This window comes from Hippopotamus amphibius, chromosome 17 (genome assembly GCF_030028045.1).
Source record: "Hippopotamus amphibius kiboko isolate mHipAmp2 chromosome 17, mHipAmp2.hap2, whole genome shotgun sequence".
In the NCBI taxonomy this organism is placed as follows: Eukaryota; Metazoa; Chordata; class Mammalia; order Artiodactyla; family Hippopotamidae; genus Hippopotamus; species Hippopotamus amphibius.
The window spans coordinates 54,225,623-54,363,964 of NC_080202.1; the positions used below are offsets into that span (position 1 = coordinate 54,225,623).

Below are 138,342 nucleotides of genomic sequence, written 5' to 3' on the forward strand. Positions count from 1 at the left end.
CCATGTCCTCTGAGGAGGGGGTGTCCAGCTCAGGATCTGGGGCTGGAAGGAAGCAGGACCCAGGAGGCAGGTAAGAAGAGGACTTCTTCCAGAGCATCCTGCTCCTAGGTGAAGTCCCAAGAGAGCCCAGTCCCTTTTGCCCCATGGGCTGACCTCACAGCCCATTGGCCCAGAGTCCCAGCTCTAACCTGATTACCAAGAATCATTCGGGAAGCTTCCCAGCTGAGCTTGCAAGAGACACTGGATCCAGGTAGAGAGCAATGAGACCACCCTAGAGATGAGTGTCAGGAAGGGGCAGCACCTAGAGCCTCTCTGACCAGAGCTCCCTGACTCTGGCCTCAGGCCATGAGGAAGCAGTGAATTGAGGGCTCCTTGAGGTCTCAGATCCAGCAATGATTTTAGGGACATGAGGAAAAAGGTTTTACCTCTGTGCCTGCCACTTTGACAGGGGAGGACCATGCTGTTCTTGTTAATGACCAACCGTTAAGGCCAATAAGATCATTTGATCACGTGATCATCTTCATACTTTGCTCTCCTAAATTTAAAAAACAAAACTACTAATTATAATAATAAGAAGTAGTTTTAACCCAACAAATATTTGGAAACAATTAATACCATTAGGGAAACTGGAGAGGAGAAAAGTCAGGTGGCTCTTTTTCCTCGGGATGAGAAACTCCAGATTTCAAATCTTGGCTGTCTTAGTCTAGATTTTTCCTTCAAAAGCAGAGCTCAAGACAAGGGCTTGTGTGCGGGAGGTTTATTTTGGGAAATGATCTGAAGGAAAGAGAGCTGGAAAGGGAACTGGGAAGGAGGAAAGCCACTGCAGGGTGTATTGTTGAGTTGATGAGTGAGGGGGCCACTGGGACTCAGTCCACTGAGACCCCCAAGGAGCCATGCAGAAGGCACCACGGTGGGAAAGAAGTGGGGAGTTTTAACCACCAGCTCCCATAGCCCACTAGGAGGACTGTGCCATGGAGTTTTGATTAGGGGTCATCCCCAGGTTTGTTCCTGCGTTGGTCCCTGCAGGATTGCACGCCTGGTGGCCTCGGATAGACAGAAATGTGCAGTTCGGCTAAGCAGGCAGGCAGCAAAGCCTGGAGTAGAAAGGAGGTGAGAAGATGTGGGTGGAACACCAAAAAAGTGTGTGATGCAGTCCCCCTCTTGCACTCCATATTGTATCCAATCTGTCACAGGGCCTTCAAGGTGACTCCCTTGGAAGTCAGTGCTGTGTGTCTGTGGTTGAGACTCTCTAGAGACTCCTCGCCACCACGACGTGGCTCCAGCACCATCGGAAGGTTTGTGCTGCATCTTGAAACTGCTGCAGAGCCCTCTCTGCAGAACCTACTCAAAACTGGTAGCCTTTGGAGACATTAACACATGCTGCCTCCAAAGTTCAAAGAGGCCACGGAGTTCTGTGTCCCCTTCTTGGTGGAAGAAAAATAGGGCACAGCAACTCGTCTTTACATAAATGTCTAGGGAATGTTCTGGAATGCCCCAAACTAAATACTCCATTGATGGAGCAAGGCTTGGACCTTCCTGGGGTTCATCCCTCACCCTCTGACACACATCCTACTGGGGCATTTGGTGTGCTTACCTCTTTCTGCCCACCTGATCCAGTGAGCATGAGCTCTTCAGAATGGTGGATGAACATGGCATTCTCTGGAATGTCAAAATGACCAAAGACCTGCAGACATTGTGATAAAGAGCAAGAGGATAATTGTAGCCCTGTCGCAAGGCAGTAAGTGTGTATTGCTATCCTTCCTGTGTAAAAGCAAAGAGCTTTTAACCCTCTTTACTGATAGGGGTTGGAAAGAACACATTTTCCATATCAATGACCATGTACAAAGTAATAGAGGCTCTATTGATTAGTTCCAGTAAATAAAGCACCGCAGTCTGTTTGGAGGCGTGGTTAAATTCATGGGAGTCCACCATCATCTACCATGATTCATCTGGTCCTTACAGGTGAATTGAACACTGATACGATGCAGACCTCCACCCTTGCTTCCTTCAAGTCCTTGATGGTGGATCTAATCTCCACAGTTTTCCTGGGGTGGGGGTAAGGCTGTTATTTTTTTCTGATTTGCTGTCTTGGCCAGGCTGGGGAAAGGTTCATGGGCTTCCACTTGGCCCTTCCAGGTCAGAGAATCAATATGAGGGTTATGCCAGATGCTGAGTATGTTTGTGTAAAATGATGTACTCAGAGATGGGAAACTAACTTTAGGATGGGTCTGTGAACCCACTGAACCCGCTGTAAGATGGGCTTGGCTTGGGTTCACGTGTCTCTGGCTTTCCAAAATCTGTCCTCTAACCTGTGACTGTGATGGTGTTTGCATTTTACTAGTGTCCGTGTCAGCCCTGCCCATGTGTTGCATAGCCTTCAAAGTCTGGATACCCCTCTTTACCAGGTACAGATTCTCTGATAAATGTCACAGTCACCTCTGGGGAAGGATTGGGGCACTACCTCTGCAATACTGCTGTGGTATTGCTAAGCCCTCCCTGGTCTCCCCTTCAGTCAGTGGGCTCTGACCTGAGAACTACCTAAGACTTGGAACCACCAGTTTCCATTGCAATGGTTGAGAACAGTCATCTGCTCACCAGATCTTGATTTCTTTCTTCATATATGAGTCAAGCAGCACCCTAGTTGGCCACCCACCCATCTCACCCCCAGGAACGCTGTGGTCGATTGGCCACAGATCCTGCAGTTTAAGGCACCCTGGTTGCTACCAAGCCTTGCTGACCATGGTGGCGCTTACGTCCACCTTGCCTCTGATGGTTAAACATGACCACCTGGCCTCTGCTATTCTGGAATCTTCTCATCCTCATTGATACCAAGGAGCCCAGTTAGTGGCAGTATCTCCTAATTAAAACCTGGCCTGCAGAAGGCAGCCACTACTAGCTTTCCACAGACATCAGTGCCCCCTCAACAAAGCATTTCTCATCGCCTTTGTGAAGAGAGTATCCCCTGGACCCTCCTAGGCAACAGCCAGCTGGTGGGTTCTGTGGTCACACCACCCTGGGCCTTCTGACCCTTCTTTCATCTCTGCCAACGTAGTTTCAATGTCTCTACCTCATTTGCCGAAAACCATCAACATGTCTGTGCTAGAGGCTGGTTATTGGATTGACTCAGATGTCCTTGGCTCAGAGTCATGGGGGGCTACTCTTATGTCAATAATTTCTCCCCTATCCAGCCTTATATCCTGACCCACCTCTTTCAAGATCTACTCTGACTCCTGCTCCCTGGTGCCAGCTAGGTCTTGCTTCTTTGGATTTGTAGACCTCCTCCTGGAGCTGGGGATGTCCCGCCCCTTGGCCTCTGCTGCACCCTGACTCCAGCTATTGGTCAGGGCAACTTTCGATGGGACAAGCATTATCTTGTGAGAAACCTCCTCAAGTGAGGTCTTCGCTTGATCTCCTGCTTTCTTATAGCAAGAAGGAAGGGGCTCCTTTGGCCTGCCAAGAGAGTTCAGGAAACTCAGGGGGTGCAGGACCTTCAGGCACATTCCCACATGTGTTCACAGCTCTGAGTCCCAGTCTTTCCTATGGGGGCTCCGGTTTTGGCAAAGGAATTATATCACATCTGTGTGTTCCGTCTACCCTTATAATTAAGGGTAACTCTGCTACCCTTATAATTAAGTCCTGGGGCATGAGAAAATAAGGTTTACTTAAATACTTCCATGGAGGCCAATGTCCCTTGAGTTGATATTATACTCACCTGAGACTGTCTGGTTTTTTTTTTCTTCTTCTTCTTTTCTTAATTTTTTAAATTTTTGGCTGCACTGGGTCTTGTTGCACATGTGTGCGGGCTTTCTCTAGCTGTGGCGAGTGGGGACTACTCTTCGTTGCAGTTTGTGGGCTTCTCAGTGTGGTGGCTTCTCCTGCTGCGGAGCACAGGCTCTAGGCACGTGGGCTTCAGTAGCTGCAGCACGCCTGCTCAGTAGTTGTGGCACACAGCCTTAGTAGTTGCGGTGCATGGGCTTAGTTGCTCTGCAACACGTGGGATCTTCCTGGACCAGGGATTGAACCCATGTCCCTTTCACTGGCAGGCGGATTCTTAACCACCACGCTACCAGCGAAGTCCCCATTGCCTTTTTTTTAAAGGTTTCGAAAGCCAACCAACTCCACAGTCCTTATAATTACTACTGCCCTAGACCATTGCCACAGCTACTCCATAACCAAGCACTCCATGTTCTACCTCCCTTCTTCCAAATCCTCCAGCAGTGAGGTGATTGTGACAGCTCTGCGTGCCAGGGGTTGTCACAAGACTATGTGGTACCAGCAATGGGGTCCCTAGCAATGTCTGATGATGATTGCCCAATTCCAGAATCCCATCTTGAGGGGCTACCCTTAGCTTGCTTTCCCCCCAGACACCAGGCCCTGGGAGAAGTGTTCAAAGGCAGGGAGTGTATTTGGGATTGAGCAGCACTGGGGACAATAAAATAGGGAAAGAGGGAGAACCAATCCAGGGGTGTGTTGTTGAGCTCATCACTACTGAGGGCAACCGGAACTTAGACCTGTGGGAGAGGCCACAGAGGAATCCACGTGAGGAATCCACGTGAGGGGTGGAGAGGGAGCATCCCCTGCTAGGTCCTCTCCCCCTCCGGCTGAGGACTGCTCCCTGCGCCATTACCCCTGCACACCTCCAGGTTCGCCCGTGCGTCAGAATGGCTGAGTGGGTTCCCGCAGGTGCCCACACAGCAGCAGCAGCAGAAAAGCCCCAGGGCAGAAAGTGAAAGATATGCTAAGGGGAGGCACTGTCAGATTACAGCCGTGCACAGCTGGCTGCCGTGGAGAAGGCTGGAGTGAAGAGTGGGCGGGAGGTGGGGCACCAGAGGTGTCTGACTCCTGGGCTTAAGTTAGGAAATCTTGGGCAAGTCCCCTGCCTAGGCCTCCCTCCTCCTGTATGTAGCACTGGAGTAACCACTCCAGAAACCACTCTGCAAGGCAGGGTGTGAGTACTGTGTGAGATGGTGTTAGTGAAAGCTTTGTACACTGCAGCGCTCTGCCCTAGTGTAAGGGTTTTGCAGTCGTTGTGATGGGGCTGGCACCCTGGATGCAGCTCCAAAGCTTCCCGGGGCTGCCTCTCCTCCCAAAAGTGCTCTGAGCCCCAGGCTTCTCCCCTGTTGCTGGGACAAAAGGTGCCTGTAGATTACACAGCAGGAGGGAGCACGGTCCATCTCAGATGCACCCCAGGGTTTGTGATTCTCGCTCCAGAATCCTCCCCAACCTGGGCTCTGGCCCACTCAACCCCTCATGCCAGGGAAGCCTTGTCAGTACCTCCGAGAGCACCCAGGGGACCTAGGGTATTCTCCCAGTAATGACTGCTGATATTACAGACACGTGTCATCACCCTGGGATTGTGGCAGCTCCCAGTGAAGCAGGCAAGAGGAGGAGGATGAGACAGACGCTCTAGAGAGGAGGTGGCGTAAGCTGAGCATTTGGGTCGTCTGCTGCAGGGGAGGAGGTGCAGAGAGAGGAGGTCTGAAAGTTGAAGGCAACTTTTAAGGAAGTTTTCCCAAGTCTGCCCTGGGCTCTTCATCAGTCTTCCCCAGTCTCCAGTGGAGTCAGGAAAGTGTGGGGGAAAGGAAGCATGTAGGAAGGGGTGAGGAGGCAGAGAGCTGAGCACAGCACTGGGGGGCATGGAGGGACAGGGCTTCCAGCTCCAATATCTCGAAGGGGCAAGAGGGGTTTATAGTTGTAAAAAATGTAAGACTTGCAGATACATTGTACATGTCCTGGAAAATACCAAAAGAATGAGAGAGAGAGAGAAAGGAGGGAAAGTCTCTTGAGAGGATGAACAGAAATGACCAGTGCCCCGCCAGGGTTGGGAGAAGCATCTGCTCACCAGCAGGCATGTTCAGGACGAGGGACAGCAGCCTGGGGGGTCTGGGCTCCCTGTTCAGCCCACAAACACCTGAAAAACCCACTTGTACTCCTGGTGGGAAGCTTGGTTTTCTGTATTCCAGCAGAGTTTGCCATCACTCACAGGGCAGGAAGCAAGACATCCCCTGATTTCCCTCTTTCCACCTCTCTCACTCCATTCGCCTCCCCCACATTCCCTATAAAAGTATCCAGAATTTCCTCTCTCTCAGCCCATTAACTTTGGACCCCAAAAGGACAGATCTGTTCCAACTTGGAGAACAGGTGAGAACACTCCTGGGTGGGAAGGAAGAGCTCCTTGTTGGGGCAGCACTTGGGCCACTTCTGTTGCTCAGCTTACACCTGAATTGGGTCAGGATGCTTTTACATCACTTTCTGTTTTTGTTTTGTGATGTTTTAAAAGAACAAAGAGAGGGAAGAGGGGTCTTATGGAGAACAGAGGTGTAGGGGAATGGATGGAGAAGGAGCTGAGAACAACGAAGAACTGGCGAGCAGGGATGGGCTCATCCTGGGGGCATCAGGACGTGGCTGGCCCAGCTGCCCATTCCAGAGACGCCCAAGGATGCATGGCTTCCTTTGCTTGCCCCCTACGCCACCCTCACCCGACATGGCCTGAGGAAGAGACCTCTGGGCTTTGTCTCTCTGTTAGGTGGGGTCTCAGGGGTCTCAGACCACCAGGTCAGTTTCTTTTTTTTAAGGGGGAGGGGCTTGTCCCCTTCCCAGCAAAGGTTTGCTCTCTGTGCAATGTTCCCTTTTGTTTTTTATTATTGAGTTGATGTGTGAGTTTCTGCCAGCCCAGCAAAGCTTTCTTGGCTTCAGCAATTCCCCGGGGATGTGCCCTGTGAAGCCTCATGGCCCGTCCTACCGAGGCGTCCCTCCCACAGCCCCGCCTCCGGTACAGCGAGGAGCCAGATGTGTGGAGTCGCCGGGCTCTCCTCCCACATGGCCGCCCTCCCAGGGGCACCTCTGCCCCTCTCGGCTCTGGGCAGAGACAACCCCTGTTGTGTGGCTCTCTCTGTGGGGTTGTTTCTTCTTTTTCTTAAATTTGCTGATAGATGGGGAGATAGCATGAGTGATGTGGCTGGTGCCCACCATATCTGCCAGTTGCTGAGAGGGCTTTGAATTTCCCTTGGAACCTCATCCTTTGACCCACTGGGATTGGCCACAGCAAACAGCATGTGTCTTGTGGGCTTGCCACTCTCCAGAGGCCTTCCCATGTCTCTCTCCATTCCCAGCAGACCGGCAGCTTGGGCACAAACCATGAGGTTTACAACTTGCACCTTGTGCTTTGGCTATCTGCCATCTCACTGAGCCTTGGGCAATAGTTAGGGTACTTCCTATTTTACAGATAAGGAAACTGAAGTATGGAAAGCTTTAGAATGGGACCATCCAATAAAGCTTTCTGCAACCATGGAAATGTTTTATGTTGGCATTCAACGCAGTAGCCACTAGTTGCATGTGACCACTGAGCACTTGAAATATGGTGCAATGGAGGAACTGGAGTTTTGCTTTTATTTAATTTTAATTAAAGCTTTAGAGACTTACTTAAGAGCATCTAATTTTAATACTTTCAGAACTGGGACCAAACTAGGCTGTTCAAGATCACCTGTTCCCACCACAGAAGTCGTGGGCATCTCAAGGTCTACTACTGAGTTCAGAACTATATATGTCTGACCTTGACCTCTTCCTTGACTCTCACCTGGGCTAATTTCCCTCCCTGGAGAGAACCCCAAGATCTGCCGCTCAACCCAGTGGGGTGGAGAGCAGAGGAGTCAAGGCCCTGCCCTGATTCTGGTTCCTATGCTTGCTGGGGAGAGGGCAGAATATGTGAGAGCTATGGGTGGGGGTAGCAGAGGAGGCCAAAGCCCACCTGAGAGGCATGGCCTGCTTCCCACCAGCTTCCAGGGATGGTGCCTGGCAGAGGCCCCCCAAAGAGGCCTGGCTGCAGAGGTGGCCACTAGTTTCCTTTTCTGATAGCCCCTTGCCGCCCTGTCTGTGTCTCCAGAGAAGATAGGGTGAGCCAGCCAGACCCCACCCCATAACCTCAGTGGCATCCTTCTGTGCGGTTTCACTCCACAGGGACAGATCCCACAGGCTTTCCACTGGCCAGTGTTGTGCAGACCTCCTCCACCTCTCCCTGAGAACCAGCTCTCAGTTAATAGTCTCAGGAGTGAACTGTAGACTTCATGTGCTCAACAGTTTTGTGGGAGTGGGTTTGCTTCTTACCACTGGAAAATGCACAATATTTAGCTTCGGAAAGCTTATAGGTATGGAGGGGCTTTCTGGCATCCCTAAAAATCATAGAAGAGTGGCCAGAGGCCTGGATAATGCATCGGGGGATGGTGTCTAATTTTTCTGAGCCTCAGTCTCCCCTGCTGCGCCCATCTATCTCTCAGGGATGTGAGAGGCACATTGAAGTGACATATGGGAATGCACGTTGTGAGGTGGCATGCGGGACACAAATGTCAGTGTTTCACTGCACCCTTAGCACCGGGCCCTTGAGAGCTGCAAAGGCATCAGAGTCGATCTCCCACCTGGTGCACCTGGGCATGTATAGATGGAGAGGAGGCGGGCATGGCCAGGGCAGAGGGCTTTCAGGAAGCAACCATCCCTCTGGGAGTTTGCCTTTTGGTCTGGCCCAGCATAGAGAAAGACCAAGCGTTACCCTCATAGCACTTGTGAGATGACAGCCCATCCCACACTCTCCTGACACAGAACAAGACCCTCAGATGGTGAAATCACTCAGCTGAGAAGTGAGAAGCACATGCCAAAGTCATGGCTGCATGTTGTCTTAGTTGTCTAGTGTAGGGGCTGGATCCCTCTTCCATGCCTAGAACTCTATGTGGGGCAAGAGGGGTAGGCAGAAGAGGGATGGCACAAAATGATGGACTTGTTGTGTTTTCTTTTTCTCTCCTGCCCTGAAAGGGAGGTGGGGTGGCCATAAAAACGGGTGTCCATTTAGATACAACCCCCCTGGCCACCAAAGCTCAGGATTCTAAAGGGAAGACGGGTCCTCCCACTTCCAGCTGCATGGAAGATATGTCTATTGAAAGAAATATCTGTTTCCTGGTTTGCCCTGGGGGAGAAGAGTGCTCAAAATAGCTCCAGTAGAGGAAGGTGTGGAGAGTAATGCAGAAAGACACACACAGAGACAGGAAGACATGGAGGGGGAGACACAGAGAGAGAGAAGCCCAGACAGAGACAGAGAACAAAATGTGGACATTACCAAAGGAGGGCTGTAAGTGGGGGCACATTTCATCTCTATTCTACGTCCCCAGGAGAGAAAATGCAGCTCATGGGATTCGGTGTGGCCCCCAGGCCTCCACGTCGCCCACCATGCTCAGCCACTCACATAGGCAGAAGGCTTGAAGCAGAAATTAAGGTGTCCTCCATCATCCCTCCTGGGCAGAAACCAGGAAGGAGCCCCAGCACCCACTGCTCCATTTTCAGTGGGTGTCCGTCCACCCCGGGGGACAGTCTGTGACTGGTTTCCGCCTGATGGTCCCAGCATACTTCTAGGACACACCCCTCACCACCAACCAGCGTGAGCTCTGAGAATGTAAACAAGTTTGAACATAAGCCAGAACAAACAGTAATTACGAAGGTAAATCCAATGCAAAAATAAGCAGAATACATTTCAAATTCAAATAAGAATTATTTGTGGACTCTCTGCTCTTCCTGAATTATCAGTGGAACTCCATTTACATATATAATTGAGAGTTAACGATACTTCCTGTCCCAAGGCTCGGGAAATGATCAGGGCAAATTCAGTCCATCGAGGTGGAGAGAAAGGCAACTCCATTGGCTGTCTCACTTGGCCGCTGCAGAGACAAGGGACCAGAACAAAGCCCAGCATTTGGAGGCACTCAATAGATATCTGTTGAATTAATTAACATGATTTATTGAGCATCTACCATGTGCCAGCTCCTTTGTATACAAAATGTCTTCACAACACTTGGGGGAGGTATTGCATCCCATTCTTATAGATGCAGAAAATGCAGCTCATGATGCTGAAGTACTTGCTCTGAGTTTTGTGGCTGGTCAGGACAGAAATGCTTTTGCCTCCAGGTTGGGCTGACTCCCAAACCTGATTGTGCACCACTTCTTGCTGGTGGAGGGTTCTGGAAATGCTGAGGCCGCATGTGTGGTCCTGGGACTACGGTCTTCTCAGAAGCTCAGCTCTGTTTCTGTTCCCCAGGTAGGAGGGGTTGATGACTCAGACCCCAAGCCTTGGATTCCACTCTCCACTCTGGATACTCCCCTGCTCTCTGTGTTTCGTCCTATTCATCCGATGACATGGAAGAATGATATGCATTCTTCTCCCTGCCTTCAAGGGGGCTGGGACTTAGAATGAGGCTGAGGGTAATCTGGGTGCCTGAGATCCACTCTGTCCAAAGCGCTGTGGTGACGATGACAATTATTGCCCTGCCCTGTGTCACTGGAATGGAATTTCTGAAGCCTCTCACTCTACACTGGAGAGGAAAATCAATATGCTCACCCAGGAGCCAAATGCAAACAAGTTCAGCTACATGGGAGTTGGCTGCTGGGATGCTTCCTCCCAGTGCAGGTCAGGAGGCAGAAGCACCAGCCACGAAACTGAGAGGTCTTGGAATGCTGGTCTCCTTGTCCTATCCTGGGCAGGAGGGGAGAGTAAAAAGAAAAGCCAGCCCACTACCACCACCATTGGCCTCTGGGCTTGTGCCGCTGCACTGACAGGACATAATGACAAGCTCCAGTCCCAAATGTCAGGACAGAAAAACAGAAACCAAGCAACAAAAATAGGTTTACATGAAGCAAACCCTGTTGCTGGATGTCTGTGTTTGGGGTGGGAGGATCAGTGTGTGCTTTCTGCCAGTGCAGACTTGTGTTCTCTGGACCCTACCACAAGAAGAGACCCAGCAGGCCTCCCACTACGAGCCAGGCACTGTTGCAGGCAGAGTGCACGGTGCTGGGACTGAGTGCAAAGACATTGTGCCCCACTCAAGACTAGTGCCCCCCAGTGGAAGTATAGTGCAAACCACGTGTCCATGTGGAACTTTCCAGTAGCCACATTTAAAAAGTGAAAAGAAAGGAGTGAGATTAATTTTAACAAAATATATTTTAACCCAATATATCCAAAATATTGTTTCAATGTGTAATTGGATACACAAATTATTTTTCATTCTTTCTATTGCACCACGTCTTCAAAATCTGGCTTGTATTTTGCACCCACAGGGGCTAATACTCCTGTGTTAGACAGTGCCAGGTCTAGAGAAAACTCTTGAAGAACCAGGAGGCAATTTGTACCTAATAGGTGGAACTACCTTTCTCAGAATCAGAGCTATCTTATCACAACCTGCCTTGGATCATCTGGGTACCTGGGATCTTAAAAAGAAGCAAAAAGAAGAAAGTAGCTCAAGTCCATTTCTGCCATATCAAGTATGGGAATGAAGTCTTCACCATGTGAAATTGGACAGAGTTGGTGTCTTCATGAGAAAGTGATCTATCTGATTTTTTTACCAATTTTTTTTCTAAGAGAATTAGTCCACCAGACAGAAAGAACACCTGGTTTCTCCAGTACCGCCTCTGTCCATCTCCATCTCAATGATCCCTTTCCCACTGCTGGTCACAACAGTCCTTCCTTCATACTCTCTCCTGCCTTCTCCAGATCAAGCTGGGAGGCATCAAGGCTGCCCCCTAGCCCAGAACTCCTACCTACCTTCTTGTGTGCCAGCTTAAGGGATTCTCCTTTTAAACTACCTCCAAACAGCCGTGAACCAGCCACTCTTTCCTCCAGAGAATCCAGCCAGTTCAAGGCTCCATTGACCTCCTCCACAGCATTTACTCTCAAAAATACAATTCCAATACAGTAAAGATTCTAGTCTCCCAGCGTGGATTTCCAATTACCCACACTTGGCCAAGTGGCAGCCACTTCATTATAATTCTATAATTGCCATATAGAATTCCTATAAATTTGCTGTTAATTTTTAACCACTGCATCCTTCTCTTAGAAAGTGTAGCAATAATTTGAAAATCTATAGACTATATTTTAAGTGGTTAGAGGCGGAGTAGGGGGAAATAAATCCAGTGGGGGCTAGGTCTAGAGAAAAATCCTAATACAACAGCAGTGGGTGAGCATGAGAAGGCCAGTCTGGGGCTTCCTCAACTTCGATGTGAACATTTCTTCCAAATATATGGCGTATCGGTGGCAGCAAGGATTGATCAGAGTCTGATCCGGGAAGATCCTGCTCTTACATGAAAATGCCTTTGCGCACTGGGTTCTCCGTGAACAAGTGCATTCCCTGCCCCCACTGGGAGGTAATTTACAAGCCCGGCTTCCGAGTGTAATCTTCCGGCATTGTACTGCTCCACGGTGCCTCCCCAAATTGCAACACAGACCAGGTCTATAAAAGATGTTTCAGAAGAGATAGCAGGCACCCAGGATTCCACCCCCACCCCCCCACCCCCACCAAACAAGTGAACACCCAGGTGCTAAGCAGAGAAATTAGCCTGCCTTTCAGGAGATGCTAATGACACAAGTTGGGAGGGCATGAGGTAGAGCCAGAAAGGAAACTGTTGGGCTCGAAGAAGCTCCAGGGACTAGGGACCAGCAGGGAGATGGGCTAGGTAGTCCTCACTAAGAACAGCCTGCTTCTCTCTGGGTGGTCAGAGAATAAGAAAGCTGAATCTAGAGGAAGACTTAAAGGGAGACTGTGTGGGTGAGAACGTGCACGGTGAGATTTATTTGGCTGGGGTGGATGTTTTGGTGAAAGACGGCCATCAGCAGGGCTAGCCACTGGCCACCTACAGCCAAACAGTGAGGCCATTTACACCCATCTGTGTTTGGCTCAGGAAGGCAGGGGTGTAAGCATTGCTGGACGCCCGGGGGCAGGGTGGGGGAAGCTGTCCCTGGTGCTGAATGGCTCTCTCTTGCAGGGTTGAAGTGCTGAATTCTTCCAGCTCTCCTTCCCGGCTGCCAGGAGGGTTGTAGCCATGGACCTCCATGTCCAGTCCCTGTCCTCACTCCTGGAAGAGGGAGCTATTGGCTCCAGGCTGGGAGGGTTATCAGGCGGCAGCAGCGATGAGAAATTGGGCCACAGAGCGATTTGAAGGTCCCAGTGTTTGATCTACTGCAGGGCTGGCTCCTTGCAGCTTTGCTGCTCCCGAGTTTGGTGACCTGAGAGAATTAAAGCTGCCTTAAATACAGTCTCTGTTGGCTGTATATTAATCAAGCAGGAATCAAAAGTCGCAGCATCCTAGGGAAGTAAGAAAAGGAACAGACGGCTCCCCCATCCTAATGCAGCAACTCTCAGCGGGAGGAAAGGCTGGGAGCTGCTAAGAGCAGCACAGGGCCCTCAGCTGGCTGCCAACTTCCCCCAAACCTCCTTGCCAGTGAATTCTCAGAAACCTCGTGTCTTGGAACTTTAGAGTTGTGTCGATGCCAAAACAGCACCGGACCCCAATGCTAGAGTAGATAAGGAAAGAGGAGGGCTTTCCCACCCCACCCCCACCCCAGGAGTGAGAGGGAGCAGAAGGATGGGAAGCCAGCAGGGGTGGGGGCCCCAGAATAGCCTCACATCTAAGTCCCCCCAGCTCCACCAGAGGTGTCCCACTTCCCTTCTCTTGGCAAACTTTAGGAAATCTAAAGAAGCAAGCAGCATCCACGGCCCCTTTCTCTGCTGCATTATCCTCCAGTGGGCCAACTCATGAAACTTTCCTGGTGTGTTTTGAGCTGCCAGGCAGGGCTGACTCTAGCCAGAGTCCTGCCTACCCCTCCCTCCTCACCCTGGCTCACTCCCCTCAAAGCCTGAGAAAGAGCACATATTTGGCCTCTGTCACTGTGGGGATAAGGGAAAGAGAGTTTGCAGGTAAATGCTGTTCCTCTGCTTCCTGGCAGACAGGCATGTCCCCACGCCTGAATCCTGGGCTATGCTCAAGTCCCGTGAAACTTCATTGGAAGAGTCTCCTGCCCCCCACTGCCCACCTCCCAGCACCAGCCACCTCCCTGCTCCATCTCTCTCCTCCTATCTGCAGCTTGGCCCTGGCTGCCTGACACAATGCACCTGCCTCCCCAGGGCCGTGCACTTTGCCAGAACAGCACTGCCTCTCTGGGCCTTTCTGGCCTCGGGCTCCTAATGAACTTTTAATGAGCTACTTCTTTGGCTTTAGGGGGCAGGAAGGGGCAAAGGAAGAGCCAGTGCCAGGCCCCTAACATTCTGCTCCCTGCAGCCTTGAGGTTGCTTTTTAACTGGTTGAGGCTATAGGCAGATGTTTGACCCATTGCCTTTCAGATTTGTTCAGAGTTTGGAGGAACTGACTTTCACAGTCCATGGGCCCAGGCTACCCCCTAGTCATCACTCCCCCTCTACAGGGCTTCCCTGGGTCTGTCCCTTTGTTGCCTGTCCTCAACCAAGGCTGAAGGAAGGGACATTGGTTTCTCTGTTAAGTAAGATTTCTTTTAACTGATGGCAAAGTGCAGATTCCAACTATTTCCACTGCTGTCTAGAAGAGGCAGGAAGCACGGAATGGGACCTTGTTTCCTCTACCTTAGGCAGCTCGGACCCATTCCCTATGGATGAAAGAACAAGCATTGACCCTTTCCCATGGCTTTCTGCTTAGGAGCCCTCAATGCTTTGTGTCTTCAGTTGACTTCTAACTGAACTTACACAAATTCATGCTGGTCATAACAATGGGAGATTCCCAAATGTCAAGTGTACAGGCTTCTCTTCCCAGCACTTGAAGTGTATAGGGCTGTTGTTAGGCCCCTTCCCTGAAGCACACAGCCTTGTTCTACAAGTTCTGGTGGGTGACTTCCAGTCCCTCTTGGGAGTTAGAGGAAGTGACAGTGGCTTCAGCTGCTGGTCCAAGCACTCCCTTGGAATTCCTTCAAGGCTTTTCCCCTTTGAATAAAATTAAGGTGGAAAAGGATTGTGTGAGACACAAGGCAGAATTTCTTGACAGCCAGGGTGATAAAAATCTGAACGAGCTCCCCAGAGAAATGTCCAGGTCTCCCTCAGTGGAGTACTTCAAGAAAAAAAAAAAAAAAAAGTGCCAGTCCCTGAAAGCTTTACTGACTGCCAGCTAGAAGGCAGAGGACTGGACACTATGATCCCAATGTCCCCTCCAGCTGCATTGCCCGTGTCTATGAGTGTGCTTCTCCCTTCAGGGACTGTGTCTCGCTGCAGGGGTGGTGACCCGAGAGAAACAAGCTGCTGGAGCTGTCCCTGGTCCTGAAACACAGACGATAGGGACGCCAAGGCCAATTTTAGTGCTCAGAAGGGCCGCCCTGGGTGGGCTGCATGGAGCAGTGAGTTATGTAGGTTTCTCTGGCCCCACAGCCTCTGCTGGTGATAAACCTGTAACACGAGACCTGCCTTAGTGTGAGCAGAGGCTGTCGTCATTCGTGTCTGCACTGGGGACCCTGCCATCCAAGGGCATTTCACTGGTGAGCCAGCGAGAGCTGGGATCGTCATCTCTGAGCAAATATACAGAATTCCTGTGCCTCTCAGGACCTTTTCTTTTCTGTGGACGTTCTCAGTGTTGGCACAGGAAGCCAAGTAGATATGCCCAGATTTAGATGGGACAGGAGAGCTTGAGTGGTGGGCCAGGCTCAGAATGTGAGATGAGGATCCAGGAAATTGAGCATCTCGTGGCAGACCAGCTAGGAACACTGCGGAAGGGCTTCCTCCATCCAATGGCAGCTTCTCTCCTTGGCTTCATCATAGAGTTCAGCAACCCTACTGAGTTCTCGCGACCTCCTGCCTAATGAGAAAGAGGAAATTCAAGATAATTGCCATGCAGGCTAAGCAGCAGTGTGATTAGTAAATGCCCAAGCTACTGCAAATGATGGTTACATTAACAGATTTGGTTGGGGGTTGATCCTGTTAGGAGAGAAAGCCAAGGGCTAATGGTGAAGATACTCAATGGAGTACATGAGCCAAGCACAGTCATGGAAGGGAAGCTAAAGTCTTGTGTGAGTTTGTGAACCAGGAGGCTTGTTTTCCAGCCTGAACTCTGTGTCTCCCTAGTTTTGTGACCTTGGGCCACCTCTGTGATCCTATAAGTGTCATCACAAACCAAACGGGCATCATTCTACTTTCCCTGTCTACCGTGTGAGGACCAAGTGAGATGAAAAGTTAGGAAAGCACTGAGCCAGTGCAAGGTATTGTTACAGTGAGCAATCAATGATGATAATACATCACCACTTCTTCCCTTTGTACACTCTCATTCTTGAGAAATTTAAGCAACCTGTCAGGCTCTTGAGGCTTTAACAACTTCTGCCCCTCTCCCACCTCTGGCTTCTGTGGGTTCTGGGGCCAGCATCTTGAATGGTGGCTTGGCCACACCAAAGAGCATGGATCTGTTTCTCCAAGGCCCTCTCAGCCCAGGCTGCCTCCTTGCCAGGAGCTCATGTCCCAGATGCAGCAGGAGCCTGCAAAGAGCTTTCCAGGGCTGCAGCTGCTGAGGCCTCTTACCCACCAAGCCCTGAGGTGGAACATCACAGCGCTGGCTGATTTCAGATGTTCTTTTGCTCTATGCTGAGCTCTCTCCCCCTCTCCAGAAGAGGAGAAGGGAGAAGTCCTGGGGGCTCATTTAAAATAAATAAAGCTTGGCAACAGTGCTGAGTGGAAAAAGCAGCGAGGAATGGCACCCACAGCCCTTCTCTGAGAGCATTCCTCTGGCTCCCAGGCCCCAAGGGGAGAGGAACTTGCCAAAGAAAGATGTGCTTATAACTGCAACCCTGTGCAACTTCTGGCTTTGCCCATATATCTAGATTGTGCCCTTTGCTTTCAGTCTCCTTATATTTATTATGTTTAATTTTGCTGGGACATGGTTGTAAGTGAGACGGATGGACCCGAATGTGGCTGGCAAACGCCTCTTAATTAAACAGATAAATAAACTTCCTTTGCACACTGATTTTTACTTTTGCTGCAGTCTCTGCTGGGGCGAAGGGGACAGCACCAGTGGGTGGGGGGTCCCTGCTGAACTGGAAGGTGGGTGCTGGCCACAGTAGCCTGGGCTGGGACTGCCTTGCCCTCTGTGTTGCCAAGCAGCTGGTGGCTCAAGGATGCAGAGGTGCCTAGGGGTAGGGAGCACCCCCAGAAGCCCCTCCCTATAGGACTTACCTCAAAGGGGAGGTTCAGGTCAGTGTGAGTGGGCCCTCTGCTGGACACCGCCAACGTGGCCTGGTCAGCCAGGACAGTGCACTCCCATCCTGTCCTTGCAGGGGCTCCTTTGCCAACTTCCCTGCCCTTCTGGGAGACTTGGACACACCAGGATGAAGCAGAAACAGTTCCCACTCCCAAGATAGGGAAGCCATCACCTTCAGGGAATCTGGGGGGTCCTACATTTTACATGATGACTAAAGAGCTTCTTCTTGTCCTCAACCTGACATTTCCCCAATGGTGTCTGTTGGAGGCACCCCAAACAGCCCCGAGCTTGGAGCTGTCCCCTGACTCCACTCCTGTTCCCTTAGCTGTGGAAATGGGGCATGAATTCCCCTGGGAGAGTGTTCAGTTGGTGATGTGGGCATCTGGTTGGCTCACATAAAAGATGCTTTTTGGGTCACTCCATGCCCCCTCACACACACCCTCTGCTCCTGAGCCACGGCCACCCTAGCCACTCTACAATTCTGGCGCTCCTGCCTCCTTGGTCACCCAGCGCTCATGCCCAAGCCTGTGCCAAACACCCTGATGTTGGGGCAGAGAGCTCTGGCTCCACTGGAAGCACGGTGCACACTGTCTTTGTAGATCATGGCCCGGCTGCAACCGGAGATGGTGAGCTCACTCCTTGTCTTGGGAGGCCTTTGCCAAGCTCCAGGCTGTCCTCCCTGTACGGGTAAAGACTGAGGATGCCAGCCTGGGCACTCAGAAGGGGAAAGAGGCACAGGCCTATGAGTAACTCAACTCCCCACCCATCCTCTTCTAAAGGGACCTCAGGGCTTCCTGTTTCTTGCTGGATTCTGCCAATGTGCAGCCTTGAAATTTCCAAAGGATGGGAGGTGGGATGTTGTCTTAGGCAACACTCTCCCAAATCATTTGGCCACAGAACTACGCCTTTGTGAAAAACACAGACCATTTTAAACACTTTGGCATATGCTCTTCCAGGGAGACCCCGTGTCCCCATTTCACAGAGGTGCACACCAAAGAGACTGAGTGTTTGTAAGGCTATGTGGGCCTGGCTATCCCAGACAGGCTCGCCCAGAATGGGTGGGGGAGAGGAGGCAATGCCTGTACCCCCAGTAGGGCCTCCTCTGGGGAAGGTGACACAGGGTGGGGGCAGGAAGGAGCCGGGAGATCTCCAAAGCCTTGGAACTATCCGGACCTTTTGAGGTGCCTCCTTGCCTGATATTTATAGTGGTGCCCAGGAGCGCAGAAATAATTACAGCTCAGTTCCTGCCTCCCTAACAAGGCCCTTCTCAGATTCAGGGCGAATAGGATATTTTTTTCCTTGGCTCTTTTTTTAAGTAGTGAGTATTAGCACTGGATTGACAGCTCTTCCCAGCTCGCAGCCTCCCTTCGCCCCAGAAGCGGGGGCAGCTGAGCACTGGGCGCTGGGGCATCCCCCACCCACCATTCAGGGCCACCCACCCTGACCCAGGAGACACCAGGGGCCCCGGAGAGCTATGAGGGGCTCAGGGGATCTGGAGAACGTTGTTCCCCACAGTCTAACGTGTTGCCCCTGCACCAGGCACTGGAGGTCCTGGATGAGGATAGCACAGACTCAGAAACGATCACACGAGACGTGGTCCATGCCATTGGGGGGGCTCCCCGGAGCATTGTTGGAGGCACACAGAGCATCCTTCCCCTTTGTTCTCCAGACCACAGACAAGGGATGGTCCTGACCCCACCCAGACATCCACCTCAGGGGCACTGATCTTTCTGCAGCAGCCTGGCCCAACCCTCTCAGTGCCTGTGCTTCCTAGGTCCTCCGGCAGCTGTGCTTGACTCACCACTGGGACAAGCTGAGCCTTGGGGTGGGGGTGGGGGTGGGGTGGGGGCAAGGGCAGCCATATTCATCCCTGCCAGGAGCTACTTCAGGCATTGACATGAGGCTGTGAGCCAGCAAGCAAGCTCCCTGCCCTCCTGACACTTCAACTCTTGAAGTGGAGACCGAGAAGGGACCAGAGGGGCTATTTAGCTGTCCCACAGCTTTACCTCCCCCAAAAGGCACCCCCCAGTGAACTGAGGCCACTTCAATTTGCCATTTAGTAATTGGCTTGTAGTGAAAGTCACAAGTCCAGGACACAGCGCAGAAGGCCATGGGCATGCAGCCCCGTCCTGAGAAAAAAGCCAAACATACACAGTGTTCAAATCCTTTTTCTGGAGGTTTTCTTCAATTCTGTTTTGCTGTTCTCACTCTTGCTGGAGACTGAGTGTGATTAGGTTGCTGATGGAGGCAGGTGTTTAGACATGCTCCCGGGGCCTGACACTCTCTGGAGGTGAGGCTTGAAGGCAGGTGGCTGGGCTGAGATGCCCACTGATGACCAGGTGCGAGGCTGCTGGAAGCAATACTGATGCCAAGAGTGGCATTAGCCACCACCCTGGTTTTCTCTGGGCCCATAACTGAGCTTAGGGGTCCCTCTGGAAAGCTGCCCCGACCACACCGCAGGTCTAAGCTCACCCCAGATCTGAGCTCCCGCTATCCTGGGCTATCACAGCTCTAAGCACAGTAGGCTGCAGTCTTGGGTTGCTGGCTTGGTTTCCCCACCAGACGGTGTGCTCTCTCCAGTACAAAGAACTTTATTTTTACAGCTCCAGCAGCTGGTGCAGTGTCTGCACACAACAGATTCACAATAAGAAAAGACATGAGAGTCAATTCAAAGGGTCTCTCCTGTGTGTTAGGCACTATTTAGGATACACTCCTAGGTCCTCTTATGGGAAGGATAAAGCGTTGATCTCAGTGGATGCTCAGTAACAACGGTGAATTAGAGAGTGAATGGGTCACAGGCAGGGTGGACGTGGAGCCCAGGGCTGAGGGTGAGTGCTATGTGGATGCTCCCAATTCCTGAGTGACATCTGATGGGTGCTAGGAAAGGACAGAAGGAGGAGGGCAGAGCAGAACGACTTGGGAGGCAGGTGGCCTGCAGAGCTGCCCAGGCTCTTTGGCCGGGGCCACTCTGGGGTGCCACCCTCCACAGAAGAGCAAGGTCTCTGCTGGCAAATGCTATACCCAGTCAGGTGCTCCTGTCCCAGATGCCCCAGGCCTCAGCGCTGGGCCACCCTGTCACTGTCCTAGGCTGTAGGGGCACCTCTTCTAGGATGCTAAGTTAATAACCTGTCCAGCCCAAAGGCAGGGGTGGTCTTTGCAAGTCCATAGCCAACTGCCCCCATCCCCATTCTGCCAGTGCCACCCCTGGGGTCAGCACAGTGAGGGATTCCAAAAAACAAGTCAGGCAAGGAAGGCTACCTAACATGACGGGTCGGCTCTCCCACAGCCATCTCTCCTTTGACCCTCATCCCTTCTTCTGTCTGCCTCCCTGTCAGACGCTGCACTGCTCCCCTTTCCTTCTTAGAGGAAGATGAACAGGAGGTGTTTCATTCAAGGGGCATGGGGTGCCTCAGAAAGGGGCATCCAAGGGGCACACACCTGCCAGCATTGTTCAAGCTGAGCTTGTTCCCAAACTGCTTGGAGGAAGCCCATCCTCAGCACCCCCCCCCCAACCCCCTGCCTTCCTTGCTGCTTCTTCCTAAATGGCCCTCATGGACACACCCTGCAGCAAGTGCTACATCTCAGACAACATCCAACCAACCTTTCAGGTTGGGTGCAGAAACCAAAGCCCAGAGAGGACAAGCAACTTTCCTAAGATCACACGGCAAGTGAGGCTGCCTCCACCTGACTCCCAAGCCAGTAGTCTTCCCACTGCCAGGTGGTCCCAGCCCTGCTTCCTTCCAGAGTGGGGCTTGTTCTCCGCAGTGAGCGCACAGGAATCACAGGTGTCTTTAGGTAGGACAGGTGAGTCCAGAATTGGTACTAGGTGCCTGGAATTTGCTCCTTTCCTGGAGGAAGTATGCATGAGTTGGGGAGAGAGGTTGCATATGTCCCCCTGCTGTCTCTACCTCTAACACTGGCTAGTGGCAGGCTGTCCCTCTCACAGCCATGCTCACCTGTGGCTTGTCCTGGTAAACTGGGCTTGGTCGGGGGGCATCTGGCAAGTGTGGACTCATGGCAGGCCCACGGGTGTGTGTATGTGTGGCTGCTGAAGCTGCAGATTTATGCACGTGTGTGTACACACACACGCACACACCTGTCACAGTGAAGATGTAGGGACACAGTGAAGACCTCTGCCAGATGCTGACTGGGGTAGGGATCTGACTGTGTGCTCCGGCTCCATTGCTGTGTGCACACCAAGTCCAGTGTGTTTGTTTGGGTTTGGGGAGGGGAGGATGCGGCTGTGACCAGTGCCCCTTGCCCCCCTCCCCGGTATATTTAGTGTCCACAAGACCATGTGCCTGAGGCAGGCCTGGGGTGTAAAAGGGGTCTGGGGGCCAGCAGGAGGATGGGAGAGGCACCCAGGGGCTCCAGTTGGGTTTCCAAGCCCTGGGCAGCGGGAGAAGCATTCTCCAGCGAGGAAGTCTCTGCGTAGATGCCCTCATTACATCACCGACATCCCCGCCACTGAGTCGGCCTCCCTTAGAAGAGGAGCTTCTCTGAACGCCAAGCAGGACGAAGCGCCTTCCGGTCGGTCGGGCCGCAGAGCCAGCAGAGCCGCTCCTTCTCTCCGCAGCGGCCAGTGGACAGAGCAGGGGCAAGAGGAGATTCCAGACCCCAAACCCGGGAGTGGCCGCTGGATGCGGGGAGGAGGAGAGGAGCGGAGGGGCCCATAGGAGGGTGCCAGGGCTGCCGCGCAAGCGCCGGCGGGCGAGGGGTTAAGTGTGGGATCAGCTGTTGTGCCGTCGTTCCGGATTCTCTTCCCTCCGCACGGGGCTGTTTGATGTTGGAGTACGCCAGGGACTCCCCCTCCCACCGCTACACACGCGCGCACACGCGCACACTCACACACGCACACGCACCACTCTTTGCAGACAGGGCTTCGGTGGCTCCAAAGTGCCGGATTCCCTCTCCCCTGCTCCTCTTCATCCATTCTCTCGCGCATATAACCTCCCTTGCCATATTCTCGCGCGCGCTCTCTCCAGCATCCCCGCCCGGGCAGGGAAGCACCCGGCAGAGGCGCGCCGCTTTCCTTCCATGCCTCCCTCTTAAAGAGCGCCACGAGGGGGAGGGGAGGGCCGGAGGAGGAAGAGGAGGAGGAGGAGACCGAGAGGGCGCCCGGGAGGCAGGGCGCGCGCACACACCGAGGGACGCGCGGAGGGTGCGAGCGGCGCAGCGAGCGCAGAGCTGCCTCGGCCGCCGGGCGCCCCCCTGCCGCCCCATGCTGTGCTCCATGGCGAACTCGGGCTGCCTCCTGCTGTCTAACTCCGGCAGCATGCTCCCGCACTCCGTACCCTGCCCGCCCGCCTTCCTCTACCTCCAACAGGTAAGCGGCCCCCGGCCCGCGCGGCCCAGGCCCCCTGCTCGGCGCACGTGCGCCTCGCGCCGCCGCCCACACCCGCACTTGGCCGCCTCCGCGCCGCCGCCGGGGCCCCGCTGCGCTCCCCGCGTCATGGCGCCGGGGCCCGGTCGGGCGAACTGCGCCCCTGCGCGGCGGCCGAGCGCGGGGGCGCCTGGGGCGCCAGAGGCGCGGGGCCAGGGGCTGGAGTTTGGGGTGTCGCTCGCAACTTTTCCGAAGGCGCGGGAGGGGGCGGCAGGCGGAGTCTCAGGGGAAGCCAGAGGGGAGGGGGCGGGGGTTCTCGGCGCCCTGGTCACTTTGGGGAACTTCGTGACGGGCCGCGGGGGCGCGGGGCAAGGAGCGGGGCTCCTCTCTGGCCGGTGGGGAAAGCCGGGGGGCCGTGCGAAGGCGGCGGCGGGGGCGCAGAGCTCTGCTGCAGCGGGGACCGCGCGCCGGGCCTCGGGGGAGGCGGGCCACCCGCCTGATGGGGCTGACGAGGGAGGCCCCGGGAGCTCCGAGCGGGGAGGGGGCTGGGCCAGACTTTTGCAATCTGCGGGGCTGCGCAGGAAGCTCGGGCTGGCGAGGCGGGGTGCAGGAAGCCAAACGACTCTGAGCCCCCAAATCCCCAGGACGATCCACAGGGAGGTGCGCGCAGAGGTGCGCGCAGAACATCGGCTGCCGCCTGCCTGCTGGCCGTGGTGTGGGGGGTGGGGGTCCTGCAATCCCACTCAATGCGGAATCAGTGGGGACATTGCACTGGGGACAGAGGGGGTACTCCCTCGCCTCCTCCAGGCCCCTTGGCCTCTCAGGGCTGCAGTTCTTGGTGTCCGCTTGTCCAAGGCTGGCCCCGGGGGCTGCAGTGCCCTGCCTCACCCACCCTGACTGCCCACACCTTCCGACCTGCCCTCCCCCACGGTGCTGTGGGGCTGCCTTCTTTATCTTTAGCACCCTCAGCTTCCGCTTGGGCCTGCAGGGTCGAGGTGACTGCTTGGGGAGGCCTGGGGCTTGAAGGGGGAAGATGGTGAAGCCAGGAGAGCTTCAAGCTGACCATCCTGGGGCCTGCCTGACTTAGAAGAGCTCCCATAGAACCAGGTCTGCAGCCTGGGCTGGATGTGGAGATGGGAGGCAGAGGGCATGGGGTGCCACTGCAAGGCTGATGGTCAGGGTCAGGCCAGGCCTAAGTAAACGTGTTCCTCCACCACCTCCCCCGTGGGTATGTTTGAAGGGAGGATGGCAGGAGTGTGTGTTTCTTGGAGACAAGGAGAAGTCCAGGTGGAGCTGGGCCTTTGGATGGTGGGTTCTTCTCCTTTTGTGCCCCTTTGGGCTCTCCAGGGCGCTAAGAAAGAGAGAGCCATTGGAGGTGGCTTAGCAGGAGCTGGGGACACGGCAAACAAAGATGGGGTCCTTGGCCAAGCCGGGGCAGCTCTGAGTCCCTGGGCTGCTGGGCGCTTGGGTCAGCCCCTTGCCAGGATCCACATCACAGCAACAGCCAAATGTTAGCAACTGCAGAGAAAGGGACAGGGGACTGACTGCATGGTTGCAAAGGGCAGCCGGAAGTGGCCTGCGACCAGGAGCCCTTGGTCATTGGTCCCACCCTCCCCAGGTCCACCTGTGATGTCTGAGGAGTCCTGGACACAGCCCAGTGGCAACAAGAGCCGCTGAGAGGGCCCCTGTACCCACGGGCAGCGGGCATCCAATTCCAGGCTGGGGCCAGCTCACAAGATTCCCTATCATCATTGAGTCACAGACGATCAGGGTGGACCTCACAAGTCAGCCTCCCAGTGCCTCCCAAACTTCCATAAGCACAGGAATCCCTTGGGGATGTCTGCGGTGGGGCCTGTGAATCCGCATTTCTGACAAGCTCCCAGGCGGTCATGGGTCCCAACCACTCAAAGTAGGTAGGCCTAGCCCCACGGGCAGGAATGCTCTGGGCTACAGGAAGAGGCTTCTATAGGTAAAATGTAGCATTGGAGACTAATCCACAGCTTATTGGCTGTGTTAGGCAAGTCAGTTCATCTCTGTGAACCTCAGCTCTTCCTCTGAGAAAGAGGGCAAAAACACCATCCCCCTAGGCTGAATGGGAGAGTTGGGTTAAGACAAAGTAGCTGCAATTCTCCGAAAAACGCCAAACAAACATTTGACGTCTTGGTGGAGTCAGACCAGTGTTCATTGTTGAGGTAAATGCACCAAAACGACCAGGGGCCAAGGCACCTGATTCCTCCAGCGCTGAGTGCATGTGTCCCCCGCTGGTGACATTTGGAGCTTTCTGTAGGGGAAACGGGACAGCAAAAAGACCACAGACAAACAGACCCACCCCAAATGGGCATCAACCATGGGTAGAATTTTTTGTGGGAAAGCCAGAGTGTGCACCTTGGGCCAAGCTTTGAAGCACCCAGTTTCCTTCGCAGCTGTTCTGCAGGAGATGGCCGTGTGTCTTAGTGGACTGGGAAAGATCTAGAATGCAGCTGTTTCCTGGCTATTTGTGGGGATACGGTTTTATAGGAGCACAGGCAGCTCTGGTGGTCCGGGACCGATACCAAACAAATAATGACGTTTAGATCAAAACCCCACTTGTCCTGAACCACCTTTAAAGTGAGACAGCCTCCTGCATCCCCTGGAAGTGGAGGCCAGAGGAGAAGGGGCTCAGGGCAGCTCCTGCCCGGCCTCCAGAATCAGAGCTTGCCTCCCTTACAGGCTCCCACCGAGGGCTTGCAGGTCTTCCGCATGAGTGAGCCTTGGGGCCACATGTAGGCTGTGTGTTCAATCTCAACACACGTTTGATAACAGGAGCAGGAGCAAAAGACGTGAAATCAAGCAAGACAAGAGACGTAGTTTTCGGCGCATTAAGATGCAGCATTTAAACAGGCAGGCTTTTGAAACGTAGAGTCTTTCGAACTGGAAATTAGAAAATAAAACCTCCACCAAGAGAATTCCGTTCTCTCTGTGAAAGCATCAACCTTTCCCCGCTGCATGGGCTAGACCCCGAGTGTGCTGAGCACAGGGCTGGGTCCCTTCTGAAACACAGCAGCTCTGTAATTAGTTAGAGGAGCTTGTTGTCAGGCATCCCTCCTCTCAGCCTCTCAGCCATGCTGGTATTTTTCAGAGTTCTAACCGTCCGAGGCACGACTTCTGGTTACCCGACACCAGGAGAAATCCAGCTGCGGTTTGGGCTACAGTATTTATTCAGAGCTCACCCGAGTGGCCCCGGGCCTCACACAGATTGTGCCCCACGAGGCCTGGCCTTGGTTTCCCCACCTGCCCAGCATGCCGCCTGGGGGCTCTGGCTCCCTGTGAGTACCTCAGCCCCTTCCAGGGCAACTCAGGGCCGTGGTCCCCCACATCTGGTCCCTGCTAGGGACTCAGGGATGGGACACAGAGAGGCTGTTGTCCTGGTGCATTGCAGCCAGCAAGGAGTGGGGCCGATACTGATTACCTTCTCAGAGCAAGAAGGACTTCATCTGGAAAGCTGGAATATCAGCAAGACTCCTTGGGAGGCCCTAGTCTGAGTTCCAACAGAAAAAAAGTTGTAGAGAGTGGGAAGAAGAGCCCCCAAGTCCACAAAATGGGATTTTGTCATGGTAATTACTTATTATTAAGCTGCAGTGTCCTATAAAAGAGAATCTTATCACTATATCCAATTGGGAAGCTGGGAAATCACTCGGGGGGTGACAGAGATCTAAGCGCCTTAAGTTTTCTAAAAAGGAGCATTGGTGACGGAGAGGAGGGGACCGTGCTGGCAGGTTGCCGGCCGGTTGGAGAGGGACCAGACCCTGGAGGATGTGATCACCTGGGGCCTTCCCGAGGGCTGTGTTTAGAGTTCTGTCCATCTTACCGTCTTTATGTTCTTCATCAAGGTGAAATCACAGATAGCCTCGGTTGTCTTCAGCATAAACATTGCCAATCACTGGACGTTTCCGTGGAGGATGTGGTGTTTCCAGCCAGCTTCTTGGTGTGAGGCAGATTGCTTCTTGGAGTCAGTAGCAAAATGCATTCCTTCAGAGTGTGGAACCCAAAGGCTCCTCGGGGAGGCCAGGGAATTCTAGGGTCTGTTTTGGGATTCATTAGGAAGCTGTGCCCTTATTAATAATCATTCTCTTTGGGGTAACAACGCTGCTCGTCACAGGAATTTTTAATGAGGATTAATCACCACAGCAGAGGTAACACTGCTTCCTCCACCTTCTGTGCACACCTGGGCATCTCGTCTCTGTTCCTGGGCTGTTGGCATGTCCCCGCAGTGTGATTCCAGGAACCCTGTCTGAGACATGCTTGTTTGTGGTGACATAACATGCCAGTGAGTGCACTGGGCATGGGGCAGTCACAGAACAGCAGGGACAGTCACAGTGGGCAGGGACAGTCACTGAACAGCAGCTTTTCCACCTGCATTTCCAGAAGAACAAGCTATTGAGGCCAGAGCCACATCCTAAAAATTATCCTGTGAACTGGAGAATTTAACCAGACCAGTAGTTGAGGTCACATGACACTCATTCTAAATTGAGCCAGCTGGTCAAGGAGCCCTCGACACCCACTGCCCACTCCAGGGAATCCCTGGGGACCAGGAATAGTGCTGTTCTAGCTACCCATGCCTTGAAACACCTGTCCTTAGGGTGAAACCAGCTTACTCCGGAGTCGTTTGGTTGCTGAAGTAACTCGATTATTTCTGTGGCTTCTTCCCCACTTTTTGCTCTTAGGCAGCTCCTGCTTATTCCTGAATCTGCTGAGTATTCGTGCATGTTTTATAGTTGAGGAAACTGAGGCACAGAGAGATTGGGTAACGGCTGACTCATAAAGCCCCCGGCAAGCAGAGCCTGGGTTCGAGCTCAGGCAGCTGGACGCCAGCCTCACACTCTGGTGAGGAGTGAGGACCCTCCAGCCACTTTCCTCGCCGTGTGCAAAAGAGAAGTAAGTCAGCTCCAGCCTTGAGTTGGGGAAAGTGGAAGCAGCCTGCCTCTGAAACCCAAGGGTTCTGGCCTGCCTTATCTTTCTCCTCAGGGTGAGTGGGTTTCTCTGAAGGCGTGGAGCAAGGAACTGTGTCTGGCTGGACGGGCAGTGAACGTAGCAAGGAGTAGTGGCCGAGGGGGAATCCAGCTCTGGACATGGATGGAGGGTTGCCTAGTGTAGGATGTTCAGACCTGGAAGAGCATGAAGGCTGGGCAGAGCTCAGCAGCCTCAGACCCCCAACTCTGCTGTGGGGCCTCCCTGCCCACTGGTGGGGGTGCATGGGGCGGGGGACAGGCTTCGTGGGTGCAGAGGAGCAGGCTTGGCAGGCATGGGCTAAGCTGACAGCCAGTTGGCATGCTGGGAGGTCAGCAGAGGGCAGGGAAGAATCTCAGCCGGGCAGACCGTGCCTGAGACCTCTCTTCTCCCCCCGGCATGGCCAGGTGCCCACAGCCCACCAGACCAGCGGGCAGGCACTGAGCCGCACAACTTGGGGGTCGCAGAATGCCACCATCCTTGGAGGAGGCGAGGCTGAGGTCCCAGCCCAAGTGCCCTCTGTCTCCTGTCCTTGGTCCTGGGGATGGCCACCGGCAGGCAGCTGAGAGCAGAATATCAGGTTCCTGGGGGAGGGCCAGAGGCTGGCAGGGCCTCGAGCCAGCTCTGGGGTGGCACCTGTCACCCAGCTTGAACCCGGGCCGAAGGCAGTGGTCCCACAGGCAGGGCAGGTATCAGGATGGAGGTCGGCAGCTGAGGGGCCTCTCTGTGACCAGGGCTGAGTCCCACCCAGGTGCCTGAAGAAGCAGCAGTGCACTGTGGGCCTGCAGAAGGGGCTCCCTTACTCCCCAAGGGCGGGGCTTGGCTGCCACCCCGGACCCCTGGGGACCCCAGTGAGGCTGCACATTGCTGTACCCACTCCTGCCTCTCCTCCAGCTCCTGTCTCCTGACCTCCCACTAGTCCTCAGCCTTTCTCTTCTGCCTTCATGTCAGTGGTTGCCCCTAGAATATTCCCTGCTGCTGGGCCTCTGCCCGCGCCCTCTCCTCCCCTTCTCCTCCCCTCCCCGCCCTACTTTCTTGCCTCTCCCGTATTCATGTTCTTTGTTTTCCCCTTTGCCCCTGACTTCCTCCCAGGGATTCCAGCCCCTCCTCATCCCCAGACTCTGGCCAGCCCGTGCGGCCCCTGCAGCCTCCTCCATGGCCTGTCAGCCCATCGGCCAGATTGTTATGCGGTGCAGTCAGGGGCTGCGCGTACGTTACAAATTGCATTTCCTTGGGACCACAGGACTCACTCCAGCCTTCTGTGTCACCAGCATAGCTGAGCATGGGCCTTGGTGTCCAGGGCCCCCAGGGGGAACAAGTCCATTCTGGAAAGAAACCAGGTGGGACTGGGACTTGGGCTTAGGCGGGAGGCCTTGGCTGCTCTGGGGAGCCCTGGGTGGCTCTGCTGCCAGCACACCTGCCACAGCGGGGTCCCCACCAGCTGCAATAGAGATGGGCCGGCAGCCTCTGAGAGGCAGTGGGAGCAAGTCCTGCCCCCCACCCCAGGCCAGGAGCTCCAGGGAGCAGGCAAGGTCTTCGTACCCCTGGGATCCTTGAGTGGCTCAGGGAGTCGACAGAGGAGGAGGAGGTCAGTAGGCACCAATTATTTATGGAGTGGCTGTGTGCGCCAGACTTCGCAGTGGGCCCTGGGTGTAGAGTTGGGAACAAGGGCCCCCGTCCTCTGCTTCCTAGGGCTCGCAGGCCCAGCTCAACCAGAGGAAACTGGTTCTAAGAGCAGCACTCCTCTCCCCCCGTAGCTGTGAGGGCATGTCCAGAGCCAAGCCCGGTGGTCTGAGAGGGGAGCCAGCCAAGGTCTTCCCTTCCCGGCCGGAGCTTCTGTGTCCAGGCCTCTAAGTTGGCGTTTTACGTCATCTTTCCCTCCCCTCCAGAGGTCCTGGAGGCCGCAGAGGTCCAGCTGGGGCTGCAGAGGCCCCTGCTTGCTCCCCCCAGCCTGTGCCTGCCCCATCACCACCCACCCAGGCACGGCGTCCAGCCTCTTAATCACCCCCGCGAGCGGCTCGGGTGTGCCTGGGCGTGGTGAGTCAGCTCCGCGTCTGGGGATGCGTCCAGTGGGGAGCAGTGGGGAGCCCGGGCGGACTCGCGGGAGAGGGCTGGCTCCTGGAGCCCCCTGAGCAGGAAGGAGGCCGCTTTGTCCTGTTCCCCGAGCCAGGGCAGGGCTGGTCCCACGGGGACCCCCAAGGTCACCCGTGCCAGGTGGTCCTGAGAGGAGCTGTCCCACAGCAGCCTCAGAGCGGCCGCAGGGCCCAAGTGTCACCCCAGGAGGGGAACAGGTCGGGGGAGACCCTGGTTGTCCTGGCCCCTTAGCGACTGGCCTTGTGGCCTAGAGCACACTCTGGTCTCTCCGGGTCTTTGTGGCTCATCTGCAGAGCGAGGGTACAGTCAACAAATGGCAGGACGCTGGGGGTTGAGCCAAAGTGCCATCCAGCGGAGCACCAGGGCCCCCTGCATGTCGCCCGGCCGGGCGTCCTTCCTGCCCTCACAGAGCTCTCGTTCCAGTCTGGAAGGGAGGGGACGGATCCACAGAAAGGCAGATGACAAGGGTGACAGACAGAGGTGGACGTGGAGGACACAGAGTAGGGGCCAAGTGGCGCGGCAGCAGGTCCCCCCGAGAGAGCGGAGAGCACTTGAGCTGAGCCGGGAAGGCAGAGGCAGCAGCACCGGGAGTGCAGGCTGTGTTCTGCTGGGACTCACACTGTCACCCCTCCCGGGCGGACCCTGTGTCCAGATCACGGCTCCTCGGACACAGTCACACGTACACAAACGTCAGCGCTTAGCCTGTGCTGTGCTGCGGGGGATGAGTGTGTGTGTGTGCAAGCGCACGTGTGAGTGAGGTTGTAGCTTGTGTGCCTGTGGGCTGTGTGTTGTGTTCTGTGTGTGTGTGCCTGTGCAGGGTTGTGTGTGTTGAGAAGCCAGAAGAGAGCTCAGAGGCAGTTTGGCTTCTGCATGCGGTGCGTGCAGAGCCTAATAACATGTGTGGGCAGGGGTCCCAAGATGACACCTGCAGAAACCATCCCCGTAGAAGGTAGGTGGTGTGAAACTTAATCCGTCTCCAGCTGCAGGGGGAGGCACGGTGGGAAAAGGCCTGGATTAAGAATCAGGAACGTTCTAGTTCTGATCGCAGCTCTGCCCAACCTGCTGTTCTCCTCCCGGGCCTCATTCCCTCATCAGTAAGCGAGCAAACAGGACCAGGTCAGGGCTGCCCTGACCCAGAAGTGGGGTTAGAAACGGAGAACAAATGTGTGGGTTTTTTCCATCCCAGTTGTCATATTTTGCAGGGGAAGTTACTGCCAAACCATGGGGTGTTCAAAGAAGGGTGATTAGGAGCATCAGCTAAAGACATCCAGGAGATTCAACCCGGATCTTCAAAGGTCAGCAGGTTGGCGCATAAGGAAGAACAGACTCTCCCCACCTGGACAGGAGCAGAGGGTGGGAACAGGCAGTAGGTTTAAAGAAAACATTTCTAACTGGCATCTCCCAGCTTTAGCATTGGTTGTTATGTGAGGTGGTAAGTTCCCCGTCATCAGAGGAATGCAACAGAGGCTGGCTGGTTCTCTACTTCAGAGGCTCTAGAGCAATGCTGTCTGATGAAAATACAGTGCCAGCCAGTAGGAACATTTGCATTTTCCAGTAGCCACTTAAAAGAAGTGAAAAGAAACAGATGAGATGAGTTTCAACAATACACTTTATTTAACCCCATATTTCCCAAATATTATCGCATTGCATGTGATCAATATGAAGTAGTCAGTGAGATAGCTTCCATTCTTGTTTTTGTACTAAGTATTTGACCTCTGGTATAGGTTTTACACGTGCGGCACATCTCCACTCAGACTAGCCACACTTCCAAGGCTGGGTGTGCTCACAGAGTGTGGTGATTAGCATGCTGGGCAGATCCAGAACTTTTCCATCACCACAGAAAGTCATCTCTGGACCTCACTGCTCAAAGTTTGGTCTGCAGACCAGCAGCACAGGGAGCCAGATAGAAACCCAGACCCTCAGGCTCTCTAAACCGCCTGCATCCGAATCGGCATGGAATGGGGGGCCTGGGGGAGTCACGCTGCTCCAGAACTTGGTGTGTTTCAGGGGATGTGGATGGGGTGGCCCTCAGATCCCGCTTGTGGCTGCAGGTCTCAGAGCCCCACTGACCCCCAGTGCCAGTCTACAGACAGGCTGTGTCCTTGACAAAGTCCTCACCTACCCCTGGCAAAGTGGGGAAACTAAGAATCTAAGTGTAGTAACTTTTCTCATAAAGATCAATCTACTCACTTTTGTGTGTAAAATGCCCTTTTTAGTTAAGTGACGGTGACACCCACTGTTCACATTTTAAATGTCCTTATTTGGTAAAATGAAAGGTTGGCAGTTCAAATCCTCCACCATCCCTCTTTTTAGAATACATTTTACTAAGTAGTCCTCTTCAAAAGTCTGGAAACCAGTGATCTTGAGCAGGGATCCTTGGGCCAAATCCATCCTACAGTATGTTTTTATAAAAAAAAGTTTTGTTGGAACACGGCCACGTTCATTTGTTTACGTGCTGTCTGTGGCAGCTTTCACGCCGCAGCGGCAGAGTTGAGCAGATGCAACAGAGACCATATGGCCTGCAAAGCTCAAAATATTTGCTGGAAAAGTTTGCCAACCTCCAGTACAGAGCAGCGATGCACGTAGAGGTACAGTGGGAGCCTCATGTGATGCTGTGTTTCCTAGGAGCCATATTGACCAGCATGAAAAGACACAGGTGAAATTCGTTGTAATGATATATTTTATTTTACCCAATCCAAAATATTTTCATTGCAACATTCAATCAATCTAAATATGATGGAGGTTTTTGGCATTCTTTTTTCATGCTAAATCTGCGAAGTTCACTGTGTGTGTTTCATTCACGGCTCATTGCACATCGGACCAACCAGATTTCAAATGCTCAGTAGCCACATGTGGCTGGTGGCTGCCCTAGTGGACAGTGCAGATCTGGAAGAAATGAGGTAGTTTCCAAGTGGGGCATATGGGAAAGAGAGTCAGAGGAGCTACTCTCTCCCCTGTGTGTCAATGGGGCTGAGACCTGCAGCAGGTGATTCTGTGGGCAGGACCGTCCCAAAGGGAGGCAGCAGTATATATGTAGAGACAAAGAGATGAGTGGGTTCAGGGCAGGTTCCTGGACTGTCTGGTACCCAGGGCATGAGGGAAAGAATGACGATGGGAATGATTCCCAATTTAGGCTGAGAAATTTGGACTTTTTTCAGTAGGTAATAGAGAGCCATGGAAGGTCTTTGAGCGTGGCAGTGACGTGATCAGCTCTGTAGCTAAGAAAGATTAATCTGGGATGGAAAGGAGACTACAGACCAGGCAACAGCCAGAACTGAGGCTTGAGCAAGAGATGATGGGTCCTGACCCAGCAGGCAGTGGGGATAAGGTGGGGTGAACAGGGAAGGTTTTGCCAAAGAGGTGTGCCCCAGACGTGCTAACAGATGGGTCATGGAGAAGGAGGGTCCCTGCGGAACTCGTGGTTTCTGGCTTGAAGTTGGTGCTGATGTGGAGTGAGTGGGTTGCTCTGATGGCCGTGGCTCTGACCACGTGACCTCAGCCCTAGTGAGCCCGCAGGCCCTGGCTCCTTAGTGGAGAAAGGCCTCCCTCCTTCTTCACCAGCCCAGGAGTCCAGCTGTGAGCAGCAGGGCAGGTTGCACACCCCTGCAGAAGACCCTCGGGTCCTGCCCGCTCCGCAGCCTCCTTTCAGGTCTGTTGGGCCGACCAGGGCAAGTGCCCCAGACAGATGTGAACATATGGCTGTGCCCTTCTGGACGCTTAACACCTTCACCTCTTGTCCTCCCTTAACGTCTGGTCTGAGCCCAGCTTCAACCCGAGGCAGTCCCTCCTGGATCCTGCCATCCCCAGAAAAAACGCACTCCAGAGCTCGTTTGCAAGGTAGATGGGAAGACAGCTTCCTGGCTCCAGAGGAGGTGGTGGCCGCACGTGCCCCAACACCGGCGTCACCAAGCCACTCTCACCAACACCTGGCCAGGGAGGTGCATGTCAGGGGCTGGGGGCAGGTGGCCTCCTGAGAGTGCCTCCTGGGTGGAAGGTGAGGGGAGTGGAGCATCCAAGGGAGGGGCAGAAAGGTCACAGGTTACCTCTGCACCACCTGGGAAAGCCTCACAGACAAAGGGGCCAGGTTTATTCCAGACATGGGGCCTGGTGGGGAGAATGCATTGAGAAGGGAGTGAAGCAGGGGTTACCTGAAATGGGCTGGGGGTGCGTTGTCTACCTGGGCAGGAGGATGTGTGTTTCTCCCCAGGCAGCTCCAGCCTCCTGGCCTTTGTTCTTGTGTCTTCCATCGGGTGGGCCTGTCCCCAGACACTCGCCTGACATGCCTTCTCATTTCCTCCAAGACTTTGCTCTCTCTCGTGAGACCCTCCTTGATTGTTATTAAGCCATTTAGAAGTGTAGCCAGCCCTCCCCATCCTTCCCTCGCCTTCCCTTTGCTACATTTTTCTTCACAGCATTCATTCAAATGCTCCACATTTTACTTGTTTGTTTGTCTGCCTCTACCAGGGGAAGGACTGTTGTGTTCACTGTGTTTCCCCAGCACCTAGGACAGTGCCTGGTACATGAAGAAGCTCAGTCAACATTCACTGTGTGACTGAGACCTGCCCTCCCTCCTCGGGCAGCCTTGGGGAGCAAAGGGTCTGTTTTCTGTCTTACCCACCACCCTTTCCAACACTCCCAGCCTGCCAACCCATCCAGGCCCGGCGCCAGCCGGCAAGTGGCCACAGGTGACCAAGATGGGGCAGGGTCTTCTGTCACAGCCTCTGTGGGGCTTAGAGGCTCGAAGGGCAGGAATGTTGGGGCGGAGGGGGAGAGGGGGGAAACTTGGCTCTCTCATTCCACCACCCACCTCTTCCTCCCTCCCTCCTCGCCTGCCTGCTTGCCTGCCTTCTTCCTAACGGTATAGTTCATATCTGTGGTTCCTTTTTTAATGGAGGTATAATTCACGTGACATAAATATACCCTTATGAGGCATACAGTTCCGTGGTTTTTAGTATATTCACAAAGTTGTGCAATTATCACCACTATCTAGTTCCAGAACTTTGTCATTTTCCCCGAAAGAAACTGCACGTGCATTAAGCGGCCTCCCGCCCCGCGACAACCCCTAATCTGCCCCGTGTCTCTGGATTTCTCTGTTCTGGACATTTCACATTAACAGGATCATACAGTATGGGGCCCTCTGTGTCCAGCCACCACTGTTTCTTGGGGACTGGAGCAGGGCTCCCACAGCAGGAAGGTGAAGGCCCTGCCCTCAGAGGGCTTGCAGACCACGGAGGCAGTGGGTTTCTTGGTCCTGGGCTGAGTGTGACCTGCAGAGTCATCCTTAGCTGCCCTTCCAGGGGCCTCGCGGGAGAGGCTCACGCACTGCCATACACGCACGGTGGGTGGGTGGGTTTGGGAGGAGGAGGAGCCGCTGGACAGAGGGGGTGGCCCCTAACACTCCCAATTCGTCTGAGCCTTGCCCCTACCTGGGGCATGTGTAAAGAGACAGCCAGACCCTCTGGCTTCTTCTGATGAAGCCCAGGCCATGGGTGCCCCTCAAGCAAGTGCCTGGGCTCGAGTGAATATGCGTGTCCGTCCCTAACATCCGCGAGCCAGCGGGTGACTGCTGCCTGTACCCTGCATGCAGAGCCCAGCTCCTCTGGGCTCACATCCCAAGTAGAAAGTGACGCCAGGATTCCCATGGTCCCGTGCAGTGGGGCAGGGCCAGGGTGGCCATTTCAGGGGTCCCGAGGGCCTAGCAGGTAGCCTGGTGGGAGCCCATGCATGGTTTCCAAGGGTGACACGTGTACGTCTGAACCTCCGCATCGTGGTTAAGAATTTGGGGCTGTGGGCAGAGACGGAGTCACTCCCCAGGCTGGAGTGACTGCCCCCGATGCGTGTGCCACCCCATGGCCTGCGTGACACAGGGCAGGGCAGCTGGGAGGATGAACCAGCACGCAGCCAGGCTGGCAGAGGCGGTGCGGGCTGTCCCTGCTGGGCCGCCTTCACTGTCCCAGGCCCCGGGGCTGGAGGCCGGCAGGGCCTCCCGCAGAGCCCCGTTGTCCAGAAGCCGGGCCTCCCTGGGCACGCCTGTCCTCTGCTCCGTCCTCTGTAACTGCACTGGTCATGCTGGGCAAGTGGAAACTGGCAGGGTGTGGAAGGAGTGAATGGGCTGCACCTGACTCTCCCCTGCTCAGTGACCCTGGCCCTTCTCCGTCCCGGGCCTTCGTTTCCTCCTGGGTCCGTGAGGATAGCATTGCATTGAGTGGGGAGATAAATGACGTGGTGCAGCCCGAGTGGCCAGCCCGAGGCCTGGGGTAGGGTCAGCCCTGGTGGACGTGGCCCCTTCTGTTGTTTGAAGCTTCAGATACATTAAATCCAGAAAAGGAATTGCTAAAATAAGGTCACAAAATGTGTAGTTTATCTTAAATATTTCCATTTAGCAAATTAACAATTTAAACCCATGCTTGAGCAAATGCAGTGTAATTGTGCTGTTCACAAGTTGATGATGGGGATTTATTTTAATTTAGAATTGAAAGTGTACATTGGAGGCCCTGCCTGGCCAAATGTTCCCTGCCTGTGCAGTTCCTCAGGGCCCAGCGGGCACTAGGGTGCCTGGGACAGGTCAGTGCCACTCAGAGCTGGATGTCACGGTGGGCCTGGGCGTGCAGAGCCTTTGGGGCTCCCTGAGTCTCCCAATGCCAGCTCTGCTGTTTTCCAGCTCCCATAAATCAAGGACTGACCGCCACCCCCCAACCCGGCCCTATGACTTGCATCCAGCCAGGAGTCCTACCCTTCTTCCGTCAGAGAGCTGTTACCTATGCATCTTCGTCCTCCCCCCTCCTTGGAAATTGCTAGAGCCTTTGGAGGGCTCTGTGCTGCCCCTGGCCCGGGGACTAGAATAGAGGATCCAGCAGCCAAGAGAGGCAGTTTCCCAAGGCTGCTCTGGCATCTCTGGCTCTGCTCTGGAGGCCTGGGTGGAGCTGGGCTGGAGGAGGCCCCAGGGCTGACTGGGAGAATCTAGAGCAAGCAATCCAGACAAGAGATGGACAGCTGTGCTAGGGAGACAGAGGCACCCACCAAGGGGCCCTCCCCCTGGGTGCAGGCAGACCCTGGGCTCTGTGAGCAGACTTGGGGTGAGAGTGCCAGCAGGGGAGGGGGGAGAGGTCAGAAGACCGTGTGTCGCCACCAGACCCAGGTGCAGTGCAACGCATGGGCACACACAGCCCTCCAGATCAGCACTGCCCTACAGGGTGCTCAGTGGAGACCCCGGAGAGGGCGGGGTGGGGTGGGGGGCAGGGGAAGAACAAGCGTTTCATTGCCTTGTGCCCGGTGCTGTTCTTGTGAGTTTCCCAGCAGCCCCAGAATGTACACTGTGAGCCCATTTTACGAAAGAGAAAAACTGAGGCACAGAGAGGATAAGGAAAGGGGGGGTGGGTGACATGCACATCTTGCCCAGGTGGCCACAGCCAGGAACGGGGACCCTGCCAGCAGAGGCCCCCTCCACACTTGGCTCCCTTGGTGTCCACGTGGTCACTATTTCAGGGTGTGTCCCCGCTCCCAGAGGCCAGGGACCCCAGTCCCTTCCCCTTATGATTTTCCACAGCCTCGCTAAGGTGTAACGTGTATGTCAAAACACTCGCCCACTGTAAGGTGTACAGTGCAGTGACTTAATAAACGTAATGTGGCCACAGAGAAATTCTGCAGAGACAGCGTTTCCATTACCCGAAAACTTTCTTGGCAACTTCCCTCTGTGTTGACTCCACAGTCAGACCTGGCTTGGGGCAGTTCTGGCAGGAGGGGCGATGGGCTCTGAGCAGCCCGGGACTTCCCTCGGTGTGTGAGGGCCGAGCCCTGCTTCACCAGCTCTGGTGCACACTCTCGGGGCCTGGGCCTCCTCCCCCTGGACTGCGGCACCTGGGTGTTAATGTCACCAGGCTCTGCCTTCCCTCAGGACCCGCCTGAATCCCCCCACTCCCTTCCACAGCCTCGCCTCCCCGTGGGTGGCTCAAGGACTCCCCTCCATCCTCAGGTCAGAGCTAAGCCTACTTAAGTCTTTTGATCTTAGTTCAGAAATCAGCCCCTCCAGCCCTTCCTGCTGCTGCTTTGCTGGATCTGCGGTGCCTTTCGGAACCTTGGCTGCCAGCACCTTGTGGCGGGCTCCCCTGGCACCTGCCCTGGCCTCCTTTCCTGAGCACAGCCCCTGCTGTGGGCCTGCCAGGCGGCTGTGCTGGGGCGAGGGCTGGGTCTCCTGAATCCCACCTGGGGTCGGCGTTTGCCCTGCAGGGCCCTGTGAGGAACGGGAGGGGGGCCATGAGCAGAGCTCAGGTTTATGGCCCGTTGTACCTGGTTCCCATCATTCTGCCACGGGCTGCGTACAGAACTCTGCAGCATTTCCTCCACCTCCCGCTGGGCCTCAGTTTCCCTGTCTGTGAACCTAAGGTCTGCGGGTCATCGTTCCTCCCCTGCGGGGCAGGCGCTCAGCCCCCAAGCTAGGACCCAGCCCCTAATGATTTTCTGATTTCACCTAACTTCTAGAAGCCTACAGAACTAGGTGGGGGGTGGAGGTGGGGGCGTACCCTGGCCACAAACCCCCAGCTCAAGCCAGAGAACAGGGCTCAGACCGTCTCCCCAGCTGATGCCAAAAGAGCCAGCAGTGACCTCCTGGGGGAAGCAGAATTCCTCCAGGGGCCCCCAAGCCAGCAAATAGGACAGGAATGGGAATTGGCTGTAAAGTTCTTCCCATCCTGCCCTGGGAAGGCCTGCTGCGGAGGAATCCGTGCCTACCTGGGCTCTGCCTCGGTGGGCCCCCAGCTTCCCCCCACCCAGGAGGGACGACCCCACCCGTGCCCGTGTCAGAGCCTGCCCCGCTCCAGGCTTCCCCACGCTCAGTCTGAAATGAGAACCAGAGGAAATGAGTAGACCGGCAGTTCATCTGTGAGCTGCATTGTGTTGGGGGCTCTTAATTAGACCTAATTAGACTAATTAACTTTCAAATGAGAAACTTGGATTTTTTTCTCTTCTCTGTCTCTCTTTCTATTGCTTTCTCTTCATTCCCCTTTTGGAAAATGAAACAAGGATAAATATTTGAATGGCTTGCTGCAGCCTGGGAGGTGGAAGCCCGCCCAGTGGGCTGCGGGCAGAAGGCTCTGGAGGGTGAAGAGCACGTGCCACCCCTCCCCCCCGCAATCCTTCTCTTCCCCTCCCCCTTCCCCCCTCCCCTTCCCCTCAGTTTGGCTGTGTTGCTCTGGGGCCCATGTCACAGGCACACTTCATCCCGGTTCTAGGAAGATTAGGGTATGGAGGGTCTCTCCTTTAGCAGATGATGTGCATTTTGTTCCTGGCGCCAAGGGTGGAAGATGAGTGAGACATGAGACATTAGGTCCCTTGGGTGAGACTGATGCCGGGAGAAAAAGGACAAGAGAGCTTCGGGCACATCCTGCCTACCCTGCTCACTCTGGCCCGACCGCTCCCCCCACTTCGGGCTCCCATTTCTCAGCAAGGAGAGCCTGCTGTCTTGTGTTTTGATCCCCGGCCCTGCAGGTCAGGCCACCAGTGACACTAGTTTTCTTGGCAAAGGTGGCCATGCCCAAAGGCATTAATTCTGCAGCACCTCCCTTCCCCAGGCTGAAGGGGTGAAATGGTGCCTACCCCCTGGAGGGGATCTGATGAGGCGGAGGGAGCCCTGCCCTTGCTTCTCTCTGTGGGTCAGGGGCAGACCACCACCCACGTCTCAGGGGAATTTGAGGGTTAAGTGGAATGGCCCCATAAGGAGCTCGGCCTGGGGCTGCTGGCCTGTCTCCCCACCACCCCCAGACATGGCTTTGGCATCCTGCCCCAGGGCCTCTCCAGCTGCACCCCTGCCCAGGTGAGGATGGCAGCGAAGCCCACTCCTCCCGGAGGTTCTTTCCCTCACCTCCTCTCACCTCCCCAGAACCTGACTCCAATACCTCCAGCTTTCTTATTGATTTCCCCTCTGCCTCCACCCCAGCTGCCAGGGCGATGGCCAGGGTGGGCCCTGCCAGCAGAGGCGGGCGGGAAACCGCTTCTGCTGACCTTCTAGAATGTGCTCGGGCGGCAAGGTGGGGAGCAGGTCCCACCCACCCTCAGAGCTGGGCCCCCTAGGTGCCGCCCCAGCCTGTTTACCTGGCTCAGCAGAAAGGTCAGGCTTTGGTGAAGCCTCCGAGAAGGCCTGGGCAGGGTGGGCTGCAGCAGGCTTGTCTGGACTCTGTCTGGCCCGGAGCCACCCACAGCACCTGGGGGAGGAGGAGCCGAGCGCAAGGAAACAGATTCTGTATGGGGTGGCCCCTGGCAGCAGACCTGGTGAAAGTGGGGCACCCTGTCTGCAAGCCTTTTGCATCGGCTGGGCAGGAAGCAGACTGGTACCAGCTGGTCACCAGGGGCCTCCATCTGGGCCTTCCGCCACCCAGACAGTCTTGAACACAGCAGTACATGGGCACTGGCAGGGAAGGCGTCCAGGCCCCTGGGGAGGGTTGGACGGGGCACCTTCTTCCTTTTCAAATCCTTTCCCCCAGCTCTTGGGTTCCAATGACTTGTTATCTTGCCCGGGTCTTCCCAGAGGATGTTCTCCTAGATGATGGTACCCCTGAAGACAGAGGGGGCCCAGCTCGGTCAGAAAGAGGCTGTGCAGGATGCCCTAGGGCCTCTCCGTGCCCCCTCCCAGAACCATACCCCAGCTTGTGGAACAGACTCAAACCCTTGTTTCTGGGATCTGGGGTTCCCCCAGCACTGGGTGTTGACACCTTGTCTTGACACCCAAGGCACTGAGGGTCCATCTCTGGCCGAGAGGGCAGGGGCAGGCAGCCTCTTTCGCCCCAAAAGGCCCCACTTGGACTTAATGCTGTCCCCTCTCAGAGTTTAGTGACAGGCTGCAGCTCTGTGTCTAACGCAGAGGCTCAGCAATGCCTTTGAAACTCGGTTTGGCAGGCGTGTGCACAGGTCCCGAGGAGGAACCACAGGAGTAGGGGGCGAGGCGGCCATGCGCTGGGCTGGGGAGGGGGGGAGGTTGCTTTTCCCTCCCAGCTCGAGCCTCTCAGTTATGGGGTTGGAGTAGCGTGGGGATCCCGCAGTTTCAGCCCCCAGCTGTCACTCTCGCCCCCAGGCAGCCCCCGCCACTTGCTCAGGAATGTCCCGTCAAGCTCTCTTGCACAAACCTCCATCCCCTTGGCGACTTCCTCCCACTCCAGGTGGCACTGGGGATTCTCTGAAACACTGCAGTTTGAGAACCACCACATCCAGAAAGCGCGGCTGGGTTTTTCCATGCCAGCCACCTGCATTTCCTCTGCTCTCTGCTCCCCGCTCCTGTGCTGCCTCGCACGGATCCTCCCCGGCCTGCTCTCAGCCTGCCTGCCTGCCTGCCTGCCTGCCCCCTCCACCCGCCGCAGACCCCGGCCTCGCCCGCCAGGCCTGACTCCGCGTTCCCACCCGCATCACCCGCCTCGTCCCAGGGCTCTGTTAGCACAACTCAGTTCAAATGTCTGATTAGTCCTTAGGAGATCGAGGGGTCAATTTTCCACAGCTCCTTCCTCTCCATTTAACTAATTTAACTGCACGATTGTTACAAATTTCATTTTATTATAGCCCTGCTTCTCAGTCCAATTGAATTACTAAAATCTCATTTTCTCAGAAGTGCTGAATATGTAATTAGAGGAAAAATTATGCGCCTGTCTGCCTATTAGGACAGTTCATGCATGTGTGAGCCGTGTGACATGTGACGGCCACATGGATGTCTCATGTGCGGTGGGCTTGGCTGGAAGCAGGCAGAGGTTGGGGGGGTGGGGGGGGGATGCTCACAGGCGGGAGGCGAGGGTGTCTGCTGTCAGCGCCCTGGGGGCCGGCCGCGCCTGGCCGTGTGGGTGAGAGCATGTGTGTGCAGGCAGCCCCACGACTGCAAGAGAGGAAAACCGCATTAACTCCCCGATTACAAATTAAATAGTATCTGTGGGCCATTGTCATTAAGGGAAATTCAATTCTGTTCTAATGCTCCATTATGCCAGGCTGTGCGAGGTGAGGCTGGGCTGGTGCAGCTGGTTTAATGGGACCAGAGGTTACAGGGGCGGGAACATCAGCCCAGGTTTGTCCTCCTTCTCCAGCTCCTGGTTCTCAGCAGGACAGCTGGGGAAGACTGCCAGGAGCTATTTTCCCATCTGCCTAGCCCTGGGAATTGCTTCCCCTCTCTGCCCCTGAAGGGCTCGCTGTGGTGGTGACAAGGTCTCCTTGGACAGTTGGTTTTGATGTGGTGGCTGCTGCCCACCCTGCAGGAGGCCCTGGACCCCCAGAGTATGTTGGTAGGGGAGGGGCCACACAGGAAGAGCCGACTGGGGCCGGTGGCGGGGGCGGGGGTGGTTTAGACCGAAGCTGCAGGAGCAGATCTCAAGTTTTGGGGAGAAAGCCCTTTGTCCCCCACGTGCCCAGCGAGTCTCTTGGTATCCAGAATGGGTGAGGCTGGTCTGCAAAGACCAATGAAACAGAACTGGGGCGTGTTCGGAGCTGTGTGGAGTTTCTAGGCTTCTCTCAGGCTTCTGAGGAGGGTTCGTTGGCATCAAGGGAAGGGCTTCCTGGGGGTCCTCAGTCCAACTTGACCCTATACGTGGGCTGCAGGAGCACCAACATCTATACATCTTGCCTCCGTGACTTGACCTCTACTGGCCCATATCTTGACCTTTCCTCAACTCCCTCCTACACATCCATCAAGGCTCCTGCAGAGCCACCTCCTCCAGGGAGCCCCCCGAGTGCTCCAGGCCAGGTGACCTCATCACTGCTTGGGTGTATCCTCTGTCCTCCCACAGCTTCAGATTCTCTGCAGAAGGGCCTGTAGGTCTGACTAGGCTGTAAATTCCTGGACGGCCAGGGCCCGATAGGAGTCTTATTCAGTGCCTAGCTCGAGAGTGAATCTCAACACTTGCCCCCCTGACTGTTCCGTGGGTCTCCTGTTGTCCTTCTAAGAGAGTTCTCTGCAAGAGGAGTGGCAGATGGGATGGGATGAGGGCGACTGGAGAGCCCAGGGCTGGCTCCAGGGCAACTGCACGGACAGGGGAGACAGTGGCAGACTCTGGTTACTGCCGCCCACCCAGAGGTTAGAACTTAGGCCTTGATCTGCCCAGAGATGCATGGAGGGTCCGTCCAGCTCTGATCCCTGCAGCGCAAGGTCTGTGTACCCACTGCACGCTCACGTGCTCAGCCTCTGAACTGATTCAGGTGCCAGTGTGGCCGGGGGTCTACCCCTCATATGTGCCAGGGAAGCTGGGGTCTTCGGGGCCTGCCCTGTCTCCAGGCTGCCCGCCTCTCGTGGTGTCTGGAGTGCGTCACGCATGAGCTTTGCTCCCGGCCTGTAGCTGTATCTGCTTCCTAATCCCCAGCTTTATCTACTCGCCACAGATCGCGGGAGAATCCCCCAGGGCAGGAGCTAGGAGCTCACTTATCACTCACGCACAGCACAGCACAGCACAGCACAGCGCCTGGAAAGTCAGCCCAGCCCAGCCCAGGGCTGCCCACCGCCCTCCCCAGGCCTGGGGGGCCGAGCAGATCTGTTCTCTGTTTCATCCGCACTTCAGAGGGGGCGTGGGAGTGGCACTGCTGAGTGGGGTCACAGGAATGCGGACGCGTGTGTGAATACACAGACACCACCCACCCCCACCCCGCCCCCACTGCCTGCTGAAGCCTCGGCACCATTTCTTGTCAGCTGTCCCGTAAGGGGGGTAGGAATGCAACCAGCCTGGGGCGTGAGGCCGCAAGTGTGTGTGTATACACACGTGAACGTGTGTGAGCATGAGCGAGTGTGAGTGTCACACAGGCACGTGTGAGTGTGAGGGCGTGAGTCCGAGTGTCTCACACCCCCAGGCTGAGGCACGCAGCAGCTGGGCCCCAGATGAGCTCCGGGAGTTGGAGGGCAGGGGGTGTCTCGTCCTATCAGCTTATTTGTCCATCCGTTTTCTTGTCCCCCAGAAGCCCGCCTGCAGCAGGGTGTGTGCCCACGGGCACAGGGGCTGAGTCTGACCTGGCCCTGAGGCTCACCTGGCCCTGGCCGCTTTGCCAAAATGAGCGCAGACCCTACACCCCATCCCTCCTCCCACCTTAACTCCCTGGGTCCCTCTTCACCCCTCCTGCCTACCCTCTGTGGCCCCCTGCTCTCAGAGCCAGGGGTCAGGTGGGGAGTGGAGTAGGCTGGGTGGGTGGGTCAGACCCAGGGGCCCCCACGCAGCCTCTCAGGCCTTTCTTGGGGGCCCCTGCCACGCCGCCTCCTCCTGGGAGCTTGTTGCATCTTGGGGAGGGGAGGGGAGTGTATGGGAGGACGGGGGTCCCGAGCCACCGCCTCCTTTCCCCAACAAGTGCCCCAGGTCCTGGCTTTTTCCTAAGGGGTGGGGGTCAGGGAGAAGGGGGTGGGGGCAGTGAGGGCAGCTGGATGGGCCTCTCCCTTGAGGCCGTGGCCCTGAGGCTCTTGTGTTTCTGCAGTATCACAGCTCAGCCTTCACAGGCATTTCTCAGGCAGCGATCCACCACTCTCCCTCCCCAGCGTCCCCTCATCCCAACACCTGGCTATAGGCTGAGTGGGAGGGAGCATAGGGAGGGGTCTTAGCCCCACTAGACAGCCTGGCAAACAGAAGCTGGGGGTGGGGGGAGGGGGAGTGTGTGGTGCTTCAGCCTCCACCCTCAGTCTGGCAGCTTGCTCATCCAGTTAACCCCACATGGTGGGTTCCCCGCCCCTCAACCTGAACCCCCCTGAGCTGGGGTTCAGGTCCAAGCCCAGCCTCCTGGATCTGTGTCCTTCCCATCCTGTGCCCAGCCCCTGCCGCAGTATCTTCAGGTCCGTGTGAACATCAGGTACGGTGGGCGGGAGAGGAGCAGCCGCAGGTCAGGATGCAGTTGTGGGGTGCACTGCTGTTTGCCTCCGTGTCAGTACAGGTGGTCAGGGTTGGTCACCGCACTCCACTGCAAGGGTGGTCAGGGCCACGCACTTCTCTTGGTCACAACTGGTCCCAGCTCCGTCCCTGGGCCCCTGCCCAACTCCCTGCCACGAGTGGTCTGAGCCATGGGAGTGCAGGGGGAAGGACATGTGCCAAACCCAAGCTCCTGGACTGCCCATGAGAGCAGTCTGGCCTGGCTCTCTGTGCCAGGTGACTCTGGAGCATCTGGTCACCCTGCCTTTCTGGACCCCACTGCCCCACTTCTCCCACTGGCTCACCCCCTCCCTCCCTCCCCCGCCCCTGGAGGACCCCCGGCATCCCTCACGAGCCCAGTCCTCCCATCACGCTGGAACCAATCTCAGGCACGTGTTCTCAGAGTCTTGGGCGCCCTGCTGGCCCCATTAGGAGCAGGTACTCAGGGCTGAGGGGTGTCCAGGCCGCCCAGGAGCGGGGGATGGGGGTCATGTCCATGGCCTTTGGACACTGGAAGGCAGTCGTGTTAGAAGATGTATTGCTCATGGCCCAGGCAGGGCCAGAGGGCCTGGGGCTAGCGGGGAGGGTCCAGGGAGCAGGGCCCTGCTGCTTCCCTCCTGAGGCCCCTCTCTGTCTGGGACACACAGCTCCTGCCACCACCCTGGTGTCCGGCACACACTGACAGCCGAGCCTCTCTGACCCAGATGCAGCCAGTTCCCTGGTTCAGCTGAGACAAGGCTGGCATTTTCCCGCAGGAGTTTTGGTGTGATACTGAAGGGAAAACCAGGAAAAGGGCCCTGGGAGCCTGCTGCCTCGAATTTCTGGAGCCCAGCCTTTCCCTTGGAGGAAGAGCTTGTCCACGGGGTGATGTGGCTGTGCAGGGTGAGGTCTCGGGTCCGGGGAGCCAGGGCTGGGGTGGGCCCTGCGGTTCGTTTCCTTCGCACCTGCAGAGTAGGTGATGAGGAGCTGTCTGGTGGCAGCTTTGCTCCTGGACTCTCTGTCCACACAACATCTGCCTCCAGATCTTTTCTCAACAGATGCTCTGCACCCCCAGGTGAGCTCACTCAGGCCCGGGCAGTGCCCTGGCCCCCAGCATAGCGATCTGCGTCTTACACCCTGACTCACACACCCAACTCCCACTGCCCGCCTGCTCCAGAGATGACCCTCTTGCTCCTATGTGACCTCTGCAGCTAGGGTGGTACCCTAGTGCCCAGCTGTGAGCTGGATGTGGCCTGCACACAGCAGGTGCTCAAGCAGTGTCCCCCAGACTTAACCCTGTGCTCCCCTGCTGTCCCTTCCTTTGTCCCCCACCAAAGATCCTTGTCTCTGGACACAGAGAGTCTCAATTCAGTGCGCAGTTAGACTGCAGCTGTCCAGGCCGCACCCCAGGCCCTGAGGGGGTGCCAGGCGCATCCCCCAACAGTGACAAGAAGAGACCCCCACCTGTCCCACAGGCCCATCTGGAGGGACGCATGGGGCTGGGTGCTGGAGGATGCCTTCTCCCTGGGGCTGCCCTCCACTTCGTGGGCATCTTTCTTCCTCTGGCAGTTGGTGCTGAACTTGAGCGGTGGGACAGCTGTCAGCTGGCACTGGAGCAGGAGGAACAGGGCCTGCGCCTGGACCCTTTCTCTGAGTGTTCATTCTGCCTGCAGCAAACCACCCACGGTCTGCCCTCAGGGGAAGGTTGGACCAGTGTTTGAGAAGAAGCTGTTTCAGCCCCTTGAAGGCAGGATCCACCCTGCTTGTTCTCAGCAGCCCCAGCTGGCACGGGGCTGGGCTGCCACTGCCCCCTCTCCGTGCCCACCTGCCATGCAGATCTGCCCACATCCCCTCTCCCCACTGTGTGGCACAGGGAACAAACTCAGCTTGTGCCATACAACCACAGCCTACAGGGCGGAGAGCCTTTCCCTGTCAGAGCTGCCAGTGACGACAGTCTGCCCTAGGTGCCTGGGTGCCCATCCCTGGGAGCCTGAGTAGGACCCGGAGGCCGTCAGCCAGGGATGCTGGAGAAGAGGACCATTGCGTGCCCTGGGCCACGCCTGCCCAGGCCCCTTCCCACCTAAACGAAGTAATGGCAGAAGCGGTGTCCGAACCTGTGGCTGGGCCCTTGCCTGGAACCCCTACCCTCTGCCCAGCCCTGGGGCCGTCTATTCACTGACGTCCTGACCTCCTGCCAGGAAACAGTGAGCCTCAAGCCTCGGTTCAGGGGTTGCTGGGAGGGAGGGTGGTCTGCTCCCTCTCCTGCTGGCTGTCGTGGGGTCCCGGCTGGGGGTGTTTGGGGCTAGTGAGTGTGAGCGCTGCAGGCAGGGGCTGGGTCCCCAGGGACTGGCCTGGGAAATGTGAGGTGTGGTGACAGTGACAGAACGTGTATGGTGCCCCAGGAGCCAGCTGGTCGAAGCTCTTAACATCTGTTAATGCGCTCACTCTCACCATGGCCTGTCGTTACCCCATCTTACCGTGGAGGAACCTCAGGGCACAAGAAGCCTGCTTGGGGTGGTCTGGTAGGTGGCCGTGTTAGTTTGACACAGAACAGGCAGCCTAAACAACAGAAATGTACTGTCTCACAGTCTGGAGGCTGAACGTTCGAGATCAGGGTGTCAGCAGGGTGGTTCCCCCTGAGGCCTCTCTCCTGGGAGAGTAGGCGCCGTGTTCTCCGTGTGTCCTCCTCGTCGTCCCTCCATGGTGTCTGCGTCCTCCTCTTCTGTTCTCGTAGAGACACCAGTCACGTTGGACTAGGGCCCACTCGTATGACCTCAGTTAACCTTCATTACCTCTTTAAAGACCCTGCCTCCAAAGGCAGCCACCTTCTGTGCGGCATGTGGTAAAGGCAGCTCCCACCCCTCTGAGCTCAGAGTCGCCCCCGTGGCCTGCCTCCCCAGTTGTGTGTGTATCACAAACAGCAGTAGTCGTTAAAGCCACGCGGGGCAGGACCGCCAGGGGTGGGGGGTGCCCTGGGTCACCACGGCGGCGTGGCGGGTGGAGGTGGTCCGTCTGGACCTGTGACAACTGCCTGGGAGGGACCACTCCCACCCCTGCCTCTGCCTTGCCACGTAATGCCCTCCCCTGGGAGATGGCTGTCAGGGGCTGGGGAGCGGGGCATGCTCAGGGCTCTCAGGGACGCATGGAGACCTGGCCCCGGCACAGCCTCACCCATGGGTCCTCACACGCCACCAGGCCAAGACCCCGGGGACCTTATGAGATGGTACCGGCCAGTTCTCACTCTCTGAGCTTGATTCTTCCACCCAGGTGGGGCCAGGCATGTGCGTTCTTAGCAGGTCCCCTCATGGGTCCTGATGCAAGTGTTCCTCGGGCCTCACGGGGAGAAGCATTGCTATTGGTGTTTATGGAATGGGCAAGTGGGCATTTGGTGGCCTCTTGGAGCCTGGAAAGGAGAAGGGGAAGACCTGGTGACAGAGAAAAGGACAAGTTGTCCGCGAGGGCCAGCAGAAAGACTCTCTGCCAGGGGTCAGTCAACTTTCAAGCCACAAGGGGCAGCTTCAGACCTGACAGTGCCCAGGTGCTGACGGGCCCCAACCTGGGGCAGAAGCAGAGAGAGAGTGAGAGAGGACAGGCAGCCTGGGGGCTGTGGGGTGAGACACCGAGCGAGCAAGGACAAACAGGACATGAGGGGAGAGAGAAAGAAGGGGGGGTCTGCCCAGCTACTTGGGGGCTTGCAGGGGCTCGTGGCCTTCACCCCCTCCCCACCCCCTGTCCCGGGCTGGCACTGGGGGAGGGGCCGCCACCCTTGCTGGGAAGGCTGCAGCCCAGACAGTGTGGCTCTGTGGTTCACCAGGGGTGGAAGTCATTCTCACCCAGTGATCATAGTGGAGGCAGATGCCCCAGCCAAGGGCACAGAATTTCCGCGTTCCCCCAGACTCCCGCGGCAGGGCCGGCTCCCATCCATGGAAGCTGGAGGATTCCGGCAAGCCAGTGCTTCCAGGTCCTGCTGTCTAGCTCAGGGTCAGCAAGCCTGCTCTGTGAAGGGCTGGACCATACATAGGTTAGGCTTGGTGAGACGTACAGGCTCTGTCTCAGCTTCTTAGCTCTGCTGCTGCAGCAGGAAAGCAGCCATCACCTGTGCAAGTGAATGGGTGGAGCTGAGTTCCAATAAAACTTTATTTACATAAAGAAGCAGTGGGCCAGATTTGCCCTGCAGTCTCCAATTTGTCAACCCCTGGTCCAGCTGACCCAGATACCATAGGCCTGCCCAACTATAGAAGTGGAGAAGAGCAGGAGGCCATGGAAGCCCAGTCACCCCCAACTTGGCAAGACTTGGGCTGTCAGGCCTCTAGGGGCTCTGTCCCTTGGGATGGGGAGCCTCCCAGCCAGAGGCTTTTCTTCTGATGTGGCACCTGGGAAGACTAGCCCAGAGAAGCCGGGTTTGGCAGTCTGGGTGGAGGAAGAATGAGGGCTTGAGGCAGCCATGGTGGAACCTCGAACTTGAACTCTGGCCCAGGAGACAGACATCTGGGCATCCAGAGGCCGAGAACACTTTCTCCTCTCACTGGGTGATCGTTGCAGCCCGGAGCTCATCTGAGATCCCAGGACATGTCTCAGAGCCAGAAAGCAAGCCAGGCGTGCCTCCCTCCTTAGACGTTGCACACACGGCTCTCAGCAGGCCAGGCTCAGAGCACCAGCCAATCAGACCCGGGGCCAGGAGGGCTAGGCCTGGCTCTGACTTCCTGTCCAGGTGGGGGAGGCTCCCTGAGCGATACAAACCCAGAGCGGCTACGTTTGGGGCCTCTTTGGCAGGACCGGCTTGAACCGCCCTGGAGGCGCCGGCTACCCTGTGCCTGCAGGCAGCCGGTGCTGAATCGGGCACCAAGGCCTTGGCCTGAAACCCGAGCTCCCTGTGGTGAGCAGAGGGGAGAGGCGAGCGGGGAGCCCTCGGGACAAGAAGGTGCCTGGGGAGCCTTTGCCCAGGGAGGTGGCAGGTGGGCTGTCTCCTTCTTGTATCTGGAGCCCTCAGGGTTCCCACAGCCCACAGGCCATCCCTCACTGCCCCCCACCTGGGAGCTGGTGCATCCCTCTCCACCCCCATTCTCTTCCTCACCCTGTTCAGGATTTGGTTGTTTTCGTCTCTGTGCTCCCAAGGGGCGGGGGCCTGGGAGTGTCCTCCCCCAACTCCATCTCCACCCAGAGAATTTCCCTGCGCCCCCATGCTCCGGCCTCCTGTCTCACTGCCTCTGTTGGACAACATTATCATTTCATAATACTCTGAAATATACATGAAGTTGGCTGAATGCAGACAAAATTGCACCATTTACTGGATGAATATTTCATGCTGGCTTTGCTCCGAGGTGTCCGTCTGATGGAGCTGGGAGCTGCTGCCCTGAACCTCCCTGCCCATTTGACTCCTGCCTGGGAATGGGCACTGCCAGCTCCTCCACTGAGTTGGGGGTGCCCGAGGAGGAGGGAGGAGACTATTGCTGAGGGCTTCAGGGGTTGTTGGGGGAACCGTCAGGGTTTGTGGCCATAAGGTGGTTCCTGAGTTGCTCGGTGGCAGCCACCCCTCCACTTTGTGGGCTGAGTATTCCGAGCAAAACCTTAGCAAGGCAGAGAGCCCTGGGGAGGGCGCAGGAACCCCGGGGCACCCGCTGGCTGCTTTCGCCTAATCCTCTGGCAGGGGTTGCTACTCCTCAGGGGTGCAGCGGGCAGGGCCCCACGTACTGGGCAGGGAGGCTGTCTTCCCGTCCACCTCCCTGAGCTGGCCCCCTGCAAGCCACGCCCAGCAACCTTGCTCTTCCGCAGACTCCAAGGCCAGGGGCTGCAGAGGGCTAGGGAACGGGATACCCCGGGCCTGGGACCGCAGGAGGGGGGCCCTGTGCTTGAGTACACGGGTGCGTGCCTGCACACAGGTGACACCGGTGCTTGCTCCGAGGAGGATGTAGGAGAGGCCCTGCCACTTGCCAGCTGAGCAGTATGAAGCCCCCACTTCTCAGTGCCCCCTCTGCAGCCTCCCCTGCCTCATCAGGGCCAGGGCAGGCCAAGGGGACAGGTGCCAGCGACGCCTATCTCGTCGTCCCCAATGCTCTGGACACTGCAGTGTCCTTTCCCTTTGCCTCTGCCCTAGTCCGCGTCCTCAGTCAGGTCCTGAGTCCTTCAATGCAAGAGCCACACTTCTACCCACTGTCATCTCCACCCATCTGATTACTAATTCTTTCGTTTATTGAGTGCCTGCTGTGTGCCAGGCATCATGAGGGCCCTGAGTATGCCTCTGAGAACAAGGTATATGTGGTCCCTGCCCTCATGGGCTTGTAGTCTCCTGGAGCACAGAGACAGTAGACAAAAAACTAAGAAAATATTTACAAGTCAGCCTGAGTACTGTGAAAACAGAGTCCTGAGATAGAGACTAATGGTGGGACAGACTTTAGATAGGGTGGTCATGGAGGACACCTCCAAGGGGTGAGTTTTAAGCTGAAGGATTGGCAGAAGCTGAGTGTGGAAAGACTGGGGGAACAGCATTGTAGGCACTGGGAACGGCATGTATGGAGGCCCTGAGGAAGAGGGACCTTGGCCTGTCCAAAGAACTGAAAAAAGTCCCCAGCAGCTAGGGAAGCAGGGTGGTGCCCAGCAGGGCCCTGTGGGCTGGGAACAAGCATATGCATTTTCTTCAAAGAGGAAAGTGAAATCATTAAGAGGCTTTAAGTGGTGGAGAGACACAGTTCAGAGTATGCCTCCTTTTAACTCCTTCTCCCTGGCTGCTGTGGGGAGCTACAGTCAGGCCAGTTGGGGCCTGCGGTGGTCTTTGGAGGGTGAAGTTGACCGTGCTGCACAGAGGCAACAGCCTAAGATTGGGTCCAGCTGGAGGAGTCCTTGCCGAGGGCAGGGGTGTGGTGTAAGAGGGCGGGCCTGCCACAGCCAACATCCACAGTCCTAAGTAGGCAAGAGTGTGTAGGCGCATCACGAAAGACGGGGTAAAGAGGTGGGAAAACCATGTGCAGGGGTTAAAGTTCTGGATCACAGGTGATTCTTCTTCCTTCCTGTCTTCTTTTCCCATGTCTATAATGTTTTGCAACAAGATTGAGAAGAAGCACAAGGGAAAGAGTGCTGGAAGGGAAATCTGGGTGCCTGGCATCCTTGCTGGTAACGGTTGTGTGTCCGTGGGCAAGCCCCTCTGCCTCTGTGGGCTCCGGAAGTGCTGGTCCGCAGCAATTCCCAAGAGCCTGTCAGCTTGAGGCACCTCTGTCATCCTGGAGCCCCCAACCCCTTTCAGGGAGCTTAGCTGGGCTCACTGCCACCCCCACCAGCTCCAAAAATGGGCTTCTTGCAGAGAAAGAAGGGGATATGGAAATTCTTTCAATTGGGCGTGAAGTTCCTTCAACACATCCTAGAAGGCCCATCCCCTTCACCTCCCCGACCACATCCTCGGCACATCTCGGCCAGACGAGTGCAGGGAAAGGGGGTGACAGGGGGTGCAGGGAAAGGGTGGCTGCTGCTTCTGGCCCTTCTCTCACCCACTGTGCCCAGCACCCCACCCAGCCTGCTCTAGAATCCGGGGGGTCCACAATTCTGCACACGGGAGGGACTCCAGGGTAGGACAGGGCACACCCGGGACCAGGGTGAGGCAGGAAGGGTGAGCTGCCTGCAGGCTTGGGATGGAGACAGGGAGGAGAGAGGCTGGGGGCAGTTGCCCTGCCCTGCACTTCTGGGAGTGAGCAGAGGTTACGCCAGGGGCTGCAGACATGGGGCAGTAAACACACCAAATAAATAATGGGAGAATGTGGCAAAGTCCGAAATGGGACCTGTTCTCTTGCACAGAAGCGGTCAGGATGAGCGCCCAGCACCTTTGGCCTCTCAGCCTCTCTCCTCTCATTACTGGATACTGTTTCCGCTGTTCCTTCTGCAGCTCTGCCTGCCTCACCTCTGCTCTGGCGCACTCTGAATCCACCCCCCCCCTCCTCCCGTGTCTCTCTCTCTCTGGCTGGGATGTCACACTTTTCCTTCCCCTTCCTGCCCCCCATCTCCTTCCGGGGTCCCTCAGCCTTTCTGTCTGGAGGTAGCACCTTCTCGTGACGGGCTCCACCCTGTCCCTCATGTGCAGCCTGCAGCCTTGTGCAGGGGTGCAGGCACTCCCTCCCAAGTTGGCGGTGATCCACCACCCAGCTGGAAAGTGCCCTCCCTGCCTTGGCCACCCCAAAGAAAGTCACTTCCCCACCAATTTGGGCCACCATCACAGGCCAGCGCCCCACTGCTGCAGCTTCCTGGGCCATCTCCCCTCATTGGCCAGCGGCTGGTGCAGCACCTTGGTTTTTCTGGAGGCAGCATCTGTATTTGCTGGACAGAATCAGCGACTGCTCAGCTTCAGTGCAGCTAAAATGGGAGTTCCTGCAAGGAGTCTCCCCAGGGGTGTCCAGGCCCAGTGGGCTGGGATCCTGCAGGGACGGAGCCCTCTGGGTCTGGGGCCCCCACAGTTCCATGGCCCGCTACCCTGAATCTTGTGGGCACCCCCAGACTTCCAGCTGAGACCAGCTGTAGCCCACCAGATGCTTGGGGGAAGCTGTCCCAGATCCAGGGCCAGAGGGTGGGAACTCCCAGCTTCCCCGCCCCTCTGTGTCCCTGTTTCTGCATTAGCGCCTCTTGTTCTCCCCTCTCCCTCCCCTCCTGGCGCCTGTGCTCTCTGCCAGGAAGACCCTTCCCCAACTTTCCATGTCTCCAAGTTCCATCCCTGCCCACCAGCCTTTCCTCACGGCCCGTCCCTCTGGGGTGGCCCCCGGTTGGGCTTGTTACTCTCCCTGGGGTGCATGTCTTGTCCATCTCCGTGACCCCCTGAGCCCTCCCAGGGCAGGAGGTGAGCAGGGAGCCCAGGGCTGTGCTGCTCCCAGTCTGCTCACCCCTGTTTCCTGCCCGGGCGAGGCAGTGTGAGGAGCCGATCCAGACCCGTGCAAGGTGACCTCGTGGTTGGTGCCCCTCCCCCCCCCCACCCCCCGTCAAGACTTTATTACTGTCCTGAGTGTCCAGGTGCCCAGCCGAGCAGAGGGATGAGCAGGGCCACAGGGGGGTGGCAGGGAGTCGTGGCAGCGGCCAGGCACTTTGCAAGGACAGGCCTCCCCGAGGGGCCACGTGGGAAATGAGCCTTTGTTCTCCCCAGTCCACAGACGGGGCCACTGAGACTCAGCGGGAGTAACGCGCCTGAGATCCCACGGCTACTCAGAGAGTCCGTCTGTCTCCGGTGCTCCTCTCTGCCCTCACCTGTGCTCTGGAAGGTTGGGGGCTGAGAATACCAGGCAGGCAGGGGATTGATGGGAAGTGAGGATGGGGAGATGAGTCTCTGTTGCCCCAGGCTCCTGTGGGGCCTGGCCCTGCCCCAGGAGGTGGCCAGCTGTCCTGAATTCAGTGGTGGCTCTGGACCTCCTGGACCGCCCCACCCCCACGGCCCTCAGCCAGCCTGGCCACCCGGGGAGTGGGGTCAGGAGGTCCAGCTACCTCCTGTCCCAAGCAGTGCACATGGCTGAAGGGTATCATTAAGGCACTGAAGGAACTGCCATCGGGCTGGGGGAGGCAACCTTGGCTATGGGGGGTGCAGATGGACAAGTTGGGGTTGGTGCCGTGTGGTCCAGTGGAGAGAGCCAGGCCCTGTCTCTGTGCCCACACCCACCCCGCCAGGCCCGGCAGGCATCATTTCCTCCTTAACCCACCCCAGTGCTCAGACTGCACCTCAAGTTCTGAACCACTTCCTGCCTTGGAAAAGCTGGGCTCCACGGCCTTCTCTCCTTGGGGACATCCCCCCAGGCTTCTCCCTTCTTCTGTACTCCCCCCTCTCTACCCCCACCCCCAACCCCCGCCTGGCCTGTGTCCTTGATGCCCAGGTGTGTCGGGCCACATCAGCTCATTCCGTTCTTCTGCAAACCCCGTGCCTCGGTTTCCCTGGGGTGTGGCTACTACTCCAAATTGTGTCCAGCAGACTGGGCAGGCGCCCATGGCTTCCCAGTGTGCTTTAGACGTTCTTATCCTGAGCATAAGGGCTGGTCCTGGCCACCCCTGCTCCAGGTGACACCAGGCTTCTGAGAGCCCTCCTTGTCTGCCCCCAAGTAAACGCACCCTGTGCTCCACCCCAGTACATAGTGTGAGTCCCTAACACGCGCACGGACAGTCTGCTTGCAATGCCTGTCCATTCCAGTGAGGAGGAGGCTGACGGCCCATCTCTGTCCACTCGCCCTGGCCTGTGGAGATGCGCAGTGGACGCTCAGTGCAGTGACAGATGGCGGCCATCCTGCCCCATTACCCTGCAGGACCGGCCTGTCCCGGAGGGCTGCAGGGCCCTTTGTCAGCAGCCCGATCTGACTCAGCGTCCCAGGTGGGAGCTGCGATTGGGGGTCCAGCAGGGTAGGAGAAGGCTTGAGTGAGCACACAGGCCTCCCCCGGCCCCCTGGAGTGCATCCAGCTTCCAGGCTGGTGGCCAGCGGGGAAGGAGGCTTGTGTGTGGTCCTTCAGGAGGAATTTTCCATAGACACCCCCAAGGCACGCTTCCCAGTGTCTCACATGCCTGGCTGCCTTGAGCTTCTCTGTGCAGCCAGCCTAAGTCCCTCCTCCTGCTGTCCAAGCCCTCATCCTCTTGTCCAGCCCCCTTCCTCCCCCAGGACAGCTCCTCCCATCTTCAGACTGAGCTAGCCCTCCATGTAGCCTCCGTGTAGCTACCAGGAAGGTGTCGGGGGCTGGGCTGGGGTCTAGCCCGATACGGTCCTTCCTGCTCCCTCCCAACCTCCCATAAGCCCCCACCAACCAAGCATCCTGGCTCCGCACAGCCAGGGAAGTGCCATGATGCCACCTCCCATGCTCTACCAATCCCCAGATGGATGTCTCCACCTCCTCCCCGGCATTTGCTAATTTGGAAACACCATCCCCAGTGTAACCCCAGCAATGATAACAGAGCCATCACATTCCCAGCAGCCGGCTGGGCTCTCTCTCCAGGGGCTGTGGGAGCCTCAAGCCCCAAGAAGGTCTCTTTTGGCATCTTAAGCTTCCGGGTGACCTGTCATCAGTTGGTGGCTGCAGGCTGGGCCTTTGGGCCCCACCTACCCAAAGCCCAGGGCAGCATGGGGTTTATTGTTACTGTTTCTTGGGTGAATCCTTCGGCAGCCCCTTCCTTGGGGAAAGCCCCAGACTGTTCCCCTCCACCCACCATAATCTTAGAAACTCACGAGCCAATTAAATGCCAAGGACGGTGGTTCCAGCCTTGCCTAAACTCTGGAGAGTTCGGCCTTAGCTGCCCTGGTAGGCCCTCGGGGGGGGCAGGGTGGAGGGGATCACCATGGGGACCTGAGTCTGAGCATCCAGCACAGAGTCTCCCATGAATAATTGCTTCCGGTGGCCGACTCCTTGTTCACAGCGGGCACTGTGATTAGATTTTGTATCTTATTTCACCCTCAGCCATCTGCCAGGTAGCCCTGGTTATTAGCCTTGTTTGGGGACCAAGAAGCGACAGCCCAGAGAAGTTAAGTAGACTGAGGAAGGTGTCCAGCAGCCAAGGGGCAGAGGCAGGATTTGAACCACAGCCCGGCTGCAGGTTGCATGCTCCTTTCCCCTCTCCTGGCTCAATCCCCATCTTGGCTTGGGGTCTAAGCTGCCCCCCGCCTTCCCCCCCACCATCCTCTGGGCAGTAGCCCTGGGGAGCAGGGCAGCATGAACTTCTAGAAACATCTAGATCCAGACCCACCCAAGCCTGGGAAAGAACTTCTGAGTGAGGCCCAAGTGAGACAGCTGTGAGGCTTGAGAGGAACGCTGGCGGGAAACTGGACTCCAGACCTGGAGCTGGGATGTTCCGGAGATGCCGGGTGTGCCAGGCACACAGGGCAGGGAGTGTCGGCTGTCACCCCTCCGCAGACCCAGAGCAGCTACAGTGACTGCACGTCCCGTCCTCAAGCCCTCATCTCTTTTGGTGTTCAGGACGAGCCCTGGGGTCTCGGGTCAGGAAGTGGATCTAGGTCACGGCCTGGAGGTGCAAGCGCGCGGCACCTCCCAGGCCCCAGGCTCGTGCCCAGGCCAGCCCCCTGTGTTCACGTGCACCCAGGCCCCACCGAGCTCCTGGCCCTGCCGCAGTGGCGGCTGCTTTGTGTGGACGGTGCAGCGTTTTGGGTAATGAAATATTCACAGGTCAGTGATTCCTTGAGAAATGATGGGGATCAGTCAATTCCTTCTCAGGGAGTAATTTTCTTCCCCTTCACAGCCTCTGTTTCATGTTGACAATCATTAGCATGAGAGAGAGGCCGGATCGAAGGGGCTTGTCAGAGCTCAGGACGAGCTGCTGCCTTGTCGTGGGCGGCCCGGCTGGACGCCTGGACGAGGGGACACAGAGCCCGACCAGATGCGCGCTGGGGTGGGAGGCAGGGACCCCAGGGCAGCTCAGAGCCAGGGCTGTAGAGGGCTGGGTTGTGGCCCTGAGAGCCCTGCCCTCCTGGGTCCCGCCAGCCTTCCTTCCTCCTGGTCGGGGAGCACAGAAGCCCCCAGGACACTCAGGTTGGGCGTCTTACTGCCTCTTACAGCCACTTCCAGCACTTTGGGCTCAAATCCCTGCTCTGCCGTTCCCAAGTCACTTATTGTCTCTGCACCTCATTTTCCCCTTCTGTAAAATGGGCTGCACAGGCTGGTGTGCATCTGAGTAGGGCTGTGAATTCACTTAAAGCATCTGCAGAAGGGGCCACTGGACTGTTCCCCTGCTGGTTGTGGTTTCACGAAGCACTTCATCGTTGCCACCAAACTCTTAGCCACCACCACTGCCACCCCTCTTCCCATGACCACAGCTCCTGCTGACATGGGCCTTCCTGTCTCCGAGGATGGAAATGAAGCCAGGGCCTTGGTTCAGGTTGCATGAGTGCTGGCACCAGTGTCCTCAGTCACACAGCAGGCCGAGCCCACCACTGAGTGCTGGGCCCGTGGTGACCACACTCACGTGCCGGTTTTTATTTTGTCTTGTTTTCTCTGGAGGATCAGAAACGAGGGATCTGGCCCCCTGGGTGTGTCCAGGAGCCAGGTTTTTGACTGTGCTTTGCTTAAGCTGGAGGGGGCAGAGACAGGGCTGCTGACACCCTACCCAATGGCTGGCAGCGGGGGTTTCTGACTCTGCCCACCTGCCCCCTTCCACAGGATGGGACTGAGGCTGAAGGGGGAACAACACAGCTGCCGCGGGGGTGCTTCCCGCAGGCTGACCCACAGGCGGCAGGCCCCTTAGAACAAGCTTTCCCAGGCCCAGGCAGGGACCAAGACTGCCCCCTCCCATCCAAGGGGGCTGTGAACCTTCACCAGGAGGAGCTGGGACTCAGGGATGAGCTGTACCCTGCCCTGTTCCCACGCTGAGGTGCCCCAGCCTGGCACCGGCTGCTGTCGCACACAAACCAGCCCCAGGTAGGGTGAGAACGGGCACCCCGTGTGCGCGGCAGCCCGAGCAGTGGGCCGGCACTGGGATTTCTTTCCCTCGTGGCCAGGGCAGTGGGTCCCAAGGATCACAGTGACACGTTGGTGGGAGGGGGCGGGGAGAATCCGCCACTGCCCGCCCCCCCCCCACCCCGCCTGTTGGGCCAGAGGTACGCCAGTCTGTCCTGCAAACACCTCGGAACCGAAGGGCACTGCCTGGAAGCAGGCAGCCACGTAAGGTCTTGTAGGGGCGTGGTTTTGGAGTCAGAACAGCTCCGAGGAGGGAAGGGTGGGGGCTAAGCCTGAGCCTGAAGCAGGTCGGGTCACAGACTCTGGATCCTGAGTTCAAGTCCAGACAGTGCCTGAGTCACTGGTGTCCCCAGATGCAGTTTGCTGTGACTGTGAGATGGGGGGACTGACTCACTGGGTGCCTTGCCTGAGGGGTCATGGAGAAAAGACTGCATTAGCTGGGAATCCCAGGCAGTGAGGCCGGTGCTATGTGAAAACGGCGGTTCTCCCGGCTGCTCGTGCCTGTCCCCTGTCCCCCGGGGGGATGTTTGTCGATGCCCGGAGAGAGTTTAGGTGCTACTGGCTTCTAGTGGGTGGGGCTGGGGGTGCTGCTCAGGCGGCTACGGTGCACAGGACGCTCCCCCCGCCCACAGAGGAGGACTGGCCCACATGTCAGTAGCGGCCTGAGCGAAAACGACAGGAGGTGGACAGACCCCAACTGTAGCCACCCAGACGGGGTTCCCCAAATCAGAACTGGCCCAAGAAAAACTGGTGGGGGAGGGGGGTACAGGCAGAGGATCTCCAACCACTACTGCACGAAAGGCCAGTGCCCAGCAGGCCTCTGCAGGCCCCAGGGAGGCAAGGCTCTCCCCAGCGGGAGTGGGAAGCTGGGGGCCAGCTCCAGAGAGCTCCAGGAGCCAGTGCCTGTGAGGCCACCTCTGGCCATTGTCCAAGCTAGTGCTTCTCAAACTCAGTTGCACGTTCGAATTCCCGAGGCAGCTTTAAAGAACGCCCGTGCCAGGGCCTCACCCCAGATCAATGACGTCAGACCCTCTGGGGATGAGACACAGGCACTGGTATTTTATAAAATTGCCAAGGTGATTTCTATGTGCAGCCACTTTTGAGAACCACTCGTCCACAGATGGACAGCTGGGAGCTTATTTGAAACGCAGAAGCTCGGCCTGCCCCTCAATGCTGAATCACAATTTCGGCCAGACCCCTGGAGAAGTGAACCATCGGGCGAGATGCATGGCCTCCGTGCGGGGGCCCCACCCGAGCTCAGCAACCAGCAGACAGGATCTGGGCTCCCAGCCTGTGCTCCGGGCTCTTGAGCAGTTTTCCCTAGGAATCTGTGTTTCCTGATTTTCCTGGGACAGGCAGCACCTCAGGGCCCCAGGCTATGGGTCAGTGATGTTGTGCTGGGAGCCCCCAGGGGTTATTGTAGAGTCACCTGGTCTCATGCAGAACCAGCCAAGGGGGAGAGCACAGATGGGCTCGTCTCCATGCCTGGGAGCCTGGTAGGAGCTTGCAGGTGGGCAGACAGCGGCTTCCCTGCCCAGTTTGTGGACCAGTCTTGGAGGGCCTGGCTTGGACGAGGGGCAGGGGAAGGGCGGCCCTGCACCCACTTGCCTGCCCAGTGCATCTCTCTTCCCACACTGGGTGGTTCCTGTCCAGGGAGAGCGCTCAACTCCTCGTGGCCACTGCCTGGCCCTGTCACTTAGATTTGTCCTCTGCAGGGGGTGTCATGAACAGAACTAGCCACAGGGACCCTGCTGTTCTTCCCCAGGCATGGGCCAAGCAGGCCCTGCATCCTGACGACTGCCTTGCGGTCCAGCCTCCCCTTGTGGACCGTCCTTGAGTAGAAGGATGGTGGCGGAGGTGGGGGAGCTGGGCGGGGCTCTGGGTCTGTGCAGGTTGGTGGACAGTTAAACAAGGATGGGGTGCCGGGAGGAGCATCCCCACAGTGAGCACGGGAGCCCCTTATCTGGGCTCCTTGTAGACTAAGAAAGCAGAGGGGGTATTCATAACTTAGCGCTTCCTGCAGGAGGGGCTCAGGGGCCACTACCTTCCAACAGAAAGCATGCCCAGCCCCTGGGTACAAAGCTGACCATGGCTTCCAGGCCGGGGGACTCATGCTAAAGGGTGACTGCTCCTCATTTCCCGTTCTTGATGAGCCCCCATGCTTGGGTTTGAGTCAGCTGATGGGCTAAGTGGGTCACCTGTGGGCCAGAGCAGAGGTGTTCCCTGGGAGGGAACCCTGGCTCTGGCAGCTGAGGCCCAGCCTGGGTCTGCAAAGCACTCCACGTGGTCCAGGGTGGCGGCATGCCTGGAAAGAGACCTCCCCCATGCCGTGGCTGAGGCCCACCCAGGGGTGTCTGGGGCCTCAGGAAGTGGGGGAAAACATCTGCAACCAAGAGGATTGAAGGTGGGGGTTACTAGGGGAGGTCAAGTAGACACCTGAGACCCAAATTGTACCCCCACCCAGGACAACACAGCTAAAGGCCAGCATCCTGGTTACCCAGGTGCTGCACCCACGGGCTGGGATGACCTCTGGGTGGCCTGTGCAGGAAGGAGACCAGCGAGGGCAGAAAACAGGGTGAGCTTCCAGTGAGCTAACCAGCAAAGGTCAGCGCCGGTCCCCTCCCCAGGGCGTGGGACTCTCCAAGATGCAGGCCCAGGGACCCATGTCCCTAGGACTCAAGTCCATCTCAGACCCAGCCAGCTCCCCTGAAAGAGAAAAATAAAAGGATGATATCCCTCGTCTGTCGGCCAGTCCTCGGAGCTGCACAGGGAGGTGGCAGGCGGAGGTGCAGAGCCATAGACCTTGGCTCCTGGTCTCCTCTCAGCCCCCGCCCGGGGTCCCTCACCTTGTCTTCTTGTCCCAAGGCCCAAGACAAGGGTGTAGAGGAGAGGGCCTGCAGGGTTGGGGGAGGGAGCAGCACTCCCTGGGACCCTCTTGTCCCCTATCCTCGGACTTGCCCCTTGGTAAGGATCCGGAAGCAACACAGAACCCCACTTTGTGAAAGCCCTGCCCCTCTCCCCACTTTGTGAGAGCTGCAGGCTGGGTCAAGAAGCAGCAGCTCTTGGCCTGTTCGAAAGACCCCAGGCGCCCTCCTGCCCACCACTGGCCAGTCTGCATGAAGAAGACAAGCTCTCCACCAGCCCCCGCCACTTCCCACCTGCACAGACCTCACAGGGGTGGTCTCGGCCACCTTACCCTCGGAAGCCCACGGGCTGAATCAGGTTGCTGCCCCAGTGGAGGGTGATCCACTGGCCTGGTCAGTCCTGCTGGGGTCAGCAGGTTGGGGAGGGGGCGTCCACAGAGAAGGGGCAGCTTAGAAGGGAAATTCCATTAATGCTCAGCCATGGGCAACAGGGCCTGTTCAAAGAATACATTCAATTAAAAATTGATTTTTCAGTTTAATCTCAATCATAATGAACCACATTCAGACCCCTTCCACCTCCCCAAACGGTGTGGCTCTTAACCGCCCGGCCCAGCCGTGCAGGCTCCCTGGCCTCCTCCCCATCCCTGGGGGGGAGATGATATAGTGAGGGGCTGGGGGCCAGGGGCGGGGGCCATCCTTCACCGAGTTTGGGAATAATTACAAATGAGGTGCACAGGGGGTTTTGTTAAATGAAAGTGTCATGGTGGTAAATCGTATTTTTATTTACTGCGAGGTTGTGTTTTCAGTGTGGCTCCAGTTAAAAGCTGCAATATTTAATTTCCCTTGATCCAGACGGTATTTCAAAAGCATCATAAAATGAAAACAGCTCCAACTTTTTCCCTCCCTCTCTTCCCACAAATTCAAAGACACCAGGCAAGAACCCCACGCCTGGGCCCACAAAGCTGGCTCCCTTCTCGGGAGTGCCTCCCCTTCTCACTCACCTCTTTCTCTTTCTTCCTCTGAGATGAGGTAGGGGTGCCAGGCAGAGCTCCCCAGGGTGTGTGGGCAGCGGAACTATTAGAAACACACTCATTTTTGTCAGCGTCCCTCAGTCTGATGCACATACCGGGCACGGCTCAGTGCTGTCCGCTTACCCGCGTGAACACCTCCTGTCCCATACAGCCGCCCAGGTGGGCTCTGTTCTCATGTCTGCCTTATAGACGAGGAAACAGAACTTCAGTGGAGTGAGGGACTTGCTGAGGGACCCTCAGCTAAGCAGGAGTGGAGCTCGGGCCTCCTTGATCCAGGTACGTGGCTGCGGTTCAGCTGTATTTGGATCTCAGAATGCCCAGCCCCACCCTACTCGCCTCCCGACCCTCACCTGCTGGTTTGCTGTGTGACCTCAGGTCCCATACTCACCCTCTCTGAGTCTCTGTGAAAAAAGAAGTCCAACCCCAGCTGCTTGTGATATAACTGCAAGTTCAGAATCAGACGCTCAGGAGACACTTTCCAGCCCCCCAGACAGATCCTTTGCCTTCTGCCTGCCAGCTCTGCGGCCCCGTCTGTTCCGCTCTCCAGGTAACTCCTAGCTGCAGGTGAAGCTCCCGCTGGCCATGAACACAGTTTCCTGTGCTTTAAGCATTCCCTGGACCTGACTCCAGCTTCTTGGTTTTTTGGGTTTTTCGCTAATTCCAGTTACGCTAGGAGTACATCCATTCATTCCCGTTTATTACAGAAAGGACAGGGTATCTTTTGACCCCTCCCAGTCCCACAACACAGCCTGTAGTGGTCAGCCCTCTGGGGGCTCTCTCTCGTCCTCTCTGGCCTGGCATCCTGTTTTTGCTTGTGTTCACAGCTGCTTTGAACCACGCTGCTGAGCCCTGGGGTCCCCCCCGCACCCACCCCCAGTACAGAGCTTCATCTCCAGTGGGTCCTCCGGAACTGGTCACTGCATGCAGTGTGTAGGACCTGATCCTAGGAAGCCAGCCACTCCAAAGCTCCTTCCTCCACTGCTTTGGTCCCCGCCCTCTGCCCTGTAGAGGAGGAGCAGCCCCCCGCCCCTCTCAGGGGCCTGAGACCTCCTCGTCTTTCAACAAGGGCGCTCAGCCTTGTGTCTCCTAGCAGCGGCCAGCTGCCTTCGACCCCCACCCAGCACAGTGTCTGCTCTGTTTCTAAAAGATCTTGGACAAAAAAGAATTCTTGGTCTGAGAACTTTGGGAAATGACGTTAAACACATCTCTTTGCAGCAGAACGTCTCAGGGCCTTTTCTAGAACATCCCAGAAGACTAGAGTTCTATGCCTTGGGAAGTGCTGGTCCAGGGAAGACGGTCTGTGCTGCAGGTGGGCTGGGATCTAACTCCCTGTGCCTATATGAGCTATGGGACCTTAGCCCTATCTCTTTGAATTTCAGTTTCCTCATCTGCAAAAACAAAGACTCTAATACTCCCAGGGCCGTCGTGCACTTTGCGGCTAATGTAGGGGACTACCAGGGCCTGGTAGGTGCTCAGCACACATCAGGTCTCCGTTCCACACGGACATCCAGAGGCACACTTGTGCATCTGACAGCTGGCCGGCAGTGGACCTTGGCTCTGGGGCTCCCTGGAGCTGCCCCGGCAAGGGCTGGGCATTGCTGAGGCTTCACCCTCCACGGCCAGCTCTTGGGGCACAGAGACTGGGAGCTCTCGTGAATGAGCTGTGCAATTCCAGCAAGTCTCATAAGATGAGCCTCAGTTTCCTCATCTGTAAAATGGAGACGATAGCACGTGCCTCTTAGGTGTGGGGAGGAGCCTGTGAAGAGAAGGGGCAAGAAGCTTATGGTAAATGGATATGTGGCCAACAGAGCCGGGTGAGCAGGGCTGCCCTTGGAAGTGCCAGAACTCTCTGGGTAGGCCCCAGGTGGAACAGCCTGGCAGGGGCGTGGAACTAGGGAGGGTGGGCAGGGGAGCCAGGCAGAGCTGTGCTCAGAGCAAGCCCCGTCACTTACTGGTAGCGAGACCATGAGACTCTTCCTCTGCTTCTCTCGGCTTCAGTTTCCCCATCAGTACTATGGGGATAATGACACCCACCTTGTCCAACTTGGATGACAAGTTGGTGGGACATCCCAGTGGGACACAGGCAGTGTGATTGTCCCTCCCTCTGGTGTTATTACTGCAGAACGCTCCTTTGTGCCCTGGCCACAGCCTCTCCAGGCTGGCTTCTGGTGCCAGAAGGTCCCATTTTTACCCTGTGGGAAGCTCTGCTTCTTTCACCTGGGTGTCAGGGCCCTGGTCCTAAAGAATTGTCCCATCCTGTCCCACCCACAGGGGATTCAGGAGGGCAGCTCATTCCCTTCCCTGACTGCAGAACAGTGCCCCTGACTGCCCAGCCTCATGGGTGCGGAGTCCAGTGTCCACATCAGCAGCAGAAGATAAATGTTTTTAATTCAGGGAGCTTTTCATGAGCCAATGAAAGGGAGTAAATCATCCTTCCAGGCCCTGGAGCCCAGAGCTGGTGCCCGGTCACAGCAGGGTGGGCAGCCACAGGGGCCACGTGGCAGCCAGGCAGGGTCACTGGACGGCAGGGGGACCTGGGGACGGTGTGGCCTGGCGTGGCGGTGTCCCCCGTGGGCTCTTCCATGGTGGGGTCGGGCCGGCAGGGTCTGCCTGACTCTGGTAGTTTCCCGGGCTCTCCCACCCTGGACTGGCTCTGAGCCAGTCCCTATGTGCGTGCACGTGGGAGGCCTGAGTGCAGACAAGGGTGTGAGTGTGCGTGTGCCGGCGTGTGGCCTTGCATGCGCTCTGCCCTGGGCGCCCCGGCGGTGAGACCCGGGTGTGTGCAGAGCGTGTGTGTGCGCAGCTGTGACGGTGGCAGCGGGGGTGCCAGGCCTGTGCCCCCGTCTGTGCGTGCAAGCACGCATGTGCACATGGCTTCTGGAGAAGAAATGTTTAAAAATGGAGTTGTCAGCCCCGAGCTGACAGGCGCAATCAGCAAAGTGCAGCGTCGGCAGGAAGGGCCGCGGCTCCCTCAATTCCCCAGGAGGAAATGGCCCCGCTTTGTGCTGAGGAGGCAGAGTGTGACTGGAATAAAGCAAGTGGAGCAGACCCAAAAACTTCATTAATTAAAGAAACTCATTAATGAGGGACATTTAATCAGCCGAAGATTAGATCCACGCTTGCCTCTTCCAGGAGCCAGGCGCCAAGCGGGGACCGGAGCCGGCCCGCCTCCTCCGCCCGCCCGCGGCCAGGCCCGGCGCCAGGGCCCCGGCAGGGACAGGCGGCGCTCCCGGGCCAGCTGCCCGCGGCCACGCGGGGGCATGTTCTAGTGACCGGGTGGGGTAGGGGCGTCTGGATCAAAGGTGCTCAACTGAGGCTGATTTTGTCCCCGCCTGGGGACGCGGGGCAGTGTCAAGGAGGCATTTTTTGGTGTCACGCGTGGGAAGGGCAGTGCTGCAGGCATCTCGCGGGCAGGGTCCGAGGATGCTCTCGAACAGCCTGCAGGGCACAGGACGGCCCCACGGGAGCCCCAGCTGCCCCGTGCGTCGGCCGTGCCGAGGCTGAGACACCTGCTCCGGGCCGTGTGTGTGAACACGTCTGGAGGTGGGGTGAGCGCGTGGCATGTAAACAAAATGTGTGTGCGCGCAGGGAGTGTGTGTGCATGGAGAATGCGTGAGTGTGAGCGTGTGTGCACAGGGAGCGTGTGTGCGGGTGTGGGCGTGTGTCAGGGCGCATCCCCGTGGGCTGAGCGCCGGGTGTTCAGAGCAGAAGTGCAGCGCTTCCGGGGAGGTGAGCTGGGGCTGTGGCCCCGGGAGAGCTGGAGGAGGCCGGACAGGGGCGCTCAGAGGCCTGTTGCTGTGTGTGCCACCCCTGGGCCCCTGGGAGGACCCTGCTTTTCCGCGTGTTTAGAGAACCGTCCACGTGGGGTTTAAGGCTGTGAGGAGACTGGCCCCCGCCCAGCACAAGCTGTTTGAGGGCACACCTGTCGGGTGGGCCACCGCCCCACACCCACGGTCCTGACTGCACACGCGGGGCCCCGGCTAAGGGTGCCGCCCTTGGGCCACAGCGCTGCGGGTTCTACCGGGCTGCCTGGCACCTTCCCCGCCTCCCACTGCCTGGGCAGTGCCAGGCCCCGCTGCCCCAGTGGACGGAGCTTGGGTGAGAGGCAGAGGCCTGAGTGCCTGGAAAGTTTGGTTACAGTGGCTCCCGGTGAACCCATCTCCTCTGTGCGGGTTGTCCCTCACTGACCAAGAGGTCTGGTAGCTGGGGGCTCCCCTCCCACCCAATCCTCCTTCCTTCCCGAGCTCCAGGCCCTCCCAGTGCAGGGGTGCAGTGGGCTGCCCGCCCCCACTGTGCCAAGACAGCCTACCCCCAGCGAGAGTGGGGCGAGGGGCCTTCCCAGGCATGTGGGCAGAGCAGGTAGACAATGCCGGGCTGTCGGGTGTGAGCTGAGGCGGGGCTCTGGGCAGAGCAGACGGGCGGTGTGCAGGCGGCCTCACATCTAGATCCCTCTGCCATGGCCCCCACTGTACTGGGGAGCATCCTTCTGGGTGAGGCCATAATGGGGCCCCAGCCCTTGGCCTGGACACTCCTGTTGGAAGTACTACTCGTGCTGTTCTGAGGGGGCCTTCTGTGAGTCTGGGGGTTCAGGCCACCCAGGTCCCTGTGTGGTCAGGGCACAGTCTCCACTTCCAGCCCAAAGGGGAGCCTGGGACAGACGTGGGTTCTGGGCAGGTTCCTGAGGAGGAGAGGTGGCAGGGAGGCTGCAGGCAGTGGGGTCTTGCACAGACAGAGGACAGCACCTCAGGCGGCCCTGGCTCCTTCCCCAAGGTCTCTGCCACCACCCTGCTCACCTCCTGGGGTGCCCCACCCCCTTGCCTGCCCCTCCTCACTGGTCCAGCACTGCTGTTGGACTGCTTGGGGTGCTGCCTCCATCTCCCCGACCGGCTGGGCAGCCCTGCCACAGGGCCGTAGGCAGAGAAGGTGCTTGGAGGTATAAACAGGGGAAGGAACGTGCTGTCCCCCAGGGGCCTGGATTCTAGACCAAGTGATGCCACTGACATGCCTGTGACCTCAGGGAGTCAGGGCTCTTGGGACATCTCAAGTGTCCCCATCTCACTGTCAGCAGGGTCAGGCACGGCCACACCCACGTAATTCTCAGGAGGGCACCTAGAGCCCTGGTGTCAGCCTGAATCTCTGCTGCCCCTTCAAGCTCTGCCCTGGTCCCCAGGGCCTGCCCAAGTGACCCGTCCCACAGACTCAGCAGCAAGCCCCCACCCATGTCCCCCTCTGGCTCCTCTTCCAGGCCCACCCTCTGTGCTGGCATGGCCGGTGACCACCCACAGCCACTGTCCCCTGATGAGCCTAAGCAGATGTCCTCCCATTCCCGACCCGGGGGTGGGAGTGCCCCTCCCCAGGTCCTGGTCGACAGCACCCCAAGGTCTTGCAGTCCTTGGGAAGAACAGTTCCTCCAGGAGAACCTGAGGACCAGGTGAGGCCACCCCTCCCCCACCGGGCTCCCGCGTGGAAACTCCTTCCCGCTCCACAGCATCAGCTCGTGCCGCTGACGCCAGCCAGGGTCCCAGGCCCACCAGGTTGGGCTCAAACTCAGAACATCTTCCCAGGGCTGTTTGTGGTTTGTGATCAGTAGCAGCTGTCCCTTGAGTCAGATTCTGAGTCGGCAGGCTAGGAAAGCCCAAGAATCTGCATGGCGAACGGCTCCCCGGGGCTCACAATGCTGCTGGTCCAGGCCCGACATGGAGGACCTCGCTGCGTCCAGCTCGGGGCTGAAGGGCTGCGGTCACCCGCCGTGTGTGTCCACATGTGACCAGGCGTGAGCTCTGTCCCCATGAAATGCCCGCTCCTGGAGACACCACCCTGGACTCCCCAGTGTGGCCATGAAAGAAGGGCCGCCCAGCCAATGAATAAATTCACAGTTCTTAACCCAGACCCCCCGGCGGGTGTTTGACTGTGGGGCGCATTATGTAATCTTTGTTGCCAGGAAATTTACCTTCCTAATTACATTTTGTGAATTTTCATTTGAGTGTGCCTTCCCGGGGCTCACAGTAACGAGGAGAAGGGCGCCATGGGGGTGGGAGTGCAGACATCTGGGACCTGAGGCTACTGGGCACAGACGTTGGGTTGCACCCAAGGGTGGGTCCTGCCCCCCCCAACACCCACCATTCCTACCCCCACCTGCCCACGTCATGTCCTGGGCACTGTGCTTAATATCCTGTTCCATTTGCTAAATGAAAACCACGAGCCATTAATAATGCTAATATTCCTTAATGAATATGCAGGAAACATATACGAGGTTGCCCATGTGGATGCAAGGGGGCTCAGCCTGGGGGTGCAGAGGCAGCTGCCCTGGACCTTTGGGGGAGAGTGGCCTGTAGGCTGCTCTCTAATATTTGTGGTCGGAATGAGTGGGTTCTCTTTGGCCTTTTGGGGGCACCTTGACACTGTCCTGTAGCTTTGTCTTCCCAAGACGCTAGGAGGGAGCTTCTTTTCCATCCCACTGAGTAGGAGCCTGGTGTCCGCTGGTCCACTCTCAAGTGTACACGAAGATGCCACGTGTGCTTGCCCACTTGTAAATTCACAGCAGCATCTCAGCAAGCCTCAGGGAAGGATAGAGGAGGGACTGAGCAAAATGGAGATCAGAGAGGGTGGGAATAACCTGGAAGGCTTCCCAGAGGAGGTGTTTGAACATTTCCAGGGCAGGGATAATGTTGGAGGAGGGAAGAGACCTGGGTCACAGCAGAGAATCTCTGCTCAAAGCCTGTCCGTGGGCACAGCACTGGGACAGTGTTTTTCACTTTGGTATCTCCAGACATAGGAGGTGCTCAGCAAACAGGTTTTGACTGAGTTAGCGGGGCGGTGAAGGTACAGGACAGAACGAGTTGCGTGGGAGCCGCGGTGGGTGCTGCTAGGAGTTGGCGAGTTACTGTGGTTGGCAGGCTGGGTCGGGGTCCTCCTCAGGGTCCCTCCCCTCTTCCTTCTCCCTCCTCCCTAAGGGTTCCCCAACAGTGTCCTCTGGCTTCTCCCTCCAACCTTGCCCTTGGTAGCCTGTAGGCATCTCAGAGTCTTTGCTCCCCAGGGCCCAGGCAGATGGCTCAGCTGCTCCGTGCTTCCCGCTGGTCGTGCCCTGGGCTCCTGTGGGCAGGGGTACAAGGCCACTGTGAGCTCCTCCTCCTCCCAAAGGCAGACAGGCTCCGAGCGTGAGAAGGGGGCCTCGCGTTGCCCACGCTGGGGTCTGAGCCCTATCTGCATGGCCTCAGGCAAGGCGCTCGTCTCCCAGGAGCTCCACTGAGTTCTTCGTTGAGGTGGGGGAGGCAGGTGGGTGGGCTTTCCCTGGACACAGCACCCCCAAGGGGCCAGCACGCTGCCTCCTTGCCCTTCTCGCTGTAACTTCCCACCTGGTTTGAAGAGGGTCCCTGGCCCAGAAGGGGTTGACTTTTCTCAGGTGCCTCCCTTGCTTCTCAGAGTTGAGGGTGTCTCCTCCCAGCACTCCTGATTTTCCTTGTCAAGAGGCCTGTGATCAGCGATTCAGAGATACTTGAGGGCTTTCCCACTTCTTGGGGGAAACCGCACAGCCACATGCCTCCCCCCAGTGCTCCATCAGGGAGCAGGGAGAGAAGGATGTGACCTCCAGACTCTGCAAAGGGGCCCATTAGGTGACAGACAGCATCCCACCCCCACCAGCTCCCGTGTCCCTGGACAGCCACTGTCTCCTGTTAACCACGGCCCCGTCGGTCTCCAGAGGGGAGCGGCCCAGGGCCTGGTGCTGGCTCTTCATAGTGCCTGCACACACGTGTGGACAATGTACACACACACACACGCACACACACACACACACACACACGCAGAGCTACAGATTCAGGGCCGGGCAGGGCCCAAGGGGACGTGTGAAATGGGGTGAGGACCCCCACTCATGGAGGGGCGGTGACCACCCACAGCTCCCTCAGCTCCCTTGCTGACCCCCGGTGCCACGCTTGTCCCCCTACCTCCCACCCTCCTGCAGAGACTCAGCCCCTGGGGTCCCTGCCTGGCCCAGCAGCTTCGAGCTCAGCAGGGGCCCCGGGAGTTGGGACCCGTTGGTGGTCTTGATTGACAGCACCGCCGGCCCTACCCCTGCTTTCCTGGGCCCATCAACCGGACGGCGACTGCCAGCTCCTCGCTGATCTCCCCAGGCAGGACAGAGCGGGGTGGAGGTGGAGCCGATGGGAGAAGGGGATTTATGGGGCCACGTTATTTATGATCTGTATGCAGTGGAATTACGGCTTAATCGTGTGAAAATCCGTCCCCTCCCCTGGGGCTTTTCAGCTGAGATCTGGGCCCGACGTAATGCAGGAAGGGGATGAGTCTGGGCTGAGAGACCAGCGGTGGGCGCTGGCGGGCGGCCAGGCTCCATTCTGCGGGGTGGGGGTGGCATCTCAGTCAGTAGAGCGGAGAGGCCCCTGGGGTCCGTCAGGTGGAGCATCTCACCCTTTCTCGTGCTTTGACCCCCCTTAGGCATCTGTTAAGGCACATGGACCTCTTCTCACAAAATGGCCTTAAATGCATAAAATACATTAGGATTACAAAAGAAACCATTTTATTGAAATACACTTACCGAAAGAGAAAATGTAAAATCGTAATCTGTGGCTTCCTTATAAATGTGAGAAAGAGCCAGGCGCAGGGTCGGGTCTGCGCACACCCGGGTGTGGGCGTTGGGGTGAGTGTAAAGCACGGCACAGTAGGAAGGACCTGTGGTTTCTGTTGGTGACGGGGTCTCGGGTGGCGCTCACACCCTGGGTTTACGGCCACATTTATGGGCGCAGACCTTTCATGTGGAGGATGGTGAGATGGAAGTGTGGGATGTTTTCCTGTGTAGGATGGCAGGTGCGCTGAGTTCTTGGCCCCAGGAGCGCAGAAGCAGGCACGAAGTGCCTAGAGCTCACACAGAGCACGACCGCACCGCTTCCAGGCACGGGGCGATTCGGCGCATCTTGTTCTGGAGCCACAGCGGCTCTGGGTCGGCACGGTTGGCCTTCGTGGTGCAGATGCGGAAACCAGGCCACAAGCAGGGAGACACAAGCGAGAGTGTGGCAGGGCTCCCTCACCCCTGGGCCAGGCCTGGGCAGAGGGCAGGGTACCCAGGGCACCCCAGAGAGCCATGACGGGAGACTGGCCCCAGGGCTGGGGGCAACATGGGCTTGGGCCCCACACGTGCTTCCTGTGGAGAGCAGGGCTCCACCATCGGGAGTTGTCGTTTGCCAGCAGTGGGATGACCCAGCCCGATGCAGGAGGGGAGTGAGACCCTACTGGAAAATAAGGGGCTGTGGACCAGAGGAAGAGGAGACATAAAGCGGAGGAGACCCGGGATTCTGGAGGGACGGTGGCAGGGACAGTGGGAACCCAGCCCGGGCCCGCCCCTCTTTGCCGCTGCTGCCAGGAGCAGCCGAACACGGCCCTCAGCATCAGATTGTAAACTTGCTGAGAGATGCAGAGTCCTAGGGGCTCACCTCTAGGGGCTCTGCTTGGCTTTCCCCTGAAGTCCCTCTAGGTCTCGGGGGAGGAGCAGACACGCAACACACCCTGTGCTCTCTGGGGTATCGGGTCAGCCAGACCCCCCATGGAGAAGGAGGGAGAGGGGGGAGCCGGCAGCTGCAGAACGCACATCCCAGTGGCTCCTGAATGCCGCGGTACAGGGTGTGTGGGGCCTTCCAACAGCCCTAATTCATAAAAGATATTAAGCTGGCTGCCAGGGACAGAATGGACTGGATAGGGCAGAAGGAGCAAGCGCTCAGGTGGATTCTCACCCCCAGCCTTGGAGCCTCCGCGTCTCCCTCCAGCAAGCCCTCCCAGCTGTCTTCTAGGGGCCTCTGGTCTCCCCTCCATCCCCATGCAGCCCCGCCTCAGCCTCCCCCAGAGCCCCCTTCACGCCTGCCTCCGGAGCCACTCGCCTTCCGCGACCTCCAGTTGCCTAGAGGAGGAAAGGTGAATTAGATCCCGGCTGGGGCAGGTGGGGCAGGCGCCCGCCTCCCCAGGGGTGTGCTGGAGCCCCTCACATGAGCCCCAGATTGTGTGCATCCCTTCCCGGCTCCACGTTCAGGGACTCCGAGCTGGTAGCTTGAGATCAGCGGAGTAGGAGTGTTTACACCACAGAAATCTGCGGCTGCCACGAAGCTGGACTTTGCCCCCACAGAACCCTTGTTAGACACTTAGCAGCTCACCATGCCCTCCCCCTCTGGTGGGGAGGGGAGAGGAGGCCCAGGTCAGCCCGTCCTCTGAACACTAGAGGAGAGCGTCAGGCCAGAGGAGGGTACCTACGGGCCCAGGAAACCCTGCTTGGTTGCCAGGTTAGAAGGAACTCCGTGCAGCTGGGACAGCCTGCTCAGCAGAGCCCTGGGGTCTCGGGGAAGGGGAACGAGGGTGTTGGGCTGCTGCTGACTCTCCCCCTGGGACCGTGGCTGGAGGGCCCGCCTCTTCTACTCCCATTTGGACAAGAGTCCACAGCCGTCATGCAGTGGCCACTGGCTCCAGAGTCAGACAGGTTTGGGTTCACGTCCCAGCACTGTCACGTGCCGGCTTTGTGCTCCAGGGCAAGTGACTTCCCGCTCTGAGTTTCTCTCCTCGTGCGGAGAATGCCCATTCACAGGTTGCTTGCCAGTTTCATGAACTAACACTTTTTTATGGCTTAACACAGTGGTGGGCCCTGAAAGGCCTCAACCAGTGGCTGTCGCTCTTGCAGTCAGCATTCTTCAGCATTTACTGAGCACCTGCTGTATGCCTGGGCTGTGTCAGGTGCTGGGGACTCAGTGGAGAGCCCCTTGCCCTTGGGGGTCTCCACCCTCCACTACTGAGGTTCTGGAATGTTCCCGTGGGCTCAGGTGCTAAGGCAATGCCCTTCCCACTTGAGTTCCCTGCACCATAATGGCAGCCCCGCTCTGCCCTGAGGCATTTGTACCAGCACCCCTGCTGGCAAAGACCATGCCCCAAAGTCTCTGTCTTGAAGTACTGGCCTGCAGGGATCCGCCCACCCTGCACACCTCTGGGATGACATCTTGAAGAACTCTTGGAAGGGAGGCCTGAGATTCCAGGAGGGAGAAATCCCTGCCGTGCATCTGGGGTGGCGGGCTGGAAGGGGCAGGAGGGTTCTCGAATGGAGATGGGGCTGGGCCTCCGGGACTCACCCTCCATGGGCTAGGACCTGGCTTTCTTCAGGTGCCTGGGCTGGTAGGAGCCTCTGTTCCTGTCTAGCAGGGCCACTCTCCCACGAAATTTGCAGGCAGGAGCCCGTAAGCCATGGAGGTGGCCTGTTTCTGGGCTGAGAAGCAGCTGAGTCCGAGGCAGGAACCCAGTGAGAGAGAGGGCTGTGGCCAGACCGTGTGCTGTGGCTGTCCCGGCCCCGCGCCGCCCTCTCGCTGGCAACCTCCGTCCCAGGGCAGCCTCAGCTGAATCTTGGATCCGCCCATCCTTTCGCTCTTGGTCTTGGCAGGTCCTAGAAACGTCTGTTGTGACTGTTTATTTCCATGTTGGTGCTCCTGGGAAAATGAGCCCCCTCCCCTCCATGAGTGAGGAGCCCCTTCCATAAGTCATGTAGGAAACCCTCAGGGGCAACAGACGTGCCCAGCCGCACACGCCTCTGCCCAGTCCTCTGCTCTCAGTTGCTCACCCGGGAAATTGGAATGTTAGCCTGAGCCAAACACAGTGGCGAGGTTAATTGGTTGTCCCCCAAAAGTCACGCCATGCATTTCAGATTTAGCTGATGCTCATGGGGCCTCCCTGGGGCATCCTCTCCTGGAGGTGGGTGCCCGGTGCATATTCAGCAAACGAGTTCACACACACCATTGCTCCCACTCTCGCTGGCACAGACACGAGAACACCAGCCCTGCCTGCATTCACCAGCAGGTCAGCCTCACCAGGGGCTGATTCCTCCTCCGCCAAGTGGACAGAATGTTCTCGGTCTCAGAGGTCCCTCTCTGGGATCCTGGTTGTCCTGGGTCTCCTTGAGCAGAGCCAGGATCCTCCCTCCTCGGAGAAAGTCAGAGAACCTGCGCTATTGCTGCCAGTGCGCCTTGAGTCACGGTGGGGCGTCGTGCCAGAACCAACCAGACTCACCCAAACGTGGCAGCAGGAACATGAGCAGATATGTGGGCCGGCCCAGACGAGAGTCAGGGGGTCTCTGGCCCCTTCCCTTGATGTCCTCATGTGTCCCAGCTTCATCTTCATTCCTTCTCGATAATCTCTTCGCTTTTTCCCCAAAAATTCTCTTTCCTGTGACCAGCACATTAAGAAAATAGGAACATCACCTCCAAGAAAGCAACCAAATGCGTTAATCTAGTGATTCCTCTTCTCTCCTGTTCCTCGTATCCCCACCCCCACCCGCGGCCCTCTCCCCTCTGTGAGCACAGATCCTCCCCTCTGTTCCCATCATGTTATCGCAGGCAGCCCTCTGCTCCGTGAAACTCCAACCCTCTGCTCCTGAACTAGCCTCCCTCGGCAGCCACGGCCAGAGGGGTCCTCCCTCTGAGCAGGTGGGTGTCGACCCGGCCCTCAGCACCTGAGAAAGGAAAGGTGCAGTGGTCACGGGGACGAGCAGGACACAGACTGGATTCGGATTCACATGGAGCCTTGGACCTGCGTTTCCTCACCTGTAAGATGGGGACAACCACATGTTCCTGGAGGTGCAGCTTAGGAACACCCAAGATGGGTGCAGTGTCGTGGGTTCTTCATGCCCTCAGAGGGTCAACAAGTGGAGGACGAGCCTATGGACTGCACTCATGTGGGCACTGGGTGGAAGTTTCCAGAAGGCAGATTTCAGCTCTGTGCATGGAAGAGCTTCCTGGCAGAGCTGCTCCGAGAGGGAAGGGGCCTCCACGCTGGTAGTGAACGTGCACCGCTAGTCACACTCAAGCAGGGCCAGGCGGGGTGCTGGTGGGAGCACAGAGGTGAGAGTCACTTTGTCTGGTGGGCCAGGTCTGGTGTCATCGGCAGTCCTCTCCTGTCTAAGACTCAGGGATTGAAGGAGTCTCGGGTTTGCTCAGGATGCAGACTCCCCAGCGTTCAGAGGTTTGGGGCACAGCCTCACACGTGCACTCCCTGGGATGGGGAGGGCAGGACCATCCTGCTTCCAGGCTGGGAGGTCAGTGCCGTGAGGTCCCCTGGCTCAGCCGTCACTGGCGACTTGAACCCACACATCCTGCCTGCTGGCAGTCAGCCCCCAGGTCAGCTGTCTCCCCTTCCGACACTGATCGGCACGGAACAGGGGCAGCGTGGAGGATGAGCCAGGGATGCTCACGGCGGGCCCTCTGCACCGGCCTCTTCTGGAACTGACCCTCCCGTCCTTCAGGTCCTGTGACTTGTCACACAGTATGAAGGCTCTGGCCTGGCCCCCGCTGCAGGCTTAGGGAGTTGACACATCTGTCCCTCCTGTCCTGGGGGCACGTGCAGCCGCAGTTCCCTCCTCCCCACAGCCCTCCGTCTTGTCTGTGTGAGGACCACGGCCGCACTGCGAACATAGCGCAGTGTGGTCAGGAAGACCCTGAGGGCAGCTCTCCTGCTCAGTCTCTGCGTGGCCGTGGCCTCTGTATCCCCTCTCATGACGTCTCCCTCGTCAAGTCACCGGGAGGATTAAATGGCCGAGTTTGCAGGGTACCGAGGACAGTCCCTGCTCACATGGGCACTGAATAAAACCAGCCCATTCACCTCCTGTGTGTCCCTGGTTCCAGGCAGCAGAGGCTCAACAGATGCCCATGGCTTGGGTAAAGATCAGTGTTTGGGGGCATGGCGGGTGGGGGTCCGCTCAGCTCTCCGGGCACGTGAGCCTTGTCCAGAGTGGGACAGGCAGATCACACACCTAACAGCTTGGTCCTCAGGGCCGGTGGTTCTGCTGTGCTCCCCTCCTCTGCCCTGTCCGGAAGCCAGCTTTGCCCAGAGGTGGTAGAGAAATGGCTCGGTGCCCAGCCTTTGCCGCCAGCCTCCTTTCGCTCTGCAGCCTGGCCTGCAGACCAGGCCTAGGGCGCCCTCCCTCCTGGGGTGAGGAGTCTGGGAGGCAATTAGCCGAATTGTCGTGGAGGGGCTGTGAGCAGAGGGATTCCTGAGGGGACTGCGCAGCAAGGGGCTGGGCGGGGCTCTGTCTGCTGCCGCTTCCACTCTTCCCTTCCCCCCAGCACCCGGCTCCCTAAGCATCCTGCCCAGCACAGTGTGCATTGAAACTCTTCCAAGTGTAGCAGTGTTGTGCTGAGTGCAAGGATGTGGGGATGGAAGGTGAGTGAGTGGCCCCCATCCTCTGGGAACTCACGATCCCTTGGGGAGCCAGACTAGTTCACAAGATGCTCTGAAATCATCTGAAACCATGAGGCCATCTGAGATGAGCCCCATGGTCTGGCAGGGGGACTCCACTCAGCTCACACCAGCAAGCCCAGCCCCTCATTGTGGCCCCAACATACCAGAGAAGAAGGAAGAAAAGGCAAATGACACTCACCATGCAACCCTCTGTGTGCCGGACACCTGGATTTCCTCTCAGGATGGACCTGATACTCACTGCTGTTCCATCCAGGTCTGGTCTCAGGGCTCTTAGCCCGGGCCGCACTTCAGAACCTCATGGGAAATTTGGTTGTAAAGTTTGGTTGCCCTGGGGTGGGGTCCAGGCAAGGGGTGTGTAGCCATGGTAAAGGCCACCCATGGGACCACAGCCACCACGTGTGGGCGTGGAGGAGACGCAGGGCAGGGGTGTCAAGAATTGCTCAGGACCCACAGATCACACCAGAGATGACCACTGCAGGTGAAGAAACCTCCTCAGAGAAGATAAACAGTGACCTGGGGCCACTCGGTGGCTAAGAGGGGGGATTGGAGCCCTCCCTGTGCTTTCCAGGGTCTAGACTGTCACTAGGCTGTGGAACGTCACCTCCCTCCAGCCCCCACCCCCACGGCCCAGGAAGAGTCACAGTTCTGCATGAGGAGCAGAGGGCCAGGTTTGGGAGCTGGCAGCCTGTGCCAAGTCACTTTGCCCTGTACCTCAGCTTTATTAGCTGTGAAATGGGGAGGTAGTGTCCACCTTGTAGGTTGGAGGGAATTCAGTGAGTTCATGTCTGCAGAGCAGGGCGCACCATGTGCTCAGGTGTGCTAACTAAATTATGTCACAAATGTCCCTTAATGTCCCGGTCCCACAGCTGCCTCCTGCCCACCCCAGACCCCTCCAGATCCTGCCACTCAGGACGGCAAACACACCTCCCAGCACCCCCACCGGGTCGCCATCTCCCCTGACAGTGTGGGCTCCAGGCTCCAGCCCAGGAACCGTGCAGTGGGAGTGATTGGCAGCTGTCCCTCTGCCAGAACGGGACCCGGGGAAGAGGGCACTGGGGAGAGTTGTGGGTGGGGAGGGAAGGAAGCAGACGGGAGAGGAGCCCCCCTTTCCTGGAGCCTGGGAGGAGGTGGGGAAGAGGGGCCACTGGGAAGATGTAAGTTAGTGAAGGTTCTAATCAAATATTTATCAGTTAATTGATCTCCGGAGGCTGCTGACAGCGCCCTCTCCCTCACCCTGGCCTGTCCACACTCCTCCCCTGGCTCTCCGCCCTCCTGCTTCCCTCGGCTCCTCGCCCTGGCCTCCCTCCCTCCCAGTCCTCGCCATTCTGGAGCCCAGGTGCTCCTCCACTTCTGCCAGCCTCCCTCCCGCCTCGCCGGCCCCCTCCTCCCTCATCCTGAGCCCACCCCTTCTCCCTCTGGGCCAGGAGCCAGGACGTCACCAGCACGTTGGCCCGCTGGGTAACGGGGCTTCTCGGCTACTTGGGAGCAATGAGGCAGGACCCTCCAGAGAGGAGCAGGCCCTCGTGAGTGTGTACACGTGTGTACACGCGCGTTCCCCTCCCCTTGTCGGGGCGTGATCCCTGTCCCAGTTTCTGCAGAGAGAAGGGAGGGACCTGGGGGCTTCACCAAGGAGGAGGAGGAGGATGGGACTTCTCACTAGGTGTCAGGTCAGCCCAGGAGTTGGGGGTGTCAGCACGGAGGCGGCAGAGTCTGGCACTGGAGGCGGGGGGGCCGGAGGGGGCTGGGCCCCAGGCAGAGAGTCGGGGGCCTCAGGCCTCCGGCTAGGAGGGAGGTGGGCAGGCAGACGGTGGAGGGGCAGGGCTCTGGCCTGAAGGCAGAACGCCAGGTCTTTTGCCCTCGTGTGGCCAGTCCCCTCAGGCCACCTCCCACCCTAACAATTGACGCAACGTCTGGATAGTTGAATTTACTCTCCCGCTAGACAGCAGACCCCACCAGCACAGGGGCTGCCCATCCTGCTCCCCACCGGAGCCACGAGCCTGGCACCCTTCGCTGTCCAGTAGAGAGTTTCGGGTGAATAAATAGTCACCGATTGAAGGAACGGCAGCAAGCAAGCCGGCATGCGCACTGGAAGAAGCGCCTGTCTCATGGGGGAGATGGACAATGAAACAGACACTGAAACTGAGGTCAAAAGACACGGAGGGGGACATCTCTGGGGGCACAGTGATTAAGAATCCACCTGCCAATGCAGGGGACACAGGTTCAAGGCCTGCTCCAGGAAGATCCCATATGCTACAGAGCAACTAAGCCCGTGCGCCACAACTACTGAGCCTGTACTCTAGTGCCCACGAGCCACAACTACTGAGCCCGTGTGCCACAACTATTGAAGCCTACGCACCTTGAGCCCGTGCTCCGCAATAAGAGAAGCCACTGCAATGAGGAGCCTGCGCACTACAGTGAAGAGTAGCCCCACTTGCCGCAACTAGAGAAAGCCTGTGTGCAGCCGCAGACCCAACGCTGCCATACATAAAAAAATAAATAAGTAAAATTTGTTTAAAAACCACACGGAGGTTGTTGGGGGAGCACGGGAGCACACACAAGGTCCCTCCCTCGCAGGGCATCGGGAAAGCCGTCACGCGTGTCTGCCGTCCGCATGTGTGCAGGGGTCTTTCCATGCTGGGGGGCTACTCCAGCGAGAGGTGGCCCCTGTCCTTCCAGGCGGTGGGGCCCCCTCTTCCCTGAAGACACCCTCAGAGGGCCAGGGGTCGCCTCCCCTGCTCAGAGAGCCTGCCCCCCAGTGCGTTCCACAGCAAGGGACGGCCAGAACCCTTCCCTGACGCCACGAGGGACCCCAGTCGCTTCTCTGGGGTTGAGGGCCTTTCCGCCAGGGCTGCTCTTTATGCCTGTTATCAGTGGTCCTCACAAGCCCCCAGATTGCAGGAAGAGGTCTGGGGTGGGGCCGAGAATCTGCATTGCTGAACAGCTCCCAGGTGGTGCCAGTGCTGTAGGTCCTGGCGCCCCGTTTGGAGAACCACTGCCCTGGCGTGTTTCCAGGCCCCGCCAAGGGTCAGGGCTTCTGAGAGTCCCCGGATGGCTGGGAGCAGCACTGAGGGAGCACCCTGCCCCCTGGGGCAGCAAGCCTTCGAGAGGGTGGGAGGGATCTTTGGAACACGTCTGGGATCCTCCAGACAGAGGCTTGGACCCTACGTTGTCTGCTGATAGCACCTCACCTGGTGGCCACCGTGGGGCCGCGTGGTACCAGGCTCTGTGTCTGCACAACCAGCTCCAGCCCTCTGCCGTGCAGGCTGTGAATCGTGTCCCCTCACGCCTGCTTTACTGACAAGACTTAAAAGCTTCCTAAGGCAGGAGGGAGAGGGTGTGGCTCTCAAGGGCCACGAGAGGGATCCTGCCTGATCCTGCCTGGACGTGCTGTATCCTGACGGGACCAATGTCAGTCTCCTGGTGGGGAAGGTTTCACAAGATGTCGCTACTGGGAGACACTGGGTAGAGGGTACACGGGATCATGCTGAGATATTTCTTCCAACTGTTGTGTCTACAGTTATCTTAAAATAAAGTATTTAATTTTTTTAACTAGGTGGATTTAAAAGAAAACCCTTCAGCGTACTCAGGCCTGACAAGTTTGCACACGTGGCCTCAACCCCAGAGGTGTCTCACCCCAGACCTGGGCTCCGCAGAATGCCCCCCGCAGCCCAGCTCTGAGCTGGTGCCCCATGCTGGGGGACCCCCCCCCCCCAGGGGGCCTGGAAAATGCTGCTGACAGTAAAGTTTGAGACCACATGGCCTTCTGGAGAGGGGGCAGCGAAAGGGGGCAGTGTCCAGGCCACACAGGGGTCTAACCAGCCTTGCTCTCTCCCTCCACAGGGCAGTCAGGACGCCACGGCTCCGCCTGAAGCGATGGCCCAGCCCTACCCCCCGGCCCAGTACCCGCCTCCGCCACAGAACGGCATCCCCACCGAGTATGCCCCGCCCCCTCCGCATCCCACTGCGGACTACTCGGGCCAGGCCCCAGTCCCCCCGGAGCACAGCATGACCCTCTACACACCAGCACAGACCCACCCGGAGCAGCCAAGCAGTGAGACCAGCACACAGCCCATTGCAGGGGCCCAGACAGTGCCGGTAAGGGCCCCCCGACCTCAGAGCTTCAGGGGGCCTGCCAGTGGGGAAGGGGCCTGGGAGCCTGTGTGTGCAGAGGCAGCCCCACAGCAGGGGTCCCCACCCCCGGGAAGGAGCGCCCAGCCTCCAAGTTCTTCACCATCTGACGCCAAGGATCTTTCAGGTCGGAGGGGCGGCCAGGCCCACCACCTCTAGCCGTCCCCCGCCTCCCTGAGACACGACCTCAGGCTGCCTCTCACCTCACCTGGGAGATGGAGCGTGTCCTCAGCCGTCAGGGCCCTGTTAGTGGGAAGTGAGAGGAATAGCAGGCCCGCGGCCTGGGCTCGCCCCGCAGCCTGGGGGCACGTGGGGGGCGGGCGGCCGTGGGGAGAGGCCCAGGCCCCCAGGGCTGTCTCCGGTCCCAGGCACGCCTATCATTTCTAATCACTTGTAATCTACCTGCTTGGCTGCCCTCCAACCAGATCGCTTCACTTCTGTGGTGGTAATGCGGCCCTAAGGAGAAAGTGCTGAGCCCGGCACTTCTCGGAGATTTCCTGATAGCGAAGGATCACATCCAGGAGTGGCCGCTGCCCCAGGCCCACCTGGGGTGGGCACCCCGTGAAGGTAGCCCCTCTGGAGGTGAGGCTGCTGCACCCGCCTCCCTTGCATTCTCCGTAGGCCCCCGCCCCGCCGAGCTCTGGGGCTTTGGGCTCATCCAGCCAGCCCTGCTGGCTCCGTCCCAGTGCTGGCTGGCGGGGGCCGGGCAGGAGGCCAGCACACCGCGCGCTGCCCGGGAGCGGCACCACCCGTCTGATGGGTGGCCCCCTCCATGTGCTGCCTCAGCCCCCTAACCCAGCCTGGCTCCCACAATGTGCCTGTGAATCCAGATATCACCTTCCCTCCCCGTGTGGGCAGCATCGTACAAGCTCTGGGGAGAGAGCCCACCCAAGCCGCCCCGGAGCAGGACCAGACCCCAGCCAGTGCCCGTCCTGTCTGCTCGGAGCACGGCCCAGCCTGAGTCTGCGCCAAAGCCACCAGACTTTTTGCTTCTCCCAGTGTCCCTGGGGCATGGTGTCTGCCGTAGACGCCCCCAGGGTTCCAAGGATGAGAAGGGCGACGCCCGCGGGTCTTAGAACAGGAGCCAAACCATACTTCCCTGGTGACTGCTGCTTCTCATTCCTCAAACCATGACCTGTGTGTGCTCAGGAAAGAGATATGAGTGCGAGAGCCAGAGGGGCTCCCTGTGAAGAGGTCACCGCCGGCTGACGGGTGTCCTTCTGTTGGACAACAGCAGACGAGTGTATCCGGGAAAACCTCTCACGACCTCCTTGTGAACAAATACTGACCCCCCAGGGGTTCACCCTGGAAGCAGACCCGGGAGACAAGATGATAAGACTTGCAGCTGACACAGAGGGGGCCGAGACCAACAGCTAACACCTCCACAGCACAGACAGAAACCTCCTGGATCCCCTGACTCAGTCTTACCACAAAAATTCAAAGTCATCTTCATTCAGCAGACATTTGTGGGGACCTGCCTATGCTGGGCACTGAGCCAGCACTGGGGGCACACGGGAGGAACGACCCGGCCCTGTCTCTGCGGGGGCCATCCCTTCCCACCAATCAGGGACATAAAAGTGGAAGGGGACCAGTGCTGACCTCCGTGCCTGTGAGAGTCTACGGCCCCAGGGAGGATTCAGGAGTCTCGGAGAGAAGCCGACTAAGACATGAGAGTCTCGCCGCTTGGCTGAGCACTGGGCCAGAAAGCCACCGAGCCCGTGAACAGGCAGCCTTGACCTTCCTTTCTTCATCTGGGGTTCTTCAGGTCCTGCAAGGGGATCAGAGTCTGCTGCTCTCCCATCAGGATACTGAGGCAGAGGCCCCGTAGGTGGAAGTTACTGGGTTAGCAGGGGACCTTAAAGACACCCAGAACTGCCTGGCAAAGACTTTGGCCGCTACTGCAGGGTGTGAGTGCTCTAACCTGGAATATTTCTTCAAGCAGAGGCTCCCCACCTTGGGAGGAGCTGGGGAGGGTGGCCGCCGGCCATCCTGCTCTAAGATTCCAGGAGCCACTTCAACTAAAGAAACTCCTGGTGCTCCCAGCCATGCTGCTCAGCTGTCATATGTGCATCCTGTGTCAGGTCTCCGTGGCTCCCCCGAGCCGCCTCTTGGCCTGCCCCAGGCAGCCTGGTGTTAGAATCGGGGTACGGGGCGGCAGGACGTGCGGGCTCCAGTTTTTGTCCAGAACTGCCCTCTCCTGTCTGTGGAGTCTGTTTGTCATCACGGCATCACCTACGTTCTTTTGTCAGAAGGCAGCAGCGGGAGCAGAGTGATTCAGGCTGCTGGTGGAGCGGGCCCGCCCCACTACCCTGCAGGACCTCCTGGGGTACGGGTTAGGGACCACCTCCCTGGAGCACTTATTCATTCGAGGTCATGCGGGTCCCCTGCAGGTGTCCTCTCCACCCACCTGTCCACCCTGCATCGTGGGACAGCCAGAGGGACCTCCTCTCAGAAACTCCTCCCCTTCTCTGCATCTTCCCCTGGGGCCACCTCATCTTTGCACCGTGGACCTCACAGGCCCTGCCCTGCGGCTCTCTCTCTCCTCCCCTACCAGCAAATGCTGCAGCAGCAGAAACTCCACCTGGAGTGGCAGTCTTTGGTCCCCTGTGCTCTTGGCTCCCGGAACTTAAGAAAAGGGAAAGGCGTGGACCATGATTGGAGTGCACCACGCCAGGGTGAGACTCAGCCGCGTGCTGCCCCTACACAGGCAGGATGCAAGCAGACAGCACCATCAGTACCGGTGCCACAAGGGCAGCGGCCAGCAGAGAGTTCCTGGATCAGGGCGTCACTCACAGAGTCCAAAGCAGACACATGGCTCCGCCCGAGGTTCTGAAGACGTCATGAGGGGACAGCTCAAGGCCACATGTGGAGAACGCCTCCTCCAAGGCCAGCTCACCGCCCACCAGGGGCGAGCCATGTTGGACAAGCAGCTGATGGTTATTTCACAGGCGCCCAGGAGGTCTTGGAGGACCAAAGATGAGGGGAGATGGGGCCACAGAAAAAGGGCATTTCCAGGAGCTGCTTCCTCCTGTGCGACATCAGCAAGCCTTAGCCTCCTCCCAGTGATGGCCACCAGGTCCTGGCCTGCTGCCTGCGGCCCTGCCAGACCCACTGACCCCTGCCCAGGGCCCTCTTGGCCTCTCCCTGTGCTAGACTTGGGGAGGCCCAGGCAAAGGGGGCTGCAGGCTCCTTGGAGGTGCGAGAGTGGGAGATACACTGTCCCACCCGCAGGGGCCGGCTGCTGCCTTGAAAGGGGGAGGGGGACCCGTGATGGCTAAGGTGACACAGAGATGGGGAGAACGCAGAAGCAAAGCGGCCCAGAGCGGCTGGGGGAGGGAAGGGGGCGTTGCTGCTGCTGTTTCTCTTTTCCCTGCTTTTGGAACCAAAGGCAAAGATTGCTTTAAAAAAGAAAAAGGGAAGTAAAGCCCCTTGGAAGGCGGTGCGGGCTGCCTGGACTGCTGTGATAAATGGTGGGAAGGCCTCCATCTCCCCTCGGGGCAGCCAGTGTGCTGTTACACTCTGGGGTTTCTCCGCACATCTTACAATTTCACAGTCATTGAACCCATTTATCTGCCTCTGTCTGCAGCTGCACTTGGGGGCGAGGGGGGCTCTTTTTTTATTTGTGTCCTGCCCCCATCACCCCATTTCTCCCACCTCACCCTCAGCTGCTCCCCCAGGAGCCTTTGGGGTGGGATGCAGAGGCAGGGGGACCCTGGATCTTGGAGACACAGAGTGGGCTCAGTTCTGCTATTAGGAAGGGTCCAAGGTGGGGCAGAAAGAATATTCCAGCCCGGCCCCAGGTGCCCCAGCTTTGTCAGCACCCTCCCATGGTGCCCACCCCACGCCCTGCCACCTGCCCAGGGCTCCCCATCTCCTCTGAGCAGGAGCTGGGGCTTTCCCATGGTCCTAGCCGCCAGGTCGTGCTGGCTGCTGCCCTCTGCTGGCCCAGAGTCGGCATTGCATGCCCCTCTGCCACTCGTTTCCTCAGTCCGGGGTGAGTCCATTAGTCACCTGCACTTAGGAGCAGCCTAGGGCACAGGTGTGTGGAATGCACGGGGAATGGGGGGGCAGTGCCCCATGACCACTGCACAGATTGTCATAGCCAGAGGGCGGGCTCAGACTTCGGAAGAATCAGCAGACACATGGCCAGTTCTGCTTTGATTCAGGGGCACAGACGGCCCTCTGAAGGTCAAGCACAAGTTTGCTTTCTGCAAGGAAGAGTGGGACCAAGGGAGGAGGAGGACAGCAGGACAGCTGGAGAGAGGCTGAGCTGTTGGGCATCTCCAGGTCCCTGGCTTGAGGGGAGGAGCCCCCAAGTGTCCCCAAAAAGCCCAAAGGCAGCAGCCCCATGTTGCCCATCAGGAATGAGGGTATGTGCATGCCAGACCAGGACTCTTGGAGACTGGCCTCCTCACTCCTACCCCCACCCGGGTTCCTCCTCAGATGCCTCCTTGGTAAAGGTAGGCTCCTGGTGGGGGGGGCGGGCGGCACTGGGTGAACCCCAGGAATACGCGCAGGACCACCTGCAGCCCCACACTTGGGCTCAGAGAACACACGCTCATCAGAACTGGGCCTGCCACGCATGGGATGGCCGGCCTGCTGAGCCCCAAGTCACACGTGTCCCCAGGCACATGAGAGGATGATGGCTTCAAACCCACCCATGGGATCGAGCGCCCTGTGCTTCCTCTCAACACAGGAACGCAGAGCTGGGTCTAAGGGGCCTTTGAACAGGATGCTCCTGCACCCCTGCAGCCCTCCAGACCCCCCCCCCCCAGCTCACCGCCTGGAAGTATGCCCAGGAGCTGGTGACATCCCCTCCCCTACAGCATCCACTACTGCCCTGGGGCCTGGACAGAGGCCTCCTGGCTGAGCACAGGAGTTGGGGGAGCAGCCCTGTCCTTCCAGAAAGGATGACCAGGTGGTCATTGAGGGCAGCCACTCAGGAGTCCAGAGACAGACCTCTGGCCACTGACCTTGGCGAGGCTCTGCCCCTTGGGGTCCATTCCTCAGCCATAGCACGAGGCCGCGGGCACAGTGACCTCACCCTGCTCACCGTCCTGGCTCTGGGAGGCTTGTGGTACTGGTCAGCACTCCTGTGGTGGACAGAACCCACCAGAAGCAAAGAGGCAGTTCCTGGGGACCTGTGGGACGTGCTCTCTGGCATGTCTCCTCTCGGCTGTCCTCGTAGCGTGTCTCTACAGCACAGCCTCTCACCTCCAGGCAGCTGCCTCTGCTCCTCCGGCCACATGGGAGACCACAGCTACTGGGACTTCCATTTGTGCAAAGTCCAACCCAGGCCTCAAGGACCCTGCCCTCCCCGCTTTGCTCTCCTAGGTATATCAGACAGGGGCCAGGCCCTCCAGGCCGTCCGCTGGAGTCCTGTCCCGGAAGCAGACCCCCAGACCAAAGGTCAAGTCCAAGCAATGTACTGGGGAGGTGATCCCAGAAAACCCAGATGGGGTGTTGGGACTTGAGACAGGAAGAGGAAAGAAGCACTAAAAGGTGCTTTCTCAGCCCATTGTGCCCACAAGGGGCGGGGGCACACTGGGTCAGAGGAGAGCCCCAGAGGAGCCCCATGACTCCAAGGTAGGGAGCCGGCGTCCGTCTACCCATCCCACCTGTCATCAGCTCTGCTCCTGGACACTAACGCTGAGCGGCACACAGAGGGCCAGAGACGCCAGCCCCCAGGTCATGATGCAGTCCCCATGCCCAGCCTGCCTTTGGCCCTGGAGACTCAGCAGGGACTGGCCAGGCTGAAGGGCAGCCCGGCTGTGAGCTGGTGGCCGGTCCCTGTTGAAGTCCCCGGGGAGGAACCTCGCGCACACCCCCAGCCCAGCCAGCTCACTGCACCGCACTGCCTCGGGGCCTCTTCACGGCCTTGACCTCTCAGGGAGCCGGTGGGAGGGGGGTCCTTGCTTTGCGGCAGCTTTGTTCCCTGAGACCTAGTCTTTCCGAGACCCTCTGTTGACCAACGTTTGGGTCCAAAATGAGGACCAGCTCTGAAACACTGGACGTGGCCACTCCGCAGCCTTGGAAGATGTGCAGCCCCAAAGCAGGGCTAGAAGAAGAGGCAGCCCTCCCTACGGATACGGGTGCCGCAGGTGGCTTCTGAAACCTGTCCCCAAACAGTGTCCATGCTCCCAGAACTCAGGCATGACCTCAAGAACCGTGACAGCCAAGGGACCACGGAGGTCAGACCTCCGTGGACAGGCCGAGCCACCAGGGGGAGAACGCACGGGGCCAGGGAGGCCCTGCCCTGCGGGGGCATCACAGACACAGCTCGGGGAAAGGCCCGGACGTGGGACCTCTGAGGTTGAGGCGCTGTGGTGCTGTGTCTCCTGCAAATCGAGGGATGGGGCAGTCCAAGGGGCTTGGGGAGACCTGGCATTTAGATCCTCCCCCTCTACGGGATGGGAGCTGAAGGGGGCACCTCACAGCCTGGGTCCTCTCCCCACAGCAGACAGACGAGGCGGCACAGACGGACAGCCAGCCGCTCCACCCCTCCGACCCCTCAGAGAAGCAGCAGCCCAAGCGGCTACACGTCTCCAACATCCCCTTCCGGTTCAGGGACCCCGACCTACGGCAAATGTTCGGGGTGAGTGTGTGCGGCCCCTGCACCTGCGCTCCCACCCCCAGCGCACGGCCCAGGTGTCAGAGTGGCCCCCTGGGTTTCCTGCCTCCCGATGCCCTCTGGGTTCAGCCCTGCTCTGACCCAAGCCTGGGGATGGGAGGGAGGAGGAGGCGCGCAGGCTCAGGGTAGCGGGATCTGTGTGGCTGCCTCCCCCATCACCTGGCCCTCAGACCCAGGCCAGTGCCAGTGAGGTTGTCACTCCACTGGCCCCTCCTTCTGATGAGGGCTCCAGGGACCCCTGTGCCCCCAGGGGGGCAGCCCAGGCACCTGGCCTCACACCCAGCAGCCCCTGCCTGTCCTGTGTGCCTGGGGGCCAGGCACTCAACCTCTCTGGGCCTGTATCCTCTGGGCCCCTGGGGTGACAGGAGAGCACATGATGGGAGGCAAGTGTGCATTCCATTTCTGGATTCTCCCAGTCTGTTCCTAGACTTTGCTCTGTAGGATTTCAGCCAGTTGCATTGATACTGTGAGACCCTGCAGGGAGGCCCCGAAGTCCTGTGGTGACTTCATTCTGTCACTTGATGCCCACCAGGTGCTGGGGCTGCCAGAGTTCAGCCCTGGCCACAGAGGACACACGCACCTGGCCCGTGTTCTCTCCCTCTCTCCTCTTTCCCACCCCAAACTCTCCTCCCGGAGCCTGCCCTGTGCCCACTCCCCACTCCTGCCTCAAGTCAGGCAGCCTCTGGTCCCTGAATCCCAGCCCTCCCCTCGTGCCACCCCCACCCCAGGTGGGATTTGTCAGGCAAGCAGGAGGTGGCCTCGGGATGGACCCAGCACCCACACCTGCCCTCGCCCCCAGATAGCCACTTCCCTTCCTGGGGGTCGGGCCCCATTGGATTTGGGGTTATACCCAGTGGGGTGCGAGCAGGATTTAGAATGATCGGAAGATGAGGGTTCTGCGCCCTCTCGGCCCTGGCCCTGGGCAGCTGCCGAACCTCTCTGAGCCCAGGGCCCACACTTAGAGCAGCTGGTGTTACGATGTTACTAGGTCAGTTCACGCGGTTGCACTTCTGGTCCCTACATCACGGGCCTCAGCACGTCCCTCCAGGCCGCCCACAAGCACCCATGGCCCCTGCAGGATGCCCGCGGGCTCACTGGCTCCTGCAGCACAGCAGCGCCGTCCTCCTCTCCAGTACTTGGCAGGGCTGGCGTTGCCTCGCTGTCTGGCTCCATGTCGCTCGCTGCCTACGTGACACCCACCTCCTGAACGTCACAGGGTGAAGGGAAAGCGCGTCCACCGTACACACGGGAGGTCTCAGGACAGGCCCCTCGGGACCTCAACTGGCATTTTAGAGGAGCTGGTTCACAGGTTCCTGGTCTCATGTGCCAGTGAGGGAGACAAGGCTGCCGCTTGGGGGTTCCAGGCCAGCGATGGGGCAGGAAAGAGGCAGCCAGAGCGTCGGGGCCCAGCTGGCCCCTGTGTCCTGGTCAGGCAGAGGCCCCTGGGGTCACCACACCTGCACCCTACACAGCCCAGCCCCAAAGCACAGGCAGCAGGCAGTGCAGGGTCCCTCCCTGCCTCTTTTCTCTTCCAGGGACTCTCCCCCGCCAGCACCCCATCTTTAGGGAGGGGCCTATCCAGAACCCACGTTTATGAATTAGAGCTGGCTGTCAGCAACTTGTGGCAAAGTCCCAGCAGGGAGAGGAGAGGAACACTGGTGACACCGCAGATGGGGCCAGTGTCCTGGCAGGAAAAGAGCACTCTAGGCGGGAAGGTGGGGAGGGAGAGCCCCTCCATGTCCCTGCAGGAGGCGGAAAGGGGCCCGGGGTAGAGGACCAGGCATAGGCAGAGGGCAAGGGTCCTGTGGGGAGCAGGCGAGCCGGGCCAGCAATCTTAACCCACCCTCTCCTGTCTCCCCCACCCCCACCTCTGTCTCCGCAGCAATTCGGAAAAATTTTAGACGTGGAGATCATTTTTAACGAGCGGGGCTCCAAGGTGGGTGCCGCGCAGAGGCCGCCACCCTTACAGCGCCCGGCTGTAGGTCCCGCCAGGCTAACGTGGGAAATGTGCGTTTCCTTCCTGGAGAGCTTCGAGCCTGAGGACCCCTGAGCGACACGGGTGCTTGGACTCCCCGCTCCTCCGCCCGCCCCACCCTCCCCGCCCTGCTGTCTGTGTTGTCGCCGCCGCTGCCTCCTTCTCTCTGAGCCGCCAGGACCTCGCTGTCTGCACTCGGAGCCCCGGCCCCTGGGCCTGGGTCCCCAGCCTGCGAGCCACTCCCCCGGGGCCACCGGCCTTCCTGGAGCTGCCCGGAGGCTTGGAGGAGGGCCTGCAGGGGGCAGGCGGGAGGGCGCCTGCTCCCGGACAGGAAGACCCCCCCTCTTGGGGCTCCTGGGGTGAAGATGGGTGAGGCTGCCCCCACTCTGGGTCCAGAAGCCCAGCCTTGGGCCCCCAGGTGGGGTTAGGGTGACAGTCCTGGCCCCTGGTCAGGTCAGCATCTCTTTTAGAGCTTTGGCCTGTGCCCTCTGGTGCCAGGCGGCCAGCTCAGGCCAGGCCAACAGCTGCCCCTGCCTGGGGCCGTAGCCCTCCGGGGCAACCTGCCAGTGGCACCGGGACAGACCTCTGGGCTGCCTGAGTCTCTCCTTTAACTCACCTGACTCAACCCCTCTCTCTCTCTCTCTACCCACCCCCCCCCCACCCCGTTGCCCTGCCCCCTCCCGCCCCACCCCCCACGCCTCCTTATTTTTCCTTTTTCTCATCCTGTGTCTTTCTCTCCGTGTCTGTCCTTCTCCGCTCACAGGGTTTTGGGTTTGTAACTTTTGAAACTAGCTCAGATGCTGACCGAGCCCGGGAGAAGCTGAATGGGACGATCGTAGAGGGACGGAAAATTGAGGTGCTCAGATAAGTGTGCCGCGCCAGGGACGCCCTTGAGAACCGCCTCTGGTCGCCCCGGGCCCCCCACCCGGCCCCGCCGCTGCCCTGCAGGGAGCCGGGCCAGGGGCCCCATGGCAGGGCCGCACTGAGACCGGAGCCGAGCCCACCGCCCGCTGTCCCTCTCGGGTCTAGGCCTCAGGCTCCCCCCAGGGCCCCTGACTCTGCCCCCTCCCTCCCCTTCCTGGGAAAGGTCCCCAGCTGTGGGGCTCAGCCAGACACCGGGAGGAGCCCCGGAAGTCACGTCTCTGAGGCTTGGCAGCTCCAAGGCCCTCAGCCAGCCCCGTCTGCCCCTCGTCGGGAGGGCGTCGTTGATCCACCGCCCCCTCTCCCCGAGGGGCAGCAGCTGCCCCGTTGTGCCCCTCCCCACGCTGCCCTGTCCTGCAGTTCGCCCCTTGCCTTCATCCCCAGAGGGTGGGCAGCAACGTGCGGCCGGAGCCTAGAAAGGCATCCAGCCCGAGGAGCAGAGGGGAGAGGACGCGAGAGGTCCCCGACACGCCCCCTCCGCCACCTCTTCCCCGGGGGCCGCGTGTGCCTGCTCAGGGCTGTGGCTCTGGTGTCCGGGAGCTGGGCTGCCCAAGCAGGCCGACAGCGAGGGTGGCCAGGGAGGGAGGGGTGGACGGCGAGCGCAGAGCCACAGGACGAGCAGCGGAAGGGCCTGGGGAGGGCTTCCGGAAGCGGAAGGAGTGCCAGAGGCACTGACCTCAGCCAGGCTCCAGCCGGGCATCCAGCCGGGCATCCAGCCGGGCGCAGGCTTCGGCCCCAGGCCCCGCGGGCTCACACTGACGGGGGGGAGGCGGCACGGCCCGGACCCCGCCCTCAGGTTCCACGCCTGCCCTGTTCTCTGCTCCCGCCACAGAGGCCCTCCTCCTCCTCCCTACACCCCAGCCCTCGGGGCAGCCTGACCGGGACCCTGGGTGTCTGCACAGTAGGACCCACTCCCTTGGCACCCACCTGCTCCTCTCCCAACGGCCTTGCCCCCCGCTCCGCGGGCACGTGTGGCCCCCCTAGAAAGCTCTTTGCTGGCCTCGAGGGAAGGGCATGCTGCGCCCACAGGGAAGAGTGACCACCCCGGTACCCACCGCTAGGAGGGCCTCGGCGGCCGCCCACAGCAGAGACGTCTTGGGGGCCGTTCTGTCCGCTGCGCTGAGAGAGTTTGCGGAGAGGCCACCAGCCAGCTGCTCCTTGGACTGCCATAGAGAGAGGCTAGGCCTGGCTTGTGGGACCGTCGTGTGAGGGGCGAGAGCCAGTGGGACTGGACACAGGGCCTACGCCGCGGGCCCAGGGCCTGGGTCAGGCTGAGCCCCAGCCAGTGCCGGGACCAGTGGTGGCCCAGGCTCTCTGGTGGAGGGAGGGGGAAAGCGCAGTGGAGAGAGGAGGCCAGGGAGGAGGACAGGCCATGGTGGGGGGCCAGGCTAGCAGCAGAGGCTGTCCTATGCCTCGCCTGGGTGCCCCGGGGCCTCCTTCCCAGCCCCCAGCTCCCTCCGAGGCGGTCACAGAAGAGACGTTCAGAGCAGGACCAGGCGGCTAGTGGCCTGCAGGCTAGTGTTCCGCTCAACCTCTCCCTCCCTCTCTCTGGGCAGGTCAATAACGCCACAGCCCGAGTCATGACCAACAAGAAGACTGCCAACCCCTACACCAACGGTAAGGGGCCTAAGACCCCCAGGGAGGCTGCAGGGGCCACCGGTGGGGACAGGGTCCGGGAGGAGCCCAGGCTGCCGGAGGCCAGCCTCCTTGGATGCCAAGTGCCCCCTTGTGTCCCATCTCTGCCCAGGTCAGAAGGGGCTGGGTCAGTGAGGCAGGAGGAGAGCTGGGGCCGCCTGCCTCCACCCACACAGCTGGTGAGACCCCCGTGCCTTCCCGAGCATGCGCGGCACCCAAAGACCAAGGACAGGCTTCAGGCACAGGGGGACAATGGCCATTTCCTGGATGGCTCCTTATTTTCTAAGTGCTGAGGGAGGCCTGGGCCAGAGGCACTCAGTATTTAATGAGTGTGGTGACCGATAGAGGCACGGTCCCCCATCCCCCACCCCGGGCCTTGGAAACGCTGAAAAGTTGAGGCCCTGCTGGCCTCAGTGTGCGTCAGCTGAGCAGTCTTGCCTGTGTGCACCTGGACCTGACTGTAAGGAGAGGTAGCCAGTCTTCTTTGAAACAAAACTGCTGCTGCTAAATGCTGGCTGTGCGGAGGAGTGGAGGGACGGCTCTCGGCTGCCGTGTGGCTTAACTCCACCAGGCAAGGAGTGGTGGGGGGACGGGTTTGAGTGTAGCTGGCAATTCGTTGAGGCCTTTTTGAGTTCGTTCCTCTTGCCAGGGAGCCGCGGCCCTGCTCTGTCAGGACAAGTCTGCTGGCGGGGCCTGGGCTTTGCTTCCCACCCCTCTAGCACGGAAGAGTGGACCAAGCCACCCCGAGACTCTCTTGTCCCGGTCTGATCAGATGCACGTGGAGTCAGGGGACGAGCCAGCCTGAAAAGCCTAGTGCAGGACAGTGGGCGGATCTGCACCTGATCACCAGCCGGGCCCCCCAATCTGTCCTCCTGAGTCAGGGCTGGGGCTTCAGCCGGAGCCCATTTAGACTAGATTATTGTCCCTCCCATCCTGCTTTTTTTTTTTTTTTTTTTTTTCAGATCTTTATTGGAGTATAATTGCTTTACAATGTTGTGTTAGTTTCCCCTGTATAACACATCTTGCTTTTTTGAAGAGTCTCAGAGCTCAGATTCTTTCTAAAAATCTAGGGGCTTCCCAGCTTTGCGCCTGTCCTGAGCACATCCTGGGTGTGACTTCAGTGACCTGGTGCTCGGCACAGGAAGGGAAAAGATAGACGTTTTTACAGAGCCAGGGTGATCCTGGGGCTGCACAGCCTCTCCCAAGAGCCACGCGCCCCTGCTTTCTGGGCAGACCTGGGGATGTCGAGGAGCACGAGATTCAGAAGGGAATCCATCCCTGAACCACTGCACCCTCGGCACAGAATGGGCACGGAGCCCAGGCCGGCTGAAACGACAGGGAGTGGAGAGAGGGAGAAACCTCTGCCCACTTCGGCGGCAACCATGGTTTCATTTAAACATCTTCGTTGGCCTGGGCAAGGGTGACAAGGGCTGCAGTGGGCCAGCCCTGGGTTCCCTGTTGGTGGCAGTGAAGCCCGCGTCGTGGGCTCTGGTGACTGAGGCTTGACTCTGCTTAAGGCCTCAGAGGACTCATTCATCGGTAGATCAGAAAGGCAGAAATTTCCGCTGCAGGAAACAAACTCACCAGGTTCGACCAGGTGTCACTATTTGTAGAAGAAACAAAAGATCCATCCAGGTGGGTCTCAGACTGCCTCTGTCGTCTGAGGCCCAGACAGTGAATCGCGGCCAGAGCAACAGGTGGAGGCACCCAGTGTTCCAGAATTGGCAGAGGGAGGTGCCAGGGCCATCCGAAGCAGAAGCGCAGCCTCTCTGACTGCACCGAGGAGCCGCCCGGTGGGACCTGAGGGAGGTGGGCTTGGGTCACTGGCTCAGGATTCAGCTCCATCGTGGATTTGCACTAAAAAGACTTTAGTTCTTGGGACTGGAGTTCTTCCCGGAAGATGAAGCATTTCTTATCTCCTGACCTGGTATTTATAGAAGATCCCAGCATCTGTGCCGGTCGTGTGATGGTGGACCAGGGATGGAAGGCGGCCCATAGTCTCATGGAGAATGTGGAGAACGGGCCCCCGAGAGGAACAAGGCCCCGGAAACTCTCCTGGACACCTCCCGGCCAGCCCAGCAGGAGGGCTGTTAGAATCTGGGCTTGGGACGCAGAGCTGGGCCTGGGGACACGCTGCAAAGATAAGACCCCAAAAGCTGAGGGGCCAGGGGCTGGGCCTGGTCAGATGAGCTGACCCCACCCTCACTTTCTGACCACCTGGGGCTGGTACAGGCTCAGCAGGCTGGTTTCCACCCCAAGAGCCTCAGGTGGGAGCAGGCCTGCACCCGTGCACCTGGGTCTCTGGTAGGAGAGGATGACCAGCCCAGGAGCAGCCTGCCCACCTGCAGAGAGGAAGAGGCTGGGGGCCAGGGAGTGGCCAGGAACGTGGGTCTGGCATCCCATGGCCGGTCTGGGTCTGACTCTGCCACTCACCAGCCCTAGGATTCAAGGCTGCTGCACCTCCTTGAGCCTCCATTTGCTCATCTGTAAGATGGGAGGGCGTGACGCCTTCCTCGGTGGTGGGTCTAGAACGGTGTGGCATGTGGTAAGGTGCTCAGGGAATGCTAACTGTCCTTCTCATTATCCCAAGGCCCCTCCGCCCCACCTCTACCCGCAGCAGCCCTCCCACTGGCTGCTTTGGGGAAAAACAGACACAGGACAGTGAAAGCAGGACTCAGCACTGGGAAAAGGAGCCCCTCAGGAGCTCTGGCCCAGGACAGGGACAGGCAGGAGGTGGAGGAGGTTGCCATGGCTAAGGCAGCTTCTGACCCTCCTGAAAGGCGGCCAGGTGCCCGCGTGAGACAGCTCCCACAAAATTGGGCTGTCAGGCACTAAAGCACCCAGGCCACCAGCACCGCCATCCCAGCTGGGGGCCTACAGACGCTTGCCTAATAACACGTTCCACCTTCCCTCCTAATGCTCTTCTGCAGGCATTGCAGACACCAAGCTGCTGGGGCCAGTGCCCAGGGACAGGGGAGGCCTAGGGCAGGCTGGGGAAGGCTGAAATTGGAAAAGAATTAAGACACCAGGAGTGACTGCGTCTCTTTTAGGGAGCAGAAGGCATCCCGCCAGTGAGGCTGCAGGGGGGCCCAGGGTCTGTGTTCCTACCTCATCCCTATACCCTGAATGCAGAAAGAAGGGTCTTGCCCGTCCTCTGCGGTGGCCACGACCTTGGAATCTCCCGATGGGGCGCATCTTGGAGTCTCTGGAGTTCCCAGGCATAGTGTGAGGTGGGAAGAAAATGGAGAAGACAGTAATGGAGTTTCTTTGCTTCTCTTCTAGGCTGGAAGCTAAACCCGGTGGTAGGGGCAGTCTACGGACCTGAATTCTATGCAGGTACAGGCTGGAGCTACGGGGCGGTGCTGGGGCGGGCCTGGCCGGGCAGGGACGCTGTCGGGTGGGCGTGGCCGGAGGCGTGCGGACAGGCAGGCGGTGTGGCCAGGTGCGGTGGTCAGGCTCGGGCTTCCCCTCCTTCTCTTAGTCTTCCCTCTCACACGGTCTCCTCTCCGGCCCCCTTTCCTGCAGTGACGGGGTTCCCCTACCCCACCACCGGCACAGCCGTTGCCTACAGGGGCGCGCACCTACGGGGCCGGGGCCGGGCCGTGTACAATACGTTTCGGGCTGCACCACCCCCGCCCCCGATCCCGACTTACGGAGCGTGAGTACCTGGGGGGCACAGGGAGGGAGGCTTGGAGAAAGGCCCAGGGGGCGTGGGGAGGGAGGCGTGGTGCAGCCAGAGGGGCTAGGCAGCCTTTCCAGAACCGAGGGCGTGGGGGGGCTGCGGGAACTCCCACCTTCACACTGCAGTCGTCTCCATATCACCACCCCCACCCCCACCCCGCCACGGGATCTCAGGGTCACTGGCACGGGAGGGACGTTTAGAGCCCCAGCACCTTGCCCAAGGCGTTGACGGGTGGTGGTCGGCCCTGGAGCCCAGTGGGCCTTCTCGAAGCCCTCCCTGGTCCATTCGCTGGGGCCCGGGGCCCTCCGACTCTCATGGGGGTACAGCTGCCTGGGGTGGAGCAGGGGAGGGTAAGCAAGGTGGGCCGATGGGCCCCTGGGTTTGTGGGAGAAAGGAGCTGACCAGCAAGGGTGTTACTCTATTGTTATACCAAAACAGGGCACTGGAGCAAACGCTTGTTAAAATGCCAGTCCCATGGGCAGGGCTGGCACCCTGCCCCCTCCCTCCTCAGCAGACACCGGAGCCGGCCTACCCCACCTCTCCAGCGTTCCCACCACTTTCTTGTCCGTTTGCTTCCAGGGTCGTGTATCAGGATGGCTTTTATGGTGCTGAGATTTATGTAAGTGCAGCCCCGGGGGAGGGAGGGCGGAATCCTGCATTGTGTGTGTCTCAGTGAACAGTCAGGGTCTCCCACTTCCTGCCCCACTCCCCCCACCCCCTCCCATCCTGGGAACCCAGGAGGACGACCTCAGCACAGCTGAACCTGGGCTCTCCGTGCTCAGGGTGGGAGTAGTGCTGGATCCTCCAGCAGCCCGAGGAGCCAGCCGTGTCTTCTCCATTTCACAAGGTGTCGGCTGTATGCTGGGGGCAGTGGAGGACTCTCCCATATCCCTAACAGCATTGGGGTCTCTAAGTGAGCCCACATGGGCACCCCAAGTCCATTGCAGAGGCCAGAGAGAGACCAGGAGGTAGAGGCTCCAGGGCAGACCCCTTGATAGGGCCCTGTCTCCTCTCTTCTTTTGTGGGGCTGCACTTACTGCTTCCTCTAACTCAGAGCCACTGCTGACAACCCCCCAGCCCACACAAGACCTCACTTCCATCCTGGGTGGTCGCCTGTAATTCAGCAATCCATTGTTCAGGGCTAAGACATGGTTTGAGTTAATGCCCTTTGCCCTTGACCCATCCCAGTGTCCAGGATAACACCCAGAGTCACCCAGGGGTTCTCCACGCCCATCAGCATCAAAGTCAGGTGTACACTGGCCTGGTGGCAGGTCGTGAGCACCTACTTTGTGCCAAAGCTTTAAACACAGCCAGACATATCATTGGTGCCTACCTGTGTGTGTTGAATGCACAAAGGGACACATGAATGGATGAATGAATGAGTGAGGTGAATGGAAACCCCACCTCACCTCGAACCATGCCACTAGACCGGAAGCCAGCTGCCCCCAGGCCTGCGCCAGCTACCCCTCACCTGGCCAAGGTGAAGGTTGAAAGGCTGTGTCTGCCCCACTAAGCCTGTGTGCCGTGTCCCCCCCTCACCCTGCAGGGAGGCTATGCCGCCTACAGATACGCTCAGCCAGCAGCAGCCGCAGCCGCCTACAGTGACAGGTACCCGCGGTGGACGGGGGCGGGGAGGAGATGGACGGGTCGTAAGGCTGGGCTGGGACAGACAGGAAGCCTTACCCACCACTCAGGGCCTGGGGGTGCCTCCGCCTGTGGACACGGGGTCTGGACAAAGGAGAGCAGGTCCACGTGGGCTTGGGCACCCAACGCCAGAAAGCCCCAAACTTCTGTAATCACTTCCTGCCTGCACCACATGGGGGGCCTTGGGACCCCCCAGTTCTCAGGTGGCAGACAGCTCTTCTGATACCCAGCCCTGGAGGCCTAACCCCCCTCCCCTAGCTCTGGAGGCCTGAGTGCAAAGGGTCATTAGGAGCCTTTGCGTCTGCCCAGGCACACCGCTGACCCTTCTCAGTGCTCCCAGGCCTGAAACACTTCAGCGCTGAGAAAGAAAGGCAGCGCGTGTGCAACTTGAGAGCAGAGGCCTCTGCCCAGCTGCGAGCACGTCCAGAGGCCCGAAGGGGCTTCTCTTTCGTGTTGAGGGCAGGTCAGGGGGGCGGGGGTGGCCTGGTCTGGCACCTTTCCCTGTGGGCACTCGGCCTGTGGGAGCAGCGTGCAGGCGCCCGTGCCGGCCGGGCGGTGGGTGCCTCGCGGAGGGCAGCCTTTGCTCTTGTCCGTGGTTCCCGGCTCTGGCCTGGGAACGGCCCAACCCTCCCTCCCAGGGGCAGGCAGCGCCCTTGGACCCACACCTTCCTCGCAGCCTCGAGCTGCGTCTCGGCCTGTGGGTTTTGTCGGGGACGCAGCGGGCCAGCGCTCAGGGTCCGCACTTGCTGGATGTGTTCAGAGGGAGACCGGCTGTGTTCCCTCCAACCAGGCAGGGAGGGGGAAGAAGGGGGCGTGCAGGGGAGGGAGGGGCCTAGGGGTGCTGTCCGGGAGGAGGCGGGAGACCTGCCGCCACCCCTCACCTGCCCCGTTGCCCCCACACCCCCCCCCCCCCGTGCTCACCTCCCCAGTTACGGCAGAGTGTACGCGGCTGCCGACCCCTACCACCACACCATCGGCCCCGCGGCGACCTACAGCATTGGAACCATGGTAAGGAGGCTGGGGCTGTGCTGCCTTGAGGCGTGATGAGACGGGCTGCAGCCGGGCGGGGCAGGGCAGGGCGGGTGGGCAAGCCCTTAGGGGAGTGATCCAGACATCAGCCTGGTGCCTGGAGGACTGAGGCCTGGATTTGAGTTGGGGGAGGACTTGCCCCGCTGTGCCCTCGTGCAGTTAGAGGGAGGCAGGTCTGCCCAGACAGTCAGCGGCCCAGTGATGACCTCTGGTCATCTGGGAAGCATTCTGGTGTGGCCCGGTGTTCTGAGCCCTGTAGCTACAGCCCTGTCCGGGCCTTCCATTGCCCCTGCCAGGAAAACCGAACTGAACCCTCCTGGCACAGGCTCCAGAGGCAGGCAGGGCCTCCACTTCCCCTCATGTGGGTGTGTCCGTCCAGAGTCCCTCTGTGTTCTGTCACCCCCTTGCTGTTCCTTTTCTCACGTCGAGGTGGGGAACAAGGGCTACCTGCTGTTTCTCACCCACAGCCCTGCTCCGTGACCCCTCCGTGGCTCCCAGCTGGGTCTGCAGGCCCTCTCCTGGGGAGATTGGGCCTCTGCCCGGGGGCTTAGGGAGGGGCGGAGGGGGCGCACTCCTGATGGGCTTGCTGAGGCCAGAGGTGTGCGGGCCAGTGTGTCTGTGTGTGTGTGTGTATGGCCAGCTGTTGACACATACAGCCCAGCTCACTCTGTACCCCCAAATCTGCTTCCAGTGGACACCCACCTCCCAGGCCCATCCCACCCCCAAGCCCCGGGGGTGTTAATGTCGGTTTTTAGCTAGCTTGGCATCCAGCATCAAAGATGAAAACATTTTTGGGGGGGTAAAGAGGGAGAAGGCTCAGAGACAATATGGATTTTTTTTCATCTCCCTTGTCTTTGATGACTGCCTCCCAATTTTTGTTTTGTCTTTTTTTATTTTTAATGAGACATCCCATGCAGCCTGCAGTGACTGCTGGCAGCCACAGGGCCCGGCCTCTGGGTGGGGGGCCCACACCCACGCCCGGATGGAGGCCCCGGAACTGTGGCTTGCCGGCCCCTCGGCTCCAGGATCGCCCGGCCCTCGGCGAAGCTGCTAGCTAAAAGCTTTCATTAATTCACAGAGGGGTCCCTCTTGTGTTTTCCTTTATTGATTTTTTTAAGATCTTCTGTCTTTTCCCCCAACTTTTCCTCCCTGGCGCTTGCCATTTTCTTCCTTTTTCTGGGGAAATTGGTGGGTGGGGCAGGAGGTTCCTGTGTAGGCCTCCCTGACCCAGGGGAGCCCGGGGGCACAGGAGAGCAAGAGTGCCAAAGGCCTGTCCTCCCGGCAGGACAGAGGAGGCGCAGGGACCCCAGAAGGCCCCTTCGAGCTGGGTGAGCAGACGCAGCCCCTCCTGCTAGAGCCAAGCTCCTGGCAACCCTGACAAGCAGTCCCTCTACCCTCCTGTGCCTGGAGGGGCTGAGTCCCGCCCCGGCAGCCCTGGCGGACACTGGGGGGATGGGGCTCTTGCTCAGACCCGCCACCCAGATTACAGATGATGGAGAAAGCGGGCAGGGAAGGGCCGGGCCTGAGCCAGGAGAGTGGCCGAAAGACATCTCAAACCTCGTTATCCAGAAGCACTGTGGCTGGCGACCCCAGCACCTCCGACCCCAAGAGCCCCACATCAGAAGTAGGCCCAGGGCCCCTCCTGCTGCCATGACAACCAGCACCCATTCTCCCCAAGGCAGACCATAAGGCGGGCAGAAAACGGGATTTAGCTGTTTCTCTTTTTGTTTTTCCTTATTTTTTTTTTCTTTTTGCTTTTTCCTCCCCTCCCAAAAGGCGGTACTGATTGGCTGTTTTTCATCTTTGATGTTGCAGGCTAGCCTCTGCCGAGGAGGGTACAGCCGCTTCACCCCCTACTAGCAAGAGGCCCAGCCCCTAACAGCATTCACACTGACTGCCTAGTACACACCAAACCCAGCAGTCCAAAACCAGGCACAGCCACCAGGAGGACAGTGCGCCCCTCCCGGTCAGCGACACGCGCCGCTGACCTCCGCGACTCTAAGTCCATAGGTTTTACCTCCAGCCAACTGGTCTCCCCCCCCCCCCCACGATGGCATGTGTGTCTTTGACCCCGGTCACCCCCATATGTCTGAAACCTTGGTTCCTATTTTGACTCTGTTGACGTTGTGCCCCCCAAGCCATTTCAGGTACAGTATGCACATAGTGGGAGGGGCTAGGCTGGCAGATGACCCCTCCCGAGAACTAGCAACAGAGCCTGAGAGGGGCAGACCCACTCCCCAAGCCCCTGGGCCACAGAGCCACGGAAGATGCCAGCCCGGCCTCCCCAGGAAGGCGCCCCAGCCAGTCTGAGCCACAGCCCCGGCCCCTGCCCTGGGGCTCAGGGAGCGGGGGGCTCCCACCTGTCTGCCCCAGTTGGTGGGTTCCCAGCTTCGACAGTGCTCCTCCCGATCTTCACCCCGCTAATCACAGGAGGAGCTGTCTCTGCCCTCCTCGTCTCCATCCAGCTAATCTAACATTCCTGATTAAATTTTACTGGTGTTTCCTGCTGAAGTTGTCACAAGTCGTGGGGGAGCCACATCAGCCTCAGGGGTTCCTTAGCCTTTGTTATAAGAAATGAACGTGTAGGAAAAAATTTCCCTGCCCTGGAGCCCAAAGGCGGTCCAGCCCTGCAGTGCCCGAGGGCCCTCCCTCAGCCCGTCTGCCCCACCACCCACAGTCGCTCCCTTCCGGCCACACTGTTGAGACGGGGTCCCTGCCAGCCCGACACCCGGGTCTGCATTTGAGTGCAGCCCCGCCTTCCCTTCCCCAGGCTCGAAACGTTCTCATCTGGGTACATTTCCGGAGGGGGAGTCTGAGAGAGAGAGCAGGGGAACATGGTACCCGTCCTCCGGCCTTCCTGGCGGGACGGTGCTCAGCACTCCCCTCCCATCCCGAGAGGCTCAGGGCTTAGCTTGGCTGCAGGGCTCTGAGGCCTGCAGGTAAGGCTGAGACAACCACGGGAGCTTCTGGAAGTTTCATGTGCTGCCCTGGCACCTATGTTACAGGAAAAAGTGGCACAGACTCAGGAGGCCCTGGTCTCCTCTGTGTGCCAGAGCTGGGCTTCCGGGGGTGTGGACGGCCAGCTAGAGGGCGTGGTCCTCCGCCCACTCCACCAGCACGTCAGTTCTGGCTGGTGGAGTGGGCAGGTCACGTGCAGGATGCCCACCAGCTTGCCTCCACTGCCCAGAGCACCTTCTCAGCTGCCTCATTCCAGGCCCCCATGAGGCCCATGCAGCGCAGGCCACCCACCACGCCCTCACCTCTGCTCTCATCCACCCTGAGCAGCCAGGCCCTGCGCACCCAGGTCTTAGCAGAGTCCACCGGCTGCATCTGCCAGCTGGGCTCACTGCAGCTCTTCCATCCCCGCCACCCTCGTCTTCCCCCTCTGGCCGTGCCCTCTCTGCCTTGGAGGCCGGAGGTCTGCATTAAATTCCCTTACACAGGATGAGGGGCTCCTGAAGCTGAGAGTGGGGCCAGTTTAGGGGCACCCTCCTGCCCACCTGGCACCCTGGGGTCCCGGTCCCTCTGCCCCCGCAGCACACCTGGCGGTTGCTTCTGTGAACTGCAAGTCCTGCCTTTCTGTTTCTGTTGTAGTGAAAGCTTCCACCGTTTCCTTCTTGGACCATGAAGGGCAAAAACAAAAAAACACAAAAAAATCACAAAACAAAAAACAAAACAAAAAAAGATGTTCAGATCCAAGCAACAAAACAACCAACCAAACCGAGAAGCATCCACCACGTCTGAGTCCGCGAGCCCGCCAGCCGTCGCACCGCAGCGAGGGAGCAGGTCTGCGGCCGAGCCGCCGGCAGCCCCGGCGGGAGGGAGGCGGGAGGGGAGGGCCTCCGTTTTCTACCAAGTCTTCCTTCCGGGCCCCACTCGAGGCAGCATGGGGCCAGTGGCAAGTGGCTGCAGGCCCGAGCAGGAAGAGCGGCCAGCGGAACTTGACCTTGGTTGCCGACTGTGCCAGCGGAGGGACGGCTGGGTGGGCGTGGGGAGGGGGGCAGCTTTTCATCCCGGGGCTTCGGCTGTGCCCAGTCACCCCGTGTCTCGCGCTCTGGGCCCCAGCTACCCCTCCTGCCGCGCCGCCAACACCCGTGTCTTGCAAACCTGGGGAGGATTTTGCAGCCACCGGAGGCTGTCCGACCAGCAGCTCTGGGGTCCAACCCCAACACCAAGGGCTGATATGTTTCCAGAACCACAGGGCACCCGGGCCCCCTCCCTCCACATGAGGGGGCTCCGGCTGCCCGGCCAGGGGTGAGGGCCCTGAGGCCGAGGTCTTGCTCTGACTTGTCGTTTCTGGTTCCCTTTCTGGAGGAGGCCCTGGGCCTGGTCCCGGGGAGGGGAGGCCAGCCTCATGCTGCAGCCAGGTCGAGCCCTCCGCCCCCTGCCCTGCGGGGCCTGGTCCTGCGGAGGAACAGGGGGATGCAACGGGCCAGCGCCGGGCTGCACAGTGAGGTTGGAGTAACGGTGCTATAGGTCTGGACGGCACGTCCGAGCAGGGAGAGCGAGGGGTGGGGGAAGGCCTGGGAGGTCCACAGCCGTCTCCCCTGCTCCTGGGTCAGGTGAGATGGTGGAGGCAGCGGATCGTAGGCAGCCGGGAGGAGCCCCGGGCCAGGCAGGGAGAGCTGGAGTGGGGGAAGGAGCAAAAACTAACGAAAGATGTAGGCGCCCAACGTGGCTCCACTGTCTCATGAAACTTAAAAAGTAAAAAAGTACACCTCACTTTATATTCCGCATCAGCTCCTGAAGCTACTGAGATGAGTCTCCTTTTCTATTCCCGTTGTACATAGCCCCGCCCTGCCTCCGGCTTCGTCCTCTGTACAGGCCCCTCCACCCTCTGCTGTTCTGGACCCTTTTCTTGCAGCAGCTCCGCCCCCGGCCCCAAGCCCTCCTGCCCCTCCCACCCCCAGGACTGCAGCCAGGCCCCAGGCTTCCTTTCTTACCATTCTGTATGCTTCCAAGGTGTGACCATTCAAATCAACCGTATTATTATTATTAAGATTATTAATAAAGATTTTTCCTCAAACCAGGACAACTCTTTCTGATTTGCCAGCTCCTGGACACAGAGGGTAGAGGGCATAGAGGTCCAGGAGGCCCACTGTGGTTGGGTCCAGGACAGGCAGCTTCTCCCGGGAAGCCAGATGGCCACAGGGGACTCAGAAGGCCCTTCTGGGAGAGACGCTAGAGCCCCCATCCTCTCCTCCAGACTGTCGTCTCCCCATCCTGTCCCAGGAGTCTGGTACGGGCTCCCTACAGCCTTGCCCTGTCTACCCTGCGGGTAGGGTCTGTGACGTTACCGGCGGACTCGGAGGCAGGTGAGTGCTGGCTGCTCCGCACGTGTGCCTGATGAGGCCTAAGCGCAGGCAACCCCCCGCCCCCTCCGGTGGGGCGCACATCTGAATGCAAGAGGGCCGGCCCGGCGGTTGTGGCTGGTGTTCCCGGAGACCTCACCCACACCACTGGCTCTGCCTGTGCGCCGGGGCCCGGCCCTGGTCCCAGGGAACACAGCTGTCTGAAGGTAAGCCCACTGCTCCACCCCAGGTGTGAGTCCCCAGCCCTGGCGGGGTGGGGTGGAGAGTGGCCGTCATCCTCAACCACCCCACCCCCTGCGCCAAAGAGGAGGGAGAGCTGGGAAGGGAAACAGCAGAATCCAAAGAGCTTGAGCGCCTTGGGCTGGGGGCTCCGATGGGGGCAGATTCCAAACAAGATCTGCGTTCTTCCTTTTTCACCGCGACGGATAATTTATTTCAGGGCGATTACACGCACCAGAGGGGCACAGGCTTAAATGCCGACATATTAATTTTCCTGCACACGAGCCTTTACCGTCAGTGGGGCTGGGGGCCGTGCTCTTGGGGAGCTGGGGCTATGCGATCCCACCACACGCCACGCTCTGCTAACCCCCCTTACTTCTAACTGCTTGCTCACCAGACTGTGAGAAAATAATTGCCACTATAAATTTTCCCTTCTTCTCTGCATAAAATAGTCAGAAAACCAGCACTTAAAAAAAAAAAAAGGCCTCCTGAAATAAGAGCAGCAGGGTGTTGCAGCCGTGCTGCCCACTTCCAGGCGCCCGGCCCTGCCCCCACCCGACGCCCACCTCTGGGGACTGGGCGGGGGGGAACCAGGAGCCCCCACCCCAGTTTCCCCCAGTTCAAATTGCGGGAGACTCAAAGCATTCCAGGGAAAGTCAAGGGAGCGATTCCCCAACCCCGACAGTCGCCTGATTCTCCAGATTCACAGGGAGAACCAGGGGTGCTGGGAGACCTGTTCGGGGTCAGACAAAGGAGGTGTCTTCCTGGCCTGCAGAAGCCATCTTCCCCTCTCCTGGACAAACCTATTCCCATCCTGGGGCTGAGCTGAGCCACATGTGTGGGGCAAGAAGAGTAAAACGATCCCAGTTAAGAAAGACGTGGAACCTGAGTTCCCGCGCCAGGCTGGCAAAGGGGCACGGGGGCAGCTGGGAAGCAGGGCAGGTGGCGATGGAAGCAAACATTGGCCTGGAAGGAGGCTCCTTCTGTGTCCTCAGGTCCTCGCCGAATTCTGAGGACCAGGACCAATGTGGTGTGGCTGCACTGCCGCCTGGCGGCCTCTCCTTTCACTGCAGTGTAAAATCAAGTCCGCTGACCCTGAGCTGGCACAGGAGGCCAACCCTCCAGCTGGGAGGTCATCCCAGAGTGTCTGGCCATTGGCATGGTCCACATCTCATAGCACAGAGGGAGGACAAGAGGAATGGGAAAGTAACCCCCATCACTGGCCTATGAGGCCTGGGGGTTAGAGACCCCAAGAAGGACGGGCTGTCAGCCTCCGTCAAAGGGTCACAGCAGAGCCCACATGGGCCTGGAGAGGGGAAGGGAGCAGGGTTACCCAAGGCTGTGCAGGGTCAAGAGACCCTTCCCCGGAAGCCGCTGCAGCAGCCCAGGGAAGCTGTGTAGCTGGAGAAGCCATCGCTGGCTTGCTTACCCCCCGTCCCCTCCTCCCACTGGGGGCCTCAGCTCCTGGCAGAGGAAGGAGGGAGGTGCTGGGAGAGAGAAGGAAGCGGGAGGAAGGGACTGCAGCGGAGAGGGCCACTGTCCCGGCGCCTTCATGCTCTGGGCTAACGCCTGCTCAAGGGAGCAGCTGAACGGGAGGGCTTGAAGGAAGGAGGTGGCCCGGAGCCCCCACACAGGGCTGGGGGCTGCTGGGTGCCGCCTGAGGGCCTTCCTGGGCCCTGCCCGGCCTCCTGCTGCCTGAGCTCACTGGACCCACGAGCGCGCACCTACAGCCCGGAAGAGATGAAGCAGGCCACGGACCGATGGGAACACTCCACAGTGGCTCTGGCTCAGGGGACAGTAAACCGGGAAAGCCAGGACAGGAGGCAGTTTGGCCCGTGTGCCTGCCGTACCCAGGGCCGGTGTGACCTGGCGCAGCCTGGCCAGGGGCTCCCACTCCTGGGGAAGAGAGGACCCCCTCCCAGCACTTGCAGGGGCTGCTGTTCCTGCGCTACCGCCCCCCACCCCCGTCCTGCACCCCCACGGGGTCCCTCTATCTCATTCCCACCCTTGGAAGCGTCTCGACGCCCTGCTCCGAGGCCCTCCCGCCATAATTAAGCTCGTTCCTAATTGTACCAACTGCAGGAATAAAAGGTCACCATTGTCAGTGTAAGCATGTTTCAGCCTATTAGGCAACATCCTTTATGGAATTTTCTAGATTAAATTTTTCCCAAATCTTTTCACTTTTACCTAGAAACTGTATACGACAGACAGGGATTAGACACAAAGGGGGATCCATTCACCCCTAGGAATCATCAACTCAGCAAACTGACTTCTCAGTCTTCCTATCCCAATGCCCCCACAAAGAGCCACAGCCCACAGCCTCCCAGGGCGCACGGTCTTCCCCGCACACTGTGTGAGGCCCCAGCGGCAGAAGAAGCCTTAGCCTTGAGGCAGGAAATGCTGTGCTTTAACGTTGGCTCACGTGCGGGGCACGGAGTAAAGCAGGGCCGCCCTGCCCCACTCGGCCTGTGGCACCAGAAACCCTTCCTTAGGGACAGGCTCCACCAGGAACTCCACACGGCCATCCTGGCCGGGCTCTGCAGCTGCCACTGCCAGGTCCGCTATCCGATACCGGTTGACAAAAGCCAGGCCCAGGAGCGTGGGTCTCTCTGGCTCCAACAGCCTCCTGCCGGGAGAGCCACCTCTCGACCCTCGGCAGCAGTGGATCCGGAAGCATCGGATGTGGGGAAGGAGGTAGCCCCAGTGCAGCGTACAGCTGAGCTGGAGCCCAGAGGGACCACTGTCCCCCTCGGAGGTGGCCGGCTGCCAGCGCACATGTGAGACAGTCATGTCCTGCACCTGAGGCAGAGGAGTCAGCAGGCTATTGGCATCCACCACCTGGCAGAAGAGAGAAGGCTCAGCCTGAGAGCCCAAGGCAGACTGGAGGGCGCTGGGCCCTGCAAGGTCCCACCCCTGGCACCTCTGCCCCCATTCCCCTCTGAGCCAGAGGAGGGAGCAAGTGGGTGCTCGGCCTCATCTGCAGGAGGACAGGTACCCCAGCCGAGCCCCAACCAGGTCCCTAAGATGCCTCACCTGGATCTCTCCAAGGCGACAGACGAAGTTCTCCTCCTCCTGGCTGCCTGGAGGCCGGGAGAAATTAACAAAGAGGTCCTGCAAGAGGCAGCCTCGCAGATTCACTTCATAGCAGCTGGGAGAGGCAAACAGAGGCCAGTCCCAAGGTGCCTCCACTCGGCACCTTCAGACTGGCTGCTCACAGAGGCCCCGAGCCACAGGGAGTTCCATCCCAAAGTGGACCCTGTGGTCTTATTTCACTGTGCTGCCTGAAATCCGAGGGGTCGGCCCAGGGCCCCTCCATCCCTCCAGTTCTGGGGTTTCTGAATGGAGGGCCCTGCACTCTTCAACCCCCACCACAGTGTGGCCATCCCCTGCTGGGGATTCAACAGGATGGGGAAGGACTCACCGCTGGACCCATCCCCCGCTGAGCTGCTGGCCGCAGCGGCCCACCCATTTGGCCAGCTTGGTTGGGGGCACCCGGAGGGGTCGGGGACGCCTCCTTGAGCTCGTTTCTGCTGGGGGAGGAGACACAGGGCTTTCACAAGGAGAATCCAAAGGAAGTATCACTGAATAGGGAGCCGGGGGCCCAGCTAGACTCCCTGGTGGCCCCAGCTGCTCAGCCCAATGCGCTGAGGCCTCAGGAGACAGATACAGGGAAGAAAGGAGGGAAGCTTGGGGATGGATGCTCAGGACTGGCCCATGGACATCCTCCCTCTTAGGGCACAGCTGGCAGGAGACCCACCATGGGAGCACACATCCAACCCCACACCACAGGGCCACGACCCAGAGGTTCCAGCTGAAAGGCGAACCTCCGTGTCCAGGCCTGGACCACAGCAGGGCCCACAATCCCAGCTGCCCGCACACCCCATGCACCTCTCTAGCCTCCTCCTCCCCGAGACGTCCCCTGAGAAGGGAGAGGCCTGTAAGGAAGAGAAGAGCCAGCCGCGTCCCCTCACCACTCAGCGCCGAGATGCCTCCCACGTGACAGCTGCCCACATCCCCTGTGGTGAGCTCCAAAGCCACCCCCACAGCCGAAGGCCCTTCCAGCTTGTACACCATGGACAGGAAAATCTTGGGTGGCACTGGGACCTGCAGGGAGAATAACCTAGAAGAGGAAGGTCCTGTGATGAGAGGTCGCAGGGAAACGGCTGGGAAGTGAGAGCTGCTCCGGGTCCCGTCTGCCAACCTCTCCCTCCAGGACAGGGAAAGGGAGTGGCGTGCTCGGTGGGGCTGGCCTCAGGTCTGCGAGAGGAAAATGCACACAATAGTGTGCAGGCAGCTGACACTACTCTCCTGGACACTCAGAAGCAGTGAAGATGGTAAACTGTATGTCACATGTTCTTCACACAATAAAGCAAAATACCGGTTCTGTCCTCATTTTGGCCTCTGCTGCCCACCTGCCCAGTTTAGCGACCGACATGGACGGTGGGGGAAGCTTACGGGCCCCACGTCTCGGTCCTGCTCACTCACCTACCTCACAGCCACACTTCCAACCTCGGGCGGAATCAGCCCCCGGATAAGCAGAGAGCTGCCCCCGTTCCAGGCGTCCTCCAGGCAGCAGTGCGTCTTCACCCAGCCGCGTCCGTCCCCTTCCAGCCTGTGCTCTCCAAACAGGGGCTGGATTTCCTGGGCGCCTGGGTGGTACCAAGGCCCCACGGCCTCCTCCTGAAGGAAGAAACAGAAGTGGAGGGAGGGCTGGGGGCAGACGGAGCCATCACACCTGAGGCCCCTCTGACCCCTCCCACTGGTCCCAGGTGAGGCCCAAAGACACGAGAAGGCAGATCCAGGAAGATCTGCGGCACAAGACGTGGCCCATCCAGGAAGCCCCTCGCCCCCGGCGCAGGACCCACGCACCTGGCCATAGCAGACTCTTCGAGTGCCCATGCCCAGGCAGAAGGAAGTGACAAAGGGCAAGGAGCAGATGCTGTGCGTGGGCAGATAGCGTTCCAGCAAACTCCAGAACCTGTGAGAAACGCATGGATGCTCAGGTCCAAACTCACTCTTGTGACTCTAGGCTTTCCCACACCCCTTCCCGAGTGACTAAGGCCCCCAATGCAAGTCTGCAGGAAGTGGTCCCTCAGGCTCCCCAGCCTTCATCCATCCTGCATAACTGGTCTCCAGGACCCCTGGGAGCAGCCAGGGCAGCTGAGCCCCTTGCCCTTCCTTAACCCCAGCACCCCAGGGAAGCAAGGCCAGAAGCTGTGGAAATCACCTGAGACCCTCCCTGCCATCGGCCACACTGAGGCCCCCGGGACGCGCAGGACTCACTTGTCCTGGTTCTGGAAGAAATCACTCTTCTCCAAACACTCGTACACCCAGCCAGGCGCGAACAGAGCCGCCGAGAACCCGTGCTTCCGGATCAGCTCCAGCGACTAGGGAGACAGCGGTCAGGGAGATGCCCCCGTCCCGGCAACCAGGCAACCTCATCCACACATGCGGATGGGGGGTTTGGGGAGGGCGGAGCCTCACTCAGGACTTTTAGGGCTCACCCCTGCAGTTCCGCAGCTGCCCAGAAGAGGGCGCGAGGCATCAGGGCGGCGCGGAGGGGATGTCCGAGGGGCAGGGGTCTGCACATGGGTCGCCCACGGGATCCCGGTCTCTCTCTCTCACTACACTTCATATTATATTATCAGACTCACGGGGGCGGAGAGAATCTTCAGTTATTGGATTAATTTATTCACTTAAAGCTTAATTAATGAGTTGAGAACATCCCTGTGGCACCTGGGAAGGGCAGGATTGACAGCCCGGGGACAGGCTGATTCCCTATATATCCCACACCAGGTGCAGCTGCCCTCTGCGGGCCCCTCTTCTCCTTCCTCACTGCCAACACGACCTGCCTTGCCAGGAAAACCTCACTAGTTATCAAACCAGCAGTTCCCCAAACTGGGGGTGTTTCACCTCATTCCTTCACCCTGAGCTAAGGAAACATTGTTTCTTGGTGCCTCAGTTTCCCCACTCTGGAGAGGATCACTGCTGCCTCTCTTTCCCTTGAGGTACAGATGGGAATGAAAGGTCCACAAGAACACTAGGCACCCAAGCCATTGCCACCACCTCCCCTGGCTTCAAAGGCCACCACCCACCTTGTCGGTGTCAAACCGGCCCCCGACAACATTCCCCCGGGCAAACACGTCCACTCCCACGTACACGTCCGCCAGGCGCTCCCCGGCCTGCCCCAGCATCCGCTCCAGATGCTCCTCCCGCCAGTTATAGTTGGTGAAGAATCCGTCGCAGGAATCAAAGAAGACCCTGGGGGCGGCCAGAGCAGGCTGTAAAGTCCAGGCCTCCTCTCAAGCACCTGTATCCGCTCAGCCCACCAACTGCAGGCTGCCTCCAGGACCGGGTAGAGTCTGCTCCCAAAGAGCAGGGACCCAGCCCACAAACTGTGGCCCATAACCCTGGGCTCAGCCAGGCTGACAAGGCATTCATTCTGTCTGGTGGTGGTCAGGGTATCAGACAACTCTGCGCTCTCCCTTGCTTTCCGCAAGGCAGCCATGCAGGCAGCGCCTCTGGAAGGCAGAGGGAGCTCCTGCCCCTGCCCAGGGACCTGGGCCGTCCTCCTGCAGGCTCACCTGTTGTGCTCGTTGAGCTCATCCTGCCATTTGAGCTGCCCGCTGCTCACAACGCTGTCATACCAGAGCACCAGGCCCGTGGGGACCTGCTGGTGCAGCTGAGTGGTCAGGTACCGGAGGAAGTGGGGCACGTTCCCCACGGCGGCCAGCTGGAGAGAGGGATGGAGACAGACCCTCCGTGAGGCCCAGAGAGGTCTGTCATAAGAAGCGCCTGGCACAGGACAGACAGGAGGACACAACCCCAGGGGCAAATGGGTCCTGGTCCCGGAAGCCCCTCAGCCCCACAGCTGCCACGTGATGCGTCCAGCCAAAGGTCCGACTTTCCTTTCTTTCTGAAGCAGGAAGGACATGCACTCAGCAATCAGGAAAAGATAAAATGCAATGAAAGGGGAGGGCGGCACGAAGAGGAAGCTGCATGTGTGGCCCAAGCAAAGCAGAGTCACGGGAGGAAGAAAGGGCCACCTTGAAGGGGCCAGAGAAGCAAAGCTCAGCCAGGCAAGGTTTCTGGACACGGTGCTGGAGCACATCCATCTCCCTTTGCAGTGGCAGAGGTGTGGGGGCCGGCTCTGAGATGCGGGAAGTGCTGCTGTGGCAGGGACCTGGCCTGGCAAGGCCGAGCACGGTGGAGGCTCCCCACGGGGCACAGGGGCTGGCGGGACACGCTCCAGGGGCAGGCATGCTCACACTCAGAGGGTTCTCAATGTTGATCAGCCAGCCGTCGAATCGGAAAAACTGCGCAATCAGGACCAGCTGATCAGCCACCGCCCGGTACGAGCGCTCGTCCCCGGCCAGGAAGGCCTCACAGAGCCGCTCCCCTTCTTTCCACTCAGTGATGAAAGTCCCTGTGGGACAGGAGAGAAACGAGGTCAGGCCTTGGGCTCGTTTCCCCTCCAATCCAGCAGTTCCCAAGGTGTGGTTCCTGCACCAGTAGCACCATTGTCACCTGCAAACTTGTTAGAATTTCAAATTCCCAGTGTCCCCAGATATTAAATGAATCGGCTACCCTGGGGGCGGGGCCCCGAAATCAGTGGTAGACAAGACAATAAATGACTTGGATGCAGGAGAAAGCTTGAGAAGCACTGCTTTCCCCAGGGGTGGACCACCGACTGCCTGTATCCAGCCTCCGCCTCTTCTTGTAAAAACAGTTTTACTAGATCACAGCCAAGCCCATTTGTTTGTCTACTGTGGGCGGGGGCGGTATTGTCTCTCTGGCAATTCCAATAGTGACCCAGTGGCCTGTAAAGCTGAAAATATTTACTATCTGGGCCTTTCCAGAACAAGTTTGCCTTCACCCATCAAGGCAGTAAGGAGCTCTACCCACTAACCAGCAGCCAAAGCCCAAGCCCTTTCATCACCGGGTCACCTGGCACGTGTGCCAACAAGTCTGGCTGGGTTGGAGGCGGGTCCTTGGCTCTTACCCAGCACACAGACCCCATGCCTGTGGGCAGCGTTGGTCCAGCCTACTGGGGGGATGGTGACTGTGTGATGGCTGAAGTACACAAAGATGTCAATGTACTGCCAGTGGTAGAAGGAATAGGGACTCTGTGCAGCTGAGCCCTGAATAAACCTGGGTGGAAAAGAGAACAAAGTCAGGACCCAGAAACAGACAAGGACATGACAATGACCCCAAGGTGAAAAGAGAAGGCAATGGCAGGTGAAGATTCTCTTCCGTTCCATCCAGTGGTCACTAACTGCAGGCTTGCTGTGAGCCAGGCCCTGCTCAGTGACTGGGCTGAGAAGCAGGACCAGGCCACAGCCCGGATGTCGAGAGGATTAGTCTTAAGAGAAACATTTTCACCAGGCTGTGCAGGTACCCACCATCGGATCAGACAGACTGAGAGTTTAGCCTCAATGAACAGACAAACATAGGACAGAAGGAAAGAGACAGAGTGGGGCTCACGCAGAGCTCCAAGTGCCTGGGGTCCCACACTGTTCCAAGGTCAGCAATTCCCCAGGACACAGTCTGCCTGCAGGTAAGGTTGGGGTTGACAACCACGTGAGCTGCACCCGAGGTTTCATCACCTGCCTCTGTGTGTACCTTGATGGCCAGCTCTGACTCAAGCCTTCCCATCAGTCATCACGTCCAAGATTGTTTTACAGACGTTTAAGATCTCTAAGATGACCCTGCAGCGACTCTGGGGGAAATGCCCCCGACTGGGGCAGGGGGGGGCGGGAGGGTGAGGACAACTCCAGAGCCAGCAGGCCAAGATGGAATGGAGCTCGAGTGAGGAGGGTGAAGAAAAGAAATCAGCTGAAGAACTAAGTTTCCGGGCCAGGCTGTCTGAACCACCCCACTGCGGTGCCCTCTCCAGCCTCCCAGACGTCAGGTGCAGGCAGTCCCCAGAATCAGTTTCAGAGCTGAAAGAGGCACAAACTATCACCTAATCCAGTGCCCTCTTCATACAGATGAAACACAGAGGCCCGAGTTCCTCTCCCAGTTGGTGGCAGTGTGGGCTGGTGCCCCGTTTCCTGACGCCCCATCCAGGGCTCCTCCTGCCACACGGCACGCTCCCTCCCCTCAATCCCCTCCTGCAAGGGCCAGGCGATGCCCTCGCAAGTGTCCTCACTTGTCATCCAGGTACCCGCCCATCATGTCGTGGCACATCAAAGTCCGGGGCCTCCCGCTGCTCAGAGGGGGCTGCCGACACTCAGGGGGCCCCAAGGCCACGTTAAAATCGTCCTCCACATGGGGCATCCACGCCAAGAGTTCCTCCAGGGAAGACAAGTAAAAGCTGATGGGTTTGGTGGTGTCCTTGTCATAATATCTAACTGGTCAGAGAAGGGAAACAGCAAAGAATCAGTGGAAATTACAGGATTAATAACAGAGGACTTGAGGCGGGGCGGGGGCAGCCCTGTCCAGAAGCCCCAACAGTGAACACGGAGACAAGTTTTCAGAGCCTCCTTCCTTCTCACCTGGCAAAGGGTCTGGGGTGAAACGGACCACTTCTCGAAAGACTGCTGCTGCTTGATCCTCTTCAATTCTAAACAAGAAAGGGTTAAAATTTTTTAAAATAAAAGCGTAAAGAAAAAGAACACTTAGAAGCAAACGGACCAGGCCCCACGTAGACATGCAGGGGGAGATGTCCTCTGGCTTACATTTTTTAAGGCAAACTATGGAAACGTGCCTTTGCCCGTTGTGTTTCCTCAAACTGGCACACCCTCCACTCCACTCGCCGCCTACTGAAATCCTCCACCTCCTCAAAGCCCAGTTCAGATGTCCCCGCTCCAGGCACCGCCCCCTTCCTGTCCAGGCACCACCCCCTTCCCACACAGCATGGGCACGAATAACCCTAATTACACCTGCCGGCCTGCACTGAGCAATTACAAATGCCACGCTAGGATCCTCCACGCAGACCCACGGCCAGGGGAGGGAGACACGATCAACCCATTTCGCAGATGAGGATGTCGAAGTTTCCCTCCAGGGCGCCGGAATTCTCAGCGGGGCCCGCTGCTGGGGTCGCACCCCGGTTCCGAGGCTCTGTCCGTGGCTGCTCCTGTGCAGGGTGGGGCGGCAGGCAGGACCCGCCGGGGACAGGGCTTGGGGGCCGACGATTGCTCTGCTGCGCCCCGGGCGCCCAGCGCGCCTCCCCGGGCCTGGACCGGGAGCCCATCGACTCTGGCCCCGCCGCCCAGGCGCCGGACTAGGCCAGAGGATTCGCCCTCCGGTCTCTTACCCACCTCCTCCGCGGCAGCCGCCCGCCTGGCCGCCGATTCCGCTGCTCCTCCAGGACCGCCGGCGCCCGCATCCGCCGGTCAAGCCGCCGCGCAGCCTCGCAGGTCCCGGTCTCCGCGGCCTCCATGACTTTGCACCGCCCGGCAGCCCGGCCGCCGGCCAATCGCAGGCCGGAACCCGCCCCTGCCACCGCCTGCCAGCCAATAGGGACTTCTCCGCGCGTCCGACTGGACTCCGGATGAACTCCCGGCTCGCGAGGAACTCCCGGCTCCCGCTATCTGCTGGCGCACAAGCCGCCCGGCCTTTGTATTGGAGGAAGGCTTGGGGGCGGGGAAGCGGCGGGGCCGAGACGAGGGGCGGGGCGGGAGCGGGGTCTGGGCCAAGGCTCCGAAAGACCAAAGACCGGAAGGCCGTTTGTGCCAGTTCTAGTCTCGCCAGCCTGCTTTTTCAGATGAGCGATCTCCCGAAGGTGACAAAGTCAGTAAATTGTGGAAGTGATATCTGAACTCAGTTCGTCTAACCTCTATTCAAAGATAATATTCAGAAAAAAGTGAAATCATAAATCTCATTCAGATATACATATGGACAAGTGTTAAAGACTGTCCTCAGATGTAGAGAACAAACATACAGACACCAAGTGGGGAAGGCTGGGCGGAGGTGGGGGGGATTGCGGTGGGATGAATTGGGAGATTGGGACTGCCATATATACATTACTAATAAAAAATATTAATTGTACATTTTAAATATATGCAGTTTATTGTATGTCAATTGTATCTCCATAAAAGTTCCAAAAAAAAAAAAAACCCAATAAAAAAATTTCAAAATATGAAAGAAAAAAAAAAAGACTGTGTCCTACTCAATCAGCGAAGGAACCAGACAGATGTTATAACCAGTTCAAAAGTGAATCAATCAAGGAAGGGAGGGAATACGGGCATATGTGTATAAAAACAGTTGATTGAACTGAGTGTACCCCCCCAAAAAAAAAAAAGTGAATCAAAAAGGAGACCCGTTTATAGATCAGGAATATTGAAATGAGTATGTAAATAGAGGCAGAATGAGTTTCTCCACAGGGGTGGGCAGTGACCAAGATCACTGAACCTCTGGACAAGATAATTTACAGGTTGTGAAAAAGATGATAAAAAGCTAGAATCAGATTAAGAGGTATAAACTACTGTGTATATATAAAATAAATAAGCTACAAGGATATATTATACACACAGGGAATATTGCCAATATTTTACAATAACTATAAATGGAGTATAACCTTTAAAAACTATGCTGTTGAATCGCTATGTTATTATATTGTGTATTATATATTATACTGAAACATATAATATTGTACATCAACTATAGCTCAGCTTTAAAATAAGCTAGAAGCAGATAGCGGGGTGTGCCATATGTAGACCATGCATAGTTTCCATTGAAGCACACATTTTTTTCTGCACCCCCCAAATCTGCAGGGCCCCCAAGCACACAGGGCCTGGAGGTATCTCAGAGACTGCACCTCCCTAGCATCTTGGGCACAGAAGGATTCCCCGTGTGTGGAGTGTGACAAGAAGGCCCTGGGAGGCTGGACTCAAGGCTGGGCCCCACAGGGCCGAGTTTGGGCCCGCCTGAGTCTCTCCTCACCTGGCCCCCAACACCCCTTTGTGTGGCTGGGAGTGTCCTGCTGCCCAAGCCAAGTTGAGTGGGCCTCTTTATTATCCTTGCAGACTTTGAACTTTATGAGGCCCCAAGTTTCCATAAAGCCCGAGAGTGGGGAAGATGACTAGGCTGTGGAATGTGGATCCTGGCCATGCTGCAAGGGAAGACGGGGCCCTCGGAAGCAGGCGACAGTGATCACAGGGAGGCCAGGGGCTGCGAAGCCCTGGGAAATCTGCCTTGAGAAGGGGGAGCAGGGTCACAAGCCCGCTGTGGCTGTGCTTAGGTGAGTGCAGAAGATGTGGAGCCTGTATTTGGTCTGCATTTAAGCTGATTACCTGCAGCTTCACGGTAAAATAAACTTTTCATCCTCAGAACTAAAACATAGTTCTTAGAGATTTTTTTAGGGTAATGCTCAGTCTCTGGGAAAGAAGAACATACTCAGGCCTCCCTTCTCTGCTCCTCTTGGCCATGTTGGCCTCTGGTCTGGGGGAGCAGGGACGTTTAAGTCGCCCTGCACACTCTCCCTGGGGCAGGGAAGAGTCGGGTCTGTGGCCTCTGCATTGGCCCCTGTTTTGCCGCCTGCCCTGCAGTCCCCTGTGGCTCCTGGTCTCAGGATCCCTGTCCTGGATCAGGATGAGGCTGAAAGTCCCCATGTTTGCCTTGAGCTCACACTGGTCCCGCTGGGGCTCCAGACCCCTCCAAAGCCTGGTTAGGCCACCTAAAACCCTCACCTTGTAGGGTTTCCAGATAAAGTATAGGACACCCAACTCAATTTGAATTCCAGATAAACAACGAATGGAAACGGGACATGATTATACCATGCAATTATTTCTCATTAATCTGAAATTCAAAGTGAACTGGGATCCTAAGTCTGCTAACTATGGCAGCCCTACCTGTGAATCTTCACTGCAACCTTGCTGCAGAGCTGCCTTGCCCTGACATGGGGGCCCCACTGACACCTCCTGGCTCTGTCCACGCCAGCACAGGAAGCCAGGGTTGGCTCGGGAACCTGAGCCTGGGGACCTCCCCTGCCTGACCGACCGACTGTGCGACCGGCTTGGTGCTGCGCACAGCCTCATGAGTCCTGCACTGGCTGCCTCATCTGCCCTGCAGTCAGGCCCAGCGGGAGACCTAGGCTCACATCTGTCTGCTTTGCCTTCCTCCACGGTTTCCCTTCCGGCTTCCACAATTTCCTGGGGCCAGAAGCTAGAACCAGGTGAGTGGACATCACCTGCTCCACAGGCTTGGTTGCTCCTATGCTGAAGGGTGTGGCAGCAATTGATCCTAACATCCCTTCCTCCCCTTGTACTTTAGGGAGGAAGCCGCACATCTTAGTTGGCTGCTGGCTGCCCAGATGGAGACAACATCCCCAGCAGCCCTGACAGTTTAGACGGGCCTGGCAAGCACCTTATGGTTTCCAGACGAGAAGGGAAGTCACACTTGCAATTCTGGCTGCGCTTGCAAAACACCTCCCGCTTTTTCTTCCCTGCTTTCTGCTGGCAGCCAGGTGGGTGTGAGATGTGATGGTAGGAACTGCAGCAACCATCTGAGACTGTAAGATGGGAGCCATGTGGGGAGGGCACACAGCAACCAGAGAGAAGGGGCCTGGCTCCCCCGATGGCATGGACCCCAGTATTGCCCTGGACTGCTGCTGTTTGAATTCCTACCTAAGGAAAATAAACTTGTGTCTGATTAAGCCAATACTATTTTGGTATTTATTATAGTAGCCAAATCTAACTACTATGGGGACAGAATACAGGAATTTAGAAAAACCTCTCAAAATAATAGGCTGCCTTGCAAGGCTGTTATCATTTTTTGCAAAATCTTATTACCTTATTCTTTCTTGGTACATTCCTTCTTCAATAAATCCCACTTTCCGTTCATTCAGAGAGCTGCCTCAGACCAACTGGGGTGAGAGCAAAAATCACGTGGAAGGCTTCTGAACCCTTGCTTTGCGCCATCAGGCCCCGCACGTTGGCGGCTCTCTTGCTCTCTGTACATCCCCTGCCCGACCAGAGCCTGTTTCACCTACACCCTCCTCACCTGACTGACCTTTCTGCATACTTGCCCCCAGCCCCAGCTAGATTTTTCTGCCATAGCTTATCAAAGGGGCAGTGAGGGGCTTGCCCCTCTGCTGGTTTCCCTGGTAACTAATGAGCCTACCTGATGTCAATTTCCCCTATAAATGGGAACCTCCCCCTCTACCCGGAGCAAAGATGTATCCACTTCCTGCCCACCGTCAGCTGCCCACACAACAGTGGGGTGTCGCTCCAGCACCTTGCTTCTGACATGTAGGCTCCCCCATCGGTTAAACCATTGATGTGTCAGTTGCTGACTCCAGGCTCTTTCTCTGGTCTTGAAGCTGGGCCAGTGCAGGACTTGCAGGCCTGCGTGGTGCAGTCCAACACACTCCTTTTCACAGAGTTCTCCTAGGTGCTCAGCAAAGGCTTAAGGAATGAAAAAGGACGCTGGGCTGGGCCCCCGGCTCCAGCCGCCTGCTTCACCTTTACACCCACTCAAGGCTGTGCCCAGGCACCTGCTCGAGCCTCATGCACGACGAATATCAAGCCCCTCCTGGTTCACGCCTGTCCGTGCCCCTCCATCTGTGAACACACTCTGCGACAGTCATGGCAAAGCTGGGGCACCTGCCCTTGCCGGGTCCCTGTATCATTACAAATGCACAACGGTTGCATTCATTTTCTCCTTTAAAAATTTAAAGCGCGGCATTATTTACAATAGCTAGGACATGGAAGCAACCTAAATGTCCATCAACAGATGAATGGATAAAGAAGATGTGGCACATATATACAACAGAATATTACTCAGCCATAAAAAGGAACAAAATTGAGCTATTTGTAGTGAGGTGGGTGGACCTAGAGTCTGTCATACAGAGTAAAGTAAATCAGAAAGAGAAAAACAAATACCATATGCTAACATGTGTATATGGAATCTAGAAAAATGGTACTGAGGAACCTAGTGGCAGAGCAGGAATAGAGATGCAGACATAGGGAACGGGCTTGAGGACACGGATGGAGGGAGGGGAGGCGAAGCTGGGACGTAGTGAGAGAGTAGCATTGACATACACACACTACCAACTGTAAAAGAGATGGCTAGTGGGAAGCTGCTACCGAGCACAGGGAGATCAGCTGGATGCTTTGTGAAGACCTAAAGGGGTGGGATAGGGAGGGTGGGAGGGAGGCTGAAGAGGGAGGATATGGGGATATACGTATACATATGGCTGATTCACTTTGTTGTACAGCAGAAACTAGCATAATACTGTAAAGCAATTATACTTCAATAAAGATGAAAAAAGTTTAAAGCACTGCAGATGAAATTAATGTTCAATTTAATCCACCTCCCTCCTGATTCCCTTGCCTCCCGCATCCTCCTGAGGCCCCTCAATATTCCCCCAATTCTATCGGTTTGACTTACATCCTTCCAGATGTCTTAAAATACTTTTACACACCTGTATGTATCTGGAACTACATAACACTCTTTGCATCTTATAAAAATGGTATCATATTGTACACAGTATTCGGTATCTTGCTTTTTTCACTCAGCAATGTTTTTTAAATCAAGCCACATTGATTGAAATAGCTCTAATTTGTTCGTTTCGACCGCTATTTACTATGCTATCATTTTGATACATCTGTCTACTTACCTATCTACCCTTCAGTGGACGTTTAAAGAGTAAGCATTTGTTTGCTGTTATTTTTAAAATATTAAAATGAGCATCTTTGTGTAGACCGTTTGGGGCATACTTAATGGTTTTTTTTTTCTTTTTCAGATAAACAGGATTCGAGTTGCTGAGAGTAACAGCACACACTTTTCCAGTTTTAAGTCACCAACAAACTGTCAATGGAGGGGCTCCACCACTGACATCCTCCCCAGCACGGGCTAAGTACAGGTTACTCCACAACCTCTCAAACACTGATATTACCGAACTTGAAGATTTTTGTTCACCTGGTGGGTGCCTGTAGGTATCTGGCTGTTGTTTTAAATTGAAGTTGCAGCTTTTCATGTTGGTCAGCTATTTGGAAATGAGTTTTCTTCTGTGTCAATCCTGTTATGGGGGGATGAGGGGATGGGGAGGGGTCTTTGCCTATTTCTACTGTGTTCTTTTCTTCCTGATGTGTAGGAAGAGTCGCATATATTCTAATTACTAATATTTTGCCTCTTGTATACATAAATGGAACAAATATATGTCTGCTTATCTTGTACTATAGGTCTTTTAGCTTCCCATATGGTCAAATTTATTAATATTGTCCTCTGTGGCTTTGCTGTTTTCTCCTGTTTAGGAAAGCTGTCCTGACTTTGAGGTCATGAAGATGTTTTCCTGCATTTTTAGTTAATAATTGTCAAGTTTAGTTCTTTGTTTTTTTATGTCTACAAGTTCCAGATGCCTCTTGAGGGTAGGTCTTTAATATTTCATGTTCCTTTCTGGTTATTGACCTATTCAGATTTTTCTCTTTCTTCCCGGGCCAATTTTATGTTAATAAGTGTTTTCTCATAAAAGTGTCCTTTTCATTGAGGTTTTCAAATGTACGGTATTAAGTTGTTTTTAATGATATTTGTTAATCTCTTGGTTATGCCCCCCTCTTTAATTTCGTATTTTGTTTATTTGTGTCTTCTTTCTTTTTTTTTTTTTTTTTTGATGTCTTTTTTTTTTTTGGAAGGACTGTCTATTTTATCAGTCCTTTCAAAACAGAAGCTCTTCATTTTGTTCTATTTTTTGTTTGTTTTCTATTTCACTCATTTCTGCTTTTATTTTCTTTCCTGTTATTTTCTTTGGATTTATTTTGCTATTCTTTTTCTGGTTTCAAAAGTGGACAGTGTGGTTCACTTATTTTTAAATCTTTCTTGTTTTCCTATGAATGCAGTTGAGGGAATACATTTCCCTCTGATAATGACTTTCATTGTATCCCACAGGTTTTGACAGCAGCAGCTTTCACTTTCAGTAAGTTCTAGGTGTTTTGTAATTTCTGTTAGTGCCCCACTAACTCATCCAAAACAATTTTGTGGCTGTAGAATTCGTCAGCCTCTTCTGTTATGATTAGTACTTTTGTGTCTTTTTCAAAATGTATTTCCCTACCCCCAACTCATGAAAATATGGAATACTCCATCCTCTGTTATTTTCTAGAAGTTTTATTGTTTTGCCTTCCCCTTCAGATCTACAGGCCATCTGGAATTATTTTTGTTTATAATGTGATGGAGGAGGTCATGTTTTATTTTATTTATTTATTAACTGAAGTATAGTTGATATAGAATGTCGTGTTCATTTTAGGCTTACAGCAAAGTGATTCAGTTGTGTGTGTATATATATATATTCTCTTCCAGATTCTTTTCCATTATAGGTTATTACAAGATATTGACTATAGTTTCTTGTGCTATAAATAGGTCCTTGTTGTTTATCTATTTTGTATATAAGTTTTATTTTTTATCATACGGACCCTCAGTCATTCAGATTTTTGGAAAGACTGTCTTTTACCCTGTGCTTTGCAACGCTCCTTTCTGGAAAATCAAGTGCCTCATACATTCTTGAGTCTGTTTTGGGATCTGTGATATCGTGAGTTATAATACCAAATGTATTTTCGTCTTCATTTCTGGCACAGAACTCCTAAAACCCTTGGAATTTCCTAAATAAGAACTATAAAGGTGTCTTTTGTTATTTATAAGGAGCCCCTTTCAACCACACCAGAATTTGTGTTAATGAAGTAACTTTTGGGGAGCTCCCCCCCACCACGTGATGGAGGATGGTTGCTAGGGAAGCAACTTTGATTAGACAATTGGCACTTTCATTACGCACACCCCCACCTCCAGGGAGGGGAGAGGGACTGGAGACTGGATTAATCACTAATGGCCCATCAGTGTAATGAAGGCTCCTTAAAAATCCCTGAACTATAGGGTTTGGAGCTTCTGGCCTGGGGAACCCACGGAGGTGCTAAGACGGTGGCGCCCTCCCAGAAGAGCGTGGACGCTCCCAGCCCCTCCCCGTATACTTTGCCAAGTGCCTCTCTCCCATCTGGCTATTCCTGAGTTATATCCTTTTGTAATTACAAATCTCGTGTATTTCCAATCCTGTCTTGGGCATCTGCCTCTGAGGGGGCAAGAACAAACATACTGTCCATAGATTTAGATTTTTTTTTTCTTAATAACATTTTGTAGCTCTCTGTGTAAAGGTCTTACATATCTACTATTAGATTTACTCCGAGGTAAATGACATTTTGTAAGTGGCATCCCTGATGGATTAGGTATGGCTGCAAATTCTTTTCATCTCCTCCCAATAAAGGATAGAGCCTTTTACCCACCCCTTCTCTGGGATGACCACTGGACTATGGCCAAAGTGGCTGTGGTGTAACTTTTGAGCCTAGGTCTCAGGAGGTCTTTCTCAGGGTCACCTCTGTAGAGATACAGCATCTATTCTGTCCTTCCCTTCTTTTGTCTCTCCATGCTTCTTACTGGATATTTTTTTCTCATTTATCTTCTAATCCACTGACTTTTCTCTTCAGCTGTGTGTAATATGCTGGCATACTCACCCACTGAGTTCTTCCTTTCACTTGTTTTACTTTCTACTTCTAGAGTTTCCATGTGGCTTTCTTTTTCTCATTAGTTTCAAGTTCTTGGCCACAATTTTCAATCTTGTCGTTTATCTCCTTGAATGTAGCAAGCATAGTTATTTTAATTTTTGGTTGTAATAGTTCTGCAGTGCCTTCTTCCCCTACATGGTAAGCCTTTAGTACCTACTTGTTAGATATTTTCAGTAGGTAGGCTCTCAACTGAATGGACAGCTAACTTAGCAGCTACCTCAACTGAACAGTTGGAGCATTTTCTCCGTCTTTCGGCAGGGATGTTTTCAAACTATCTAGAGCGTGTGGACTTCTAATCTTACTTCTGAAAATCTCTAAGGTAGAGATGTCCTCGCCTGGTCATCTACCTAAAGAGCAAAGGGCTCTGCTCTCTTCTGCCCTGGGAGGAGCTGATTACCAGGGCCCGTTGAGGTAGGGGCATTTGAGGTCCCTGTGCCTTTCCAGTCCCTACTCCAGCTGTGTGGGGACTTCAGAGAAAAAGGCAGGGTCCTCAATTAGCTATTCCTTCTGGAATGCTTCCCTTGGCACCTGAGTCAGCCTCCTGTGTTTGCGTGATCTCATCCATCAGTTGATTCCAAACGTTTGTTCAATCATGCTCTTGGAAGAACTAACCCTGACACTCCCATCCCACCTCACTGACCCTGGACCCTAGCCCCATGCTAAGTCAAGCCAAGGGTAATGAGACTGGCTCTGCAGCTCAGCAGAGAAGGGCAAAGCATTTTGGTGGGTGGGTGGTTGTGTGTGTTTGTGTCTGTGTGTGGGTGTCTGTGTCTGTGTGTTTTATTTGTTTGCTTTCTTTACTTTATTGAAAATATAATTTTATACCATTCAATTCACCCATTTAAAGTGTGCAACTCATTTGTTTTTAGTATATTAACAGAGCTGTGCAACTATAACTGCTGTCAATGCTAGAACATTTTCATCACTCCAAAAAGAAATTTCATACCTGTCAGCAGTCACTCCCCATTCACCCACCCCCAGCCCCTGGAAACCGCTAACCTACTTTTTCTATGGATTTGCCTGTTCTGGACATTCTGTATAAATGGAATGATACAATATGTGGTCTTTCGTGACTGGCTTCTTTCACTCAGCGTGACATTTTTGAGGTTCATCCGTGTTGTAGCCTGTATCAGTGCTTCATTCCTTTTCACAGACGAGTAATATTCCACTGTGTGGATGTGCCACATTTCATGTATGTATTCATCTGCTGATGGACATTTGGGTTGTTTCTGCTTTTTTGTTTATTACACGTAATGCTGCTGAGAACATCTGTCCACAAGTTTGTGTGAAGGCATATATTTTCATTTCTTTTGGGTACATACCTGGGAGTGGAACTGCCGGATTATCTGTAACTCTGTTTAACCGTTTCAGGAAGAGCCAGACCGTGTTCCAAAGCAGCTGCACCATGTTACATTTCTGCCAGCAGTGAACAAGGGACCCAGTTTCTCTACATTCTTGCCAGCTTTTTTCATTTTGATTACAACCATCCTGTTGATTGTGAGGCTGGAACTCACTGTGGCTTTGACTTGCATTTCCCTGGTAGCTAAGGGCGCTGAGCATCTTTTTGTGCGCTTACTGGTCACTTCTTTATCTTCTTTAGAGAAATGTTTATTGAGACCCTTTGCCATTTTTAACTGGGTTATTTGTCTTTTTAATTATTGGGTTGTAAGAGTCCTTTATATAGTCTAGGTACAAGTCCTTTATCGGATACACAGTTTGCAAATATTTTCTTCCATTCTGTGTTGTTTTTTCACTTTAACAGTGTTCTTTGATCCAAAACTTTTATATTATTTTACTTTTTAATTTTTTTTTTTGGCATGCTGTACAGCATTCGAAATCCTAGTTCCCCAACCAGGAATCACGCCTGTGCCCCCTGCAGTGGAAGCGTGGAATCTTAACCACTGAACCGCCAGGGAAGTCCCTATTGCACAAAATCTTAAATTTTGATGATGTCCAATTTCCTTGTGTTACTTGTGTTTCTGGTGTCATGTGTAGGAAACTGGAAACTATTGCCTGCTACAAGGTCATGATGATTTACACCTAAGCTTTTTTTTTCCCCCTAAGACTTTAGCTCTTCTATTTAGATCATCGATCCATTTTGAGCTAATGTTTGTATATGGTACGAGGCAGAGAGACAACCCTACTCTTTTGCATCTGGAGGCATCTTGTTTTATTTATTATTTTCTGTAACCTGTTTTTTTTTATGACTTGGGCAAGAAACTCTCATTTTATCCCAGTCTATGACTGTGGCCCAATAAAACTAGCCAGCCATCGTGCCATTGTGTTCCCACAGTGAACCCCACAGAAAATTATCCACACACACACACCCCCCCATTGGATGGGGAGTGCCCTCCTCACTGCTCCCACCCCTGGCTACAAAGATTCCTGAAAGCCCTAACATAAGCAAGCCTTTCCTTTGGCTGAATCATCAGCCATTTCTAAGTCCTTTTGCTAAAACACTAATATTTGTATTGCAACTGAGTTTATCAAACGTTTTCCAGGGATGGTTAGCCAACTCCTCAGGAGCCAGAGTCAGGACATGGGGAAAGGAGCCTATGAAATGTAGGCTGCTTGGGCCGGGGTCAGGGAGCAGATAACTAGAGGCCACACATGTTGTTCTTCTGAGAAGGTGGCATCCATGTCACACTGCATTTAAAGTCCTAGAAAAGTCCTCTAGAAGGTAAGTACCATGTCTTATTTGTCATTATGTCCCCAGCACCCAGCACCTGGGCTCGCACAAGGCAGGAGTAGGGGACACATTTGGGGAAAGAATGAGCAGAGTAGAAATGCCAGCAGGAAGGGAGTGGAAGATTGGATGTGGAAGAGCTTAAAGAGTGAAGGACATCAAATGGGGACTGGGTGGGCTCCAGAGCAAAGGCTGCTCCTTGCCCATGTTGGCTTGGCCAGCAGTGGGACAGGTGATACACGCTCCACGTGACTGTCCCTGGAGAGAGGGTGGGCAGTGTGCACCTGGAAGAAACTGGTTTGTTCTTTCCACGTACCCTTGGGAGATGTACTCAGCCCCTGCTCCCAGCTGCATCCTCTGTCCGGTGACCTAAGCTGCGTGGAGGTGGAGCCTGATTTTTGTCCTGCAGGGAGCAGGATTGCAGTGTCTGCCTGCTCTGGTCTGGCCCCAGCCCAGGGCTGAGCACGGCCGCGCGGGCTCACCCCAGAACCAGGCAAAGGGAAGACAGCAGCTGTTTGCCAGCCTGCTGGCACCAGTGGGACCAAGGCAGCTTCTGCACTGCCTGCTGACAGTCTGATAAGGGCCCTGGGCACTAACCCAGTTGGCAAACGATGGAGAGAAGAAGAAACATCTGCTCTTCACCGCTTAGGCATAAAGGGGTCTGTTGGTGGGTGTATTCAAGCTTGCAAGTTGCTGTAGTGGGTTGAATTGTGTTCTTCCAAAAGATTGGTCCAGATCCTGACCCCTGATAACTGTAAATGTAACCTTATTTGGAAATAGGGTCTTTGCAGATGTAATAGAGTCTCCCTGAGAGGAGATCATCCTAGATTTAGGGTGGGCCCTAATTCCAACAACTGGGAAAGAAGGGAGGGGGAGATTTAAGAGATCCAGGAAAGAAGGCCACATGAAGACAGAGAGAGGCAGGGACTGGAGTGATGCAGCCACAAACCATGGAACACTTGGGGCCACTGGAAGACGGAAGAAGCAAGGAAGGCTCCTTCCCTATGGGGCGACCAATTGGCCCGCGTCTAACTGTGAAATGCATTCCTGTGCGGAATGAGGCAGTTCAGGGCCCAGCCTATGCCTGCTGGGTACCAGTGTCCCCAGGTACCCAGCTGAGGGCTCCCAGACCTCCAACAGGCAGTAGGCAGGGTTCTGGCAGTGGACGGGGAGGGGGAGGGGATTGAAAGGGGGAGGATCTCATTCAAGGACCAAACTGAGGAGGCCACAATGCTAAAACACACAATTCCAAGTTTAATGTTTTCTGGAAGAGCATTAGGGCAGCACAAAGCAGCAGGTGGGCGCCCTGATCACCAGCTCACCCACAGAAACAGTTTTTAAAGTGTGATCAGCAGAAGTCCTTCAGAGGGTAGGATGTGCAGACCCTAGACCCCATGGCCAGGCCCAGGGAGGGTAGAGGGTTGGGTCCAAGATCAAGGGTTACCAGGCAGTGGGAAGGAAGTCTCCTGCAGGGGCTTAGGGCCCAGGCAGGCAGGGTGACCCCGGCCCTGGGTGTTGATGTGAAGAGGTGGGGAAGGGCTGCCCGGCCAAAGTTGGCCGCAGGCCAGAGCACCAATCCAGGCACACCCATGCCCCCCTCAGAGTGGGGGTTCTGACCCCAGTGGTTGGGACGTGCCCTCTCTCCTCTCTCAGAGGCTGAGCCATGCAGGAGCTCTGGAGACAGATAGAGGGGGAAGCTTTGGGTCCCTTCCAGCTTTCCTCTGCTCTGGGGCCCAGGAAAGCCCCCTCCTGCATGGTCTTGGGTCAAAGAGGCCCTAGAGGAGGGTGCTGGGGGCTGAATGCTGAACCCTCTGGGAAGTAGGACTCTGCGATGGTGTGCGAGGGGGGTTTATTGAAAATGTTGTATAACCATGACGGCTGCTACACAGTCAAAGGCCCTGGTGCCTCCCCTGGCTGACCTGTCAGAGAGGAAGGACAGAAAGCCAGGGCCAGGGTGACAGGCATGGAGGCCCTGCCGGGGGCGCGAGGGTCGGGTGGGGGAGTGAGCAGAGCCACCAGGATGCTCGGCGCTGCTGGGCTGTACTGAGCTTTGCTCCACATAGAACCGTCTGTTGCCAGGAGCCTGCGGGTTCTGGGGGGCAGGCTGCTCCCCAACCCAGAGACTGTGGCCGCGGGCTTGGCTGGCCCTCTGAGGAGCTGCCCCATCCTGTCTAGCTCGAACCCCCTCACCATTGTGGCTCAGAAAGACCAGCGGAGCCCTGGGGCAAGACCACAGGAATGTCCACAGGACGTGGCTGTCCGTCCAGCTGTCCCCCAAGAAGGTTCATACGTGGCCTAAAATAGTAAGCCAAACGTGGTTTTCCAGTCCCCACGTCCCCCGCCGCCTTCGCGTCATTTAGATCTTTTCTTACAAGCAGTCTCCTGCAGCCTCAAGGGGAGACAGCCCTCCTCAGAGCCAGCTGTGCTGGCGGAAAGGCAAAAATAACAACGCCTCCCTTTCTTTTCCATGGTTTACTTTGCTCCTTTCACAACTTTTCAAATTGGCTTAATTATTCCCCACAGCGGGAGCAAGGGTGGCTTACTCTGGGACACCCTGGCGCGTCGTGGCGCGTACAGGGGTCACGCAAGGATGTGCACACAGAGGGGAGCGCCCACGGGCACCCGCCTGGTGAGTTCACTGTGCGGACACGGCAAGGCCTGGGACCCCACAGCCAATGTTGCCTCCCACTCCCATGAGAGACGTCGCGTCGAATGCCAAAGCTGGGGACGGGGCGGGGGGGGGGGGGTGGCCCGGGAAACCCGGGTGGGGGAGGGGCTGACCAGGAGTCGCGATGGGCGGCAGGGGGGTGGGGCTGGACCATGGGGTCCAGCGGAGCAGGGCAGGGACGGGGAGGACAGGAGGCTAGCCTGTGGTGATGGAGCAGGGGGCCGGCGGGCGGCTAGGGCTCGGTGGCGGGCTTGACCAGGTAGCCGCTGAAGGTGATGTAGGTGTCAAACTCGTCGCTGAAGATGGCGTTCTCGCGCTCGCCCTTGAAGAGGCGCACCCACACCTCGTCCTGGTCCCGCAGCTCCAGCATCAGGCTCTGGCTCTGCATGATGCTGCGGTCGCTCACCTGGGCGTACAGGATCACCGCCTCCTCCTCGTTCTTCATGATGTGCAGGTACGTCTCCTTCTGGTTCCAGGTGTGCACGTTGAGGCTGAAGAAGTAGATGCCGGGCACGTAGCAGTAGAACTTCCCCATGAACATGTTGAAGTGGCCGTAGAGGTTCACGAACTCCGTGTCAAAGATCACCGTCTGATAGTAGTCGTTGCTGTGCAGGGGCTTCTTCCGGCCCACCGAAAAGGCAGCGTAGTGGTTCTTGCACCGGTCCCCGGGGGCACCCATGGACCCTTTCTGCCCTTTGGGTCCTGCGTGGCCCCTGGCGCCCGCAGAGCCTGTTTTGCCGTATTTGCCCTGCAGGCCCCGATCTCCTCGGTCGCCCTTCTCACCTACGTGGGACGGGAAAACACGTGGTGTCAAGCAATCTCAAGGATGATTCTATTTTCACCCAAAAGCAATCTTTTTTTTTTTTTCCTTCTGGAAAGTCTTGGCGAAGAAAAGAGAACACATGGGTTTATCCAAAAGCAACCGGCACAGAAGCCAGACCCACGGCTCCCTCGGAGCAAATGAACTACAGACACAGGAGCTGGGCCTGAAGATCTGGGACCCGGGCCGCTTGGCTCCCCAATTCAATTGTGCCGGGCTGTGCAAGGGTATCTGCTGCTCACAGGACTGTGAACCTGAGGCTTGTGGTGCCAAGGCAAGTGGGGTGAGACCACGAGCTGCCCTGAGGCTCTTTCTCCTGTGGACCCCTCCCCGACCTCTCCTCTTGCAAAGGGGCCAGAGCTCAGAAAGGGAATTTGCTCCTCCTCCTAGATGACAGCATGCCTGTGCTCTGCGGAGCCATTCTGCTCCTGTCCTCTCCTCCCTAACTCCATCTTCCGCCCTGCCCCCCACTCAGGACAGAGCAGTTCCCCCTCCCCAGGGGAAGGTCCCCCCTGCTGGTCTCTGCACCTGACCTTTCAGGATGGTGATGTTGATCTGTGGCACCGGGATGGCCTGGTACACGGCAGTAGCAGGGTCACAGCAGCGAAAGCACCGGGAGGCAGAGGCCTCCTCGTCCTGCCTGAGGCTGTATTTTTCATGCTTTTCTTTATCCCTAAGGGAGTGAAGACACCACCTTGAAAGCCAGGGGCTCTCAGAGCCAGGAACTCTTCTCTCTTCTACCACCAGAGGGTCTGGGGTACCTGACTCCCCTTCTCTCACCCTGATGTACGAGGCTGTGTTAACTTCCCCTCCACAGAGACTGCGTTGGCTCTTGGCAAATTCGGAGACCCTCAGTGAAGTTTCAGAAAGAGACCCCTCCCCTCTGTTGACAGCAATAACAGTCACGGAAACAACGATAACAGAAACGGCAATAATTTGAGGGCCTTGGCAAGACAGAGGCTGCGTGGGAGAAATCTGGCACGTGACATGACAGTGCCATGACTGAACATCCCCGTCATGTATTTAGGATTCTAGAAGATGCAGTGTTAAGCTGACTCGTTTGTAAATGAGAGGGCTCAAGCAGATCTGTGGGATTCTTTTGAGCTGCAGCAGCTGGAAACTCTGCTGTCATGTTTACAACCTGACATTCGGAGACCAGCTCCTGGGGCGGGGGTGGGGGTGGGCAGTGTGACAGCTCCATACCGCCACCTCGAGGCGTCGTGCTACATTGCACTGTGCTCTCTGCTTGCAGCTCTTTGGTTGCGACAGGACCATCTTGGAGGTGGCACAGTTCCTCTCGAAGGGCTACTTGTCTCACTCTGCTCCCATTTTCAAACCAGAAAATGGATCTATATGCCCTAAATTCAGCCACCTACAAGCCCTAGACTCCCAAATGGACCCCCCCCCACCTCTCACCGGAAGTCTCCATTTAGAGATTCAACGAGCCCCACAGGTGAGATGTGTCCCAAACTGATGGCCCATCACTGCCACTCGTCCCTAGAATCTTCTCTTTCCAAACCCCATTTCCAACAACAGCAGCATCACCAGTCACCCAGAATGGAACCCGCAGCCTCATTCCAGATGCTTCTCTGGCCTCATCACTCCATTCTGAGGATCGTGGAGTCCTGAGGAGTCAGTCCACCCCACCATCAAAGTGCCTTCAGGAGCTGGGCCCTCGGCTCTCCTCATTTCTGGGCACCACTGCTGTTTTGAATGCCCTCCTGGAATTCATCTCTCCCTTGCCAATTCATCCTCTGTTCTGCCACCCTCCAGCATCCTTTCTAGAACACGATGAAATTTAAACTTCTCCATGACTCCCTTATAGATGAAGTTCCAGAGAACCCCTTTCACACCAGGCTCATCTTCCCTCCCATCCTCCACTCTCTGGCATCCACTCCCACTACCCAAACGACCCACCAGCCTTACACTGCCAGACATTAGAATAGCCACACTTCACACATGCCGTCCTGGCTGCCAAGCAGCTTTCCCCTTCTGTGCCTGGGACTCTCCTCAGGTGTCCTTCAAGACCCAGTCACTTCTCCACCTAGCCTTCCTCAACCCCCTCCCCGCCACATCCATGTTGTGGACACACTGAACTGGGTCGTGTGTGTCTGTCCCCCTACAGCCTTGGAGTCCCTAGAGGCCAGGGACTGTGTCATTCACATGTGTGTCCCCAGTGCCTAGAGGATGGCAGGACCAATAATGGCACTCAATTAATGCTTGTTGAATGAGAAGAAGAAGGAAGAGGAGGAGAAGGGGAAGAAAAGACAAAGAAGAAGAATGATGTTACTTTGCCCCAAATCCTATGCAAGTCCATTGTACTCCAAGAGAGCCCAAAGCCTCGGGTATCCAGGCAGCGCAAAGCATCAGGTGTCTTGGACCTCACGTTTGATGAATGACATTTTCATAAGTAATCCTGAGCATTTTGTGTATCCCTATGAAATATCCCAAATAGCCTGGAGTCTATATATGATCAAAGGTCATATATATGAAGGCAGTGCCATTTGGAAGAAATTCATAACTTTTCAAGGAAAGCCACCACTTCTTGTGCCAGTCTTCAGCCATCATCCTCCATCTTGCAATGTAATCAGACATTAGGGTGCTGGAGACCAGCTCTCAGCCCAGCATCGTCCCTGCCTCCTGCTCCCAGGTGGTAATTAAAGCTCTAGCCGATATCCTCAAAGGACAGGCGAGAATGCAAAGAAACCGAGAGCTGGGGGTTGGGGTTTTGGTGCATCCTTTTTTTAAGGATGTGGCTGCAAAACCTCACGCAGACCTACATTCCTCTGGGGTTGGAATGAGGCTGGGTCACTGTCCGCAGTTTCAGATAACAGGCCCAGGTCACGGAAAGGAGAAATGGTGCCTCTGTCCCTCAGCACCGGCTCCTCAGCCGCAGCCTCTGCTCCTTCTCCTCTAGCCACCAATGAGCCCCCTGGGGCCCCCGAACCCCAGGCTCATCCCCGCCGCTGAGCCAGAGCTCCTGCATCTGCACCGCACAGCCTCACCTCTCAGCATGGTCCAGCGGTGGCTCCCTGGTCCCCTCCTGCTCCTGCTGTTCCTGCTGCCCACGGGGCACACGGGCCAGCACCGGGCCGCAGGCGAAGGCCAGCAGCAGGCAGCACACCAGCGCAAGTCCCAGGCCATGGGGGCCCATCTTCCTGCTGAGCCCTGCTGGGGAGACACACGGGGAGGACATGGTTGGAAGAGCCCTGCAGGGAAGCAAGCCCGTGGTGTGGTGTTGGCCCGACCCACTAAGCTGGGAGATGCTTCAGCGGCCGCTCTTCCTGGGAGGGCAATCACACACTCACACACATACTCACATCCACATTCACACAGCCTCAACATACATGCTCACAAACCGCAGTGCACATTTATGCACATATACACGTGCCCTCGCACACACGCACATGTTCACACTCACTCTCACACTCAGTACACACATACACAAGTACACTCCGTACACACTCAAGACACTCAGTACATTCACGCACACTCAGACCCACACTCGCTTGTGTTTACACTTGCACACTCAACACACTCACGTGTACTCCAGTGTGCTCACGTGCGTGTGCACACTCAGGCTCACATGCATGCCCACACCCGACATTCACAGTCTCGGCACACTCACAGACGTATATGCACAGACTCGCACACCCGCACGTGCACAACCGATGCCCTCTGGGGCGGGGCTGGTGTTGGAGCATCGGGCCACCTGCTGCCACTGAGCGTGGCTCTTCCTGGCCCCCTACACCTCCCAGGAAGGAGACCCCTCAGCCCTGAGCTCTGCAGATGATCGTGTCTCGGCCCTTTTAGGACAATGAGCAAAATCCCAAATGAATTTGGTGGTCCCCTGTCCAGTGACCGCCCCAGCCTGCGCTGTGGCAGCCAGTGGGCATGCAGATGCCGACAAGTCACTCTCTGGCCACCAGGGGGCGCACCAGTGAGTGTCCATGAGCATCTGATGTGGGTGGTGTTGGGGGGGTTCGCCCCGCCCCAGAGGGCATCTGTTGTCAACGAAGCCAGCCCCAAAAGCTCTGGACAGGCCCTCTTCATCCAGGATTGAGATAGTCCTTCTAGAAGGAGCTGTCCACTGGGGGTTCCCAGTGAGCCCACTAGGGGGCAGTGCTTGGGCTGAAAACAGACAAGACATCCCACCCGTTTCTCACCATGGGAGGTATCATCCTGGCTAACCTCAGCAGTGGGGTTTACACGCATGTGGAGTGAGAAATCACGCGTGCCTCGGCTATTTTTGGTGGCTGGGAAACCTCCCCATCATGAAAGGGGTCAATCCCAATGTATTTCGTTCACCAAAACATACAACTTAACACTGAAAGGGCCGACAAGGACACCTAATCTGACACTCTGGGCTGCACAGTGAGAGAACTGAGGCCGGAGAAGTAAGAACCGCTACCCCCACCCCTGCAGCCGGGCTGGGGCTGGGGCTGGGAACCAGGCGTCATGGGGAGGGGCCAAGCATCAAAGCCAGGGACCAGTCTCAGGAGGTCCTGTCTGATTTTTCTTTAATTCCCCTTTCATGTCTAAGGAAAACTAAAATACTGAGATGGAGTTCTGTTTTTGTCAGTAATAATCTACCCAGATGAATGCTCCTTTCACGCGCCTTGGGCCGCCATGGACCTCCTTCAACTCCATCACTCAGAGGTCTCGCAGCCAGTGAGGGCACGACCCGCTCCACTGGGCCAACTCTTTGGCTTTGTGCTTTATTCTGCCTGTTAGTGGGCTCGCTGTTTTAGCTCTGAAGACAGAACGCTCTGGCTACCTCCCTGCCAGAGCCCCGTGCCAGGTCAGGAGAACCTGGAGGAGGCAGAGGACTGGGAACCAGAGTCCAAGGCTCTCCCGGTGGGTCCTCAGAGATGTGATGAGACGCTGAGCCAGGAAGGCTGGCCTCCCCAGGAATCCCCCATCCCCTGAACTCACACTTCTGCTAGCTCTTCAATTCCCTGCATATCCCCCCATTCCCTGCAGTGGGTTAGCTGCCCCCCCCCCCACCTCCACGTTTGCTACCTGCCAAGGGTCAGGACCCAGAGACCTTCCCAATGACAGAGAGACTGCTTGAACAAGCCTCCTACCCAAAATGTCCACTACATCCCTCCACTTGGCAAAGAAAGCTTGTACATGTAAGTGTAATTTATAAAATACATATTAAAAGAATCTCTCCCTGACTCTCCCCACCCCCTCTACCCATCTATCATTTCTCCAGCCTGCTTGCCAAGGTGAGCACCACCCTCTCCAGTCTGCCCCCACCCTTCAACTGCATTGCACAGCACCCCTCATCTTGTGTCCAAGCTCCCTGCTTCGCATACTGCAACATGCACACGCACCACCTGGGAAATCTTGTGAAAATGCAGACTGTGATTCGGCAGGTCTGGGACAGACATTTTCAAAAAGCTGCCAAGGCACCACACTTTGAGGACCAGGTACAAGCCATGAACCCAAATTCCTGGCATCTGTCCACCTACCTGCATCCTTCTCCCCTGGCCAGGAGCACCCTTTCTCGTCTTCTCTTCTACTAATAACCAGGCTAACCGGACTCACAACTGCCCCAGACCCGGTACTGGGCATCCCTGTATCATTTCCATTTATCCTTACAACCCTAGACGTTAGGGTTCGTTCTAAGAACACCTCCTCATTAACAGTTTTTACCCCATCACAGGCCTCAGATGAACCTGCGGTGAATCCTTTAAGGACACAATAGTCATTAATTATAATACTAAATTTACCAATGAAGAAACAGTGATGTTGAGAAGTCAATTAGGCTAAGGATGCCCAATTTTTAAGCCATGGGGGCTGGTTTTGAACTCAACAGGCTACCCTCAGATCACATCAAAATCCTACCTAAGACCCAACTCATGTACTTAATATTCCTCCTAAAGGCCTCCCAGAACCTCAACTGGAACAAACTCTCCCTGCTCTTTTTCGCTTGTGTTTTCTCATATTGTCTCATGCTGCAGAGAGCTTTTCTTGGCCTGAAAGATTCTGCACAGCAGACCCGTGATCTCCTCTGGGCCTGGGACATGGTCTTGTTCATCTTGGACCTGCCAAGCATCCTGCAGCACCCTGAACTCAACAAATATTTGTCAGATTGAATTCTCCAAATTTGTTTATTGCCCTATTTCTGTATTTCCTCTGTTTTTCCTTGGCGCCTTGATAATTACTCTCTTTTTCCTTTTCAATGCCAAGCTTGCATCACTTGAAAGGAAAAGAGGTTTTCCTTTCTTTAAACAATTTTTTTCCTGAATCCAAAGTAATATATATTTATTTGGGAAAAGTTGGAAATAATAGCAGAAGGAAATAAAGAGCTATCTTGGATTCCTTTGTCCCCGGGGTTCCTCAGCCTTGGCACCGTTGACATTTTGGGCTGGACCAGCCTTGGTCGTGGGAGGCTGTCCTGGGCACTGTTGGACGCTTAGCAGCATCCCTGGCCTCCACCCACTAGATTCCATCAGCACAGCCCCACCCCAAGCTGTGACAACCAAAAACGTCTCCAGACTTTGCCACGTGTCCCCTGGAAGGCAGAAATCCTCCCAGTTGAGAATCGGTCCTCTACCCTCAATGGAAGCACACTTTTGCGTGTTGGTACGTCTCTTTCTAAGTCTGAAAAAGGGGTTTTCTGTACCTGGATCAGAAGAGATGGGGACCAGGACGCAGCCAGTGCAGGAGTGATGATATCAGTGGGGGTGGGACCCGAGATGACCCAGACAAGAGTCGGAGGCGCCAGGCGGACTGAGTGAGGGCAGCAGAGGCTGGTGGTTCTCCTCAAGGACCTCCTCTTTGGAGCCAAAGCAAACCCAGATTAAAATCTTTCCCTCTTCAAAACTATCTTCAGAACCATTTTACCGAGTCCCACAGCAAAGTCAGCATCCCGACATTATGATCACTTTACTCACTTTTAGGCAAAAACAGTATTGCCCAACATCTAACCAAACTTGGCTCCAGCCCTCTTTAGCGATTTCCAGTGAAACAAAGTCCCCCGCAAGCAGGTAGGTGTTGCCCCCAGAAAGGTGACTCAAGAGAACATGCTGTGCTCAGCAAGGCAGGTCTGGGAAGCGGCCCCCAGGACTCCTTGGCCAGTGGTGTGTAACCCTCATGAATCTGGACCTGAGTGGTCCAGTCTCCTGGCTGCCTTGCGGTCAAGACATCTGAGGTCAATTCCTACATGACTCAAGTTCTGGACTGGCCTATCCCAAACCCTGTGAAGACATTCATTTGCCAGATTCCATGGCAATTCCATGAACATCTTTTTCTCCCACCCACTCCCTTCAAGACCTGCAGCTCCTCCACTCCTCTCTCCTCAACCCTCCCTGTCTCCCTGCAGCTTAACCTCCCCAACAAGGAAGAACACCCCTCTACAGTAGGTGGGAGGGGAAAAGAAGGAATTAGGTCAATGTCAGGGTCTGGGGGGAAGGCAGGGGGTCTGTGAACACTTCCTCGTTAATCATTTTTATCCTCCCCAGCACTCGAGTGGACCTGTGGTGAATCCTCTAAGGAGACTATATTCATACACAAGTTCACGTTTCCTGACATCTGTTTAAAATCGGTCCTATCGCTTTGGGGGGCCCGCCCACCTCCATGGTGTCATGCCTGTGTCCTGACAGTGAACTCCCAGCCCTCAGGCCCCACATGTTTGCCTTTTGCCTTGCTGCCACGCCCAGCCCAGTGCCCTTTGACAAAAGCATTTTATAAACCTGGTTTTCCGCCTTCCTTAATCCTCATCGGGGAACCAGCTGTTCTGAGAGGCGAGAAGCCCAGGATCTCCCTGGATTAGAAGGAGTTGAGGAGACAAGTCCAAATGCCCATGTAGCTCCGGAATTGCCTCTCAGAAAATTGAACACAGGCATAGTTACTGGATGCCCGTGATCTGCACAGCATGGGATAAGAGCTTGGGAGACAGTGATTCCACCGCAGATGAAATATACTCCCTGACCTCAAGAAGATTACCAGCCAGTGAAGGAGACAGATATGTACCCGATCGAAGCTCAAGGCACAGCAGCAGATGGCAACTCAGAACAAGACATTCTAGGCCTGTGCTGCCCACTTCAGTGGTCGCTAGCCACCTGTGGCTATTTCATTTTAAACCAATTAAAATTAAAGAACATTCTAGGGACTTCCCTGATGGTCTAAGTGGTTAAGACTCCATACTTCCACTTCAGGGGGCACAGGTTCGATTCCTGGTTGGGGAACTAAGATCCTGCATGCTGCATGGCGTGGCCAAAAAAATAATTAATTAAATTACATTAAATTAAATACCATTCTAAGTTCCATTCCTCAGTCACGCTAGCCACATTGCAGGGGCTCCATGGCTACAGGGAGCTGGGAGCTGCCATACTGGACTGCACAGAACAGAACATTTCAATCACTGCAGAAAGCTCTATTGGGCAGCTCTGTTCTATTAAAATGAAGTTGTGGGCGTGGGGGGCGGGGAGTAGGAGCTACGAACAAACAGTGGGCCAGAAATCCGGGAGTCATTTAGACGACTTCCTCTCACATATCTGCCACATCGAATCAGTCACCAACCCTCTTTAATATCTCCTGCTCCTCTGGACCACTTGATGCTTTCCAGGAGCTCTGGCTGTGTCCCAGACCTCAATTCACCCAAGACAATATCTTTGTCTGGCTTTTCTGGGGCCTGGACATCACCCCCAAATTTTATGTGCTTCTCCCGAGGAAACTAGGCATAAAATAGGACTTTCTTCCACACTTAATGTCTTCTAGGTCAAGAAGGCGACTTAGCTCAGCATCCAGTCAGTCCCTGTTTCAACACAGCATCAACCATCCCTCAGCCACCAGCAATCCTGCCTCACATCTGCTCCTGCCACCCTTCCCCCTCCAGTGTCCTCTCCACCAGAAAGGAAACCCTGGGGCTGCCCCTCTCTGCCTCGACATCTGGCGGAAATTCTCTTGTTGAGACACTCAGAGCTCTCTGGTTGCTGCAGGAGGTCCCCTGGACTCAGATCCTGGGGTGCCCAGAAAAGAGAAAGCCCCATGTTGGGGTGTCCCTCTGGCCCTGATGACCGTCAGGATTGTCCAACACATGACGTCTGCTTTCCTTCCCCAGAAACCATTCATCATACTCATTTTCCACTTACCAGACTCCTCTGGTGATGGGCAGGAGGCAGGCAGAGTGACTTCCACTTGATAAAGGACGTTTGTTCGCCAATCCCAGGAACACATTTCATATCTAGTTTTCCATTCTTTAATGGGGCAGCCCCAGGCAGCCTCGGACCCTCTCCGGCTTCCTCCCAACCTTGTAGAGGAAGCAGCCGTGGGGGATGGGCATCCTTTATTAAAGGACCTCTGGTCAGTTGGGGGTTATCTGTGTTTTTCCCAAAAGATGAGGGTGTCCTGGCGCCCATCTCACTCACTGAATCTCCCTCTTTTCCTTTTTCCAAGAAGCTGTTTTCTGGCTTAGAGGAAGAAGCCTTTTTTTTTTTTTTTTTTTTTTTTTTTTTAAGGTTTGGGGGTTTATTTAATTACCTCCAACGCCCAAGGCCAGGGGTGGAGATGGGGTCTTCCAGGGATACTTGCTAATGCATAAGCAAGGGCTTCCTTTGCGGTGACTTGGGACAAAACGGTGAAGGCAAGAGGGGCCAGGCATCCTCCCCATCCTGAAACATCTCCATTCTCTCCTGGGACAACTCACTGCACCTAGACCAGGAGAGGCTCACCTGGAGCTGAGAGAAGACACTGCCTAAGTTTCTGCCCAAGCCCTGCAAACAAGGAGCCCACGTAGGCTGCAGGCGGCGGGCCTTCGGGGGCACCTGGCCAGGCCAGCCTCCCCAGTGCAAACAAAGATTTCCTTGACTGGAGCCCTGTCCTTAGATCACCTCCCAGCTGCGCGGCCTCAGGCGGCAGGCTTGCCCCGCTTTGAGAACCGTGTGAGCGAGAAGAGCTACTGACAGCTCGTGCCTTGTCGTGAGCCCGCGCTGCAGGTGGCCTGGCCCACGTCCCACTGCCCCGCACCTTTGATATCCTCAGGGGCTGATCGCTCCCAAGACAGAGGGAGGAAAAAAGCTGGGAATTCCGTAGCCTGTGCCCCTACTGTACCATCCCTTTTACAATTAGCACAACTGTTTTTGGTTTTCTGGGGCCTGAAAATTGCGACCGCTTTTTACAGCCCTCTCCGGGGGATGCTTGGCAAAAGGTAGGACTTTGTCCCACCCCTAATGGCTTCCAAGGCAAGAGGATACTTTAGCTCAGTGTGCAGTCAGTCCTGCTGCTGCCTGCTCTAGCCCAGACTGCCCCGGTGGAGATCCCCGACGGCCAGCTCCTGTGCACGCTGCAGGGCGCCTGCCCGCCATGACCACCCCCCTCCCCGCCCCCGCTCCGGACCACCCTGACTCCCCATGTTCACCCTCCACGACCTCCCCCTTAGAGACAGGTGTTTTCCAGACCATGTCCTCAGCCCTCAGCCCCTCTCACTCCAAACAGTTTCCGCCTGTCGTTTCCTGTGTGATGGCTTCAGCGGACAGCTCCTTGGTCCTCGTCCCCAGCAGGCATCCCTGGCCACCAAGCTCTAGGCCTATGCTCTCCAGAACCTCTGGGCCCTGAAGACAGTTAAATTAATTACAACTAAACAAAGTGAAAAATTCTGTTCTCGGCCACTCGAGCACATTTTAAGTGGCTACCCTCTTGGACGGCACAGCTGGGAGGACACTTCCATCGTCACAAAGTCCTATTGGACAGCGCTGGTCCAGATCCAGGTGTCCAGCTGTCTTCAGAACATGTCCTCTTCACT

General features: G+C 57.1%; 3 protein-coding genes across 20 annotated transcripts in view; 1 reads left to right on the forward strand and 2 right to left on the reverse strand.

The window, feature by feature from the left end:
* The first annotated feature begins 21,888 nt into the window (after nucleotides 1-21,888).
* RBFOX3 (RNA binding fox-1 homolog 3) lies at nucleotides 21,889-101,107 on the forward strand. Of its 6 annotated transcripts, XM_057715094.1 has the most exons (12): nucleotides 21,889-22,333; nucleotides 79,592-79,846; nucleotides 86,337-86,474; nucleotides 88,393-88,446; nucleotides 89,249-89,341; nucleotides 90,963-91,023; nucleotides 94,324-94,377; nucleotides 94,567-94,699; nucleotides 95,303-95,342; nucleotides 96,270-96,331; nucleotides 97,297-97,375; nucleotides 100,991-101,107. In XM_057715094.1, exons 1-12 carry the CDS (start codon nucleotides 22,229-22,231, stop codon nucleotides 100,991-100,993), a joined length of 1,077 nt encoding a protein of 358 aa, XP_057571077.1. In that variant the 5' UTR covers nucleotides 21,889-22,228; the 3' UTR covers nucleotides 100,994-101,107. The 6 variants fall into 6 exon arrangements, with proteins under 6 accessions (XP_057571077.1, XP_057571081.1, XP_057571076.1 ...); XM_057715098.1 differs by lacking the exons at nucleotides 21,889-22,333; nucleotides 100,991-101,107 and adding an exon at nucleotides 99,212-99,256 and having other exon boundaries at nucleotides 79,595-79,840; nucleotides 94,471-94,699; nucleotides 95,303-95,338; nucleotides 96,263-96,331; XM_057715093.1 differs by lacking the exons at nucleotides 21,889-22,333; nucleotides 100,991-101,107 and adding an exon at nucleotides 99,212-99,256 and having other exon boundaries at nucleotides 79,625-79,846; nucleotides 95,162-95,342.
* Nucleotides 101,108-105,042: 3,935 nt separating this feature from the next.
* Nucleotides 105,043-113,443, reverse strand: ENGASE (endo-beta-N-acetylglucosaminidase). 4 transcript variants are annotated; one of them, XM_057715594.1, is made up of 14 exons: nucleotides 113,190-113,443; nucleotides 112,425-112,492; nucleotides 112,079-112,280; nucleotides 110,930-111,078; nucleotides 110,196-110,353; nucleotides 109,512-109,660; nucleotides 109,023-109,188; nucleotides 108,211-108,314; nucleotides 107,797-107,905; nucleotides 107,417-107,607; nucleotides 106,899-107,047; nucleotides 106,349-106,454; nucleotides 105,961-106,075; nucleotides 105,043-105,765 (listed from the first exon to the last, which is right to left on the reverse strand). In XM_057715594.1, the coding sequence occupies exons 1-14, from the start codon at nucleotides 113,309-113,311 to the stop codon at nucleotides 105,346-105,348; spliced, it is 2,208 nt and encodes a 735-aa protein (XP_057571577.1). In that variant the 5' UTR covers nucleotides 113,312-113,443; the 3' UTR covers nucleotides 105,043-105,345. The 4 variants fall into 4 exon arrangements, with proteins under 4 accessions (XP_057571577.1, XP_057571576.1, XP_057571579.1 ...); XM_057715593.1 differs by having other exon boundaries at nucleotides 106,349-106,457; XM_057715596.1 differs by lacking the exon at nucleotides 113,190-113,443 and adding an exon at nucleotides 112,810-112,964 and having other exon boundaries at nucleotides 106,349-106,457.
* An 11,892-nt stretch (nucleotides 113,444-125,335) lies between these two features.
* The window catches only part of C1QTNF1 (C1q and TNF related 1), a 20,617-nt gene continuing 7,610 nt past the window's right edge, over nucleotides 125,336-138,342 (reverse strand). For 2 of the 10 annotated variants that reach the window (XM_057717084.1, XM_057717083.1), the window contains 6 exons: nucleotides 138,027-138,151; nucleotides 136,694-136,885; nucleotides 134,224-134,376; nucleotides 130,595-130,760; nucleotides 128,123-128,262; nucleotides 125,336-127,552 (listed from right to left, as the gene is read on the reverse strand). In XM_057717084.1, coding sequence (XP_057573067.1) covers nucleotides 127,002-127,552; nucleotides 128,123-128,262; nucleotides 130,595-130,743 — 840 coding nt within the window. In that variant the 5' untranslated portion in view covers nucleotides 130,744-130,760; nucleotides 134,224-134,376; nucleotides 136,694-136,885; nucleotides 138,027-138,151 and the 3' untranslated portion in view covers nucleotides 125,336-127,001. Of the gene's footprint in view, nucleotides 127,553-128,122; nucleotides 128,263-130,594; nucleotides 130,761-134,223; nucleotides 134,377-136,693; nucleotides 136,886-138,026; nucleotides 138,152-138,342 lie in introns of those variants that run through there. The other 8 variants (XM_057717085.1, XM_057717089.1, XM_057717086.1 and 5 more) reach the window with 7 other exon arrangements.

What these genes read in the sequence shown, in the direction of transcription:
- RBFOX3 (XM_057715093.1), top strand. Translation starts at nt 79,625, where the DNA reads ATGGCCCAGCCCTACCCCCCGGCCCAGTACCCGCCTCCGCCACAGAAC. An exon ending in TGCCAACCCCTACACCAACG is followed by an intron (nt 91,024 to 94,323) that starts GTAAGGGGCCTA and finishes CTTCTCTTCTAG; the next exon opens with GCTGGAAGCTAAACCCGGTG. An exon ending in GCAGCCGCCTACAGTGACAG is followed by an intron (nt 96,332 to 97,296) that starts GTACCCGCGGTG and finishes TCACCTCCCCAG; the next exon opens with TTACGGCAGAGTGTACGCGG.
- ENGASE (XM_057715593.1), bottom strand. Translation starts at nt 113,311, where the DNA reads ATGGAGGCCGCGGAGACCGGGACCTGCGAGGCTGCGCGGCGGCTTGAC. An exon ending in GGGCGGCTGCCGCGGAGGAG is followed by an intron (nt 112,493 to 113,189) that starts GTGGGTAAGAGA and finishes TTTCTTGTTTAG; the next exon opens with AATTGAAGAGGATCAAGCAG. An exon ending in GGCGGGTACCTGGATGACAA is followed by an intron (nt 111,079 to 112,078) that starts GTGAGGACACTT and finishes TTTTCCACCCAG; the next exon opens with GTTTATTCAGGGCTCAGCTG.